Source organism: Solea senegalensis, linkage group LG2, assembly GCF_019176455.1.
Source record: "Solea senegalensis isolate Sse05_10M linkage group LG2, IFAPA_SoseM_1, whole genome shotgun sequence".
NCBI classification, from domain to species: domain Eukaryota; kingdom Metazoa; phylum Chordata; class Actinopteri; order Pleuronectiformes; family Soleidae; genus Solea; species Solea senegalensis.
This window is the reverse complement of record NC_058022.1, coordinates 26,329,103-26,467,998: the sequence shown is the minus strand read 5'-3', so window position 1 is coordinate 26,467,998 and position 138,896 is coordinate 26,329,103. Positions and strand designations below refer to the sequence as shown.

The following is a 138,896-nucleotide window of genomic DNA, read 5'->3' as shown; positions in this document are numbered from 1 at the left end:
GAGTTAGTGAGTAAATATGTGTTATGACGGCTAGACTGTAGCTGCCAAGGATGTGGGAGCGCTAAGTTGCGATAAATCTGTATTATCTTTCTGTACTTTGATACACAAGGCTCTGGAAAAAGAAAATTTAGAGTCACATTTTTATCGGTCGAAAAACCCAGTAGTACTTGTTACCATGTGGCATCAGCACCAGCATGACGTTGTCATGTGCACTGTTAAGACAGTAATGTGTTGCACATTGGTAGATTAGGTTTGGAAAGACAAACTCCTTTACTGTCGATGTGAAAGGAGTCAGTTTCTTGTGTGTAGGTTAATCCATGTTTTAAAATACCTGTACATTTTGGTGTAAAATAGGTATTAAAAAGGTTGTTACATGTAAAATTATAACCAGTAAGGATATCACACAGTAGCAGTGAGCTACAAACTTGGCGTTGTGTTAGTAATGCTGTTTTCAGAGAAATATGGCTGCATTGATTGTTTTCCTCAGTCAAGGAAACACGTGTTATGGTCTGTTAGTGAGATATGACAAAGTGGTGAAAGGGTCCAGGGGAGAAACTATACAATTATTAAAGCACATGTCTTCATTCAGTGTAGCACAACAATGGTTTTAAAAGCCTCGTTCTTATGCCATCTGGTTATGTGTTCTATGCCCGAGCTTTAAACTTCTAGCTGAATTTAGATTATATGTATAATTCTCATGGGGTTTTAAGAATGAGTTACTGAGACTGAGGGAGTTTCCCTGGGGACGTGCAGGGCCAACCAGCAGTGCCAGCCCTGTGTCAACCTCATCCTCTCCCAGGCTTGTCACAAACAACCGGTCACTGCCATGAGGACAGATTAAAAGCAAGGAAAAGGAAATTTCTTTATCTAGAGTGCTGATTAAGTCTGTAATTCATCCCACAGTGAATTGAGTGCAGTGGTCAGAGTGTACTGACTGTACAGTGGATCCACAGTGAGTGTAGATGCAATATTAACACATAGAGACGCTACGTTTACATCTGTAGATTTTCTTCAGTATGATTACAATAATTACAACTTCCCTATTTATGCAAATGGATGGATGTAAAAACAAGTTGTCTGATTATGACACAAGTGTATAACTAGAATTTAATCAGAATAAACCATATTGTTCATGTACAGTGAGTTTTCCGATTGTCTGCAAATAGTAAAAGGAGAAGAAGCTTCAACTGAGTGTTCTTATTGCCTTTCGAAGTATATGAACTTAGAAGAACACATCAACACAGCTAATGTTTAGTCCTTAAATGCATTATTGATGGACATTAATAAGTAAACATGAGACAAGAGGGTATTCTGGACACATGACAGTCAGATCATACTGTCTGACTGACATATGCATCCTGTATAGGACAGGAAGCTTGAGGATCTGTCCTGGATATGGTGTGTTAAGGAAATATAGATGTGGTGATATTTTCCAAACTTTTTGCTTCCAATTTATAGATCATGAGACAGTATGGTATATCTGGACCCGACTTTTTTTTCAAGTACACGTTGCACCATGGAAACAGGAGAAAGGCGGGTGTCGGAACTTGTGATGCCTACAATGATCATGCTAGAGTTCGTTTTACTCTTCTGGGGCAGAATTGTTCGGAGATTTGGCAGGAACACTTTCTCCCGAGCTGCTGCAGAGCTTGGTCTGATGCCTGACTTGTAACCAAATAAAAACTAAAACGACACTTTCAACCATCAAAACTTCTCTCAAAGGATCTAAAAGGAAAACTGTCTGCTCCTGACATGTTCAGCAGTGTCTAAAGCAGAAATATGTCACATGTACGTAGGGCAGACACGTATATAACCCAGACTTTGAAATCATGATCAGAACATTAACGACCCCTTCCAAAGAGTTCTTATTGGACCAGATTATTCAGATTGATGTGTTTACATGAAGCATTTTTTTATTTCAATCAGACTAAGCATAGCTTGTCAGTCTTTCAGATCACTGAAAGTCTATAGATGTCTGTCTGCAGCGACTACATAATTAATCTTAAACTGAGCCTGTGTTTGCATGTCTAAGAGAGTGACTTGCAGTGCAATATCTCGGTATACTGTAAGCCCAGCACGTCAGCTGTCGACATCTGTCACACCGCACTCATTTGATTCACAGGGCTTGTTTCTCACATGTTCATGCATGTGTGTCCATCTGTGTGTGAGAGTGTTGTTGCACCAGTTGCTTAATCACTGCAGGATCAGGCGGCCACTCTTAGCATGAAAGTGTGTAGCACATGTCTGCATTTGAGATGCTGTTATTTCCAGTGTAGTGTAGGACTCAGTTTTTAAAGAGCAGAGCTGTAATAATTCTATGAATTGTTTTTTGTATATGAGTATTTAAGAGAAACTTGCTGTGCTTTGAGCTAAAAAGCAGCTCTGCAAGGAAAAACAGAGAGAGAGAAAAATGACTGATTTTGTGATTATATGGTTGAGTCCATGAACTAACTATGCATTTGGGATGGAAAGAAATAACTGTGCTGGTTGTTTGTCAGAGAACCACTTTGGCTTGTATTATTTTAGGCTGTTTGCATTAGTGTAACTGCTGCTGCACTGTTCCATGGTATTCTATTATGTCCCTCCATTGTGCTTACAAATTATAGAATAATCACCACATTTTCACACTGTACATTTTTTCATATTTATTTGCTAATTGCCAATTTTCCAGCACCTGGTTCCTGAGAAGCTTTTGCCCTATGATGATGGCTGTGCTTCTTTTCTAAGCAGTTAAATAAAGAGAAGGAAGTTTAGCTCTCCTCCAAATCTAACCTGGCCTTTACGCTACCATTAGTCAAACAACAGCTGTTTTCAGTGCAGTTCCACTGTTGTAAGGAAGGGTAGGCAGTATTTTGTTTAGTTTAGTTTTTGGCTTAATTGATCAGTAATTTCATATTTTTTTACTGACAAACTAATTCAACTAAGAGACATAAACACTTCTTCACTTCTCTGTTTACAGCTTCACTACTAAATCTATAGTGTCATGAGAAGATTTAACCAATCACAGGGAGCTATAGTTAATTAATGTAGTTAAAAATAACACTATTTGCTTTGAAGGTTTAGAAATGATTACCTCAAAACTGTTTGAGTAGAATACTTGAGTAAACGTACTTCCCACCAATGGACATAGTTCTCTGGGTTCCTCCTGAAGCCATATAGGATTTGAAAATAAATTGAATAGCCACCAGGGGGCAATTCCATTGGTTGCAAAAAGCAGTCTGTTTGAATGGAAGTTTATAGATAAATGAGCAGACTACCCACTTGAAATAGCATCAGTAAACTACAGTTGAGGCCAAAATTATTAGCCCCCCTTGTGAAATTAGACAAAACTCTTTATTTCTCTCTGGAAATGACCATTAACAACAAGTGCTTGTATTGCATTTGTTTCCAAAATAACAAAGACAAAATGTCCACTAAGTTTGATTAGAATATTTTATCGATACACTGAATTGAAACAAGAAAAGGCAAAAATGAGACATCCAAAATTATTAGCCCCCTGGCCATTAATTGTCAATAGTGTACCATTTCTGAGCCACAGCTGACAACAACCTCTTAAAGTTGTTCTTCACTAGGTTGGCACAGGTCCTCTGAGGGATTTTGGCCTATTCTTCCATTGCAAATTGTTCCAGCTGGTCCAAATTGCGTGGTTTCCGAGCATGGACATTCACCTTGAGCACCCGCTACAGATTCTGAATAGGATTGAGGTCTGGGCTCTGTGCAGGTCATTCCAGGACCTTGGTTTTGGTATCCTTAATGAACTGTTGAACCAATTTCGATGTGTGCTTCGGGTCATTGTCTTGTTGGAAGACCCAGTGACCACCTATGGATAGACTACGAGCAGATTTCTGCATATTATTCCTCAAAATTTCAACATAATTTCTTTTTTCCTGATGTCATGCACCCGAACAAGGCTCCCTGTGCCCAAGGCTGCAAAACAGCCCCACAGCATGATGCTCCCACCACCATGGGAACTGTGTTCTTTGGGTTGAAGGTTTCTCCCTTTCTTCGCCAAACATGCGCCACATCCATGTGCCCAAACAGTTCCAGTTTAGTCTTATCAGACCAAAGAACAGACTTCCAAAACTCATCTTTACCTTTCAAATGTTCACGGGCAAACTTCAGTCTTGCTTTGATGTGCCGCTCTTTGAGTAAAAGGGTTGTTCTCAGATGATGGCCGTGAAGCCCATCACAATGAAGAGCCCTCACAATGTGTTCCTTGAAACATCAACTCCAGAAGAGGCCAGGTCAGCAACAATCATCTTGGCAGATGTCCGGGGGTTCTTGCTGACATCTCTGATGATTTTCCAGATTTTTTCTCTCCTGAGTTCTTGAAATCTTGTGCTTACGACCACGCCCAGGTTTGTTTCTTACTGAATTTGTCTCCTTGTACTTGGCAATGATGCAATGTACAGCGGTTCTAGACACTGTGAAACGCTTGGAAATGGCAGTATAACCTTCCCCCTTCTCCTGAGCCTCCACTATCTTCTTTCTGAGCTCAAAACTGATTTCCTTTGTCTTTGGCATGATGAGTAAAAGTAATCCCTCTCAATGTGCACATGTGCCCTGTTCCTTGGTTTCCTTTTATGCTGATTTAATGCTCAGGTGTTGTCAGGAAGCCAATTGACTGCACAGGTGTGGTTTGAAACCTGATTGTTTAATTAGGTTTGTTTTGAAAATAAAAATTCATATGGGGGCTAATATTTTTGACCACCCCATTTTTCACTATATTTGATATAAAGCAAGCCAAAAAATTTATTTTATATCCAAAATGTACCAAAAGCTACTAAATGGCACTGGTGAATGTTTGATTATATCAAGTTTTATCAATGCTGCAAACATTGGGAAGAAATTTAGGAAAATGTTCCATAATTCCTGGGGGGCTAATAATTTTGGCCTCAACTGTAGTTTTGGGTCTTCTCCAATTGAACATTGTGTCTTATTTTGTAAATTATTTTCTCATTTAGAGGGAAATCAATGGTAAAGAACACTTTTAAAAAAGTCTGTTAACAAAAAAAACATGGGTAATAATGGGTGCAGACACAGTGCAGTTGTTTTTGTTGTAAGTATGGCAGTAGTTGTTATTATATTTTAGCTACATTTTGCACAGTATGTTCTGGAATTGGACACTTCCAACCAAGTAAAAACCAATGAATAAACAGCCATTTTTTCAATAAAATATTCATCACTAGTGATAGCAGTCATGGACCAGTTCCTCTTAATTTCACTGTAAATGCGTTTCACAGTATAAAATAACAAGAAAGCATAATATTTCATTGATTAGCACCAGCACCCCCCCCCCCACTCGACACATCCAGCAGGTGCAGTGGCTCCAGTTCCTGGCAAAGCTGTGGGTGGCAACACATTTACCTACATGTTTTTAGGCTCATGCACAAAGAAGCCATCTAGTTCCAGCCATGACTCAAAAACTGCGTAATAAGCTGCCGCTCAGCAGTGGAGCGTGGCTTTTTCACATTGTGATAGGCTGCCTCTTGTTGCCATAGCGATGGCCAATGGAAGCTAGCCTTATAATGCTGAGTTTCTGTGTGTGTGCTTGTGCATTTCCAGGACACATCCTCCCACTAGGCAAGTGAAGGGGAGAGCTGGTGCAGTGTACTGTTGTGTAACAACTTTCATTGTTTAGATGAGATATGGATTTAACTAGTGGAAACAAAGAGGCTCCTCTGATACGTGTGTGACATGAAAACGGTCCAGTCAGAGAAGCATGTACTACAATAAATTACAAAAAACCCTGGTTAAAGATATAATATGTAACATTTCTGCATTAAATATCTGAAAAAAATATGAGAATAATGTTATGTATAATGCAGTGTTTCTCAGTCCTGTGTTTCCCTGCTCCAACTCACCCCGTTACTCAGATTTTGCAGAGCTTGATGACTAGTTGACCTTTTGAATCTGGTGTGTTGGAGCAGGGAAACATCTATAACATGCAGGGCAGTGAGTCCCCAAGGACCAACAGTGTTTCTCAATCCTGGTCCTTGGGGACTTACTGCCCTGCATGTCTTAGACCAGAGGTCTCAAACTCAAATGACCTGGGGGCCACTGAGAGTCAAGTTTGGTCAGTAGGGGACTGGTCATGTGAAATTTTGAGATAATAATAATAATTTCAAAATAAAAGTGTTTCTTTTGATGTGAAATTAGTAATAATTCACAATAGAAACTCATTACTCATTATAACTCATTGAAACCTGATTAAGTGGCGGGCCACATGAAATTGATTGGGGGTGGCCCCATGTTTGAGATACCGGCAAACCAAATCCCACGATTCCATGCTGCTTCCCAATGTTATCAAACTATGTCTTTTGTTATTGTTTTGATTGCGAGAACACAGAAATAACACACTGTGCACTCTCTCTGTGTGTCTCTCTCTGTGTCTCTCTCTGTGTCTCTCTCTGTGTCTCTCTCTCTCATAGAGAACGGATGAGGAGGCGGTGGTGGATCGAGGGGGCACACGCTCCATGCTCAACACCAACTTTGAGAAGGAAGAGCTAGAAGGTAAACCCCCTTGATATTACTGGATGCTATGTTTCCCATAATGCACCTCAGCAGCAGTCGCTGGTTGGCTGAACTAGACTAGACTAGAATGATATTTGCTTGCCACAAAGTATAAGTCGTGCTTGTGTGCAGAAAACGTGCCTTGTGGCAGAATCTCTGACAGCAGAGTTTACTGTCTGTATAAAACATGCCTATTGACTCTAAATGTGAATCATTAGGAATTGTGCTGCGTCAGAGATTGAGAGCTGTTTTCTCTGCGTGTGTTTGTGTCAGCATGTCGTCCATTGTAAAGGAGGCTGAGATGACCATTAGTGTTCTGAATAGATAAAGAGACCTTAGCACAAAAAAGGCTTTCAACTTGACTGTGACAACAAGAATCCCTTTCAAATGCAGAACATAAAATGGGATAAAATTATCTGTTGCGAACTTCAACTGAAGATTATTTTAAATAAACAATGAAAAAATAATATCTATTTAAAAATGGCATCATCTCATCATGGTCTATTTCTCTCTATATATATCATATACCTGTATATCATGGGATAATATATGTACAGCCATATAGAATATTCATAGTGACACTATCCTTTTTCTGCTTCCCTTTATTTATTTTTTATTTATTTAAAGCCATTGGGTTTTAGATAGCACACAATTATTTTGAATGAATATTTACATCTGAATTCGTAAATTATATATACAATATAATATTCTTATTTATTTAAATAAACATAAGGGATCTGATCGAAACTCCTTGTGTAACAGAAGTGAACTTTTTCAACAACATAGATTTCCCATTATTGTCTTCATTATTCTCATGATAAAAGTACTGAGTGGACTGAATACATGTCAAGCTTCAGGTGATAATGCAGCCATATACTGCTTGCTTGTGTTATACTGGAGTAGTAATACAATATACTGTACATGAATGTGCCCCTTTCATTATAATGTTCCTGCTCTTGCTGTTGCTGCTACTATCTCCCTCCTACACGTTCAACCCACGGATGCGTGGAAATTCAGGCACAACTGACCAAACGTGTTTACATTATAATGGTTTCAAGACAATCTGCTTTGTAGAACCCTGCTTGCTTCTTATTAACCCATTTTGTATTTGACTTGAAGAGCATTAAAAAGGAATTAAGAAGCAAATGCACTAAAGTTCGAGTGCTCAAGATGAAGGTGACTCAGATGGACTGATTAAACTCAGATCTTCTGTATTGTGGATTAATGTGTCTGGACAGCAAGAGGACAAGTGAATACAATGATATTAGTCATAACTCCAGAAATGTGTCACTAATGACTGATTCATATCTGATTATGTGTAAATCTTGTAAAGTGACTTACTTGAGGGGAATCTTATCTTTTGCCTGTCACTGTTATTGTCATTTTGTTGTGTCAATGAATGAATGACTTACCAAACATAATGGCATGGTAAAATATAAAGATGAATTCACCAATTATGTTGTCATGGCAACACTCCACACTAAAGCAAAGATGTCACTCTTTGATTCTGACAAAGCTGCCGGTGAGATGACGCTTTCATCTCAAGGACTCTCGATGTCTTTGGTTGACGGTTGCTGTGATCAGTAGTCTGGTGCCGTGGTAACGTCGGAGGACCGCCCCTTTCTGCTCCATCATGCACCGTCCTCGTTCCTACATACACATCTAGTACTAATATGAAGTATTAGTTACATGATTGGTTATTGTATTGATATTATTTTAACATTAAAACATAAGATATATTATTATATGTATATATATTATAAGAAAATATTATCTTAGATTTCTTCCAGATTTTATAGGCTATGGCAGTACTGATATTCATGAGTCATAGTCACATATTATGTTGAATTAAATACCAATTACAAAGACATGTGATTGACATCAAACTTAAAGCCAAACTTATGTCAGAAAACCTTTAAGCCTGATTGTTTGTGCTACAGCTGAACTTTTATTTCACACAAAAGCGTTAGATTGAGATCTATTAAAATACTGTAAATTGGGACACAGCATAGAATATTAACATATTATTTATAAGCCATACTGCCTAGCGCTAATATAACCTAATAACAAGAATTATGTGCTGTCCATACCATGATGTGACATTTTGTGACATGGCACCAAATGCAGATGTATCCACTGCTATAATCCCTAATTAACTAATTATTTCCTAGCAACGTCAACAAAGTTCGTAATAACCAGCTGTTTAGGAAAATAGCTAATAATTTTTTAATATGAAACAAAAACATAAATGTAACCCCACAGACAGCATAGCCCTGCAAAACTAGACATATCAAAAATAACTTTGACCTGCAGCACTATAGAGCTGCACAGTCAGAGCCAACCAATCAGCACTGACTTGTCTCAGTGAGCAGAAAATGCATGAAAATACACATGAAAACACTTAAGGACATGAAATAAACAAGTACTAAATCACACACGCACACACACACACACCACTGAGATAAGGTGACAGAGAGATAAAGGCATACTATGACCTCAGCAGACGATAAGGCCTCCACTCATGAGTCTTACTTAATAAGCATAAGCTCTGCTGTTCCGTCTTTATTTTTAGCTCCTCTACCTCATTGTTCCTGTCTGCTGGAATGTTGTTTTTTTATTAGGAAATTTGCTTCATGTGCAGTGTAAGTCTCTCCTCCTCTTCCCTCTCTGTCTGACATACATAATTTATCGCACTCTAACAGCAATTTGCTCTGGGTGGTTGCATCCATGGCAGGACAAGCTCTGGCAGAGTGAAACACACTCCCCAACTACAAATGTATTATGACACAAAGTTAGTTTTCTCATTAGACCCCACTTGTCCTTTATCCTGGATCTATGTCTGCAAAGTTGCTGCCTTAAAATGCTGTGGTGCCATTGTGATTAAATTTTGTACCTGTGCATTGCTTGATTCTACTAATTGGGCTATAATGTGATCAGTAATACATCTTAGTAAGTTAAACCAATTGAAGGCATTCACTTCAGATATTTATCCCTCAGACTAAAGGCAAATGAGAAAATAATGAGATTTCTTACCGTAACTGAAACCAAAATAACAACCCTTTCCTTGAGACCTTTTTTCAGCTCTGTGTCATATCTGTACAACTTTGACAAAAGCTGCACCAGCAATGACTGCCAAGGTCAGACAGGTTTTGGGGGTAGCTTAGTAAAAGGACACTATTTAGTCATAACTTGGTGTACAAAATAGCCTAAAACAACAACAACAATACAGATGGCCATTGTCCTGACTACCTCTCCAACATGAATCCTAATGAAAATGACTCACCATCTCAAAACATTTCACATTGGTCAACTTGGTATACTGGCAGACAATAAAACAATAGTTTATAGTAAGGTTATACTTCTGGAAGAGATGCTATAAATACAATATAACTTGGTTTCTCAATCCTGGTCCTGGGGTTCCACTGCATGTTCTGGATTCAAATAAATGGGTTGTTATGGTCGGCTCATCAGCAAGCACTACAAAAGCCTTTATTTGAATCAGGTGTTGAGCAAGGACATGTCTATAACATGTAGGGCAGTGGAACCACAGTATATCCATGGGAATTCATGGGAATCTATGGGAATTTACTGGACAAATAATATATTGTAGCACGCATACACTATCTTTTTTTCTTTCTTTTTTTTAATTCCAGTTAATGAGTAATAACTGTTTCCTCAACAGAGTGGAAATAAATAATAGAGGAATGCCTCAAAGAAAGACAAAGCTTAAGTTTCTTTTCTTTTCCACTGATGAACCTGAATAATTGTACTTTAGTAACTGTTTTGTTACAGATCACCTCCCATTGTCTTATAATACACTTTTATGCTTTCATGTATCAGTGCTGTACTGAAGATACTACTCCGTCTTCTTCACTGTGTCGAAACAGATTCAAACTTCACCTTCATTGCAATTTGTTTGGATTGACTGAAAAAATAAGTAGAATTTAGATTTTAATGAAAGATTTAAATGTTTTCAGTTTCCTTGATAAGTTAATATTGCTGTTCTGTAGGAGAAACATTTTTAATGTTGACTCTAAAGGACAGACTGAGTTAAATGTGTCTCTTACATGTTGTCTCCAGGTCACCGCACTCTCTACATTGGGGTTCATGTACCGTTGGGTAGGAGGTCGCACCGACGCCATCGTCACCACGGACACAGACACAGGAAGAGGTCCAAGGAGAGGGACTCCTCAGCTGACGATGGACGAGAATCCCCCTCACACAGTAGGTGTCCAAGATGGACTCAAGCAAACTCTAAATTTGTATTTATCTTAATTTACAGAGAGAATTCACTCATTCACACTCCAAACTGTTTTTATTTTCCATCTATAATTCCTATATTTCCTATTATTTTCCGAATGCTCCCTTTTCCTTCCTGCTCCTCTCCCGATTAATATCCATCCTGTCACTGTCCCGCTTGCTGCAGCAGACACACCAGCTCAGAGGGTGCAGTTCCTCTTGGGGACAGAGGATGGCGATGAGGAACATATCCCCCATGCCCTGTTCACCGAGCTGGATGAAATCTGTCTCAGGGAGGGTGAGGACGCAGAGTGGAAAGAGACGGCCAGGTACGCTTCGGCGGTCGGCTACATGAGCTGGGTCTGGTCAGCTGTAGTGTCCTTCCTCTGTTGCACTGCGACTTATAGATTCTGTTGGTGACATCAAGCGTATGATGGAGCTTTCTTGTAGCTCTAAACCTTTCAGGATGTGTAAATTATAGATTCGGGATAGAAAATTGGAATTATGTGGCATCAGAGAACGTGATTTAGCTCTTGTTTTTGTTTGCAGGTGGCTGAAGTTTGAGGAGGATGTTGAGGATGGTGGTGAGCGGTGGAGTAAACCATATGTAGCCACACTGTCCCTACACAGTCTTTTTGAGCTTCGCAGCTGCATCATGAACGGAACTGTGATGCTGGATATGAGGGCTAACTCACTGGAGGAGATTGCAGGTAAACACTCCACGGTCCTGTTTGACTCAAGAAATGAAAAGAAATCAGACTTGAGCAGTTCCAACCCAAAATATGGAGTTCCTCAAGGCTCCATTCATGGACATCTTCTTTTTAACATTACATGCTCTATTATTGAAAACAAAGTTTTTGAAAACCAGCCACTCAAATTTCATGCAGCAGAACCAGAGCTATTGTTTTATTGTCTATTTTCCGTACCTTGTTCTTTTCCACATTGCTATTACAGTAGATCTTAATCTTCAGATTTTAAATGTAAATACTTCATTTTAATGGGAATTCCACTTTAAAAAAAAACAAACAACACACATCTCAGATATTTGCTTTTTGTGTCGTCAATTCTGTGCAAAACTGCCTTTTATCAGATTAGTCTGTGGTACCTCACAGAAACACACTTTCATGAGTAACCTTTGTGAAATAAAAATGAACAGTTTAAATAATGTGCAGACCAACATCCCTGTGTTTCTCAGACATGGTCCTGGATCAGTATGAGGCGTCGGGCCCTGTGGGCCAGGAAGACAGGAAGAGAATCCGAGAGGCTCTGCTCAAACAGCACCACCACCAAAACCAAAAGAAACTGGCCAACCGCATCCCCATTGTCCGATCTTTTGCCGATATTGGCAAGAAGCAGTCTGAGCCTCATTCCATGGACAAGAATGGTGAGCAGGTTGTCTGATCGCATGGCACACTTACACACAAGTTTTTTTATGGTGACAATATGTATGTTGTGTGTGAATATATGCAGTTTTTTATGTGTACTGTTGTAATCCTTTGTGTGATGTATCCAGTGTGTCCATCAGTAAAATGCTGTTTAACTGCTACTTGAGATCTCATTTTCTCCTCTTGTTTGTGTTTTCCATGTTTGTGTGTTTGTTCTTGTCTGCGGTGTGTGTGTGTGTGTGTGTCTGTGTGTGTGTGCACATGTGTCATTCAATTAAGCAGTAAATGGCCTGAATTGTCAGACCATAAAACCTCCCAAGTGTTTGCCTGAAAAAGCACTCCCCGGGAATGTCACCCAAAAAAGCATGTTCCAGTGTGGCATGGCCGCAGTGTGTGTGTGTGTGTTGCATGTGATGTCTGTCCTCCCCTCTGTCAGCTTTGAGCTCCTCCTGTAGCCATGACAACATGACCCCAGATGTGCTCATTGGCGAAACCAATGTCAAACGTCCTAGTGTTGCACAGAAAGACACAGAGCTGGAGACTTTCACAGGCAACCATGATGCCCCAGCTGATGCTTAACACTAATAATCCACAGTAGTAGTAGAAGTAGGAATGGGACAATATATGATATTATCATGCATCATGATTAAGTCGGTTCTGGTGATAGAGATAGTCATGATTCAAAGAAAACAATCATTGAAAATGCTGCCGTGCTTGTATCATCTTTAACATTACACATGCTTACACTACACTGTAAATACAACTACAGACAGACATTTTTGAAAGTCTATGATACAAAGTAGACTATGGATAGATGGCTCGGCTTGTTTACATTTAAGAAACTAAAATATGTGGTAAAGCAAATTTTTTTACAATTACTAAAGCAATACTACAAATCTAAATTATTTCCTCAGGATAATCTTGACAGGGATTTTCATATCGTCCCATGCCTAAGTAGAAATAGTAGATAAACAAATGCATTACATTTGGAGAGTATCATCATGAGAGGCATTATGTACAGTCATAAAACCTCTCTTTATGCAAAGCTCACAGTGCAATGTTCTTGTTGTACAAAGAAAACTTTGTATTTTCTTCACTTTTACCATGGTAGGAAGTTTTTTTATGTGTGTGCTTGAACAGAAAATGTATGTCGTAGCAATTTTCATGATAATGCTCTCCACTTCTTTTCATTGTCAACAGTTTGTTGGGCAGAAAAGCTATATCGCATTCATAACTCATGACAGTCACCAGTTCCTAATTAAGAAAGCTTTTCACTATAAACTTATCAGATAACCTTGTTATTTGAAACTGATGTTGGGAGCAATCTTTGACTTTGATTTAGTGAAATTAAATTAAAAAAAACCAACTGATATGTGTAAATTAAATAATAAAGGTTAATGATTGCACCTCATGCAGTTTGCTTAACATGAATTTTTAAAGCTTTCGTTTTTGCTAAAAGCACCACTGCACCATTTAGAAGATAACTCAGCAGGTACACTTCTGTCACTCAGGAGAAACCTTCCCCTGTTGTACCATGTTTTTCTCACAATGTAACTGTAGCCTGTAGTCACTCACTGGAGACCTTTGTCTTAGTGTGGGAAAGTAGTGTTGTGATAGGCTGAGCCTCCATGCTAATGGGTTTCCTGCTCTGTCTGACAGGCCAAACGGTCTCACCTCAGTCCCAGCCGGCCAACAATGAGGGCAAACAGGACGTCAGCCGTGAAAACAGTGCTGTCGACTTCAGCAAGGTGAGCGAGCAGACCCACCGCTGATCCTACTGTTTATCTACCAGCACTGTTAGCTGAACACATAACTAGCACTGGATATTTAACCAAGATTGGGTTACATGTGAAATGGCCACTGTGTGCTTCTTTCCCTGGGAAACTGACACGAATTTGACAGCAGTTTAGTTTATTTTCTTTTGGTGTGTGTGGCTCATTGGAATAACATTCAGCCATTATTTTCTCCTTTTAACCCACCTTGCTCTTGTTAAATCTCTTTTAATAAAAAACAGATCATATCTTTTATCCTGAGGTTTTCTTCAAAAGTGTATTTGTTTTCTTTATTTATATCACAGATTGACCTCCACTTCATGAAGAAAATCCCTCCTGGTGCTGAGGCGTCCAATGTCCTAGTGGGGGAGCTGGAATTCCTTGAACGCCCTGTGGTGGCTTTTGTCCGCCTGGCACCTGCTGTGCTGCTCAATGGCCTGGCTGAGGTTCCCATCACCACCAGGTAAATACACAAACCTGAGGGAAAAATGCTCGTCTCTTGGTCTCCATATTCTATTTCAAAATACCTGAGTTGATAATCCTCAAAATGTACCATTAGAGAAGGAAGTGATCGCTGCCAAAAACCTGTTGTCCTCTGTCTTGGAACAGGTTTCTTTTCATCCTGCTTGGCCCTCTGGGAAAAGGTCCACAGTATCATGAAATTGGCCGGTCTATTGCTACGCTGATGACTGATGAGGTGAGTCTTGTGCAAATGCAATAAAATTGAAGTCCTCATACAGTTATATGGCTCTCAGAGTGTAAGTAGCTTCTGTATATTTACATACTTCTGGTTCAAATGAGCTGTAAGGAAGAGTCTACTCTGACGGGGAGGACTTCTTGCCACCACTGTACATGCTATGTTGGGATGGGCATCGGAAGAATCATAGAGCACTTGATTGCTCAATAGTCTGCTCTCCCAAGTACAACATGATTCATCACCAAACGTACAAATGTGTGTTAGTGTTTCAAGAGCCATGTCATGGGAACTTTAAGGTTAATTATTCTAGCTCTGACACCTCTGTTGCTCACAGAGGGAGCGTGACTACTGCAGATCTGCTGCTATGTAATCTAGAAAATCTCCATAAATGATATACATTTTAATATGCCCATGTACTCAACTACATGTTAGGACTCTATAGTATAACATTGTGTTTAAATATTTCGCAATAAAAGTCTTGTTGAAGTAAACAGAATAGACTCAGGGAACTGAAACCCTAGAGTAATTTTATTTTGAAAAGGGTAAAAGAGTGGCATATTTTACAGATATAGGCATTGAAACTGTGGTGAAAGATCATTTTCACCCTTTCACTCTACTGTGAGCATGTTTCTGAATCATAGTGGACCACAAATGTTACACATGTACATACAAATGAGTCATGTATGTTCCTTTATCTGCTCCACAGATTTTCCATGATGTTGCTTACAAAGCCAAAGACAGGAATGACCTGGTGGCGGGCATTGATGAGTTTCTGGACCAGGTGACAGTGTTGCCTCCTGGAGAGTGGGACCCCTCAATCAGAATAGAACCTCCCAAGAATGTGCCCTCTCAGGTGTGCATATATTAACTTTTTGTTTTTTGTTATCAGCCTATCACTTGATAAAAAAAACATATAAACATATAAACCACATGCAGTACAGTAACAATCCATTTGTGACGGTTTAAAGTTTGAGATTTCCTTCAGATCTTTATTACCGCTCTTCATGCTGCTTGGCACTGCTTGCTGAGATATGGTTCAACTTCTGTCTTCGCTCAACTGCAGGCTTTGATGCTGCTCCCCAGGGTTCTGCTGTCAATCTCTATGAAACAATGTTATTTTACCACCATTAGTTATTTTTGTGTTCTTTGAAAAGTGAGCCGCCATCTTGTTTGGTATATAAATGTTGTTCTGACAGATTGCTGCTTCAGATGATTTCTAGGGTTTCTAAGGTCCTGTTTTTTTCCCTCATTAGGCTCCTGTTGTGATTTAATGGCACATCTACTGTGCAGTTATGTTGTTATTCTGATGTAATGCACTTCAGAATATGTCAGATCTCAGAATTGCAGATTACTCATTTGTCATCCAACTAGTCTGATTGTTATTGTACTGTCCAGTGTCTGACATGATTTTTATCCTCACAGGAAAAGCGCAAGATTCCTCCCGTTCCCAACGGTGTGACCGATCTGGGAGAGTCAGAGGAACACGGGGGGCACGGTGGCCCTGAGCTCCAGCGCACTGGGAAGTAAGTGTTGGAGAGAAAAGCAACATGATTTGTGATGTACAGCCCTGAGCTCTTGGAGCTCTTCTTTGTTCCCGTCTTCCTGTCGCCTGTGTGCTGCCTCCCTATCCCCAAACTATACATTTAGCTCTTTGAAGGAATCAAAGTACCCTGCTAGTCCATTCTAATTCGTCACACTCAAACTCTACAAGGACCTTTTGTTTAGCCTTTAATTCTTGACAAGTGTAGAGTCACTCTGTGCCCTGAAGACTGTCCTCAATATTTAAAATGAATTCATACTAATTCAAGTATGTATACTGGCTCACAAATAATGCACGCTGCTGCTCTTACTCCATAAACACTTGATTAAATATGGTACTGATATATCACTGACCCTATCATATTTCTTCCAATAACACAAAAAATGACCACTTACTGAGCAAACTACAACAAAAACTGAGCCACTTTCAAAAACAAATGTTTGAGAGCAAACATTTGACTGACAGACAACAACAATACACTTTGTGCATGGGCTACCGTCTCTTCTTCAACCACTTTCTCCTTGTCACTGTCAATGTCCCACTGCACACACAGCAAGGTGAGGTTAGACAGTCTGGCCTCATTCGTACACGAGTGCAAAAAACTCTTCATAAGCCTCAGATGGCGGAAACTTGGTTTGGCACTGGCACTGCTGATGGGAATGGTTTTATTTATTCTATGCAGAACTGTAACTTCATCACTCAGCAAATTTCCCATGCAGCCCTTTTGCTTTCAGCTGCATCTTCTGCAAGTTATGATGATATTTAATCTCTCACAGGGCCCTCAATGTGTGTGGGAGCAGCCACCCCCTTCTCCCTCTCGCTCCCTGTATGCTGATTTATATTTTTAATCATCTCTATACAACACCTCTTACTTCACTACGTTTGTTTTCCATTTAAAGTTGTTATTAATTATATTTTGGCTAACTTGTCCACTGCTGCTGTCACCTTATGATCACATCCGACAAGTGGGGGCCAAATGTGGACAAAAAGCCTGAACTCACAGCAGAGAAGACCACCTCCTTGTGGAGCTCTGGCTTCTGATCGGATAAAGTCTTGTAGGATACTTTCGACTACATTTACTGTCAAAGTCCTGAGGCTAAAGACATTTTTAACTCAGGGTAATGTCCTGGGATTTGGGTCCAAACATTCTTTTGAGTTTTACATTCACACATTTTGAGCACAGTGGGACATTATCTGGTGAGATGCATTCACAACAACAAGAGAATCTCTGGAGGATCCATGCAAGGTGGCGGCACTTGACATAAACATGGACCGGGCAGAAAACTCCCCAATTCTGAACTTACTGTATCCAGTTTCTCACATGAGCTCACTCAGATATTATCTGGACATTTTGTTTATGAAGCTGGTTGGACAATTTCCAGTTAGTTTTCACACAAATCGAACAGGGCAGAAATTTCCAATTAAAGAAGAATGAGGATTGAAAGTCTTGCTGAGGACTCAATTACTGACTGTAACTGCCCATAAGTCCAAATTTTTCAGGAAATGATAATAATTTCAAACAAAATAATCCTATACCACAAGGAATATGTCAAAAATTTACAAAGATCCAGAACCACAGGCAGAACAGGACACAAGGAGTTGATAAGAAGCAACACAGACAATCTGACAGAGAACAAAGGTATTAGGAAGAGTATTTATATACATGAGGGCGGGAGAGACAACGAGACACAGGAAACAGTTTTATTTAACAACCATTAAACTGAAAATTTAGAAAATCTACCAGGAGAAAACAAAACAGTAAACGGGAAAATCAAAGTCTAAACAGTGCCAAGAAGTCCAAATAATTTAAAGCACTAGAAATAAAACAAAGGCCAAGGTATAGGAATGTGACGCACAAAAAAGTAATAACAAGTCATCAAGACTAAGTGAAGGATTGATTAACAGTTAATTTAGTAGCTGGAAGTTTAAGTTTAGTAAAATGATCATGCATGAAAGGATAGAAATTCAAAATGTGCCTTATTCCATTTCATAAACCCAGCTTTGATAAGGTCAGGATATCAAGATTGTCATTTCAGAGAAATGTGTGTATCGTAATAATAGGTGTAATGGGGAATGTAAAGTTTTACAGACGGGATTCAAGATGATACTCTATCATTCTGTCATCATCCAGGTGGAAACAATGAAATTGCAGTAGAGCTGTGGTTGACTGGACATGTCAGTGAGTTTATTAGCTGAGGATGGAACGATGCGGTTCCGCTGCTGCTGCTGCTGCTGCTGAGCAGTAGTTTGCTAAGTCTGGCCCAGTCCCAGCCATCAACCCCCTCTCACCACCACAGCCACTGCCTGGGACACGGCATCACTTCTGCACAGACCAAGCATACTGTCTCTCCGACTGTTGCCATAGCAACCGCCTTGAGCTAATTTAACCCGCTCCAATGTTGCTGCAGCATGAGTGTCTGTTCACTTGCTCACTGAGAGTCAGAGACAGTGAAAGAGTAGATTGAAACAGGCTTTCCTGGCCCGCTACATTTTGTAGATGTTCCAACACACCTGATTGAGAAACCTGGATTATAGCACATTATGAGTGCTTTAACCAATTTAAAATATCTTGTCTTGTGGTTCACGTGTAGAAACACAGAAACTCTTCATTTGAAGTTTGCACTACCAAATACTGAATACTGACAATCCAGTAAATAATCCAAGTGACAGAATATGTTGGTTACAGACAAGATTTTGCATGAAAATGCCCTCATTTGTGAGGATTCACATCAGCTTTATCTCATCGCAGTCATTTCTTCACAGACTGTTTGGCGGGTTTGTCATGGACATCAAGCGAAAGGCCCCTCACTACCTTTCCGACTACACAGATGCCATCAGTCTGCAGTGTCTGGCCTCTTTCCTCTTCCTCTACTGCGCTTGCATGTCACCCGTCATCACCTTTGGAGGACTCCTTGGAGAGGCCACAGAGGGACGCGTGGTAAGAAATGTCGTTAAATGTTAAGTGAGGATTGTTTATTGTTAAAAGTGGGATTTTTATTGTCAGACGAGCGCAGGAAAAAGTTGACAAATGTTAACCTATTATGTTTAGCGTGTGTTATTACTCAGAAAATGTAAAAATGTATTCCAAAATCTAGAAAAGCAAAGTGAAGTGAATCAGTCAATTCATGTGTGCGTTTTTCCCTGTGTTTCCAGAGTGCTATCGAGTCCCTGTTCGGGGCCTCCATGACTGGAATTGCATACTCTCTTTGTGCTGGTCAGCCTCTCACCATCCTGGGCAGCACGGGGCCCGTTCTTGTCTTTGAGAAGATCCTCTTCAAGTTCTGCAAGTGGGTTCTATTGTTTATTTGTTTTCCATAAAGAATTGTCGAATATTTTAATTCTACAGTGGAGCAGATGTGCGTCACCTCTAACTCCCTGTACCTTCACTCCTTCTGTGTGTGTGTGTGTGTGTGTTTGTGTCTTGTCTCACTCAGGGAATACGGCCTCTCTTACCTTTCCCTGAGGGCCTGTATTGGCCTGTGGACGTCCTTCTTCTGTCTACTGCTGGTGGCCACTGATGCCAGCTCACTTGTCTGTTACATTACACGCTTCACCGAGGAAGCTTTTGCTTCACTTATTTGCATCATCTTCATCTATGAGGCCCTGGAGAAGCTTTTCCACCTGGGAGTGCATTATCCCATAAATAAAAACAACAACCTTCAGAAACTCACACAGTACTCGTAAGTACTTTTTAATAAAGTAAATGAAAAATACTAAATGGGCTGTGCAGCCATTTTAACATGTTTTAGCAGGAAAAGTGCAGGTGTTACTGGTCACAGTAACAATGGCTCTATTCAGTTCATAGTAGGCAGAACAGTGTGATCGTGAATCAGCATGCATCCTGATACTGAGGAAGCTAAATGGAACACAGCCATCTGCACCCAAAAGGAACAAAATGCTTATTTGAATACCATTTCACTGTTTGTGTCTGTTTTATGTATGTTTTCCAATTCTTAGTTTAATAATAACCCTACTCACCCTGATGCAAATCATTAGAAAAAGAGAGACTCAGCCATCATTAATTAGATCATTTACTCAAGTGATTTTCCTGCAGTGAAAAGAGCCCATTTCTCAGCTCCATGAGAGAATTGCAAACAGGAACTGTACATAGCTAAAACCTTTAAAGTGAGGAAATAAAATACAATAAATTGAGCAATAAAGTTTTAGTTTACTTCATGCTTGAGTTGAGACGTGGCGATTATTGAGCATGTGTTCAGTACGAACGAAGGAAGGAAGCACATTAGCACACATGGCTTCAAACGGATCCCTGCATCATGAAAGGACAGATGTACAATTGTATAGCACACACACTGTCCTCTTTGTCAGTAATGGCTTTTGCTTTATGGAGAAGAATCCCATGTTGAGAGTGTGTCTGTGTGTGTGTGTGTGTGTCATAGGCATCATGCATTATCTAGCAATTTAAGCATGTCTGAGCCAAGAGCTCCTTCTGCAGTTTTCTATTCTCGTATAGTGCACTGACTGCAGGGGACCAAGCTGACATTTAAGTTTTGGAGAACGCTAGTAGAATGAGTCATTGTATGTAGAGCACTGTGCCTTTTCATATGTGTTGTGTTATGAAATATGTGAGCCGCAAATACTGATTATCAATTATTAAGTGACTATATATTTGTTCCTCTCATGTAGAGCCTTCAGTTTCATTCTGATTCTCTCACCAAAGTCCTTCTGGACTGAACCATGTCCTCTCTCTACACGTGGATAAAAATCACCTGTAAACTTGAAATCCACTTTATAAGCTCTTAATAATACATGGATGTGTGCAGATATTGTCATTTTCTTCTGTTTTGTAATTGTATTGTTATATAATGTGGATTTATTGTGATGTTTCTTCTATGTTAAATTTAAACCCCAGGAAGAGAAGCAGTAGCCTTGTGTACTGGCTTATAAACCAAACTAAAATGATACTCATATTTAAATGTCTTCTATAGGTGTGCCTGTGTGGAGCCCATGAACCCCAGCAATAAGACTCTGCGCTTCTGGGAGGAGAGGAACATCACGGCTTCACAGGTTAATTGGACCATGCTGGAGGTCAAGGTAAGGCAGACTTGACATTTGAAGGAAAGTATATGGCAGGATACTTGTGCTGTGCTGAATCTTATTATAGCAAACTTATCAAGAAGTCAGAGATTGTCAATTGCTCGGGAAGTACAGGAATCCTTACTCTCACTCTGGAAGTTGGCAGATCTAAAACATCTTCATGAAGAAAATAGTGTGAAGTGAATTGAGGGAATTAGGTGAAATCACTATTTCTCTGTATAGTCTTTATTGTGGTGAATTAAAGACATCGATTCAGAATCGAATGCCTTCTACATCAACCATCAGGAGGGTTGTATTTGTATTTTTATTTGCTACTGAGAGAGAAAGAAAGACCCAGCCGTCTGGCACTGGCCCCGTGTTGTTGTGTCTCACTTACGCATCACTCTGCTTTTTCAACGAGCGTCATAAGTCTACGTGGGGATTAAGAACATGTGGGCAGGATTTCACAGGATTTAACCGTAGAGAATGAGATCCAGCTTGAAGAGTGGATTCTCTCCACGTCAGACTGGAATCAGACACAGCAGTGGCAGCGTGCTGCGTCACTCCCACGCACACTTGTTAGACAGACTGCATGGCAGCAAATTGAGAGGCAGGATCATATGAGACGACTGGGACTCTGTGCAAATGAATTTTGCTTTAGTATAATAATGATAAGCAGAAAACTTATAAATATGCAGAACTGAAATAATAATAAAAAGGAAGAGTTATTAACAAAAATTAAAAAATTTTAAAATAACCAAGAGTCTGACATCACTAATTCATCACTGACATCTCTCACCTGTTCGTCTTCCTTACTGTCCCTCTAATCATTTCTCCTGGCAACATTATTCTTGTCTAACCCACCATCATCATCATCATCACCGTGTCCTCTGGTGCCAGTAGGAGTGCGAGATGTTGCACGGGGATTTTGAAGGCACTGCCTGTGGCCCCCATGGTCCCTACATTCCCGACGTCCTCTTCTGGTGCGTGGTCCTCTTCTTCACCACCGTCTTCATGTCTGCCTTCCTCAAGGAGTTCAAGACAAGTCGCTACTTCCCAACCAAGGTCTGTATCACACTCTCACCTTCCTCTTTACTGCAGTGCGGTTGTTATTTCTTCAAGTATGTTCTGAGTTAGCCTTCCTGTTTGATACTGTTCTCAGATGGTATGATATCTGCAAAACTGAACATGATGTAGCCCTTCATTTTGTCCAGAGATGACACTGAACAGAATTACCTGACCTTTTAGAGTATGCCGCCATCTAGTGGTTGTTTTATAATAGAGAAAAACTCCTGCAGGCTGTGTGGCCATTCTATGTATGAAATCTCTATGATTTATCATTGGGATGACACTGTGTGGCGTGATGTTGACACACTGATCTGAAGCACGCTAGTGCCACCTTGTGGTGATGGGCCTCACACTGTAGTCTGGCTAAAATAGTAGAGTAAGTAGAAAGTGTTTAACTGTGAGACGTCTTAGTCTGACAATTGTGTCCCCTTGTGTCCTCTTCAGGTGAGGTCTATTATCAGCGACTTTGCCGTCTTCATCACTATCCTCACTATGGTTCTTGTGGATTATGCAGTCGGGATCCCCTCTCCTAAACTACAGGTCCCCAACAAATTCAAAGTAAGTATTTCCTGTTCCTGTTCCCCCATGTTTCCCCTCCTTGTGTTATAAAGGTAATTTTTTTTTTTGCTTGAGTTTTTCTTTTTGCCTTTTAATAGTTTGTTTTAGTAAATACTCATTTCATTTTTGCAACCTGCATTTAGGTCCTCCTTTTTTTTTACACTGCTTGACAAAATTATGCAAGCTTATAAAAAGGTTATTACTGGTTTGAACGAGGAATGCTTAAGCTACACAAGGTTGACTGTGATATTAATTTACAGCAATGAGCATAAATCTCAATATAAATAAGCACACATTAAATGCCAGTGCAATTGTGATGAAATATGGTGATATAAAGTATATTTCTGATAAACAGGAGTTCAAATTCTTGTTATTCCTTAAGTCTATGGTTCTCAAACATGCATCAGCAGTAGTACATGAGCTTCTTCTGGTAAATTAAAAATCTTGTTCTACTGTATATACCGGGTTATGTGTTTGGAGTGAAGCTGAGGGATATTGACCAGATAGTGTAGAAAAATGATAATGATAACGAAAATAATGATAAGAAATTAAATAATAATAATTAGAGTCACCTTATCTCTTGCTCCATTTCAATCTAATGTCACTATACCAGTGTCTGAAGTATATGTGAGGAGGAGAGGGCAAATTATTTTATTGGTAATAAATCTGCCTCCTTTATTTTTTATTATATATTTTCTCTGGTGGTACTTGACTTCTTTTTTCTTCCTTTAGCCAACCAGGGATGATCGTGGCTGGATTATAAACCCTGTGGGGCCCAATCCCTGGTGGACCACCATCATCACCTTCATCCCAGCTCTGCTCTGCACCATCCTCATTTTCATGGACCAGCAGATTACAGCTGTCATTATCAACAGGAAGGAGCACAAGTTGAAGGTATTTGAAAGCTTCACGAGAGTCACAACTTAATTATTCCCCCCACAAGCACTACTTTATCTACATGACTTGTTGGCCTGGTTTGGCTCCTGCAGAAAGGCTGTGGCTACCACCTGGACCTGTTTGTGGTGGGGGTGATGCTGGGAGTGTGTTCAGTGATGGGCCTGCCGTGGTTTGTGGCGGCCACCGTGCTCTCCATCTCGCACGTGAACAGCCTGAAGCTGGAGTCGGAGTGCTCAGCCCCCGGAGAGCAGCCCAAGTTCCTGGGCATCCGAGAGCAGCGCTTCACTGGACTCATGATCTTCACCCTGATGGGCTGCTCCGTCTTCATGACCTCTGTGCTCAAGGTGTGGAGGAAAAAAATTAGTATTTAGATATGATGTTGGTCATTTAATCATATTTGCCAGTTCTATGATTATGGCCAAGGATAACTAAGAAATCTCTCTCTATCTCTAGTTTATCCCCATGCCTGTGCTGTATGGAGTCTTTCTGTACATGGGGGCGTCCTCACTCAGAGGGATTCAGGTGAGTCTAGAAACTCTCTGCCTCTGAGAAAAGAGAAGATCCAGAAAAAGATTCAGGAACAATCCTTTCACATACTTTGCTTTGTCTCTGTGTAGTTCTTCGACCGACTGAAGTTGTTTGGCATGCCAGCCAAACATCAACCAGATTTTATCTACCTGCGCCATGTCCCTCTGAGGAAGGTGCACCTCTTCACCATCGTCCAGCTCAGCTGCTTGGTCCTGCTGTGGGTCATCAAGACCTCCAAGGCTGCCATCGTCTTCCCTATGATGGTAACCCGTGTGTTGTTTGTGTTTGTTTTAATTCATTGCGTACACTAAAGCTCTATATTTGTGTGCTGTACATGGCTTTTGATGCCTGTTTCTGCTGCACCAGGTGTTGGCCCTGGTGTTTATTCGTAAGCTACTGGACTTAATCTTCTCCAAGAGAGAACTGAGCTGGTTGGATGACCTGATTCCCGAGTGGAAGAAGAAGAAGTTGGAGGATGCGGCACAAGAGGTGCAGTAAAGGTTACATTGCTGAGATGTGACCAAGATCACTGTGGTTGCTCTAAAGAAACTCATGCAGTGTTTTTTATCTTATAGTTATAGTTCCGAATCTTTTAAGTGTAATTGTATAGATTAGTGTGTATGTTTGACACATTATGTGGCCTTTTCCAACAGGAAACTAAAGTTTGTCAACTGCTCATTCTGCTGCACAAAAATCCATAGAGAAAATCATTGAATTCACATAACAGCACACAGGAGGTATTGATCCATTTCTGCCTCCATCAGACAATAACAATTTGTTGTTGTTTTGTGTGACCTTAGTGTTTGAAATCAGATTATTGAGATTGAAGTCATAACAAATACTTACAAAGCGAGTTTGCAGTACTTAGCAGCTCCTAAATCCCCATGAGCTAAATGAGCTAATACTAGTTTTCTCTATGGACTTTGGTGCTGTCTAACTACGTGTGTGCTACAGTGACAGCTCGTCCTGCAGAAGTCACATAGTGTTGCTTTAACTTTCCACCTCTGCAGCTGCTACCCATGCAGTGTTTTAGATGATCTCTTGTCTCTGTCTTCAGGAGGAACACAGTATTATTGTAGAGGAGGAAGGCATTGTGCAAGTGCCACTGGAGGGACACTACAAGTAAGGCATTTTGATGTTTAATCACATTATTGTTGGTGCAAATGCCAATTCAGATAGAAATAAGAAGACAGGAGAAAAGTTTTATTTCAATGTTATATCAAGGAGCATAATTCAAATGGCTCAGTTAAGAGATAAATTCTATTGCATTTCCTTTCAGTACTGATGCTACTTTTGCTGTTGAATCTAAAGGATGAATATAGGATGAGCTCAAGCCAAACCTTTGGATTACACGTAATGTTTATGTTGTGTGTCCTCTGTAATGTGCGTTTGAAGGAGTGACCCGTCCACAGTAAACATCACTGATGAGATGTCCAAAGGATCTTTTGGGAATGTATGGAAAGGCGTTAGCCCTGCGGAGAGCACAAAGAAAGAACCAAGCGCTAAAAGGTTGGCCTCCTCTTCCACAACACTCTCACAGCAACATCAGTCACACGTCACATTTCTGCATGCACACTGATTCCAGAGCTTACATGTATTATTACAAAGTCATTAAAAAAAAAGCATTAAAGCAGTGGCAGGTGTTTGTTATTGTAATGTTGTGGAATATTTACATTTGATATTTTTCCAGGAAACTGAGGAGTCAGTTTGTTTAGACAAAAGGTTTTTTTTTATCTGTGATGAATGTGCGCTGCCCAGGCACATTTCCAGCAGAGTAGACTAACATAGTAATCTCCTGCCTGCTTCTCTCATTCCATCCCACCTTAAGTTCCCCTTCCTAACCTCTCAGAAGCTGATATCCCAAAGGTAAGTGGTTCCCAGTCCCTGCTAGCATGGAACTTGTCTTGTCCTGTGTGTTTATTACTGAGTGCTGCATGATGAAAATGGATGTGGGTCCATGCTGCTGCGAGGGACGATTGAGATTATACTCAGGGAATGGTGAGATAAGTTAGTAATAAATGAATGTTGGCGGACTGACAGCACAGCATGGTCTGGGTGTGCATGGTACTTCAAGGACATATTTTATGATGTCATTTGCAGCATGCCGTAAAAGTTGCCAAATGAAAATGTCGCTGATGTTAAAGGGACAGTTCAGGGTTTTTTGGACACCTAGTTAACACTGAGCGCAAGGAAAAGCAGATTTCAGCAACTTAACAAAAGGCTCACCCAAAAAAATCAATGGCTGCTTCAGTTTATCTTACTGTCAAAACAGCCTATTAAGTTTTAGTAAACTGCTCACTCTTGTGCATCAAAGTTCATAAATAAAATCAGTGTTTTTAGTTTGTAGAGACACAGGAGCTGTTGGTTTTCTCCTGCCTCATTTGATAAGTTTGTGTCATTAAGGTAAACACAACTGAAGGAATTCAAACCCTGAAGTCACAAAATAACACGTTTGAACTCCCTGATCGAGACGGCACTAGTGCTGTGATGTAAAATTGCAGATTGAGTGAGCAGTTTAGGAAGTGACGCCAACGTGTCAAAACAAGTGAACTATCCTTTTACACTCTATGAGATACATTTGCATGTTGTCTGTGATGCTTTTGCACTTTTACCGTTGGAAAATGCAAAATGAAGGTCCCTGCAAAGATAATGAAAGTGGATTTTCCTGCTGTATCATGCAGTTGTTCCTGTGGTGGCGAAAAGCAACACAAGCAGCGGCGGCGTGAGAAGAGACTGGACAGGGAGACAAGTTTGTGATGACACATGGTGGCGGTGCCATTGAGCTGTCGATCAGTAAATTGATAAAAAAGGAAAGAAAGAAAAAAGAAAGAGAAAAAACAAAACAAAAAAAAACTGTACCGTGCCACACTCAACCACCTTTGTACTGTGCTACACTGTGTTTTTTTGTTATACAAGTCTGTGTGCAAGTTGTGTGAAACAAAAATGTGTTAGAAACAGTATTAACTTGAGGAGCTGAGACACATCTGTGTTCTGATTTGATGTTTGGTGAAACCAGCAACAGAGGGAAGCCAGAATTACATGACACGTGTGTGTTGATGGGCCAATTACATAAAAATTTTAAACAATTTTTAAACTTTATTTGTATTTTGTATGTTTTTTATATTTTTCCAGTATGACTCCTTTAAAACCAATCTGCCACAGAAAACCCCACAAACTTGTGGATCTAACGTGCAGCATTTATCGACTTTATGCACCTCACAACAGAAAAATCGAAAGCAGATATTTGCCAATACTAATCTATTTCAGTCATATCTAAATTTGTTGGCTATATAGCAAATGTAGTACCCTTTTTGGGAAAGTATTAAATGTACATTTTATATTTTCTGTGTATCTAAATGTTTTTGTGACAGTGACAGATCATGTTGCTCCAGGCTTTCCCATCACTAGATTACACTTCTCTCCTCCAGTAAAATAAAAGTTCACGGACAAAATGTACATTTTCGCAAAGTTTGATGGTTTGTGTTCTCTTCTATTAGATGAGAAGATCCATCCCTATTTTAGCTTAGCACAAAAATAGCCAGTCTGCATAAACACCATTTCTTTTAAATTGTCCTCACAAATATTGCGTGTTAAATGTTGGGTTAAATGTTTCCATATTTATCTTCTCATTCAACTTATTGGGCAAAGTCAAGGTGAGTGTATCTTATCCGAGGACAATTTATTGGATAATGTCATATTCGAGCTCAGCTAGCATGGCACCATAGTTTGGGAACCTTGAGCAACTCTAGCTTTACTTGGCCTTGGCTTTTTTGAAAACCTTGTTGAATTTGCCAGTGCTGAACTTTAGCAGCTCTATGTTTTCCACCTGTGTACTCTTTGTCTACTTGTCTCTAAGTGTCATCCAAGGACATGTGATCTCCTTTCCAAATGACCCTCGATGTGTTAGCATCAGAAGCTAATTGTTTTTAAAAAATTAAAATGAAAAAATAAACAAACAAATACCTGCATGGCGGTGAAATGGAGACCGTCTAGCTGCAGGACCATGGTTACTTCAAGAGATGCAATAATACCTTCTTTTTTGGGATGTAATAAATAGTAAAGAGTCTTAACAATGTATAATACATAGTATATTTTATTCATGTACAATGTTACTAATATATTACTAACATGGAGTCAGTGTTGAAAGGCAGGATTTTGTTGTAGATGTTCTTTTCCCTTTGTCCTAGTTGTTTAGAGAAACTAATAATCGGTCAAACTTATATGAATATCACATGATTTGACCACTTCTGTGTGGAATTCTGCCTTAAACTTGGTAGTGATAGCTGTGCACTTTTTGTTCAACAATTTTAATTCACCTGTATAGAAACCTATCAGTTCAGGTCTGTTGTTCATTTGTGATTTGTTTCATGTGAATGAAAGATTGAGAGAGAGAGAGAGAGAGTGTGTGTGTGTGTTTGTGTGAGAGAGAAAGCATAAATAAAGATAATAAACACACATTTTATTGATGTTTGGCTTTTTCTTGTACACGTGGAGGTTGTGGGTGTGTATTTCAGGGCAATACTACTACTACTTATAATAATAATACTATGTAATGATGGACCATACTATACCTTTTCTGTTACTTCTTGTTACTGCAGACATTCATGATGAGCCTTTTCCACAGCAGCCATTTTGTCACGTTTTGGCGGGAAAAGCACAGGTGTTGCTCATCACCTTAACGATGGGGTTGTTTGGTCACTAGTTAAATAAAACATCTAAACACATCCAACCCACAAAGTACAGATGAAGCTGTTCATTTTCTGACATGTGATATTTTGTTTCTGTTTGTGTTCGTTGGTCATTTACTACAGTGACCAGATATTTTAAGAAATGATTTAGGGCAGAAACAATAACTCGATTCATCGATTATGATTTAATTACTAAATAAATCACCAACCATTTTGATAAGTGATTAATCGGTTTGAGTGCGAAACATCATAAAACAAGTTTTATGATGTTTCAGCTTCTTAAATAGGAATATTTTCTGGTTTCTTTGCTCCATACGACAAAGAAATCATTAAAACTGAATCATTTTTGGTTTTTGGACAAAACATTCCTTTGAGGATATCCTTTCTACGTTTGAGAAACACTGATCAACATTTTCTGACACTTTTTGGACCAAATGATTACTTGATTATGAAAATAATCCTTTAGTTGCAGCCCTAAAATTATCATATTTGATAGTTTTGCACTTATGATACTGCAGTGACGATATGCAATATTTGGAAAATTTTACATTCGTATCATTACTCCATACATGTATAGCATTTAGATATTAAGGTATAAGACAATGGCATATAATGATGTTCTATAATCACACATGACTTCAGTTATATAAAGAGCAGTGAACATTTCCACCTTTATGTTTGCAAACGAGTGTGATGCTGCAAACACACAATGAAAAAAAATCTTTATTTTGCAGAGCGGATCAACGACATACAATGAAAATCAGCGACACTACATGTGCTTTCTATTTGTCTACCTGAGATTTTGCCTTTTGTGTTCATGTTTTTCAACTTAAAAATATAGACAATAAATTAAATTTGTAGAAAATTCTCCTCTCTGGTGCACCATAAACATATATTTTTTTGTATCTTTGCATCACATGCAGTAATGAAGTAAAAAAGAAAACTTACAAATTGAAACATAGTTTTGACATTATAACGTGCAAAGCTGTATGGCTTCATGTTCCTCCTGTAAATGGCTTTGCCTGCAGCACAGAGAGTTTTCTCGCCATGGGCGTCTTCACTGGTCCATTTGTCGTTTCCTACTGCAAAAGAAAAAGACATTTCAATCACACGCAGCATGATGAGTTAAACAAGTGGCGCAGTTTAGTCACATGACTCACTTTTACCTTTCCCCTGAGGGTTTGGAGGTCATGACCCAGAGTAAATATTCCTTTGCGGCCATGGAGTCAAGCACCTTGTTTACATCACTGGTGAAGCTTCCATCTACATGCCTTCTGCTGAGTGCTTCACCCCACCTGTCCTTTTCAGATCTGAGTATGTACACAGGCACATAGTATAAACACTGACCACTCCAGGAACCCCACAGTGTGAAAACTACATTTTCTTTGTGATTTTTTATTTTTTTTGTGTGTTGCTGTGATCGTTTCTCGTGTGTTCTCTGTCAGAAATAATCATCAATCACACAGTGCCACATATCAATCAACGCGGTGCAACGAGTTCAGGTGATTTATTTGAGCACAGCCACAAGGATCATCAGGAAACAAAGCAAAGGAATGGAGAAAAAAAAAAAAAGAGTGTGAAGGAGCACATGAAGCAGTTGATTAGCTCTTTCCCTCTGACTCAGCATCTCTCTGTCTTTCTCGTCATGGCGGAATCAGACACAGGCAGGCCATTAGGGGGTTTTGGTACTGTAGGAGGAGGAAGAAGAGGAGGAGGAGGAGGAGGAGGAAGGAGGGACAGCCTACTGTCTTCTGACTTGTCCAGATTTGAGCTTGGCAACAAAGTCTTTAATAGCCTGGTCCGTGAGGTAGGAGCTCACGTCACTGGTGAAGGTTCCGTCCGCGTGGCGCTTTTCTGCAACGCTGGGAACAAACATTGACAGAAACACTTTTATTTAACATATAAGTTATAAACCTTGAGGTTAAACATCAGCTGGAAGTCGTCTCTCTTTAGCTGTAAAGACTTCAACTCAAATTTTGTCTATGTTTATCTAACAGCTGTTGAAAATGTAACGTATCATGTGACTTTAAAACACCACAAATGTTTTTAAAATTCTGAAACAAAAATCCCCCTTTTATTAAAATCATTGTGCAGATATATATTTTTTTCCATTTTCCATGCATTTTCTCCATTTTCCTGTATCATTTAATGTTTCTTTTGTTAACTATTTGTGCATCAAATTAACAGAAACATCTTCCAAAAACAGGTTATTACAGGGAAAAATTATTTATAATCTCATGGTTAGTATAGTGTTTTTAAAGTGTTTATTAGAATTAGCACCACCCATAATAGTAAACTGTTGGTTATGCACTTATGCACCTTCTTTTTTTATATACTTTATTTTGTTTTATTTTATGTATGTGTCAAAGTCTTCTGCATTTTCTGGCAGAGAAAAATCTAACAATGCCTCTGAATTTCACATTTATTTTAACATTCAGTGGATTGTAACATATTGGGCTTCCATTGAACTATTTACATTCTACATAGACATATTATCTGACATATATATTATTCAAGTTATCTGGTCTTATTCTCATGAAAATATGATGAGTAATTCCACACTGACCCACTCCTCTTGTTGTTCATCAGCCACCGAACAAAGTCCTGTGCCTTCCTGTCCTCCAGGTATTTGCTGTAGTCATTTGAGAACGTCCCCTCCGAGTGTCTCTTCATGTCCGACAGCTCCCTCGGCTCTTCCGCTAATGTGTCGTCTGCCTCAAAACTGCAGCGCAGAAGGGAGAAGAATATGAGAACAGTCTCATATAAATGTAATAATTCACTTTAGTATAATTTAACTGATGTAACTGTTAAAGTGTGACCATTTGTTTTTCATTTTGTGACAGAAAAGTTAAAAAAACACAAAGATATTACAATGACACATGCACTTGTGAGAGTAAACTGTGCGGTCTCTTTTTTATGAATTCACTTTGAACTATTTTACATTTTTTCTTATTTTTCACCATTTCATGTGCAAAATAAAAATGAACGTAAATTAACAACTTAATAATTCAACTTGTATAACCCAAATAAATAAACAAAAAAATCCCAAATGCTATATATTTGCACCACAGATTGAAAGCGTTTTTGTTTTTCACAATGCTTTTTCATGCAAAATTGTCTGGAAGACAATGTGAGTTAAAGCAGTCTATTTCTATCTATGTTTTTATTCTTTAACTTAAAAACTTTTAATACTTTTTAAAGATGACAAATCCTGGCAGGAAACAAATTGTGTGTCATAATAATATAATGTTTCTGAAACAGCTCATAAGTAAACCTGAGACGTATGTTTAATATAAATCAATACGCTTAATTCTTTTGCATGTTAATTCAAAAGTATTCATATAAATCTTTAGTAAAGGATATAAAAAAAATCTGCTAACTGATGGAAATAACTGAATTAAAAGATATAAAGTCCATAATCCTTTTTTCCTTTGGCACTATTATTATTATTGATTTTGATTATGCATATCTGAAAAGCAGCAGAACCCGAGGTTTGTCTCTGTACCTTGTGTTGTCTTCAGCCTCGTGCAGAGGGACCTGCCAGCTGCTCTGAACAAAGCCGAGGACCAGGAGGAAGCCAGCCAGGGAGTAGATGCTTTTCATGGTTATGACCTATGCCACAGAACAGCACAGAGCATGCATTTAAGGTTTTCTAAAAAGCAAAATGTGTGGCTTCACCTTTGCAACAAAATAAAGCTCACCGTTTCTTCTTTCCTTCCAAAGAGCAGTGCAGGTATAGTTCCTCTGCTTGTTTTTGGTGTCAGTGTCTAACACCCCCTTTAAGTAGGTGATCTTATATACCGTAAGAGGTGAAGGAGGAGGATGAGTCTGCTCAGGTGGAGCAATTTTACAACTCTACCACATCCACCTGTTATTCTCAACCCATTAGACACGGGCATTGGCTCATTGGCCGAGTGAACAGCCAGAGCATTTGTTCAGAGAGGTGCCGTTCATGCGTGATGCCAGCTGGTACTTAAGTGTCAAGATCAAACAACTGCATCTCATCCTGTCAAGCAGAAAGTAGGGGAGATGCTCTCATGCGCTACTGTGAGTGTCATCACGATGGGAAGTGCTACGTGTGCCATCACATCTGGGACATGAGTCAGTGTTTGTGGATTCTTTCCGATCAAGTTCAAGACACGGGACATATTGACTGCTTTTTGCACCATTGACAGTTATCTATGTTTTACCAGGGTCATTGTCCAACAGAGACTGATGCTCTTTAAAATTCATATTCTGCTGCTATATATATATATAAGTATATATATATATATATATATATATATATATATATATATATATATATATATATATATATATATATATATATATATATATATATATATATATATATATATATACATACATACATATATATATATATATATATGTATATATGTATGAAGTATATACTGTATGTGTGGGTATGTTTATGTGTTTGTTTGTTTTTATTTTGTCTTTATGGTTGCAAGCTACATAAGTATTAGGTTAGTATGTCCTCCAAAATTTGACAAAAAAGACATAGGTTAGTATGTCTTCCAAAATTTGACAAAAAACTCATACTTTAGTATGTCGTCCAAAATTTGAAAAAAAACTCATAGGTTAGTTTGTCGTCCAAAATTTGACAAAAAAGACATACTTTAGTATGTCGTCCAAAATTTGAAAAAAAAGTCATACTTTAGTATGTCAAAATTTGAAAAAAAGTCATACTTTAGTATGTCGTCCAAAATATGACAAAAAAGACATAGGTTAGTAAGTCATTCAAAATATGACAAAAAAGACATAGGTTAGTAAGTCATTCAAAATATGACAAAAAATTCATAGGTTAGTATGCCGTCCAAAATTTGAAAAAAAAACTCACAGGTTAGTATGTCTTCCAAAATTTGACAAAAAAGGCATACTTTAGTATGTCGTCCAAAATATGACAAAAAAGACATAGGTAAGTATGTCTTCCAAAATTTGACAAAAAAGTCATACTTTAGTATGTTGTCCAAAATTTGAAAAAAAAAACTCAACTGAAAAATAACTGAAAAATAAAAATAAAATAAATGAATAAAATAAAATATAACATCCCTCATCCAGATTTTATCAACCAACAACATAACATTTAGCTTAACTGGATGGCCTAATTCTCAAATTTTAAAATAGGACTCCACACACTATAGTCAATATTTACAAAACCTCTTCTCAAACTAATTTATAAAACACAACAGATATACAGCAGAACAATTTTTTTTTTTTTTTTGGCAACTTAACAGCTCAAAAAACTAATTTCTCTCTGCTGTGTTATAAAAAAAAAAAAACAGTGGGGTGGGGCTTTAAGTAGTGGTCCGTCAGACACAGGTCACTTGTCTTCAGTTTGTCACATGCAGTGAACATAGTGCTGCTCCTTCAAAGTCTAACCCACTCCGTGGCCGCGCTGAAACCTGACACAAACTGTCAGGTTACGTCTTGGCTCATTTGCATACTGCAACAGTGATTGGATGTTTACTGAGGGGTGTGTACGTGTCCCTTTTTTGGCGGATTTTTCCGCTACTGCAGATTATTTTGTTAACTTGGAATGTATATTAATTTTGTGAGTATATTAAAATGTGCTTTCTCAAATTCCAAAATTTCGATTTGAGGGGGCAAGACATTTATTTAAGGGGGCCCTTCCCCCTCTTGCCCCTGCGTAGAGCCGGCCTCGGTATGTCCTCCAAAATTTGACAAAAAAGTCATAGGTTAGTATGTCCTCCAAAATTTGAAAAAAAAGTCATAGGTTAGTATGTCGTCCAAAATATGACAAAAAAGTCATAGGTTAGTATGTCATGCAAAATTTGACAAAAAAGTCATAGGTTAGTATGTCGTCCAAAATTTGACAAAAAGTTATACTTTAGTATGTCGTCCAAAATTTCACAAACAGTCATGGTTAAAGTGTCCAAAATTTCACAAAAGCCATACTTTAGTGTGTTGTCCAAAATTTGAAAAAAAAAGTCATGCTTTAGTATGTCGTCCAAACTTTGACAAAAAAGTCATACTTTAGTATGTCGTCCAAAATTTGACAAAAAAGACATAGGTTAGTATGTCTTCCAAAATTTGACAATTTTTTTTTTTTTAAAATAGGACTCCTCACACTATAGTCAATATTTACAAAACCTCTTCTCAAACTAATTTATAAAACTTTCACAAAACAGTCATAGGTTAGTATGTCGTCCAAAATTTCACAAAAAGCCATACTTTAGTATGTTGTCCAAAATTTGAAAAAAAAAGTCATGCTTTAGTATGTCGTCCAAACTTTGACAAAAAAGACATAGGTTAGTATGTCTTCCAAAATTTGACAAAAAAGACATAGGTTAGTATGTCGTAGACATAGGTAAGTATGAAGTTCATGTTTTAGTGTCGTCCAAATTGTGTTATAGCTAGTATGGTGTTCCAAAATTTGACAAAAAAGACATAAGTTAGCATGTCGTCCAAAATTTGACAAAAAAGACATAAGTTAGCATGTCGTGTCCAAAATCTGACAAAAATAATAGTTAGTATGTCGTCCAAAATTTCGAAAAAAGCCACACTTTAGTATGTCATGCAAAATTTGACAAAAAAGTCATACTTTAGTATGTCGTCCAAAATTTGACAGAAAAGACATAGGTTAGTATGTCGTCCAAAATTTGACAAAAAAGACATAGGTTAGTATCAGTCAGTCAGTCATCATCTAACCGCTTTATCCTCCACCAGAGGGTCGCGGGGGGTGCCGTGCCAATCTCAGCTACATCGGCGGGGTACACCCTGGACAGTTCGCCAGTCCATCGCAGGGCCACACACAGATAGAGACAAACAACCATTCACGCTCACACTCACTCCTACGGTCAATTTAGAGTGTCCAATTTACCTATTCCCCACATTGCATGTTTTTGGACTGTGGGAGGAAGCCGGAGAACCCGGAGAGAACCCACGCACACACGGGGAGAACATGCAAACTCCATGCAGAAAGGCCCTTGTTCCAACCGGGGCTCAAACCCGGGTCTTCTCGCTGCAAAGCGAGAGTGCTAACCACTACACTGCCGTGTGGCCCCATACTTTAGTATGTCGTCCAAAATTTGACAAAAAAGACATAGTTTAGTATGTCGTCCAAAATTTAAAAAAAAAGTCATACTTTAGTATGTCGTCCAAAATTTGACAAAACAGTCATAGGTTAGTATGTTGTCCAAAATTTCACAAAAAGCCATACTTTAGTATGTTGTCCAAAATCTGAAAAAAAGTCATACTTTAGTATGTCGTCCAAAATTTGACAGAAAAGACATAGGTAAGTATGTCGTCCAAAAAGACATAGGTTGACATAGGTTAGTATGTCAGTCTCAGTAATTTCACAAAAGCCATATACTTTTAGTATGTTGTCCAAAATTTGAAAAAAAAGACATAGGTTAGTATGTCGCCCAAAATTTGACAAAAAGACATAGGTTAGTATGTGTTCCAAAATTTGACAAAAAAGACATATGTGAGTATGTCGTCCAAAATTTGACAAAAAGACATAGGTTAGTATGTGTTCCAAAAATTTGACAAAAAGACATGTTAGTATGTCGCCCAAAATTTGACAAAAAGAGACATAGGTAGTATGTCTTCCAAAAGTTAGACAAAAAGTCATAGGTTAGTATGTCGGACAAAAGTCATAGGTTAGTATGTCGTCCAAAATTTGACAAAAAAGTCATACTATAGTATGTCGTCCAAATTTTGACAAAAAAGTCATACTATAGCATGTCGTCTAAAATGTTGACAAAAATGTCATACTATAGTATGTCGTCCAAAATTTGACAAAAAAGTCATAGGTTACTATGTCGTCCAAAATTTGACAAAAACGTCATACTATAGTATGTCATCCAAAATTTGACAAAAAAGTCATAGGTTAGTATGTCATCCAAAATTTGAGAAAAACGTCATACTATAGTATGTCGTCCAAAATTTGACAAAAAAGTCATAGGTTAGTATGTTGTCCAAATTTGGACAAAAAAGTCATACTATAGTATGTCAAACAAAATTTGACAAAAAAGTCATAGGTTAGTATGTCTTCCAAAATTTGACAAAAAAGTCATACTATAGTATGTCGTCCAAATTTTGACAAAAAAGTCATACTATAGCATGTCGTCTAAAATGTTGACAAAAATGTCATACTATAGTATGTCATCCAAAATTTGACAAAAAAGTCATAGGTTAGTATGTTGTCCAAATTTGGACAAAAAAGTCATACTATAGTATGTCGTCCAAAATTTGACAAAAAAGTCATAGGTTAGTATGTCGCCCAAAATGTGACAAAAAAGTCATACTTTAGTATGTCGCCCAAAATTCTGATAAAGCTATAGGTTAGTATTACTAAAATTTGACAAAAAGTCATAGGGTCGCATGTCATTCAAAATTTGACAGAAAAAGACATAGGTTAGTATGTCAGTCTAAAATTAAAAAATCATATACTTAGTATGTCGTCTAAAAATTTGGACATTGGCAGAAAAGAGTCATAGGTTAGTATGTCGTCCAAAATTTGACAAAAAAGTCATACTATAGTATGTCGCCCAAATTTTGACATAGAAAAGATATAAGTTAGTATATGTCATTCAAAATTTGATTAAAAAATAGGTTAGTAGTGTCTTCCAGAATTTGATGTAAAAAGACATAGGTTAGTATGTCAGTCAAAAAAATTTCACAAAAAGCCATACTTTAGCATAAGGTGTCCAAATTTGAAAAAAAAAGATATTATAGGTTAGTATGTTTCAAAAATTTGCTAAAAAGACAGGTTAGTATGTGCCCAAAATTTGGCCAAAAAAAGCAAGTCATACTTAGTATGTCGCCCAAATTGGACAAAAGAGACATAGGTTAGCACTAAAGTCTTCCAAAATTTGACAAAAAAGTCATAGGTTAGTATGTCAGTCCAAAAATTTGACAAAAAAGTCATATAGGTTAGTATGTCGCCCAAAATTTGACAAAAAAGTCATAGGTTAGTATGTCGTCCAAAATTTGACAGAAAAGACATAGGTTAGTATGTCGTCCAAAATTAAAAAAAAAATCATACTTTAGTATGTCGTCCAAAATTTGACAAAAAAGACATAGGTTAGCATGTCGTCCAAAATTTCACAAAAAGCCATACTTAGTATAGTATGTTGTGCAAAATTTGAAAAAACTATTTGCATTACTGCCTTACTTTCTGTCTATCTATCCATCCATCCATCCATCCATACATCCATCCAACAGCTCTAAGAAAACAGTCTGTGAACTTTAAAATGTCTTGTTCCACATAAGAATTGATACTGATTACTGACAGAAATTGATTTTCAATCAAATTCTCTCTTCATGATTCTTTGCTGATTTGCGCGTGGCATTTGACACCATCTTTCCAAATCCCAGCCATTTCCAGTTACCACAGTGTTCCTCAGGGCTCTGTTCTTGGTTCCCTCCTCTTCCTTGTGTGCAAATACACACTCATGCATGACTGCAGTTTCACCGTATTTTTCTACACGTCAGTGCTCATATATTAATTTATTCCAAGGTCTAAGTGATAATCTTATTTCATGTTACAGCAGTGTGAGTACAGCTTTAATTCACACACCATATTTAAATTCAGGTAAAGCAGCATAAGAAAGTAAAAAAAGGCATGTTGTTTAAAAGTTTATTAATTCTTTTTACATCAAACATTTAACAACTTCACAAATTGAGTAAAACTGTATAAAACAAACGAGTGCATTATGTTTAAGTGGATCATTCAGTTCAATACAATACAGTTTTCTTGAGTGTATAGAAGCAAGACACATTTTCACAGATTTTCACATTAAGACTTGAACAACTTTGTCCATTTTCAAGAACAATGTTTTTCCTTGGCATTTTGAACAGTAATAATAAAGCCTAAATCAACAGGTAAATTGTTATCACAAAACTGTTTTGTTTTTTTATTCACATGAGATTTAAAAGAAAAGAAAAGATGGGGGAGTCATGCAAAGCACCGCTGCAGGAAGTGAGTCATGTGGGTGAAGACGTGTTGATAGGCTAAGCCACCAAGCCCGTGATCCTTGTCCGTGTACCACTGAAAGATGGAAACATTCATTTCAGTGAACCTGTTGTTTACAGAAACACATCATGTTCCACTGATTCCACTTCATTTTTTCACACGTCGCTCACCATTGCTTCAAAATCCACCTGCTCCTCCACAAGAGCTTCTGAGATCTCAGCTGCCTGCTGGAAATGAACGTTGTCTAGAAGAGCAAACAATGAATGACACACTGATTTATATTCTGACAAATTAAAAAAAAGAAGAAAAATATAAATGAAATGGCTGGTTTAGTTATTAGAAATGATATTAGGTAGTACAATTGCCAAAACATTTAATATTATGCACAAAGTTTGGGAAACACTGCTTAAGACAGTCTGCTATCACATAAAAGGTTGAAGAACAGTTTTATCAGGGATGTAAGTTTAAGCATCTACAAAAAACACATAGCTAGTGTACCTATAAAATACACAAGTAATAAATATGCCTCAAGTTAACAGTTTAAGGCCCTGTTTGACTCACCATCAGCTGTTCCATGCACCAGAAGATACTGCACGGAATGAAAATTCTTTGCCCTTGCGGTTACTGTTGAGTTCTGCACACAGACACATTTTTGTGTGTTGGTAATCGCAAGTAACAGCAGAAATAATAATTACAATCAAACACAGGAAAACATGGGAAAACGTGTGAAACTCACATTGTAGGCATCAGCGTTCTGTGAAGGTTCCAGCATGTAACGCTCTGTGTAGATTGAGTCTGAAATACACAGTCCACAGATACATGTTGATGTTATTATTATTATCATTATTGTGCCTTTATTTGGTCTTTACGAACAGAAGTTATGTTAACGTCAACGTTAGTTGTTAGTTTGCTGCGTCCTTCATCTGAAAATGGGCTCTGTAGTGCAATACCATCATACCTGATTAAAGGGAGGTGTTTGTGTGTATACAGCAGCAGTGCAGGGGCGGACGGAGACAAGAAGCACAACAAATAAGGCTTTTTTGAGAAGGATAATTATTTTCTGAGGCTTTACGAGGGTGCTTCTTTGTGTTCTCAGTCATATTCCAGTTTCCAGTCGTCTCACTTTGCTGGTTCACTGTTGCTGTTGCCTGTCTGTCTTAATATAAAACAGATGACCTCCTGTGTGCAGCGTGGGAATGTCGGTGAGAGTCGAGTGGAGCTGATAGGCTTAATCAGCGTTGTGTGAACTCACTCAACGTTTGACTGTTATACCGAAAAGTCACAAACTACAGCTTTAACATACCATAGTATTTCCATTTGGAAACCGGAGCCACCGCCATTCCACATTTGAAAACTCCACTGCCAGATCCCAAAGCCATTGACGTGACATATCCACCATAAGACTGTGGCAGATAAACAGATCATTACTGCAGCTCACGTCTTGTTTTAAGTAAACATCACTCACTGATAGCATGGTGTCAACATGTTGACTTCATCGACTGAACTCTGACCGTACTTACCCAGCCCCAAATAGCAACTCTGTCTTTGTCAATGAAGCCTCGTTTGATGAATTCCCTTGAAATGAAACCAAACGAAAGACAATTATTAAGGGAAGGACAGGAGATGACATGGGTTTAAGGTGACCAACAAAGCACTTGTGATCGTCATCGTCACTCAGAGTGATTCATGCACTTGAAGTAAGTCTGTGTTGGAGCCAGTAAAACAAGTACAATCCAGTTCCATCAAGCATTTCTAGGAAATGGTCAAGCTTGTTTTTTTGAGCTGCACTGACTTTGACTAAACTGCCCCCCTCTTTCCTTACCTGGCTGCTACTATCTGATCTTCCACCTCATAGGTTCCCAGGCGTCGGTAGATTTCATGCATTAACTTGTTACCCTGGTAACCACTTCCTCTTCCATCAAAGCTGGCCACGATGATATTCTCAGTGCTGGCCAGGTAAGTGGACCAGCTCACACTGTAGGTATAGTCTACTGTCTGACTGCAGGGCCCTGCGTACCTGAGACATTGGGTAAATCAGTTTGTTACTGTAATTGAAAAAAGTGAATGAAAATGTCACTTTTACAACTTGTTTTATTTCTTACTTACACATCTATCAGTAAAGGGTATTTCTTAGATTCATCAAAGCCTGGAGGTAAAACCATCTGGAACCAGAGATCTATCAAAAATACAAACAATCATACAGCAATGTGAATACACTTATCTCTGTTTTGAAATAAAAACTCAAATGTAAAGAGGTGTTTGTGCCTAGATAAAAGAGTAAAAGAACAATACAACATTACATAAACATAAAAGACCTGCATTAAAAACCGTAAAGGTATTTCAGTTTGTACAAAAACAATCATGCAGTGGTTTAATGTGATTCTCTGGTTTCCAGGAGAGTGTGTGTGTATTTTAAATATTGGCTTTTGTTGTGAAATGATGAATTTGAACTCATTTGGACTCAAAACTGTAACTGACACCACATGGGGAGCTGGGCACAAGGCCTATAACGAGACACGGGTGGCTAAATACTTTGGAAGAGTGGGGAAAACACTGCATGTATAAAGGAGGTAAAGGGAAGCATTTAGAGTGCTTTTAGTTTGAAAGAACAGAAAGTGTTGAACAAGGACAACACACACACATATACAGTGTATATATATATATAGTGAAACTCTTATCAAAGATCATTTTGGTGATGTAATGATATAAAAATATACACATACACAGTGGGGAATACATGCAAACACTGACTATGGTCAGACTGATTCAATTGTTATTTGGAAAACAGAAAACAGAACAGACACATGTGGATGCACAATGTGAACAATGTGTCCTCTCTAGTGTAAGTATAACAAATGCACACCACATATCTGTGCCACATTACTTTCAACCCCATGTCGTTATTGAATTCACTGACCGTATCCAGCCACTCTGATTTTGTCACGGAGCATGGTGGGCATTTGGATGTCCGATATCAGGCCGCTAAATGCACTGTTGTTCTCCAGAGCTTTCAGCTCTACTCGTGTAAAATAAAACAGAGAAATATCGTTCAAGCACATGTTTTCTTCCTCCAGTATCACAACAGATTCAGATCTAAGTGTGTCACCTACCTGTGTTTTTCTGAGTATCCATTAGAGAGTGGTAAGGGATGCCCGGACCTTTAAATACAAGTTACATTTAGTATTATTTTTATCGCTCTACACAGAAATGTACAGTTGTTTATTGTGAGAGTGTGACAGTCAAGTTTAAGTGTAACTGACCACTGCAGCTCATGCGGTAGTAGGAGGCATTGTGGCTGAAGTAAGCTGAGTTATATTGACATTTCTCTCCGTGTAATTCACAAGTCAGACACTTGGGGACTTGTTTAAGCCCCAAGTGTCCACTGCTTGTCCACCTGACACACACACACACATAAGAAATTAATTTCAAATGAAATGACATTGTTCTACATATGATAGCAACCAAAAGTCTTACTCATAAACATTCCTTCCTCCTGGCTTGCCATCTTTTTCGTTACTTCTGTAGTATCTGTGGAATAATTAGAAATGGGAGGAGTTAGGGAGGAATTCACTGATATGTCTCCATAACGCCATCATAATCATCACAGACCCTAAAATAAACTGAAACCCAAATATCTATAAACAGTGTCTAAAATTAAGAATAATCTGTCTTTTGAATAATTATGAATAAGAGCAGTTAGACTATTTAGACTACATACTGGATAAAATTAATTAAAGGGTATGAGATATACATATACACTAGTACAATGAACCTCATCAGTGTAATGTGGGAATTAAATGGAATGAGTTATAAGGAAAAACACATTAACCCTCATTTATCAAGCCATCATAGAAATAAGTGGCCGATCTTTGTGCAGAAACCATTGTGTGGTAACGGTGTGATTCCAACTTACAATTTGTCTGCGGTGACTTTTATGATGTCAATCACTTCCCATTCTCCACTGGTGATCTGTGTAACTGTTGTCTGTACGCATAAGACATAACAGACATCATTATAGGCTTGCACTGTACGTGTGTGTTATCCAATCCAACCCAAATGTATTTCTACAGCACATTTAAAAACAACAGAGTTGACCAAAGTGCTGTACATCACATGAATACATACAATAGAGGATATGAAACAATGTAAACAAAAAAAACACAACAACAATGGCATGTAAAAGCAATAAAACAGAAATAAGGTCAATATAATATATGTATATATATATATATATATATATATTATATACAACATTAAAACTGGCAGCTCAGGGTCAGGGAACGCCAAGGAGAAGAAGTGGGTTTTTAGGCAATATGGGAGGACGGGAACAGCAAAGGCTCTGTCTCCCGGGTGTTTTAATCTCCACCTCTGTAACACAAGAAGTTGGGAGCCAGTGCAGAAATGTGTGCACTGGCTCCGTGCAAGTGCAAGCGAGAGAGGGCAGCCTGGCTAACACCAACATAAAGAGGGCATTACAGTAATTCAGTCTAGTAGAAATGAAAGCATGAATGACCCTCTCAGAATCATTAAAAGAAAACAAAAGGCTTGACTTTGGCTAAAAGCCGCACTTGAAACGTGAAGGTGGATTTGAACACTGAATTTATCTGTAGATCCATTTTAAAATCTTGATCAATTTTTACACTCAGATTCGTTACAGCAGGTTATAATAAACTGTTTCTTGTGCAAAACTCAACAAAAATACTGATCATGTGACCTACCCCAACTACATGATGAATGTGCATGTACCCTTTGCTGTCACTCATCAGGAGGTAGAAGCTGTTTTTGTCTGCAGCAATAACAGGTTTCGGTGGAGAGAACTGGAAAGAACGTGAGAATATTAGCATAAAGTGCACATTATCATGAGTACACAAGTGAAATCAACTTGGTTTTAAAGGCCCAGTGTGTAACATTTTTTTTTTAATATAATATAATGCGTGTCATCACTTTAAAAATAAAAATGTTTTGGTTTTCGTAGCCTTAGAACAAGCTTTTTGTATGTACTTTTGGAAGAAAACGCCTGAACAGACAAACCAGCCAGAGTGTGTATCAACGGTTGAATTAGACATTTTAGCATTTTGTCAAAATCTGCACCATTAGATGTCACTTATTCGTACACACTGAACCTTTGAAGAACAATTTTAAATAACAATTCTCGCTGTGAAATGAACAAAACCAGCAATGTGTTAGTTTGTCTCTGAGTCTAAAAAGAAATGAAACTCTTTTAACAGTGGATTGAACACTTCTTGTCACTGTCACTGTTAAAATATTCAAGGTTGGTTCTGATGTTTTCAGCTGATTTTTTTTCTTTAATAGCAAAGAAGACATACCCGTCCAATCCAGCCTGAGGTACTGATCACCTCCAAATCCTGTAAAAAGATGGGCAACTAACATTAATGCTGTTAGTAGGTACATTCCATAACAACATAGCAGACAAAGAGACTCTTGAATCAACATGGGTCATTTTCTTTTTTCGGCAACTGCTGTTACACAGGAAACTGGAAAGTGAAAATGATGAGTGAAGATTTGTTTTTGTTCGCCACCCAGTTTAATCAAGTGTGTGACATGGAGCTAAGAAGAGGAAATGTCCCTGATTAAAGGGATAATTCAGGGGGGTTTGAAGTGTGGCTGTATGAGATACAAAAAAAAAATTTCCTCATGTTAACCTTTTGTTAAGTTGCAAAAACTCTGTTGATAATGTGTTATACTCATAGAACCACACATAGATCTACATATGAATACAGTTAACACAGTCAAGGTCACATTTATCCAAGTATGTACCCCACAAGCCATGTGTGCACTGCAGGGTATAATTGATCAGTGCAATCGTTTCTCCTGTCCATACTGGCCGTAAAGCGGTTGCTCTGTTAGGCATTTGCCATGTGAGAGATGACGAGTCAGCTAAATACAGGTCTATAAACCCTTACCTTATCCTTCCTGGCAGTAAAAAGTGTTGTTATGTGTAGATTTTATTGCTCCTACAATGGTCTGTGTGCTAGTTTCACTGTGAAACATCCCAGGCGGTGTGCTGTTCTATTGCGATAATACCTGCTCATAACATCACATTTTACCTCAGCTGGATCCCAACCAGATCCACTAAAGTTGTAGACCTGAAGGATGAGGTGGTTTTGTACTCTCTTCAGCCATTGGACAGCGATGCGGTTATCTGTCATCCAAGTTACAGAAGCCAAGTAGTGATCACTGAGGGCAAGAGAAGAAATGAAACCATAACCAGGCCTGTCTCTCATTTTAGATAATCCCACGTTTGATAATCTGTAACATTACCTTGATCTGAATTCAGCTGGAACAACAACCTCAGTGATTTTTGTTGGGTTGTCAGTGTCTACAACAAACACTTTCACAACAGCGTTTGGAGTGCCTGGCTGCATGACAAAGGAATGTGGAAAATAATAAAGATTATAAATCATGTGCCTGTGGATTAGAGAAAGAAAAGAACTGGATGGATGTCCCACCTTTGGATATGGTATAGAAACAGTGCTGGGGTACTGGTTCTCACCGAACCAGGTGTACTCTATAACGTGAACTTCTGTGTCGTTGAATTCTGCATAAGCCACATACTTCCCTCCTGGTGACCACCAGAGAGCCTGGGGGGATGAAAACATCTCCTCTGGAAAGTGGAGAGGGAAGCACTGGGTCAGGTTAGAAGTACCGTGCTAAAAAAATCCACTAACAACACATGTATTGTTTTATGGAAATTTCTACAGTCCTTTGATTGATTTTCCTGTTTTCATCGTGTAGAAGAATTCTGTCATTCCTCCACTGGGTCACGTCTATTATTTATTATCTTTATCTTTACTGTCATTGCTGCTGTGACAATGTCAATTTCCCCACTGTGAGACTAATAAACGACAATCTTATCTTATCTTAGGTGTCTCCCTTTACTGGTGCAATGTTCCTATTGCCTCTGTCTTTCTTAATACAAAACAAATCACTTCCCGTGTCACCAGGCGACACAAGATCTAAACACCACTACACTGAAAGAAACACATCCTGTTTACTCAAACAAACATAACATAATAATAATATTATGTGACATAATATATGAATGGCTTTTCTTTATTTTGGCCTGGAGTTGCCAATTTGCAAATCAAGGTTTGATCTAATAACATTTGCTTTTATTATTCCAAAGATAAATACAAATCATTGCTGCTTACCTTCATACACCCAGTCTGGGACCCCATTAAAAATCAGATTCTCCACACCAGTGAATGTGATTTGCTGTCGCGGGGACTGAGGACTGGTCTTTATGTACACGTTATTTTTCCAAACAAAGGCCTGGAAAGTTCAGAAAAGACATCAAAGTTTGTTTTCAAAAACCCTTAAGAGACTTGAGATTTTCTCATTCTTCAAGTCCTTCTACTTTGCTGGAGTGTTTGGCAAAGGCTGCACTCGACTGCCTCATTGACCACCCACTTCAAAACAAACGTGTTACTCAAAGTTATGAGTATACAAGCTCACCAGTTTGTTCCCTTCAGGAGCCCAAGCGAAGTACTGGACTTCATCAGGAATGTTTGAGGGAGTGATAAATTTCCTGAAACACATTTTTAAAAATACCTCAGAGATTTACACAAGTGCACTGAGTTTTCCTTCCACAGCTGCAACTGCAGATGCCACTGTCATGTCAACACATGTGCTCTAAAACTGCTGCACTTGCATTTTATTTTAGGTGTAACTATGAAACAATGCTGCTACTTGGTATTGCGTGTAAAAAAAAAAAGAATGAAAATTCATCATTGTAACACTCACTTTGATTCCAGGTCATAGAGTGAATATGAAGCCGTGAAAGAATGCCTCCACAACTAAAGGGACGAAAGCAAAACAAGGTGCAATGTGGTCACTCAGGAGCTGCAAATGTTCACGTTCTAATTCGAGTGAGGAAACGCTTTGTGTACCTTGGAATAGTTGCTCATGAAAGCAACATATCTGCGGTCAGCTGACAGCTGGTAGTCATAAGCGTTTTTTTCATTCTGTGTTGAAAGAGAAAAGAAACATGTCAGTGGCCACGCCCAACATCATAGTTTGTTTGGATGGTTGCAGAGTTTTCATGGTGACAACATTTCCTTCATGAAAGAAATACACACACACACACACACACACACACACTGACTGACTTACAAACGTGTCTTTGCTCAGGAACTCTGTGCTCGCTCCAGTGACCACACTGTGGAGGTAGACCGAGCCTTCAGACTTATGAAGATATTCATGATCTGTTGTGGGTGGTAATAAAAAAGGAATGTGATGAAATAATTTATGCTTAGTAATATGTTAAAAATGAATGAGTCATTATGATAGCAGCATGTGATATTAATTCCTGCTGCAAACAAAAGTAAGTAAATCAAGTCAATAAGACGTTAAAGCAGATATTTGGGAGGAGGTGCACTGTATGATCCAGGGTTTTTGGAGCTTGAATCATGTTAGAGACAAAAAAAAGTCTCGATCTAGTTTTGACTTTTTGTTTGTCCTTCACCATCATGGTTGACCCTTCACGGGCTGCCCGTGGCCAAGTGGAAAGGGAACTTGGCTTGTCACCGGTTCAAATCCCCACCCGGCCATGCTTCCTGGGCGCTACTCAGTGTGGCAGCCCACTGCTCCTAATTCTAGGATGGGTCAAATGCAGAGGAATACTTTCCCTAAGGGGATTAATGAAATTTAATTCAAATGTATATGACATCAGATTAGTTGGAACTCACTTTAAAGGTCCAGTGTGTCAAATAGAGGCAAATAATTTTCAGTTTTTGGCAGAAACTGACAATTATATAAAATATAAAACATAAAGATGAATTAATAATGTATGAATTGTTTTTATAACAGCCAACAATGGACAAACTAAACATGTTTTGAGTTTTGAGGTGAGGAATTTTCACCTGCAACATGAAACTTCACCCATAAATGTTACTAAATTTAACACACCACAAGTGAATTGATCCTCTTTACCAGATTTAGAAAATTGCTATTTTCCATTTGTAGTCACTGGTTCGAAAGAGAGACTCATACAAGCTGCTTTTATGAAACTGCTTCTCAGATACATTCATCTACAAACTACTGATGGAATCTGAATGAGGTTTTATCATATTTACACAGTGAACTGGAAGAGAATAATTGTGATTAAAACTACACTAACCAGGGAGAAAAGAGTGGCATGTTCATTTTAAAAAAATTGTTTGTGTTTGCATGTGAAAACCAGTGTGATTAACAACAATTGCAGGACTGCTGGGTGAAGGCATCTAATGTCGGAAGTGTATGTATACAAATATGTACATTTACACTGAAACTGCCTCCGTTTATCTTCTTAAATACATTTATTTCTAATATATAGTGCCTGTTATAAAAGATTAAAGTGCACAGAGGCGACACCGTTGTTTAAGTGTCTAATAAAATACAGATTGATTATGTATTCAGCTTTTGAAAAACTTGCAGAAGCACAAGATAAATTGTATCATACAACTATGAGTACAGTAACTTGCTGTCGCTTGAATAAAATATGTTGCAGGAGTCTCTGACTCTGATTCAAAAAATGACTCAAGAAATTGAGTCAAATACATGCATCTAAAATGTTCTTTCTACAGCTGATACATGATTATCTGCAAGAAACAGTTTTTTAGTAAGTTGGTCATTTCCAACGTTCTATTCTTTATGGTTATAACTGCCAAAAATGGATCAGTTATTAAATCCTTTATTAATTACTACATACATTGTGGACTATTTTCATATTTTTTATAATCAGTTAAATGGTTTAGCGTTTCTTTAAAATAAAACAAAACAAAACACAATCAACTTTTCAAATCGTTCCAGAAAATAATCCAGAGATTGATTGTTGATGAAAATAATAATTAGCACATGTTGGGAACAATGAACATCTTTAAGTTCTTAACATTGCATTAAATGATGGTGGTTAATGTTTTTATGTTGCTGTGTAGTGACGCGCCATCTTGTTTTAAATCTCTGAAAATAAATATTTAAAATTAATATTTTGATACATATATATATATATATATATATATATATACATATATACTGTATATATATATATATATATATATATATATATATATATATATATATATATATATATATATACATATATATATATATATAAATCAAATTGCAGACAGACTCCTCCTTCACCCTGATATCACAGTGATGATCACAAAATGTCAACCCCACCTGAGATCCAGCTCATACTGTAGGACGTTGGTCTCAGTGAGGTGTTGAAGACGTCCTCTAGTGAGAAGAACCTCTGGTTTTGGTTCCCACCCTTGTCCTCTGAAACACACAGTGGAAAGAAAGTTAGAGACCAAATTGTCTTAGGTTTCAGATAATCACACGTGATTAAAGAAGGTAAGAACTGATATCAAGGCTGGATATGATTATTTTTTTAAAAAACAAACTCATTAAGAAATCCCTAACACAATAGTATTTCTGAATTGGTGCCTTTCAAGAAGCGGATCGTGCGTAATTACGCGTGCGTAATGATCGTTCTGTTGGACGTACAGGTTTTTAATAACAAAACGTGAGTGATGTCAACGCAAATACTCACCATTCAGAAATATAGCGGTGGGTACCGCTATCAAAACGACCACGATTGCTACAGCAAAAACCCCGAGGAGCACCTTTGCGATTGGAACCTGTCGAAAACAGAAAAGTCAGATGGCTTTCCAAAAACACGCGTGTGTTGATGTGGAGAAGCATTCCTCCACATCATCATCAACAACAACAACAACAACAACAGCAGCAGCAACAACAACAACAACAGCAACAACATGTAAATATTCGTTAACAACCACCAACCATTTTCCCCTGTGCGTAAAAAAGTGGTGATGTAATGTGTAAAACCAATAACCGAGTTACTGCTCCAGCGATCCGGTGGGCTCCACGCGCGGAGAGACTCTATAGTTATGCACCACAACGGGCTTTGCTGTTAAATATTATCTCAGGTGTAGTTTCAAAGGTGGGATCGTAAATGTCCAGCGGAGTAAAGTTCGTCGGGTTCCGCACGTGTTGCGGTATTTTGAGGAAGTGTCCGGCTGTTGCTGCCCAGACTGTCAAATGAAACATTTTACCGCCAGCACTCTAACATAGTAAACCCACTTTTTTCTTCCTCGGCAGTTGCAAAATAATGTTTTCTTCAAAGCTGCAACATGACTCAGAAAAGTTTATTCAAGCACAACCAAGTGCGTTGATCTGATCTAAGGGAGAGTTGGAAAAAAAAGCCTACAAAGTAAATGAAATTCGAAGAACATAGAATACAAAGCTCGATGTTGCACCTTCTTCGAAAACACAAAATGATGTAAAGAATACTTTCAAACGTCAAGATGGTGTGACATTAATAACTACAACATTAAAAACCAGTACACACAGTACAAAGTGATTTAACCTGATTCTCTTCTCTCTTCTCACTCACACACACACACACACACAGTCAAACACACACGTTAATCATATTATTCACAGAGTTTAACCAATATAATACTACATAATAATCTAGGTGTCTTTGAAAAACGCAATGAAAAACACCTTTGCTCAGCTCATTACATTCTGCTGCCACCAGGAACCTGCATTGGTTAACAAACTTTATTGCAGACTTTGTCTTATCTCTGGTTTTTGTACCATCATGTTTCCATAATGATCACAATCTGATTATTATCTCCTGTAGAGACACAACAGCAGTAATGTGACTGTTTTTTTTTTTTTTGGTTCCTTGTCATTGGTTAATTTTGGACCCGGATGCAGCACACAGTATCATGGAGGTCTCTTTTAGTGTCCTTTAATTACACTTGTGAATACACCGACAATAAAGGCAGGACGGCAGCAACACTTGCAAACTGCCACAACAGACAGGCACCCGGCTGAGGTAATGTCCAGGGTTCAGACAAGGTGGGTAGGTCAGGAGCAGGCAGAGCCGGAAACAGAAAATCAGTCCTTAGGAGTGTTGGAATGTCTAGCATTGCATATGAAAAATGCAGCAAAACGAATGCGGAGGCAGTGATGTGGCCTTGAAGTCATGGTATGCAGCATGCATCCCTGGTCTGGAGCACAGCTGGATGCAGACAACCGCTGAGGAATGGTGGCTTGCTTCAGGCAGACCTGGTGATAAGAGGGACTCCATCCCAAGATGGCCCCCGTGGACCAATCAATGTGTGGATTGTGATGACGGAGCCAGGAGTGTCCCAGGATCAGAGGTGTCTGATCCTGGGACACTCTGATCCACTGTCTCATGGTGGTCTCAGGACAGAAGCAGGAACCAGCTGAGGCAGTGGAACCTGGTCAATCCCAAGTTGTGAGGCGAGCTCATCAGCCCCAGAGTCAATAAAGATGCTCATGGTGTGAGACCCGCTGGAGAGGAGAAGCCTGACGTGACTCAGAGATCGAGGGCTGTGAAGTGTGTACTGTTTGGTATGAGAGACTCATACTGGTGAGCTCGGCCTTACTGGGACACAAAAAAGCCGGCAGGGCCACAATATAATCAGGTATTTCCCTGTTGGTAGTGCCTGCGGTGTGAGGCTGGAGTGGCCTAGCTACATAGGCTCGGGCTCCTCTGGCTATGACCCTGCTGTGGCAGCTGGACTGGACCCTGTTACAGACCTGCGAGGTCAGACTGGTGGGAGGTGACCGGGTGTTCCTTAATGTCTTTCACGTCTCCGTGCCTGGATGCTCAATCACACCATCCAATTTGGGTGGGAGATCATAAGAGACCAGTTCATCTTTAATGTAGCCTGACAATCCATGAAGAAATGCATCATGCAATGCTGGAGGGTTCCAGAGTCCGCCACGGTTTGGTTCCCCTGACACAGATTCATAAGATTCATACCAAACACTTTCCGCAGTTCTGCAGCAAATATGATGAGCAGGCCAGAGTTGTGTGGTTCCCCAGAGTTGGGCTTTTCTTGTCACGTGGTTAATGGTGAAAGCCACCATGGCTTTCTCAGTGAAAAGGTGTGAGGCTGCAGGGCAAATGGGATGGAGGAGTTTGTGGAGAAGGGGCTGAAGTCTTCTGGCTCTCCAGTGTAAAATTCTGGGGTCCCCATCCGGGGCTCAGGTGCAGCTCTCAGTGGCTAGGGTGCTGGAGTGGATGGTGGTGACGGAGGCTCTTTTTTTGTAAAACTTTATTAATTACAGTGCAGCTATAATCATAGATATCATTTTGAAGATTTTTATCCAAGTCATTTCAGCTGATTCTTCATATTATTGATTTTTTTTTTTTTGGATTAAAGAGAAGCGTGAAGAAGATTAACCAGGTTTATTTGACCTGGTCAAACCTGCGTTTGTTCTAATATTTCATGTCCAAAATGAACTGCTGTGAATAATCAATAATTATAGAGTGGACTTACATATTGTTGTTAAACTAATGTTGTAGAAATAATGTTTTATTGCTGAACAAGTTCTTTCTGTTCAAATCGTAAATCATATTCCAGGTTAGTAACATTTAAGGAAAATTGTTTGTCTTGTCCATGTTTCTCTCCAAGTATGAGATACATGACATTTACTCCAGTATTACATGAATCTAATAAACCAGTACAACACAAACAAATCACAAAATTCTTCTACTCTTTGTTCTCCAACTGTGTTTAAACATAACATTTGAATATGTTTATCTTACAGCAGATATGTGTACATATACTAGATTTTTTAGGATGTTTTGCCAGACTTGGAGGGGCAGGAGAATTGTGATTCAGGACTTGTGTAGAGGGAAAGCGTTTAGCCTCTTGGTGTACAGCCTGACAGATTTAATAGAAGTAGAAGAAAGGAAACCCGTGCATTGTGTGGGCTAGAGTGTCTCATTTAACACATGATCCACACTCTGAATTGAGACACAGCTGGAGTGTGAAGCAGGAGTCTTTATACTGGCTTGATTGGCGATGTAGAGCAGCTGAGTGATCCAAGTGAGTGGAATCAACTGATGAGGTGGGCGTGGCTAACAAGCTGGGTGAGGAGGAGTCAGGGTGAACGGTAATATTTGAGGTGAGGATGAATGAGGAGTGAAGTGGCTTCAACCAGAGAGTATGATGCAGATTATGACATTTTTATTGCCAACTCTTACTTTATGATCTGCTCAGATTTGATAAGGCAGATACAAATGTTTAACCTGAGTTCACCTGTCAGCCGTTTAAATACGCAGATTATGCTTCACACTGTTTTAAGCTGTGCTGACATATTTATGATTTAAAAACAAATATTATGCCTAACAGTACATAAGGCACTGCTACAACTTCTAGTAGCGTTATTGCAACGCTGGTTCGCTCATTTGGTTCGTAATAAGTATGCAAGCATTTGTTTGTTGGTATTTTAGAGGATGAATGAGTTTGGGAGGAGGCGATTTGATAACCAGTATCATTATCAATCAAAATCACTTGATCAGACTTTGGAAAAAGAAGTCAAATTTGGGTGACATGGGTCATATATTTTCTTCCTTTCTGTGAGCAGAATATTTGTTACATAATTGGAACAGTGCATTTTTGAAATGGCTGGTTTTTGACAGATTAGTTGTTTAAGATTAAAGGTCAAATAAATTATTTCACCTGTGCATTTTTGTACTTGATGGTATTATATGTTTTTGTCTTATTTTAACACAAATAAAGAACCAAGAATGAGGCTGGAAAGTGTCTATACAACAATTTAATTGACATTTTATGACCGTGATTGAGTCATGTTATTACCAGCGCTCTCTAATAACTGCAGATACCCTCTACACTTCCTGTCACACTCGTCATTGTGATTAATTACATTCCCTCGCTGCCTCCTCACATGACTGTTGGAGAACATCACTCTGCATTATAGCTTGGTTGAAGGCTATTAAACTTACGCTCATAAATTCCATAACTTGCATGCTCTGTATTTACATAATAAATCTCTCTGTTTCAGTCAAGTAGACAAAGGTAGTGTGAGAAATATGTCACTGATGGTGAGAGATAGTACTCATGTTTTCCAACTAACTAACTGACTGACTGACTGGCTGACTAACAAACCAAATAACACATGTTCATTATACTTGTAGTGGAAGGGTAGGTCACACTAAATACTTAACACACTTTAATCTGTAGAAGCTGTTTTTGTTATTTTAAAGCTGCATCCATGTTTCCCATATTTTCTGAATGTGTTGCAATAAAGTGATTGAGAAATCACTATACTGTTAGATAAATATGGCATTGCAAAAACATCAAACATAATGGTGGCCTTAGACTCTGCACAGTATTGTATATATATAAATGTATATATATATATATATATATATATATATATATATATATATATATATATATATATATATATATATATATATACGATTCTGAAATAAACATGCTATTTTAGTCTTATGTCGCCACAGGCTGTGGAAGTTTCCACACAGTAAGTCACAGTAAATGCTAAAAGCCTGTTAAAAGCTTAACAAATAAAAAGCTGTGCCTTTATGAGGAATAGGCATCATATTCTGCACTTGTTCCTCTCACACCGGACATCCTCAGCAAACAAACAGACAGTGGATGTCTTCCCTAATGCGGCGCAGCTTGTTTGAAGAGCGTTACTTCATACATGTCTCCATTTAGCTGACACTAAATGAAACTAAAATTGTTCATGGGGTGTCACTTCAAACACATTTGGACTTGCAGGACAGATGTGACGTACAAGACGTGTGGACATGTGGAGACAATGCATGAGAAAAGAAAAATTATGTATGACTGCAAATAATGATGAATTTCATTATTGATTACTCTGTCATTTATTTTCTCAAAAATTCAATTAGATGTTTGGTACATGAACATGCACAAAATACAGTAAATTGTGGGAGTTGTTTTATAGTTATTTCATTTATATATAATTGTGATATAACATTATAAATTTAGAAGAAGGTGATAAAAAAAGAAGATATATATAAAAAAAAGCCAAATTGAAATTAATGTTTCTGTGTTCTCTTTATTTGTGGCACAAGTCTGTATTTAGTTGTTTTCCCACTTGTATTTTCTTCATGCTTCACTTTTGATTTGTCTATTTGCATGTGTTTTTCCATTGGTTTTGGCAGGAAGATCACATTCCAGATGTTTCTGCTTGCTGCTTTCCTAACAAAGACCAGCACTGTGTTACACGTTGCACAAAAAGGGGTTAAGCATTGTCATTGCTTCAGTGTGAGATACTGGTTCCTCAAAGTGTTCTGCATAGAGGGGCATCCAGTGTTTGTTCATGGGATAAACAGAGAAGCTGCTTGGATTTGACTTAAACAGATGTTGTAAGTGTCAGGATTATAATAGCCTGAGATTTCAGAGTGTGAGTTATTATTTGGTTAGTTATTTTTGCTGCATCCTCTGCACTTCGCCCTCAACACCTCCTTCCAGTATTACATGACATTCAATTCACACTGCATTTCCTCTGACTTTCACTGGAGGTTAAAATTCCCTGAACTCATATGAAATCATCTTCTTTCATGGCTCATTGTTTTTCAGATAGACATACATGATCATACATGAGCATTTCACATCCATGCCTGGTGTAGAGTGACACTATATCTCATAATGTGGAGTTGAAAATAACAATTGATATTAATTCAAACATTTATAGAAATATAGCCAAAGAAAACAATTTGGGTGTTTCGTCTGCATTCGCAAAAAGTCTCAACATCACCATCTTGTGGTGTAAAAAAAATGTCATACAGGACTTCCAGGCCTTTTTTTCCATTACGTAAAAACAACTTTAAAATGTCTACTGAATCTATTTAGCTTTATGAAAACATGACAATGCATTATATTTTAAGCGTCTGTGCACTTAATTAAATACGGTTCTTAGACCAAACACACTACAGAGTAACAACGCCAGTGAGACACTTCATGGTCTGTGGATTCATGGAAAAGTGGATTGTCGAAGTTAAAATGTCATGATTAAGTGACATTTAGTACGCCAATTAGTGACAAATAAATGACCATTTTAAATTATCCTAGTTGAGATTATTCTTTGAAGGAAATTCGTCTTTTCTTATTTCTGTGTGTGTTCTTACTTTCGAGTTTGAACACGTTTTGTCGTTCAGTTATCGATTATTACGAGGAGTCCATAAACGCCGCACACTGCTATTGGGCCGGGTCTTTTGCTCCTCCTCCACCATTGGCCATTTTGTGCTGTCAGTCTGACGCACTTCCGGCAACTGTTCATACTCAGAGGAAGTTACAACCGTGTAACACAGGTATTTCATACGGAAGTGTAAAACATACTTTGAAGACAACTATTCGTTTACCTCCTGTCATTTAATGGCTTATCCAGGATACGGCGCGGTGAGTAAATACTGCGGAACGGTCATTTTGTCACGTTAGACGAGCAGGAGCAGCTAGCAAGAAAACTAGCCTGGGGCTCTTTAGTATGGTCATGTTCATTTGGCTAAAGATTAGCAGTGACAGGTTTCACTTTATTTATAACCCTGTAATAACGGAGGTAAAACTGTACATAAGCCTCAGTGAGTTACTTAGTTATGTACCAGTTAGTACGTTCATTTTTTTTGTTATTGTAATGTAAACAAACACGTAATTTATTAAATGTTAGAAGTAATGTGCGTGAATGGCAAAACTAGTGTAAAGGAGCTTTAAAGTGGTCATTAAGACTACAAAGGCTAATCTAAATATAGACCGTTTATCATTTATTTACCATTTGCCAGTCGTGTGGAGAGTTTATTTAATAAACTGGACTATTGTAATTAGTCCAGGGAAGTGAACACAACACACTCTCACCGTGTAATTAAGGTTGTTCTAGGACCACATAAAATCACTTTGTTGGTCACTTTAATCTTTTTCTAACACACACCTACCACACCACTACCAGACTACCACCATATGTAGATGGAACATCTTGAACTTTGCCTTCAGAGGCTAAAGGTGTAAAGGTGTGTTTCTTCAGTAGTGAGTCAGTGTTGTAAAATTAGAAGTATAATTAAAGCCTGTGCTCTAACATCTCAGTGAGTCAGTAGCAGAAATGAAATGTGAATGAATGTGAAGAATAACAGTAAATGCTACCTAACTACAAGACAATCTGAAAAACAAGTCAAACATTACTTAGTAACCACATTAAAGGCAGGATTCTGTAGTACCACTCTGCACAATGGAAATCAATTGATTTTGAGACAATGACACATATGAGGAGTTGACCCATCCCAGAGCAGTTCCTAGAATGCCTTTTAGCTTTTCCACTACCTTTTACTCACGGAATAACCTATAGCTTTAAGTGAGAGTACTTGTGGTGTGGAGGCTTAATAAACAGTTAACTGGGAAATTGTTTTTATTTATTATTAATTAACCAGGACAGATTAGATTAGATTTTTTTTTTTTTTACTAAGTGTTTAGCAGCCATAGAAAACATATCATTCTAAAATGTTTTTATGGCTCAGGACAGGTCTAAATGCAAAGTGTCTTCATGGCGCAAGTCAAAAAAGTGTGTCATTCTTAAATTTTATGCAAAAAATTTCACTCTTATCTCACCTGTTTTCTCCCTCTTTTTCGGGGACAGATGCCTGGCATGCCAGGTCATGGAATGCCAGGAGGGCACATGGGAGGTCCCATGCCTGGGCCCATGGGAGGTCCCATGGGAGGTCCCATGGGAGGTGCACCACCCCAGGGAGGATATGCACCCTATGGTGGAGGCTATTCAAGTGGATATGGTGCTGCACCAGCTGCCAATGATCCAATGTGGGGTTACTTTACAGCCATAGCAGGCCAGGTCAGTGTGTTTCTGTGCAACTCCTTAATTACTCACAGCTGTTTTTCCACAGAACAAGAAGCTATTGCAGGTTTAATTGAACACTTAATTAACTACATGATTGGGAGACGTTAGGCCATTGTTAGGATGTGGGCAGTGCTGACCACTGCATTTAATATTTAGCATTAAAAGATTCTACACTCATATTATGTAAGTGTACTTACTTAATATGAGTCTATGATCCAGTGCTTCAGGGTTAGCAGACGTGTATGGTCAGAGATTTCCTTGTCTTCACAATTGAGTTTGATTCCAAACATGCGTAAGGACTTTAACAATCAACTAATAGTTGCATATGACATTAAATCACTTCCTTCTCTGTACAGGACGGTGAGGTTGATGCCGAGGAACTCCAGAGGTGTCTGACTCAGGCAGGTTTCACTGGCACCTACTCGCGTAAGTTTAGTACTTTCTCTTCCACATATGATGGGACATGCAAACAGAAGAGGCTGTATTCACAAGGGATGCTACTATACACAAGCATTAAAGCACTTCTGTAAAATGACTGAGGAAGTGAAAGAACACAGATGTTGAGCATCAACAGTGCTTTAATATGACCTATTTTTCTTCCACTGTGGTCATGATAAATGGGGGCGCGTGTGCTTTATAAACTGTTTTGACACAATTTATGACACAAGTTATGATTCATATGCGCTTCTTTATCAATTGAATTTATTCATATACTACAGGTCAGACATTGCAGTTTTATTGCACATATTCTTCTTATCAGTTATCAGTATCAGTTATTAGCCTTGAATGATAACAGAAGGTATTGCTAACCCACTGTAACTGTGTTCTTGACTAATTCCTGGTATGTTTATTACTTTTTTGCAGCTTTCAGCCTGGATACCTGCAGAATCATGATTGCGATGCTTGATGTATCCTTTAACATGTCAAGTCTATCTAATCAATGCATTAAACAGTTGTTTCCTTCAATAGTAAGGTTAAGAAGTTCTGTGTAATGTATATCACAACCAAGGTTGTAATAATTTTGGTTAGTTTTTATTTAGTTTTCACTTTTTGTTTTTAAAATGAGTCAGTTCTAATAAGTTTTTAGGGTGGGTTTGCTAGCTTTTATTAGCTTTAATTTTTTGTAAATGCTGTTTTTTATTAGTTTTAGTGTTAGCTTTTTATGGAAAATTTGCCAGGTGCATGGCACTGTTAAGTTGCATTTCCACTAACATAGTACCTGGTACCAGGTACTTTTTTAGTACCTGCTCACAACCTTAATCACAACACATGATGACATATAATGAATGCTGGATTCTGCCACTGTGAAGCAGTAGTGGAAACAATGTGTCTGTCACCACCTTCTGCTCAAATATTTCCATTCATACTCACTGTGGAAATATGTAAATAGAGGGTGTGGCTCAGGTTTAACCAGCTGCTTTCACTTTAGCATGCTCTGTGATCAGTGTATCTGTGGCTACAGTTTATAAAAGCCTTAATCTGACTGTCACCAGAGGGACTTCACTGGCAAGATGGGGTTCAACGAGTTCAAGGAGCTGTTCACAGCTCTGAACGGCTGGAAGCAGAACTTCATGATGTTTGATCAGGACAGGAGTGGAAGCATTGAGCCTCATGAGTTGACTCAGGCTATCGCCGCTATGGGTGAGTCTCCACACAGTATATCATGATGGATTATGTATAGTTGCTCCTGATAACGCATCTAATGTTATCCCGGGATGTTTAATGACACTTAATTAGGCCTAATAGACGTGAGTGAGGCTTTAATCTTTGCTGACTGGTGTGCACTGTCTCATTAGCTTTATGACGGAGGGAGATCAGTGAGGGACAAACTGCTGACTGTTCTTCATCATTTGTAGTTCAGCACACACACACTATATTCTGATTGGGTTTCAATTTCATAGTCTTAAAAGACAGCAGCCATTTTGACAGGTCATAAGAGAACAATCACAGTAGAGACTAATCTAAAACTTAAAGATGGCCCAATTCCATTTTGCCTCAGTTTCAGGGCACATGCTGGTTCACTGTCAGACTGTCCTGACTTACATGGATGATGTAATCAGTAACACCTTTGCTTTTCTTGCTGAAACATGTCAAAATTGCTGCCGTGAAAACAGCCTGTTTCTGTATGTCGGATATACGAAAATACGCTGCATCTGTTTGCTTCTGATGCAGTTTGCTGAATTCATTTGACATTTTCCACTAGTCTGTGAGACCTTGGGGCCAGTGGGTCTGAATGTGAGTGAGAACAGCGGTGTCAGCCCTGTGATGGACTGGCATCCTGTCCAGGCCAAAACTCCGCCTCCCACCCAATGTCAGCTGGAATTGGCTCCTGCCTCCAGTGACCCTTGGTTAATGAGCAGTGGTCAGATGGACATTATGTGAAAAAGAAAATGGCAGCTTGACAGTTTGTTCCATAAAAATATTTTAGGTTTTAAAAACCTAAAAAAAATACACTTAATTTACAAAAATAAAGCAGATAGAACGATCACTAGCTTTATAGTAGTTATTTTAGAGATACTTTTTGATGACAAACGAGGCCCCAATGCTGATTTATGTAACCTAGCTTTCCATGTTATGGAGCCTTTTATGCTTTCATTAAAAGGTACAAAAATATGCATCTCATATGAAAATGACATCCAGGTGTTGCCAAATAAAAACGGCTCAACTTTTGATTTGCAATATTTAAATTATTCCTCTCAAGGTGTGAGCATCATAGATTTTAGGAGATAAACAGTGTCCGACACTCAGTGCCGAGCGACTAAATAAGTGAATGACAGTTCAGGGTCCATGTTCGTCAAACATCTCAGAAGAGAGTTCACTGAGTTAGGATCTTAGTGAAGGACTGACTAAGGAATATTAATGAAGCTTTTGAATCTGACTTTCAATGACACACTGAGAATTATGATGAAGGGCTGTATTTGCCCTGACAGGTGGACTTTATATTAATTTAATCTTAAACTAGAATAAGTAGTAGCATAAAAAAGTATCTGAACTTTGCTTAAAATGCTGGACAATAAATACAAAAGTAGCAAAACCATATGTTTAATATCAATATCTGTCAGTGAAACTGCACAGGAGGCAGATTTATTCCCAATAAGATAATTTGCTCTCATCATCCTCCTCTTCCTCACATATTACTTCAGACACTGGTATGGTGAAATTAGATTAAAATGGAGTTTTGTTATCTGGTATGTAGTACAGTATTTCTGATTTTCCCACCAGAGGAAACTTGTTTACCACTGTGGTAAATGTAGTACAGTTTGAGATCCATTGCTCCAAGATGTTTGATAGATTCAGACCCTTGAAGCAAAATTAATCTAGCATCCAACCCCAGAAATGATGCAGATATCATTTTATTTTCTCAGCAGAGTGAAGCTTTGCTTAATATCATTGTGTTTTTTCACAGAAAATCTATTAAAATTGTTTATATACCTACCACAGCACGTTCTAAAATATCTTGTTTTTGCCCGCTCTGTCAGGTTACCGCATCAGTCCTCAGGCTCTGAACGCTATCATCAAGCGCTACAACAAAGGCGGAAGAATCTACTTTGATGACTACGTGGCATGCTCTGTCAAACTGCGAGCCGTCTCAGGTAACGCACACACAAGCGGAGAGGAGCTGACGTGCTCAGTGAACACTCACTCATGTGCAGATGCTTGTTTTTAACGCGGACAGACACCAATATCAGTATTTAGTTTCACTCCGTCTGTTCCTCTCCCACTGTTGTGACATTGTTTGGTGCAGTTCACATACATACAAACACACACACACACACACGTCTGTGTCACAAGGTGTTGTGAAATGAAGTTTTCAGTATGGTGACCGTTTCTTCTTCTTCCTGTTGCAGATAACTTCAGACAGAGAGACACCATGCAGCAGGGATCTGTCACCTTCCAGTATGATGATGTAAGGACCAGTTTCTTCTCAGGTCAACATGTTCACGTCCTTTTGTTGATTCACACGAGGATTTTGTGGCTCACATTCTTTTTCTCCCCTCTATGTGCCTCCCTGTTAACAGTTTATCCAGTGCACAATGTCCATCTAAGTGCTGGTGCCCGTTCCACACTGTGAGGTCAGGGCATCTGACTGACCAATCGGTGGCAGGTTCTGGAACAGTGACTTGCAGGAATGCAAAATGGTGGCCAGTAAAGACTGAGTGGCCATGAGCTGCAATGAGAACGTACCACTGCTTGTAATGCTTATCATAATGTTTTAGTCTTGTATATCACAGGGACTGAGGAGTTGAGGGTGTCAGGTCCACACACACACACACACACACACACACACACACATACACACAATAAACATAGCATTTAGATAATTCCTTCACAGGGGAGTATAATAGATTTCTATAATAAAGTTATGTATCTTGTACTAAAAAAGGAACTGATATGTGAGACACCTAATGTGCCATTATAATCTCCGAATGTATTGTCAAGTATATTAAAACCATTTATATGCAACCTCATATTAATGTAAGTATCATGGTGGATAAATATGTGTGAGCAGCATTTACTGTGGGCTCTTTCTCACAGCAGCCATTTTGACATGCGTAAGCAGGAAAAGCACAGGTGTTACTCATCACATTAACGATGGCTCTGTTCAGTTCATGTAAGTCAGGAGAGTGCGACAGTGAACCAGCATGCGCCCTGAAACTAAATGGAACCCAGCTCTCGTTAACTTGATTATTTACACCTGTGATTTTTTTTAAAAATGGCTGCTGTGCAAAAAGCCCATTAACGTGATGTTGCATTGCTTTTACACTGAACTTTAAAGTAATCAACGTGTAGCTAGTGCTGTATCTGTCAATGCTTCTTTTTTTAATATATATGCGGGAAATATTGTGCACGACTTCAATGGAGCCTGGAATTATAGATGTATAACGTGATAACAAGCCAAAGTGACTGTGTGCGGATAGAAATTCACTCCATTATTAATGATACTGAGAGCTTACATCTTCTATGTTTATATTCCTAGATTTCTGTTTACTTTTTTCACTTCCAATAAAGCCAGGTTTTCTACATAAACACTGCAATCAAGTGTGGTAGGAACTATCATATTTTGTTACTTCTAATAAACACTTTTTAACCAGTATGCATTCTGTTTATTCATTTATACAACTGAATGATCCCCCCCACCACCCAAGACTATTTACACAATATATTCCATTTCTTTAAATATAGTTCAGAACAGAAACATTCAAATTAGCTGTTAAGTGTTGCATTGTATAAAATACAGTGGCAAACATTTAAAAAAATGCATAAAAACAATTGTGAACAGCACTAGATTTAAAAAGTGACATTTTGTATCCAGTACAGCAAGATTTCTGATCTCTGTGCAAAAGTTTGCAAGTCCTAGGAAAGTTCAGTAGACGACAATTCAGGCGTCGGACACGTCGACTTAGGCTTAAGCAACTTTTGTTCTACATTTGTGCTCAAGAAAGAAAAAGCTCAACAAAGAAAGCACCCCACATTCAGCTAGGGACGGTTTGTATCATCCAATAAATTAAAGGTTTCACTCTTCTGTTTCCACTTCACATCGCTCCTTCCTCAAGTGCTCTCTCCCACATCTTACAGACACTTTCATCACTTCACTGTGTTTTCACTTATTGGACGAGGGTGCACAGGTGTCGGGGACAGAATGAATCCCAGATTTAGGTTTAGTTCATCAACGCGCTGAATAAATTCAGAGGGGAAATTCCACGTGGAAACTCAGCAGTAATGACACAAAAATCATTGTGCAATATCAGCTCAAGACATACTACTCGAACAGAACACAGTCAGCGCAACACTTAGCTTTAAGTGCTGCCTGTTGCGGAAGCCTTGCTTGCTACATTGGGAGGCTGTGCATTGCATTCATCAACTTTCCATCAGCGCTCCACAACATTCTAACACATCAGGGGGGTTTAAAGGGAAAAAAAACAACAACAACAACTCAGGTACATAGAAAAATAATGGCAAATTAAATACTTTGTTTTTAGAAAAATAGGTCTAACTGTAATCTGGAAATCTCTGTGGTTATGTGCTGTTTCTTAATGCAGTAATACACAGTCGATTGAGACTTTTTTTTGTAATCTCCTCAAGTGCAGTCTCCATGCAGTACATGAGCTTTTGTCTGACTTTGTGTCGTCGTTAGAAAACTAAAATGACTAATTAATTTTCTTCATGCAGTTCATGGTTCATAACATATACATGTGTGACGGTGGAGAAGCAGGATTTTGCTGCTTTGGATGGATGTTGTTTATAAAGGCTAATAAAGCTAAGGCTATTAAAGGCTGTACTACTTGTTTGTGTATTTACTCAGGTGATTTTTGTTCGTTAATGATGATGCTTTATTCAGAATATTGTACTTTTTTTTTTTTAGATAATGGAAGACCTAAAGCATGCGGCCAAAGTACAGGTACACGTACAAGAGGTTGTCTTCTGTCCAGCTGCAGTCAAAACACTAATGGACATTAATGTCGAGGCAAATTGAGAAAAAGGTTTATTTTATTTTAATGAATGTAGCTGTTTAAAGTGCTGTATATCAGGAGTATTGGTAGCAGATAAGACATAAAATGCTATAGGAACATCAGGTCCCAAGATAGTCACAGTTATTCATTATGTGCAAATTTAATCTGGGGATTGACGGGTTAATGTGGTCATAATTTCCCAGATTATGTTTTTAGATCACAATTACATTTTGGTATATTTTCAGAAATAAGCTAATTTATAAAATAGAAGGTACACATACCTCCAGATCCACAACAATTTCCCCATGTTTACATGCTGGACATGTTTCACAATGTTTATTTCTTGAGAAATCTTGGAAAATATCCCTAACTCACATTGTTAAAGTATCCAACTCTTTAAATAGACCTGCCTCAAAAAGGAAGGGGTTGTTCCTCGAGCCAAAGTCGGTTTCGTGTCGTCACAGAGGGCAGGGAAAATCTAATTTACATGTTGAGGACATGGCAAAAACTTAGAATAGCTGCTGATTAATGGTCAAATTGCTTCAACAGAGGTGTCTCTTACATGTTTTGACTGCAACATCCTTGTGTTATATTGATATGACGCAGGCAGTTCTACAGTAATTAGACTGGATGTTGTAGTCTCTTGTTTTTTTCTTACACATCTTCAAGCAAGTCATATTTGTGTGTTGAACATATAAAGTGTTAGGTGTCAGTGACGTGTTATGGATGTGATATTAATCTCTGATATAAATTAAATCCTCACTTTTGTCCCAGTATGGTTCTAACTCTAGAAACACACCAGAGTTCAGTGACTTTTCCAGTAGTCTTTCATCATTATTGCTTTCAAAGGCTGACAAAGTCTTGTGCTATATGTCCTGTCCACGTAGCTTCCATATTCATTTATTAGTACACTGTGTTGAGTATTGTGAGCAGAAGTGAAGAAGTGGCTTTACAAACGTGTTTGTGGCATTGCGGTGTACAGTAGGCACGCTAAATATACACACCAATCTCCTTGTGAGTTTCAAACTGTGTCAAATGTTTGGAGCTGCTGAAAAACTAAGATTATAGAAAGAGTTTCAAGTAGCTTTGTCCCTGTGAAGAGGGAGGAGTCATAGAAAAGGAGACGTGATCGCTACAGTGGTCTGTGAGCATGCCGAGAACACACCTGATCACCTGCTGAGTAGCAGTGCGTGTGGGGAACATGCAACAGAAAAGGTGAGGAACTAAAACATGCATATCTCTTTTAGAAAAGCACGTGGTGTGCCTTGTTGCTGGCAGTGTTCTATTTGAAGTATGTACACAGTAGATGATGACTTTACATACTGTATTATCAATTATATAGTGTATAAATACCTCTGTATAAATGGACTTACATCTACATCAGAGAGGGAAGAGGGTTTGGGTCTGGGAGAGCTTCTGAAAAAGGAATGGAAGAAAGTCAATAGTTTGTTTTCCTTTGCATATTCAGTCTCTTTCTTAGGCCCTGAGTCAAGCTTGAGAGACGACCTTCAGTCAGTGTTGACAGGTCGAGGGGGAGAACTACTTTCCTGGAAGCCCCGGGTCAGAAACAGGCCTGTGGAGTCCCACCATTCCTGAGCTGCTGGGGACGTCAGGTAGAGAGGATTGTCGGCCAGGGGGGAACCTCGCTGGCTCATGGTGGGGCTGTTGTTCTAGAGAGTGCACATCATTCTGTGTGGGTCTCTGATCTGTGTCTTTGTTGGACTCAAGTAAACCAGCAAAGTTTTGGTCTGGAAGAGTCTCTTTGTGCAGGAGGACTGGGGAGGTTTCTTTGGATGTGTTCTGGACCTTTTCTGGGCCGGGGCTCTGTGAGAAACAAATAAAAACACACAAACACACACACACACGGGTCATTTGGCAGAGGAAATGCATCTTTTGAGGTAGCAGTGTGCAGTGGTGGGATGTAACTATAAATTGTATACTGCAAAAAGGAATGTAGTCTCCTGGATGCAAAGCCATCCAGGCTCTTATTGCACTGTACCAGCTGCTGTCAATCACACTGGTTTCCACTCTTATCTAATATGTCACATTGTATTGTCTTATGCCTCTGAATGGGAACATAATTTAAAAAACTGCCATCATGTTCTATTGAAGAACTAGTGATTGAAATCATTAACTCCTCAGGAAAATGTTTACTGACATTACACATTTTTATATAATTTTTATAAACAGTCTATGGCCCTAACATTTTGTATTTCTAGATGCTGTAAAAACTCTGATTTATAGGATTTTTATGGATCAAGTGAATTTAAATGAGCAAATCTCAGAGACAAAAGTCAATATTACTTTGCTTTTTTTTTCTTTCCTGTTATTATAAATAATTAAAGACTCTGCTCATGTCTGCATCATGAAGTCTGATGTACCTGTGGTGGAGGCGGAGCAGGGCCGAGGCTCAGATTGGTCTGGATGGCACACACTGGCTGGACTCTGACTGCCGGCCTCTGGTACTCGGGACTGGAGGTGACGGTGCTGTAGGCTGGAGGCCCTGCGGTCGTTTGCCTCTGCAGGAGCTGCAGGATGGCCTGGATGTCTGCAGTCATCTGCGACTCCAGTCTATACCAGAGACAAATCATCGTTTCTCAGTGAAAGCAGACCAATGACTCATATTTGCGGTGCAGTGATACATTTTGACTCCAACAATAAAACCATTTATGAAGCTGAAGTTCCGAGAATTCCTCAAAGTCAGGTGAGTTTGGACTCAGTGTCATGAATCAATACTGATGACAAGCATGTGATGCTACACAATAATTGTCAGTAAATCAGTCAGTTTCTTGTATTACTGACCTAAATAATTTCATTTTTTGACTGTGATTAATTTAACATTTCTCCTTAAACAGTGTTACTATGTTATTAATGGTGCATGGGTTAGTGGTCAGAACTGAAACAAAACACTAGGGGGAGACTCTCACCCAACAACTGCAGTTGATTTGAATGAGAGGTAATCGGCAGGAAGATGTATCTTGATAAGGGAAAGATGAACATGAGGTTCATTGAGTAAGAATCAGCGTAGCTGAATCAGTTATATGATATTATATTATATTGATCGATAAGTGGTGCAAATAAACACTGTGGCTGGGGCCTGCCTCTGTAAAAAGGAACGTTAGGTGCAGTGGTAGTGGCTTCCAAACCAGATCAAGTGGATAAATGCTGGCCAGCTGTGAGGAGACTCCCAGGCCTCATCCCTCATTTCTACTGGAAGATCAGTGTGAAGATTCCTGAGGACACCTGTTCACCACAGCAGTTCTTTATCTCACATCACTATGATCCTCTAAATAGAATTTAATGCCAGCAGTTTGAATGCAAACACTTCCCCTGCACCGAGACTCTGCATTTTCACAGTGACGTCCAAACCTCACACGATGACATCAAGATTCTGTGCAGTGTGTCTGAATCTCATGGCTGTGAGCTATAAATACACACCTGCTGACTGCCTGTACCAGGACACCAGCAGAGGATCACACTAAGTGCTCACTCTGCTCACTGCATCAACACAACTGCAGCAAGAGTTTGGTCAACCACATCTCTGGGAATGTGTTCAGCCAATTTTAGCCACAATCACAAGGGTTTGTATGGTGAGCTCTGAAAGATGACTTTGTTGCAATGCATTTGGAGAAAAATAAAAAGCCTTTTATGGGAAATGGAGCCAAACATGGTCCTGAAGGTGTCTCTTGTTATCTAAAGGTCAGGATCATCATCTCTAAAAGAACACATTTTGTGCCTAAGACGTCAGCTCGGCTTCTATAAATATTTTCATTTGATATTAAAATTACTGGCAAACTGCTGATTTAGGCTCATGCTCCTATAAAATCCATTAGTCACAATTTAACGCTATAAAAAACAGTGACTCCTTTATGCCACATTCTTCCTCATGGCGCCTGCTTTACCCACGATGCAAATCAACAACTGGCACTTCAATTGGACATTGACAGGTGTGTTCGTGGCTCCTTTTGCCCCAGGCCTAAAATGAATAGTAGTAACATTCATAACTCGATAGCGAGTGAGCACTTCATACAGCTGTAAGCCATATGCAGTGGCACTCCCGAACATTTGTAAACAAACTTTAATGTGTAAGGCCAGCGGAATTCCCCTTTAGAAGTAGTGAATACCAACATTGACACTGCCACATGGTCTTTATCACGTTTTTTCAATGATTTGAGATAAAGCCACAGGATGAGGCCACCACAAGATCAAGGCATTCACTGTCCTCACAGTTACAGGCTAAATATTATACAGTATATTCTAAATCGCAGCTGCATCACAAGTCTGTTGGTGTTACTGAGGCAAGAAGCATTTCACTGAAATAGTCTAGGTAGTGTGTGTGGTGCTCAGTGTTGTTCACTTAGTAAAAAAAAAAAAAAGTATTACAAACAAAGTGTTTTGGTTTTACCAGTAGCTGACTTCTTTGTTTCTAGGTTGATTAATCAGGCCACGTGGAGGCTGTACACATCAAAACACATGGACTATTGGCTTGTTAATACATCTGCATTGATTTGCAGACAGCTATTAATTGAGATTAGCCAAAAACTCACTGATTGAAGCTGCGTGGCTTGTCTTGCTGTTTTCTTGGTTTGTCACAAGCCTAAAGGAACTTTACACCTCAAATACCTGTGAACTTTATCAATATTCAGCAGAAACACAAGTAGTCATGGAGAAAATAATTTTGCAATTTACAGAATATGGAAAACGGATGGTCTGCTGTCTACACGTGAAGCCCCAGAATATTGCCAGAGGAGGCTAATTCATGCACAGGCGATATTGATGATGAGTTTCTGAGATTGACATATACTGTATATCTTTATGACCAACATCCACACCACACCTGTTGAGATGCTGTTGCAGCAGGTCCAGACGTTGCTCCACCTCCCCATAGGTGAGGTCTGTGTCACTGTCGTCCTCCCCGGCGGCCGCCTCTTGACACTGGGCTGACTCCTCTGTGTTCCCACTGGGACGTTTACGCACCCACTCATCTGTGTTGCGCTCTGGTGGGAGCGATGTGAACATGCACACACACACAAACACAGGAAAATGATCTGTGTTATTAGAGCAGTGCCTCAGGGAAAGATTTTTCCTGCATGGTGCCTTGTCATCATTAAGCATTACTAAGATCTGATGAGCTCACTGCCTCCTGAATCCTAACCTCGATCCCACAGAGGAAAAACACAAAACTGACCCTGCTCGACAGTCATGCCCTCTGAGGGATTTCTGGGTTTGTGGGTGAGGAGGAAACGGCTGGAGATTAAATTGGCATTTGCTGAATGTTCTTCTAGCTGAGCTGTTACAGGAATCAATACTCTGCTCTGGCAGAAATCCTCTTAGGGCTGCAACAACTGAATTATGGGATATCACTATGAAATCAACATGCTGTCTTAGTGTGGACTCATGCCGAGTTTAAATGGAATCCTGTAGTGTGTGCGTGCTGGAGCCCTCTGCACACGGGGTGATTTTATGAGGATTTAAGGTGACACTGCAGTAACTTCTTATGACTCTAAGTCATGTGAAGTCAAGCTGTAAACATAAAACTCGTGTTAGCTCAGTGTGTAGCAGCAGGCACACAGTGTCAGGAAGGTTTTCTCCTGAATCTGCCCGCAGCAGCAGTTCAAGTCTTTTGCTGTCACTGTCTGAGCTGTACTGGAATCTGCAGGGTTTTATAACTCGCATTTCGTAACTTACTCTTTCCTGAAAGGCTGTACTGTGTCAGTGTTATATTTATTATATTATATTTTCACTGCAACCATATGAATAATTCAACCATAATACGAACATTTCCAAAAAAGATTTTGTATAGCTAGGTTACAACAAAACACAATATGATTTAACCTAAAGTTTCCTATAAATCCGTTATCTGGTCATGACCTATGACCAAAAGTGGCAACCCCCAGCTGTTTGCCAGAAATAATCCTCTTTGCTGCTATTACTGAGCGGGTTTTAGGCTTCACCCTAATGACACATAATCCTTGTTTTGATTTTTAATAGGTGTGACATTCCTCTTGTGGTGTTTAGAGATTTCTTTGGGAGAGAGGGGGGTTTTAATTTACATTCTGAGCCACTTACTGTTGTAAAACCTTATAGGACAAGACTGTACTGTAGATTTACAGCATTATTTGTCAGTTTAAACTGAATATTTTTGCCACAAATGTGTTTGTTGTCTCCCGTCAATTCTCTCTGAACCACTAAACAGTGAGTTTAGCTCCACCCATTGGATCAGTTATTTTGGCAGTGAAATTCAAATAATTGCATAACACCCCAAAGTGAGCTGAACTGTTCAGTAGAAATGATGATGTTATTCATTCATCCCTTACGAAACAAGAGTGTGCATGAAAACTAACAAAACATTTCCATTACCACCTTTGTATTCTCCTGTGTCTTGTGTATTCTCTCCAGCCGGTGCATCCGCAGTGCTGCTCAGCCCAAAGCCCAGGGAGTGGTCCCTAACTACCGGGTAGCCCAGCACACCAGAACACAAGGGCCTCTGCTCCTCTTCCTCCTCCCTGCCTTCCTCCTCCTCGTCCTCCTCCTCCTCCTCCTGGTCCTCTGCCTCCTCTGCCGACTCTCTCGCCTCCTCAGCTGCTGAGGAGGCGTAGATCTGTCTCCTCTGCTTGGTCTCACAGTAGGCGGCCACCGGCTCCTTGTTGTGGGAACCTACAGGGAGAAATGGTAATCAGGAAATCTGCTGAGGGAACACCGACTTCTGCTCTCACTTCCTCTGGGGATGTCTGGGGCGTCTCATTATCTTTGACAACACGTAGCGGGTGTTTTTGCTTTGTGGGTGATGTGAGGACAAACGGTGGTGAAGAGTCTTTAATGTTATGAACTAATCGCGTTATGTAAGCGACAGTCACTCCAAACGTGTGCACAAGTTATATATCATCAGCCATAAATGATTAATGCTTGTGTTCATGCATCTCATCCCACCTGATAGATGGAGGCTGCAGGATTGTGAAATGGACTGTTAGGTACATTCTCTGTCCTCACTCACTGGGAGATGGTGATACTGTATTCATATGGCCTGTAACCATGGTAACCTCTTAGATTTGACTGAATTGTAGCCATAATGCTGAGTGCTGCTGTGTGGAGGCTCTGTCTCTACGTCCCACCTCTCCTGGCTGTTAGAAGTCAAATTACAACAGCTCCCAGGGCACGAGCCTCATTCGCAAAAGCATAGTGCGTACCGTTATTTGAAGGCTGAGTGCAGGGAGGCTGCTGTGTTTATCTGGATTGTAACTGATCTGAAGACACATGGGTGTAGGATTTAAAATCAGCCAGAATATTTATTTTAGACAGGAGAATACATTAAATTGCATTCACATTCACAAGAGGTTTTAGTAGTAGACGTCATCAACATGGTCCATGACCTGTTTTTTCTCCCAGTAGTTAAGTCATAACAAGAGGAATCATAATTGATTCCTTCTTAACATTCATAATATGAAAAGACCTTTATTGAAATTCCCTAAGGTATTTAAACACAATTTTAACAGTGCTGAACTTGTTCTAGAGATGTATAGTTTTGTAAAAAAAAGATTCTTTTTATTTTCTTGCTGTAATATACATGGGCAGGGTTCTGTTTTATATTCCACAACCATTTGCTGATGTTATATCTTACGCATAAAAAAAATATTAGTAGAAATTCTGAGTTTGGCTGTTTTACTCATAAAGATGTGTTTAAAGCAGAGCACTGACAGTGAAGCAATCATGTGCACTTGTGTCAGCCTGAGCCCACTACTGCTCTGACAGGTTTTCTTTAACAGTGCTGCTGTGTGGCAGTGAATTGATGAGATCTGTTCTCAGTTTCCCAGGTCCATGTTTCAAAGTCATGAATGAAAGATCTTGAACCGGGCTTTAATTAGTCTGGCTCCATTTGTTTTGCTTTTCATAGCTCAGACTACCCAGGGTTGCCATTTTACCTTGGGGCAGCCTTATTTATACGCCCTTTACACAATAGATCAATCAGCTTGTTCTAGTCTCGCTTAAGAAACACAGCTTCTATGTAACACAGGAGCTTTTAAGCTGGGCTGAGCAGCAGCACAGGACTTTTACTCAGTCCTGCTTTAGTGAGGTCCTTGTCACCAGAGACTGGCGAGGCATAAGAGAAATAAAGATCAGAAAGAAAATAAGACCGAGACAGAAATGACAGCATGAGTGACTGATAACACTCCGTTGAAAGGTGCAGTATAGGCAGGATCACTGGAAAATATAGTTGATCGTTTTGCTCACATTTTGAGATTGTGTCTATTGTGCCCTGTGCTCCTCTTATCAGACGAGCACAGACAGATGCATTGGTTTTGTTGAGCTAATCTTTCATCTCTGAAACTCGGACACATCATCTCTGAACTGATGATATCAACTTTCATTGAGTTAACTGTCCAACTCTCTTTTTTTAAGTAGCACTTACTGTGCCCCTCAAATTACTCATGATGGGACATAATTAGATTAGATGGACTGATTATGCAGAGTTGTTATGGAATTTATGATCAATAACACTAAAAAAAATCCTGCCGACTGCATCTTTAATGCTTCAGAACATTTGCAAATGCTAAATAGTCTTAAAAGGACCATGAATCTTGAGCTGACCTGTGGACGATTTCCTTCTGTAAGATACACGTCTTCCACAGTTCATGTCATCGGAGTGAGAATTAGATGGTTTGGGGTACGATGCCTGTAAGCAAAGAACAACCTGTGATCAGACAGATTTCAAGTTTTATACATTTCTCTTAATCAAAGATACTGTTTTATAATCTGACCAGAACACTGTCATGTCTCACTTTTCACATTGCAGAATAAATACCCAGCTCAGAATTGTCTTTTTCAATGATTAATAAAAATGCTGACAAGTGTAGGTTTTCGCTTAGTCACGACACAACTTTCCACTACACTCAATTAATCATAATTACAGCCTACATTAAACCCTCTGTCCATTATGTCCACTTTAAATGCTTGACTGATACTCTCAATCTCTTACTCATGTCCTCGAGCAAATGGCAGATTAAAGACAAAATGTCTAAATGAGCCATCTTGCTTTTATTCTACAACCACAGATGAACTGAAGCACTAAGGAGAAATAATAACAAAGCTATTCCTTCAACTTAAATGGACATGGCAGAGATGTGGTACATGGGACAGACAATTTAATTCAACTAGATTGTCTTGACGAGAAGCTTTTTACTGAACAGTAAAGCAGATACACAGCATAAAAGCCCCCATTTCATTCCGCTGCTTCCAAGACTGTAGTAATCAAAAACTGGTGATGGCACTCGCACACTGATTACCTTGGGGTTCTCATCACGGAGGTCAAATGTCAGCTCCAAGTTTGTGAGGAAGAGGTCGGCAAACTCTGGATACATGTCCAGCACCTCCAGAATCTCCTCCCTCTGGATGGTGTGGAGGTCACAGTAACTCAGCGCCCGCACATCAGCGCAGGACTTCCCCGGCTTGGAAAACAGGTGCATCATCTCACCAAAGATGTCGTTCTTACCTGCAGAGGAAACACAGGTACAGGTATATGCAGAGAAGCTCACCCTCTTTTCAATGAGCAAGGATATTCCTGACTGTCTTTATGGGGCCTTAAAAAGAATTTGATTTGATCTTTCCTGTCACTACCACAAATACCTGATATATGATATAAATTATAAAATATGCTAATATTTAGAATCTTTTACTTTTTTAAGATACTTACTTTGACCTTGTCAGATCTAATATATCATAACGGCATTTTCCCCACTATCTTTTGATTTCATAATGTCAGTATAACTTTATGTACTTTTATATATGCCTCGTCAATATCTATTGCTTAGCTTGCACATTAATGTCAATTTACTTCAACCCTGTCGGCAGTTGCTGCTTCAAATTGTGCAATGATCGAGGCTGACATCTTAACAGCTGTTTTACAAGGTTGCACACACATCTAACATCTAACCATCCAACACACTGGCTTAGTGGTTAGTGTAAGCTTGTTTTATGTCTCAGCATCTAAACGAACAAACAGTGCTGTGAAAAGTGACACTTGAACTGAGATGACATTTTCTTCACAAGAAATGAATCTCAATAATAAATAACAAAACCATTCTGTGATTAAAGAATTAAAGAAAAAACTAGTTCAATAAAACAATGTTTTTGGGACAATACATGTTGAAACATTGATGGTTAATTTAGACGAAAGGTTCATCCCTGGCCATAAATAATACATTATAAAACCGAAGCTGCAGGCCACACAACATGGACCATGATTGGCCCATGAGCCGTAATTTGGACACTCCTGATTTAGACTGTAGATGTGAACAAATGATATGCTTTTAACGTATTTAAAACTACCCACTCCGATGCTTCACAGTGAGTGGATATGCACCTGAACTAATGAAATCAAACAAATGATGTGAATTTTCTATTGTGTCAAATTCAACATTTATCTTGGTCATAATAGATTATTTCCATCTATTTAACATTTTAATTGCACATTATCTGTGGTGTGATGTACAGTATCATCACATGACTGAGTGGAAATGTAGTAATCAGCAATTCTCTTGCTGTAGTAGAGAAAATGCGCTGAGGTTTACTGTATGAACAACTTCACCATCAGAGCTTCTTGCTCATCATGACCTTATTGTGTTTCTGGTTTACATCAAACCTAATTGGTTCAGTGAGAAGAGACATTAAAATGAAAAACAAATGCATAAAATCCTTGGCAGGATACACCTGCTGCTGCTGCTGCTGCTGGGATAAGAGGAGGATGGTGAGACAGCAAAAGATGAGATTTATTGTAATTACATTTGGATGCTGCTGATAATTTTGTGCAGCTCAGTGGTTCCTCTCATCAAGCACTGATCACATCACACTGAAAATCACATGAAACTCTCACTACCTTTTTTCTCCCTGTCACTTCACTTCTGTCCTAAATTCCTCAATCTGCCCCTTTCTTTTACTATCCTCTTCTTTCTCTGCCATCGCTCGTCCTTTTATTTCTACTCCACCCACCCACTCACTCAGCTCTCCTTCCCTGACTGCTTCTATTGTCATCCATTTATTTGAGAACAATCTAGTCCTTTTTCTCATCAACACATATCCTCTGTTACTCTTGTCCCACTATGTGTCCACCCCCACTCTTTTCTCTCCTCTCCCTTCATGTCGGGCACGACTGTGAGGCAGCAATCACAATGTTCTTTGAAGTAAGTTATTACAACCTACCCAGCAGGGATCTCAGCTGCCAACTCAGACATATCACAGCACAACAAAGCCATCCTTATTCGGTGGGCCCACCCCCGTCTAGGTGAGTTCAGACAAAGCTATCGTGAAGCTGGAGTGACAGGACTATAAAAGTTGTGCTCTTCTCTGGTTGTTTTTGAACTGCTTTTTCAATAGACCTCACTCGGCTAATTATAAATGTTTAGATGTTTAGTGTACAGGAAGTTTCTGCATGGTGTGTATGTTTGCACTGTGCTCGGCACATATAATTCTATATCTGTCAAATTCTTTTTTTGTCTATAAAATTGAACTGAATACTGTGATTGAAAGTTATATATGGTATCTTCCGGTGAGTTTATCTCATAAAACAATGACATGTAATGGTCATTTTTACATATCTGACACGAGTAAATACAGGTGTTTCAGGTCTTTTAAAAATGCATTCAATGTATGCAATATATAATTATACGTACATTAATTACTTAATTTTCAATCACTTATGATGCATTTTATATTTATGTCAATGGCAACTCATGAGCTCATGAGAACTTTGCAAGACCTGAGGAAAAAAAAAAGCAGTTTTCCTAAAGCCTTTCATGTGTGGTTGAAAAGGTCAAAGATTACATAATGCATCCACAAGTGCTGACAACAACATTGGTCAGTAAATACAAATGTGAATTGCACAGGCGATTACATTCCTAAGCAAATGCTAGTGAGGTGTAGACAGTAGACCCACCCAGGATGGCAACCACCACGTCATCTTTGAGGATTTCGATGGAGCCACGGGAGACAAAGTAAAGCGCTGTGAGCACATCGCCAGAGTGGACTAAGGTGTCTCCTGGCGGAGCATGGGTAGTCTTGAACCTCATGGCCAGGGCTCGGAGGCAGCCCTTAGTGGCTCCACGAAACGCCTTACACCCGTGGAGAAGGCTCTTGTTGAGGTGGAGGCAGATATCTGCCTGCAGGCACTCGGGAAAACCCTTCAGGACCTAAGTGTGGAGCACACATGATTATGGTGTGTTTACATGTGATAAAGCAGTATTGCTGCTTTTTCTTTTACAAGCTGTAAGTGTTTTTTTTGATGGGCTGAAATTTTCAATTCAGTTTGGAGTGAGGTTGCTGTTCAAATTCAAGAGGCCAGAGAAATTTGGAACAATTGCCATTTGTGTTCTTTCCTTCTTCTCAAATCCTATCACATTCTGCAGCAGAATTAGCCAACAATTAATCAACAGGAGATTTAATGGGTGAATGAGCCTTTCAGCATCTTTAGATGAGAGACAAGACAGAACATGTAGATACTGTGAAGTTGCAGATAAGTGACGACTCAAACTCAACAACACAGGTTCAGTATGTTATGTCTGCACTCTGGCTGGGACATTTACAGATCATTTTAACATTTGTCATTGCCGTTGTGCACTGCTGGGAAGAAACTACTCTAGAAACATTACCTGGAATATGCAAGACCATGATGTTGGAACAATATTCAATCTCAATGAATGTTACACTGTTGAAACATTCATCAATAGTCTGCAATGTTAAATGAACAGACACAATTATTAATATTAAAACATGATCCAACCGTGACTGGTCAAGCATCCCTACCCATCGGAGAAAGCCTGGGAGACATAAAAAATTATGATTAAAATTGTGAGGCTTCCCTGATGCATAAAATCCACTTAAAATACACTTACCCTTGTAACAACAAAGACACAGAGACCAGAGACAAAGCTAATGATCCCTGGACAACATTAACTGACTGTGAAGGACCACATTTTCTTTTCAAACTTAAACACAACAGACACTGGACGGCAGGGAAGGGAGCTTCAAGGACACGCAGCAAACAGTTAATACAAGAAAGCACATTTTCTTATCTTTTCTATTCATTTACACATAAAATATAATGTGTTAATGACAAGAGAAGAAAAAAAAATGTAGACTGAAATGGTTTAACTGGCTCTGACAGGCTTTTTGTTGTGCAAAACGAAAAACTGATCAGTAGATTTGGAAAGGAAAGACTGAACAACATTTGGCAAGCGCAGGTGCCACCACAAAACGTGCAGCCAAGCCTCCCACACTGGGAGGGAAACCTGGCTGTGCCCGGTGAGGCTGTGCCCACTCTCACAGGTGTGATTCACTCTGTTTTTGGTACCAGATTAATATCATGGGTGTGTTTGAATACACAGATTTCATGCAAAAGGGGCTGTGAGGTAGGCCATGTGAAAGTCTACCACTGATAGACCATTACTGTGGCCTACGAGAAACATTCAGAGATAATGTATGTGTCTTAGCATGCAAGTTAATCCTGTAAATCTATGATGTGTTTTCACATCAGCCATTTACAGTACAGTTGGGCTAATGTATGTACATAAAACTGCAACACTGAGTCCTCCAATAACATGCATGTTTAGGATAATTGTGTATTAAATCCTTAACAGTAGACATCAGCAGTTTTCTAAAACAGTTCAAAGTTAGAGCACTCCATTATGACCATCAGTCATAGCTAGATGAAGCTCTACCAGTGGGGAACATATTGACATTAGTTGTGTTAACACATGTACCTCCTGCTCTTACCAGAGTGGTGGGATCATTCCATTTGACATGAGGCAGACATGGAAAAGACAAACTTATATAAGTACCATAAACAGCATCATGGTGAGAAATGCTACAGTTACTGTTGGCATAGGTAGTAACTGAAGCTTTCATACATGTTGGGGATATGACTGAGCATTGCACAGTATAATTAGGATGAAAACATTATACTATGCCAGTGACATAGTGAGATAGCTTGACACTAATGAGGTAAGAGCATTTTTTCAGCAGACAAACATCAAAACATCCAACTCAAAAAAATTAGTTTGTTAAGAAAAGAAGATGAAACAGATGAGAGCAAAAAAAAAAGTGTACACAAGTAATGTTTCTAGTGTGCAAACACAGGCTAGAGGCTTGCACTCCAACTAAAGAAAACTGCGGTTTCCATACTCCTCTCGTACCATATTCATGTCAATGCCATTGGTGTACGTCCAGGCGTGTTGGAAATATTCCTCCAGCCGCTGTCTCAGTGGGTTCGGGATCTGGTGGAAGCGGATAAATTCTTTGACCCGTAGCATCTGGAGATGATACCTGGCTGTACCTGAATACAACCTCTGGATGATGGCAGACACATTCCCAAAGATGCTGGCGTACATTAGAGCTGGGGGACAAGCCATACAGGTTGAGCCATGGTAGAAAAGGCTGCTCAAACAAAATAACTTTTTCACCTTATGTTTATTCTAAAGGAAAGATCTACCTGATGCAATGTCATAGCTTTAATTTACTGTATCTACTGTATGCATTAAATCCAGATCAAATGTGATAAAATGTACAAATGTACATATATAAACATAACATAAAACATTTTAAATTGAATACTGTGCAGCTTTTATCATGAAACACTGATTACAGAGGGAATTTAGCAACAATGACAGGATCAAAATACTGTGTGTGTGTGTGTGTGTGTGTAATATGACTCAGCTGTCACTCACATCCAATGAGCATGACGCAGATGGAAAAGATCTTCTCAGAGTTGGTGTTGGGGGAGACGTTCCCAAAGCCCACACTGGTCAGACTGCTGAAGGTGAAATAGAGAGCTGTGACGTACTTATCTTTGATGGAGGGACCTGAGCTCGGGTCACTGTAGTTATATTTTTTTCCTGCAATAAATTACATAAAAAAGAAATTACTAAATTATTATAAAAACCGAGCTTTGATAGTAGGACTAAAGACAAATAAGTTCACCTATTGACAGCCCCAGGTTGTCCAGCCATCCAATCTTGTGCTCCAGGTAAGGCTTCTCCATATTGCCAATAGCGTACCAGATGCACGCCAGCCAATGGGCGATGAGGGCGAAGATGCACATGAGCAGCATGAGGACAGCAGCACCATACTCTGAATAGCGGTCTAGTTTACGGGCAACGCGTACCAGCCGTAAGAGGCGGGCTGTCTTCAGCAGACCAATCAGAGTGGTGGTCTAACAAACAAAGGAATATACAGGTTTCAGTTAGTAATTTGTGTCTGCTACAATACAATAGAGTCTGTGACTAATGCATAGGACATTAGACGAGTTCATTACTATTACTAAACCACTCTAAAAGGGCCACAAATTCAACCTGAGGGGTCTTCAGGTGATTATCACGAGTGGAATGTTATCATTTGTACGTGACACCGCCGTACAAATGATTTTGGACTGCAGCTTCTATTGTTACATTTGGGATGATTTGACACACTTGCTTTGGTTTAAGTTATTTAAATGAAATGATTCAGAGGAAAATGAACAATGACAACATGACACCACCACTTTTGAACAATAAATTCAACACCCTGCATCACTGATGATGCAATGCACAGAGCACTTCACTTTGCAATCGTTATTAACCTCCGTCTCCCAATCTGTACTGCATTAAATCTTGTCACTTTATTGAATGTTCTAGTATTGTTTTGTAGACCGGCATAGTAAGAATATGATTGCATGGTTTGAACCACCGTCCATATGACAATTTTGTTCTGAATCGTGAATGTCCCTTTACATCTAATGTCTTAAAAAACAAATATTAGCGTTGAAACAGCCGGAATGTGCCTTTGGCATTAGACAAGATTTCTATTATAATGCAGAAGCAAAATCAACTTACAGACCAGGGGTTTGCAGCAAAATGAACAAGTTGTCTGTTGCCTTTTAGTGTCAAGGTCAGGGTCATGAGGACACCAGCGCAGGATTAGAGATTTAGAAATGTATGTAGCTTATCTTAACACTCATCAAATGTAGACACACAGACTAGACAGTGGATCCTTCCTATTATTAACACTTCTTTCAAGGGCTCAGTGTCCCTCTCTGTCAACTAAAACATGTATGTATGTGACTCTGGAAATAATGCACGCCTAGAAATGGCTTTAAGTGGAAGTGGGAGGCAGGAATGGGTGATTCACGTTTTTGGTTGAAGCAGTTATGAATAAGTGAAAATGATGACAGCAACATTAACTATATAAAAGATCATAGCAGCCTGGAATCATTATTCACAACCTTGAAGGCAGTCACAAGAAAACCAGCACCTAAACAGCCTGACTAAATTAATACACAGGCAGAGAAAGGGGAGTCGAGGGGCTTGAGTTCTGATCTATTAGTGTCGCACAAACTGTAAACACGATAAGTAAGACTACAGGAATGCTAATAGGTCATACCACTCCCTGTCGTGTCTGACAATTATTGTAATATCCTTAGGGAAATCATTATCCACAGCCACTTAATGTAGTTCTGCATCCTCACGTATACACTTGCTTATTTACAGGAAGGTGTAAATACCACAATGGCTGCAATAACTATTACTATACATTTAAACAGGTTGTGATTTTGAGAACAATGACTGACATTTTGCACAATGTTTTACAGTTTACAGATAAACAACTGACCAATGGCTTAATAAAGTGATGAACAGAAATAATAGTTAAATGGATGCAACCCTTATTCAGATAACTTGAAGTAGTAAGGGAAGGAAGGCTAGTGATATATATTTTTTTTTTTTTTACGATATGTGAGGCAAGATATATCTCTCGTTGTCATGTGAGCACGAGTCCTGCAGCTGCTTGTGTTTGGTCCATTAAAGAGTCTCCATTCTCCCAATCTCAACCATAAATCACCACCATAATTCACTGCTGTGCATACGGACAGCGCGCCCTTTCACTGACAACCAAAACAGTGAATAAATCATAAACAGAAACAGATGAGCCCTGAATTATGAGCCCTGAATTATATGCTGACTTGTCTGTGAGCGTATGTCACCTTAGGTGTCCTGCAGCTGACTCAATGAGAGTAAAAGGCACAGATGACACAGCAGCCGACAAAGTGTAATGTTGATTAAAATGTGGTCTTAAAGTAAGTCAGAGGCGCTCGAAGCTGAGGGGTGAAGCTAAATCTCCCTATTAGCAACCAGCTGTATCAAACATGTCTCTGAATAATATCCCCCTGACCATCTGCCACTGAGGCTTTCCAGGCTCACGTGGCCACTTAATAACAAGAGTCAAACAAGGTTGTGATGTAACCATTTGATTTGTGTACTTGGACACTTGAGTGATATCAAACATTCAACGTGTTCACATGAGAAAATAGTACGCCACAATTCCTGACACTGGACTGACACTGATAGAAGTTGATGTGCTAATACAAATTTATCCCATTTATTTTTGGTTTTGGTGAAAGTGAATGCACCGAAGAGGCAGATGTATTCACAACACTGAAAAATTATGTATTAACCATTATGTCCATGTACGCTACCAAAGTGAATTTAGTTATAGAGTTATAGAGTTATAGAGTGTCAATGACGCACTCTGTCATAATAATTGCTGACTCTCTTCGGAACTAATTCAGTGAAAAAATACAATATTTATGTTTTTATTATCGTAGACTGAAAGAAAAAAAGACCACAAGAAGTCAACTCAAAAGTGAACTCACACATGGACTATGACATTCTGGGTAAGAATAATAATAATCATTAAAAAAGAGTTGTTGTCTTTGTGTATGAGCATAAATCAACTCTGAGCATATTAATGGAAACTACTATTTGAATACTTGGTCCGTGACTGTGGAACCAGTATGCAAATAATGTCAACTGGACACTGATATGAAAATGATGGAGGAGCTCAGCTGGCTTTTGTAGGTAAATTCAGCACCACATCATTCATTTTCCTTGGCCAACCTGCAAAGCTTCAATCCAACTCAGAGTGAGAATCAAAAAAAAGAAAGAAAAGAGAATACAACCAGCTTTATTTCTGAGAGATCAGCTAAAAAAATCTTAATATTATCAAAGATGGTTTCCAGGCAACCAAGGTGCATGAGATTATGTCTAAAAATAGAAATAGTCCCCGTCTCTGCCCAAAGAGCTAAAATAACACACGGAAAGGACAGATGTTTCTACCGTAGAACAGAGGGCCTAAAAATACAGATCAGTCACAGTGTGCTTTAGCTGGAAGACACACTTTTTCAGTGCACCAAGCGTGCAGCTGTTTGAGGAGGAGGTGCATTGTGTCATGATGTGGTTTAAACTATTTGCTTCCTTTGCTTCACCTGCCAGTCAGTGCAGCCTCTAACCATGGTAACATTTTGACTCAGCAAACCAACACAAGGACCCAACATACACAATTGGAGAGGATCTTTTGTGTGTCTAGAAGGGTATGAACGTCACATCGACTTGTATGCAACAATCAATCATATTACGTATTTCTTGGTTGTTCCCACACTCTCCAAACTCCTTTCTCTGAGCACTGAATTAATTCCTCAGTCATTTTCCTCAGACATACATAAAGAAAGTACTTTTTCTTAGGCAAATGAGTCACGGAGGGTGGAAGTGTTTTAAATAATTTGGATTCCCCAGGGCCTTCCAGCCTGGCCAGAGGTAAGAAGATGTGACAGCATTGGTAATAATTCTAAACATTCATAAAATCAGCTCATAAATATAACTGCGGCATGCGGCAGCTGTGGACCAATATCATGACACACAAGAAACCCTGGAGGGACGGATTCTCTGCTGCTTTGGCATGTACCAATATCGCCAAAAGTTATTTTTGCTTTTGGGTTTGAGATTCTGAAATACAGTACTATACTATGTATAGCACACATTGAACAAGAAACCAACAATTCTCATCCAGTCTCATTTGAGTTTTTCTATACCAGTAGTTTTTCTATACCAGTAGAAGTGTCTTTATGAGAATTAAATAATGAAAAAGTACCATTGAATGTGAGACATTTTGGGGCCTGAACACTGAAACTGCCACGGAATTTGTGCACAAAACCAAATTGTGATCCATAAACATTTCATCCCCATGATTAGCCAAAATGTCCAAAGTCCTTCAAAACTGTCAACTGTACCTCACCTCAACTGCAATGAAATTCTAAGAGTTAGATTATGTTGGCCTTGCTACTGCTGTTGCATGTTCACCAAAAACACAATTGCTAAAATAAACTTCAGTCTAATTAAATAAAAACAAATAAAAAGTTAAATGGTTTGTATTTATATAGCACTTTTCACCTAACTGAAACCTTTTCTTATTAAGATGAGATTAAATGTCCAGTGAGGGTTAGCTCAAATTAAACATACACGTTAAAAACAACAACGCGAAATACTTTCTAAATCCACTGTACTGTACTAAAGCAGTTCTCCACTGCTGATTCTTTGTGTTTATCTCTGTCTTTTTGTCTTCTAATAAAATCCAAATTTGCAAAAACAATTACAATTGTTAATACTGACTTTTAAACTAAGTCAGTTTTTATTCATCTTACCTCATCTGATCCTGAGCCGAAGATAAGGAGGTCAAATGGGATGGCTGCCACCATGTCTATGAGGAACCAGCCTTTAAAGTAGTGGATGGCAATCTTAGCTGGGTGGCTGACCACCTCCTCATTGGCATTGACGTAAGTGGTCCTGAAGTTAATAAGGATGTCCACAATGAACATGATGTCCACCATCAGATCCACTACATTTAGTGGCGAGCAGGAGTAGCCGCACTCGCGCCTCCTTTGCTCCTCGATGTCATTGAGGAGGAAGGCAGCAGAGTAGGGTGTAAAAATGGCTGTGTAGATGACAAGCAGAAGGATCAGCCAGTCCCACACTGCTTTGAAGGGGCTGTAGTGAAGGATGGTCCACTTGTCGATACGTGGCGTCTGAAGCTTGTATTCAGGTAGAACATCCGCCCCCAGAGACAGAACCTGGAAAGGAAGAGAGGGAGAGGATTTATCAACTTCCACTTCCTGTTCTGCTTTCAGAAATAATCATCATAATCGTCAAGATATTACCAGAAGGATTCAAGTCTTCCAAGTCTCTGAAAGCCAACATGAATTTTTTCAATAGATTTATCAGGCAAAGCTTTCCAGAGACTAAATGCAACTTTACCAGCTACTGATCTAAATCGGAGTACAAACACAAAGTCACTGCCTGAGATCATGAGAGGTCTGACGGGCTTATATAAGGCAGTGCAGGTCTAAGATAAGACGCTATCAAGTTCTGTCATGGGAAATTTAAGAACCAGTGAGGTTTTTTGGAACTAAAATACAGACACTTTAGCCTCTGCTGTAGGAATTCTTTTTATAAACTACCTCTAATAAGTCCCTTGACTTTGTGTAGGTGCAATACTAAATGGACGACTAAAACATGAAGAAATAAATCAACTTCAGGAAAAAATGCATTAACATTGTTATGCATGCTGCTGGTAAGCAGAATTATATTATAGAATATGATAAGGTCATGTTTGTTTCAGTGTGATTAATGTGATGGACATGAATGCTGCACCTGTTGTATGATCCTAATGTATATTTCGTGAGGCAGGAATCTCCCACCCAAATAAATCATTAACGTGGTAGGTGACGCATGAAAAAATCATTTCTCGTCTGAAAATGTGTAATTTTTAACTATGTACAAGATATATATTTTTACATAATGTATTCAAAAGCAGGCTGCATTAACGCCATTATTTTACAAGGCTGAAAAAAAAAAGATGACTAATACTGCAGTGGAACAAAATCTTTCTCATCATGATCACCACGGAGACAAAAATATCTGCAGATATTGTATCAGTGCAGAAAAAGAATCTGCATGCATTGTCTTCAGAAAACAAAAGCATGCATAAATTCATGACAATATTTTGCATTGGAAATGAAAGTAAATTCCTTTCAAGCGAGTCTATCTAAATTCTTTTTAATGTTAATATTATAGGGGTGCCATTGACCATTTGGGATATGAGTCTCAATGACTTAAAGGTAATCATGGGATGTGAATAGAGGATACTGTACATCTATTTATCTCTATAGGCTATAACCTCATTTGAGGTTGTGGGTCTTACACAGCTGATTATTGTAGTTCTGAGGTAAAGTGCTGGAGCTGCAAGGGCAGAGAAACAATTACTGTGTGACAGTAAGTGAAGGAAGACGCATAAATGACTATGTTTGGCATCCATCACTTAATACCATATCTCTGGCCTGGTCACCTTCATAACCCCTGTGAAAGAGAGGAGAGGACTGGGGTACAGAGAGCTCAAGTGTTATTAATTGAATTGGTTATTAGAAACCCCTGACCTTGTGTGATGTGAGGGTTGAACGCTTTTAATCACTGATATAGAATCACCTTTGAAATCAATCAGAAAACAAAAGGGAACCTGCTCTATCATTCATTGAGCTACCACTTCACTAAAATTGACTGAATCAAATGCACGTCTCATTACACTCACGCATTAAAATTGAATTACTTTTGACTTTTAATTAATTGTACTTAGATTTCTGTTTTCTTAAAATAATTTCTAAAGAAAGAGGTACTAATCTGACAAATCCATCCAAGTGTGTAAATAAAAATAATCTCTTATAAACAGCAATGATACAAACATGACAACAACTTTATCACACCAACAGCTTTCCGTGTGCATTGATACATTAGCCCTCAACCTGTTTGGAAGCCTGGGAGGATTTGGTAGTTTGGCAGAATGACAGTTCTGGATTAACACGTTGAAGCCAATCTGTTTCTAAATAAAAGATGCCATCTGAATTATTTAACATACCTACTATAGTTAAGTGCACTTGGAACAAATGAATTGTCTTGTGAGATAATGCAGGGATTGCTGTTTGTTTGGCTGGGCTTCAAACAATATGCAAATGAGCATTAACTTTCTCCCACTCCCTGGTTCTTTTTTCAGTCTGCACTGTCAGAGCTGAAGTATTATTTATAAGACTAGGGTTGTTTCATTAAAAATGATGAATTTATCACTGGCTTGTCTGAAACTGAATGTGGAATCAAACCAGAGAAGTTTAAATTGGAACATGAGATGCGTGCCTTATGAATAGGTAAGATCAAGCACATGAGCTATACAAGACTGTTTTGTTTCAGTAAGCTCTACTGGCCTGTGGCATCTGAGGCATTCAAGGCCAGGATAGTATGTTTGTGTTCAGACACCTTGATTGTTCCTTCACATGAGCACCTGCTGTTATATAAGCAAGTGTTTACACGCTCTGTTAGAGCCATGTTTTTATTCTCACAAAAATGTGCTTGACGTGGACCTACCTTAGAAAAAAATAATAATTCTGAAATAGTTAATTAATGATAATTCCTGGAATCAGAGCTGTGTGGCAGTGACATTGTTGTACTTTGGACCACTGACACTCAGAAGTTACAGACTGACTGTTTTTTTACAAAAGTTACCCAAGTCCACAACAAACACAGACTGCCCTCCGTGCTGCTTAATAGCTTTGACTTTACTGCGGGAACAGAAAGGTCAGTGAGACGCACTGCAGCCTGCCGTGTCTCCGGTCTAAGGCCTTCTAAGACCTGAAGCTGCCTTTAAGGGCATTCACATGGGTCCACTTCTTTGCCCTCTATCCGTGACACCACTAATGGGTAAAATGCTAAATTGAGACCTAATCAGTGGTTTGGGGCAGCTTTGGCCTACCCTTGGGGATACATTAACTTACAGTGCCTGTATACTCTGTGTTGCCTCCCAGCTGTGGCAGGCAAGGTGAGAATGACCTCTAACCTTGTCTGTAACTCTAGAATTGTGGCCTGAGCTCTAGACGCTGTCTGGCACCAGTTAGAGTATCCCCGATCATCTGTCACAAGAGATAGACACCTCTGCTGTTTTATGCATCAGAGCCCTGGCCTTTCAGCTGATCATTTTGAGGCGTGGGTTAAATCAATCTTGTTCATGGAGGTGTGATTTGTGATGACAGTAATACTGTGATGCACATTACTATTTAATTCCAATAATTTAAGCTAGTTTACAAATCTGCATACAGACAATTTAAATGATTAATTATTAAATACATACATATATACTTTTAAATGTTTAGCTATAACAATAATAACAATGATTTAAATCCAAAATAAAATCCATAATCATGTGGGTGAAAAAGAAATATGAGGGAAGACAAACCTGTGATTAAGACTGTGTGGCTAAAACTCCCTTTTGCAGTGGATAGCAATTAGTTTATAAATATTTTGAAAGCCCATGAATTTTGAAAAACTGATTTTTAGGAAGAGATTTCACATTTTTACCTGTGTGACCTTGTCAGTGACATTGTGCGTGCGGTCTTTGACTTTCGGGGCAATGATAGTTTTCTCAGAGGAAGGGGGCGAGGGACACTTCTTCTCATTGTTGACCTCAGAGAAGTTGAGTGTGATGAGGGGGATCTTGTTGATGGTGCTGTACTTGTTCAGGTTGGAGTCAGAGGTGGAGCCGAGCAGGCTGGATCTGATTTGGCTAAGTGGCCCTGAAAGAGAAGTGTCATCATTAAAATGTACCACATCTTGGGCTATTACTGATCAAACAGGATTAGTGATTTGTAAGCATCAGAAAACAGTCTAGTGTTCAAGAGTGGGGTTCAAGCACAGCACAACACTGAGAATACCACATGTACTGAAATATAAACTCAAAGTCTCTGACTGACCCATCTAGAGAGAGTTTTTCATGAAAAGATAATGAAGAACACTGTTGGTGGATGTAAAGAATGATTCAGTACATAGTCAAAAAATACAGCATTGCACACTCAAATCATTTGTTTTTGTGATGAAGTCTGGTCATGAGTGTATTACTAACAAAATGTTGCCTACACAATACTTCACAAATGTTTCCTAACTTCTCAAGCATTAAGTCCTTGGATTCCTGTGACAGCACTCAACACTTTAACAATATGTGACAGCACTACACACACTACACATGTGGCTCAGTGAGGGTGATACAAAGTGAAAGAGAGAGAAGTGCTGATTCAGCCATGTGAGCCAGCGAGGAAGGCTGCACAATTTTTTTCTCCGGTTACACGAAGTACAGTACAGTGATTGAGAGTCAAGGACAGACGAACAGACAGCAGATGAGATTGCATGCACAGCTTAAATACATGCCACAATAAGGAAAAAGCATTGCTGTCATAAAAAATGGCTTTTAAAAAAAAAAGAAAAAAACCAAAAACAAAGCTGAAGCCATACCCCCAGCCATCCAGGAGCGAGATACTAGCAAACCAGGAGAGAAAAGAAATAGGAGGTGAAGGGCATAGTGGAATTATGGAAGGGTGGTTGGATTTGCAAGCTAAGTCGTCATGAGTACAAAAAACATTACTTCAAATCACATTATGGCAATAAGCAAGAAATAAAGCACCAGCAGCTGTGGAATTAATGCTGTAAATCAAATGTTATTTGTAAGAAAACACTGGTCAGTTAGGCTTAAAATATGGGAACTACTCACAACTCATCAAGTATGCATCAATTATAAATAAACACAACAGTGACAACTTTTGGTCTTCAGGTAGTCAGAAAATGTGCAATGCATGCAGCTTAGGTACTGCTAGAGTTTAATAAGAGAAAAAGATGAGGGTATGCAGCACATTGAGGTTTATTTTCATTCACTGTGACGTGGCAGGAAGCGGCCAGAGGTTGCATTGAGGAAAAGAGAGGTTATAGAAAGTGGGAGGTATCATACTTTTGAAGCTTCATTGATTTTCTTCAATGAACAAATCCAGAAGACATTTTAATGTGGTGCCGCATGCAAGCCTGTGCCGAGGTCAGTATTTTGATTTGACTGAGTCTTCCCCTGAGTGCACTGAGACTTACTCATTTAATGATGTGCCATTGGTTTGATGCCCCACACACTGTCAGTCATTCATCCAGGCATTTGCATTCAACATAAACCTCAGTGAAGTGGAAATCTCATGCAGCAAGCAGGCTCTATACAGTGCACATGTATTATCCAGTAGATGTGCTAAGATTTTACAACCCAAGATGCAGCAGGGTGCAGTTTGTTACCTTTGATATTGCGCCCATTGTCTGTGACAGCAGCAACACATTAGAGAGGAAAGAAAACAGGGGGGGGAGGGGTGAGATGAGAAGGGTTTTTGGTTTTCTATAATGACAAATTGGGGCTGCCATTAAACCACCACACTGTTCCCATGAACAATTCATTAGACTGAAGTAGACATATTACTGCGTCAGCCAAAGGGAGCTGTACGAATAATGATTGCAGAAAAGGGGATGAGGTAGAGTGATTGGCCTGGAGGAAACTGGGCTACCCTGAGGTGCATCTACCCTAAAAGTAATGAGGGCCAAAGGGCTCATTAGTGATTTGGACCAACAGAAAGATCAATAATACACAGCATAGATGGTCATTTTCACCCTAGCACATGCATCTCCTATTTTGAGACAACAGAGTGTTTTGGTTATTAATGCAGCCAAATTACAGTGAATGATTTTCAGGAGTAGTATTATACCTATAATAATAATATTATACCTGTTAGAGTATTTGTTTGAAAGTGAAAAACATTTTTTTTACAGGATGCATTAAAGGCAGAAGGCAGGAGATTACCTACCTTCACTGGCATGTCTGTCTCTGAATGCCATCTTGGAGTTGGCCCCAAAGCCTTCCATATCATGTACAGACGAGGCTCTACGAATACTGCACATACTCTCTCTGGAAGCAGTCGGAGTGAGGCCCGGGATTGATGGAGCCGCAGTTAATGTGTCCTCCTGGTCCGGCTTTTGGGTCTGGCCAATGGCTTGGTCCTGGTATATCCTGTCCCAGGGGCCCTTGGGTGATGAGTGGTCCAAAGGCCCAGACACAGGGGTGGAACAATGACTGGGCTCAATGAGGGCTCGAGTGTCGTTAGCATATGAGGGGCTGCAGCTCTCGCGGGTGGTGGGGAGTTGGTAGTCATGTGTAGCCACAGAGCCGTCACTGTGACGGGGAGAGTCCACCATGACGACGTCAGGGTCTTCCTGGGGCAGGGACTGCTTACTGATGCCCCGAAGAGGTAAGGCTGGGAAACGGAAACGAAAGAATCTCCCTTTCCCTGGAGGAGAACGAGAAAACACAGAGAATGAAACATTGTGGTGTCACATTGAATCTATACCTGTCATTGTACGTTCTGAGGTAGTCGATAGTAAAGTCACTTCATAGTGAGACCAAAAACATAAAACAATGCACAATGGTTTTTAATGAGCCACTGGAATCAACACAACCCCCACTGACCTTGTGCTGTGCTTTCATAGTGTATTTGTACTAGAACTTTGTACCTGAAGTTCAACATCCCTGCTGATATTCCGTACTTGTTTTCCAACACTGAAAGCCTGCCAATGCAGATATCGTAAAAACAAAAAAAACCTGGCAGATGAAAACAAACACTTAATCTGCCTCAGGCACGAGTTCAATCTTCAATTTCCTTTAATTATTCATTGGAGAGGGCATTTGTGGAAATATTATAATGGTAGTGGTGCACTGAAAAGTCAGACCATTAAGGCATTGTGGGTAGGATTTTAATGATTGACTGATAGCTCCAAAGGAGATAAGGAGACTTAAGTGTAAGATGTTTATGATTCTGCACAATTTACTTATAGGTAGCTATAAGGGAACGAAAAATGTGATGAAAAATACAATAACATTTAGAATTTAGCAAATATGTGAATAAGAATATTAGGCTACAGGCACACAGTTAAAAAAAGTTAAAAACATTTACATTGCATTTGACAATATCTGCACACATACCACAAGAGAGAGTCACACTCACAGGATTCCACATATGGACTGCAATCCATGGCAAGCATGTTGTGAATCATTTAGTCGCCTGAACATATGCTATACATTTCAAAATGGTGCCTTGGTCTCACTGCCACAAGGCACCATGAAAATCAAATGAAAAGAGCACAGCCGAATTTGAGGAATTACTACCTTTCACCGTATGTCATGTTTTGTATTATCAGAAAATCATATTTGACATGTTTATTCAACACACAGTACTGTATGAAATGAAGCAGCTAAGGATGTACTCAGATACACTGTAGGTGCTAAAATAGAATTGATGTTTAAAGCTCAGCAGGGAGCAGCATGCAACTTTAGGAGCCACTTTCTACAAGGATGAGAGAGAAAGAAAATGTTTGCCTCATGTCTGTTTGAGTCAGACTTTAAATAAAGTTTCTCACTAGATGCTGATTATGCTGGAAACGATCATTTGCATTTAATTGGTGAGTCAGTGCAGGATGTGATGCCACTGCGGAACTCTGTGGTGTTGTAAGACAAGAACAAGTCATTTATTGTATGGATTTAAGTGGTACTTCACTGCCAAGTTTCTGCAGAACAGACATTTTGACGTCATATTACGGAGAGCACAATATTTCTGTCCTCTTCAACTGTCCCAAGAGGACATGAGAGAGCCACCACAAAAAACACTGTGATCCTAAACCTCAAGGAAATGGAATTGATCGCTCTTCACTCCTGTTCTTTACCTTTCAAGTCAGAATGCCTGTTGCAAAAATGATGTTTTGCGGCTGAGAAACGTGCTGCTGAAAAATAACACCTGGTTTATCATGATGAGGATACACAACACAATGCATCGCCCCCTCCTAAGCAAAACTCTTCCCTCATAATACGACCATGTTGATATTTTTAACAACTGATCTTGCTCTAAAGCAATGTCATCTTCACAGAATAATGAATGGCAGCTTATGAGTGTTGACATGTGCAGAGCTAGTGTAACCCTAGACACATAAACACATAGGCCATAAATCTTTTAATTAGCTCATAATTCATCTGCACATGCTGCTGACTGCAACACAGATTAAGTAGCTGTAAAATATTAATTTAATATTTTGAAAAAGGCAAAACCTTTAAGTGCTGTTACTAGGCTGTGTGTAGTGTACACTTGTGCCAGTGTGTGTGTTTGTGTGTGTGCACACTCTCAGTCACCTCACCCTTTCATTCTTTCCCTGCAAAAAATCACCAGCAGCCTTACACAACCAATGGGTGCACAGTGGCCCCTGTTGCTATGATACCAGAGAGTAATATTTGCATTGAATATTAATTGGGCCCTCAGATCCCGTTGTTGGAGAGTGAAAGGTCTTTCTGAAATACGAATCAGATGTTAGAGGATTAGAACAATAAACCTTAATGCATTCTTGTTGTTGTTTTTTTGTTTCTGTGTCTTAATTCTTTTGGTTTTGATTATGTTTACAATGTTGCTGTTGATGTGCTTACTATCTGATTTGCATGGAGGGATATTTTACCCTTTTCAAGAGAACTCCCAGTTCTCATATTACACACTCACTGTAATGACAGGAAGAATAATTCTGCTGTAATTCTTCCCGTACTTGTTTATAAGGACAGAAATGTTTTATTATTTTTTTTCTGAAGGGCTGAGTAAGACAATAAACATGTGGAGAGTGACAGGGGAACACTGTGCGACATAATCCCTGGCTGTAGGTGAACTGGAGACAACAACATTCTGATCCCAGTGGTTTTCAGACACTTCCACTTTCCTTAATATATGCACACAAATGCCCAAACTGTCATAACAGCATATTAGCACTGTGACATTCACATGCTAAACAATAACAGTAAATGATAGAGAAGTAGGGTTTAGGTTCTTTCTTCTTTTTTTTTATCTGCTGTATTAAAATGTAGATAATAATCCAAAGAGTTGTCTCAGAACATTCAAAAAATAAAAAGTCTTCCCCTTGTAACCACTGGAGACCCTAGTTTAAGACCCATAAGTAAAACACCAAACAGCCACATCAAAGGAGATTGGAAGAATCCTGACTGGCTTTAGAATAGGGGATGTGTCCTTTAGTAACAAGAGCAATCCATGAGAAGCACCTCAAGCATTACTGCTCATTCTCAAAGGATTTCATGATAATGCAATACATGGGTCAACAAATCGCTCCATTCAAACAGCTACTCCTGCAAATAATGTAGTACTGTTGCTGCAAAGCTGTAGAATGTCCGTATTATTGGCTGACAGAGGGCTGTGATGAAACTCTGAAATTCTCTGTGGTAATCCCTGCAATGGCAGAGTTTGTGTGTAGGCAGAGAGTGGAAGAGATTGTGCCCAACTCTGATATTTGATCTTGTAAACAAATCTGGACCTCACAACTAAACGTGCAGGGACTTTGACTTACATATGTAGGAAGCGGATTTCATTCATAGATACCTGCTCCATCAGGGGAATTGCAGTATATTTATGTAGGTTTGTGTCTTGAGGACACACACACACACACACACACGCAACTCACTTATATACTCGACACATATAGCTTCCAACTCTTTTCACCACACACCCCATGAAGCAACAGCCTCATCCAATTACAGTCATCGAGAGGTGACCTCTGGTCCTCCATGCTCCAGCTTTATATGTCACAGACAGAATATGGAGAAAGACGGAGACAATGAAGAGGAAGGAAGCATCAACAGTATGTTCAAGAACACCACTGGGGAATGGCATTATACAATATTACACCGACAGCTCTGGGAAGCTGAGTGCTCCTCAGCACTGCTCTGGTAGTTCATCAGGCCATCCTGGCAGGCTACGAGCTATAATTGGGCCAAACCTTTCAGATGATGGCAGGCTAACACATCAGTGACTGCAAAATGCTGGTGTCAACATGCCAAAGGAGATGTCTGGTAGAAAACTTCTGCAATTGCTTTTATGATTATATCTGTAAGCTGAAGCTTAAGATCACTGTAACAGTTTTAAACATGTTTCTGCCAATGCAAGATGATACAGTAACGAATTAATCAGTTATACTGTATTGCAAAGCATGAAACATTATTTATAGGTCCATGTCTAATTTTGAGAAACAATAGGGACTGAGTCGAGAAACAAACTAACGTTCATGTAGGAAAAGGTTACAAGTAAAAGGTCAAGCCTGGTTGCTACATTTGACTTGTTCTTTCTTCTACAGGAGCACTTGCAGTGCATGCACCTGAAATAGACCAGCCCGCTAACTGTCACTATCCACATCCCAAACATCACCTAATGATGACGAAGCTACAGGTATCAGGGGATAACGTTGGATGTTGCACTGCATTGTTTACACCAGCCATCATGGTGGACAAGGGCTTGAAAATGTTTTGTCTTTGCTAAATTTGACAAAATAGGTGGGGAGTAAACAGATGACGCTGGCCTCAGATGGTGAAGTAATTCTAACTTAACAATGTTAAGACCCTGCAACAACACAATGTAACAATAAGAGTATCAATAAGTATTGGCATTGGGGAGAATTGGCTATACCTAGATACCTATCCCAAATTATTACACTATTATTACTTGCACTCAACAGCCCTTTAATGCCTTTTACTCACGTTGGTCAGCTTTGGAAGGTGAGGTGTGATTGAGTCTCTCCAGGGAGTCACTGCTGCCTTCCTCCAGGATGTAATCGAAGTTGAGGATGAACATCATGACCACGCCCTCCTCGTTCTTCACGGGGATGATATGGGTGGCGCAGAGGAAGTTTGAACCTAGGCAGCAGGGAATTTATTTACTGTTAAAAAATGGGTAATAAACGTTTAACGTTGCATTTGATTGACATGCATTTATACAATCATGAAATTAGGAGGCCTATCAATCGTGAAGGCCAGCTCACCTGATTAATAATTCATAAGTCTTCCCTGCCAAATAAAACACTTAATCCTGATTAAAGTCGAAAAGTAATATTACAGCTTTTTAGCGATAGTACAGTTTAACCCTGGGGCTTCCCATTAAGACTGAGATTCAAACATCTCATTGCAGATAAAGTGCTCTCTGTGTTTCTGTGTGTGTGTGGGTGAGTGTGTGTGTGGGTGTGTGTGTGTGTAAAGGCCAAGCAGAGAAATAAGGGTGAAAAGGTCTAGAGAAAAGCCTCTGGTGAATGATTTCATATATCCAGACATTGGACATATACAGTACAGTTCAGAACAGTAACACACAGTGACAACATTTAGTCACCTTTAAGTTAACATTAATAAATGCATCTACTAACAGTGTTTACGATTTATTCCCCCAAACGTAGTGTAACAACTAGGGACACATTTATACTATACAGTAAGTACAATTACTTAAATTTGAGTACTTGCCAGTACTGACTGTTGAGTACTTAGTAATACCATTACAGAAACAAATATTTTTGAAAAAAAATTTTTTATTTGCCTCTGAACAAAATACAACATTTCTGCTGTTCTGCTGTCCCCTCCTAACATATTGGGAAATATGAGACCAATTATTTTATTTTTGCTGCACATCATAAGTCAAGAGATCAGTATTTCAGCTTTTATTTCCAGTTATTTACATCAAGATGATGTTAAACAACGTAGAAGATGGAACAATAGCAAAATTGTAGGAACAGATAGACTTGAATTAGGTTGAAATGAATACTTAATATTTCGTGGCAAATCCTTTGCTGTGCATCGTGTTGGTTCTTGAGATGTTTTATCAAATGACTTATCCTGAAGCAGCTACTTTTCGCCCTTTCTCAGTCTACGCTCTTTGCTTATCTTAAAGTATTTCCAAACTGCTGACATTGTGACACATCTGCTCAGCTCACTTAAAGATAAAGTGGTATCAGGTGCAGCAGTACGGGAGTAGTTTGATGAGTACAAATACACAAGTACACAGGGACAGCATTGGACCGATACTTGATACTGGTATCCGTGCAAACCGAACAACCATAGACGGTTCTCAATTCATATCACTGTCTAAAGTTCCTTCCTAAACCCTCTCAGCCTTGTAATGGAAAAAATTAATTGCTTTGAATCCTCAGTGCTGCTGATAGCTCCACAGTGGGACGTAAATTTAATGCAACCCCAGCCTGCTCAATGCTAATGCTTCATGTCTAAGTGTCTCTAATTTGTCAAACAGCAGACAGAGAGAACGAGAGACATTGCACTATTTATAAAACCTGTCTTTTCTAAGCTTCATATCAAATATTAGCACAGAGAAACAAGCAAATATACTGCATGTGTTTCCAGACTAATTTAGGAATAAACAGTGATATCACCAGTTGCCATCTTTGGTTCAGTGGAATTCACAGAGGCCATATGTCCAGGATTATTGGTGTAGAAAATGAAAGGCATATTAAGTTTTAAATAATGAACATGGGCATCTCTGGAAGATGCTCTCCCTCACATTAGGCTCTAAGTCCTGCTGTCACCAAGAGGCTATTTATAGCTCACCCAGCAGGCACCCAGCCTCCAGCATTTCTTTTCTGGGAGACAGAGACACACTGCTGCATAAACACTGCATTTGTGATTCCAGTCAATAATAACTGCACACATGCATGCAAACAACACACATAACCTATCTTAACAACTACACAATTCTTGCATCTGGTCATTGACTTATCTTGTATCAACAGGACTCCTATTGTACAGGGGGAATAATAAACCAAATTCTTCACCTCACAACACTGGGGTTTGATTTATGTATTGGGGAGTCCTGATTCCACTGGGCTAAGCAGGATGCTGCCCCTAATAGTACATCAGTGTCACCGTAAGTGAATGGGGCCATTCATTTCAGTCAGAGGCTGTAGAGGGGGGCAGGCAGGATCACACCTCATCTCCCTTTGGTGACAGTATGCACAAGATGACCATACTCCAAGTGGAGAGGTCTCCATGATTCTGAAAGAACTGTCTCAATTTGTAGGAACCATGGTGAATCCATATTGCACGCAGCACATATATCTAATCAAGGGGAACAATTTAAAAACAAACAAACAAATAGAAAATAGACCTGTAAATATAAATTGCACAGAAGAAAATCTGGACTTGTCTCACATTGAAAGATTATATTGTGCTTAACAATGAAAAATGCTGTAACGAATAAAACAAATCCTTGACTCTGATTTCAGTATTGGACTCTTTGACTGACGACAATGTGTTGTAAAAATACAACAAAAATACAAATGTGTCTGTCACCATGGAAACAAGTGAGCACTGTGGAGAGAAGTAAACTCTCTGCGCCAATTTAGATATTACATTCATTTATCTCTGGCACAGAGCAACTTCACAACAAGTCTGAAATAAAATTAGATCATCTTTATTCTGCTGAAACTGCCTCCTTTTTTATATGAAACTTTTAATTTCTTGTTAGTTCACGTTTAACAATCAGTACATAATAATACAACTAACTAGGATGAACACTTCTTTGCAGTGTGTACAACAACATCAGGGGCTACCTCACCTGTAGTGACGCTATGCGAGCAGATACAGTAAACACACAGAAACAAAAACTACTGGTAAAGAGAGCCTTACACATACACAAAGAATTCACATTTGTCGTTTATAAAACACAATGTGTACAAACACAATGCACAACAACACGCACACCTGCCACAATGTAACCTTTGCCTAATCCATGACTCAGGAGGGGACCTAAACCATGGTAAAGCAATCTCTCTCTCTCTGTATGTGTGTGTGTGTGTACTCTAAAAATAAGTCACTTGGAATCCACAGGCATTTATAATTCATAGCAGCTAAGTATTATGCTCTGGAAAGCATTATGGTTGGACTTGTTAATGCAGTACAAGAATGAGAGAAGACTCGATGCACCAAAAGACAAACAGGGAGTGGGGAGCTCCAAGGAGTACGAGTAATTGTGGATACATTCAATAGGTTTTCCATTTGGCTCATTGCTCTAATTGACTATTTATAAGGTTCATCAATGTTTTGTTTGTGCATGCGCTGCTTTTTTCCTGTCACAGGTTTTTACTTCGTGTCACACGGCAACAGCGGCCAAATCCATTCATGCAAATAAATTTGAATTTGAAAGAGAGAGAGCGAGAGAGGAGGGACAAGCATAGATTATGTTAGTCTAAACCACATGCACAGGTGTGTCGAGAGGGTTCTGTAGTACAACTGTGACATTATCAGGACAACGTGACAGATGTGCCGTCAATCAAACACATCAGTGACAAGGTGGGGTTCCAAATGTCACTTCTTTTCACTGAGTTGTAAATACACCTTTAACATTTTCATTATTTACAATTTTCCATTGCGGGAAACGGTGGTGTAGTGGTTAGCACTCTCGCCTTGCAGCGAGAAGACCCGGGTTCGAGCCCCGGTTGGAACAAGGGCCTTTCTGCATGGAGTTTGCATGTTCTCCCCGTGTGTGCGTGGGTTCTCTCCGGGTTCTCCGGCTTCCTCCCACAGTCCAAAAACATGCAATGTGGGGATTAGGTAAATTGGACACTCTAAATTGACTGTGAGTGTGAGAGTGAATGGTTGTTTGTCTCTAGTTGTATGTGGCCCTGCGATGGACTGGCGAACTGTCCAGGGTGTACCCCGCCTATCGCCCGATGTAGCTGAGATTGACACAGCACCCCCCGCGACCCTCTGGTGGAGGATAAAGCGGTTAGATGATGACTGACTGACTGACAACTTTCCATTGCTGTTTATTTTTCACAATTTTTTAAACCAATTCTCTCTAGCTCTCTCTTTCTCTCACACATGCAATACTAACATTTCTAAATTACAAAAGCATGTGTATGAACAATAATGAGGTTCAGAGATCTCAGTTCACAGTGATGCAGCCACAAACAGATTCAAGCTTACCTATGATTCGGCACTGCCTGCCGGCAATATTAATTAGCAGCATTTTCTGCGTTCCAACTAAATCTAATAACTGATGAAGGTGCTTTACATGGTGCAGTGTAATGAGGAAATGCACCTTTGAAGGGCACTAAAACAACTTTAATCAGAGCATCTCTGAACGGATTATTTATAGAGTGCTGCAGAGCAAAACATAGTTAAGCACCCTAATATGATACACCAGGTGTTATCTCATCTTTATGATCTCATTAGTCTTTAAAAGAATGGGGGGGGAAAAAAACGCTTCCAACTCTAATTGACAGTGATGCTTGTATGAACACAAAAAGAAACACATTCTGAGCTTTTCTTGTCTCTAAGCAATTTTGAGAGAGGCAAAGAATGTCAAAATTTGAAAAGGCATAAGTGAGATAATAAACACAGAACCGCCAAAGGATGGTGATTCCTATCTTTGATATTTTTTACTGTAAGTCAAGCCACACACCTTAAGCCTGAGAAGAAATACAAGTTGATTAAAACATTTTCCACTCAGCTTCATTTCCTGACTGACGCAGGCCAGCCTACCTGGATTAATAAGGCTACCTGGTAATCTGCTGCTACACAGATGGCTTGGTAGAATGAAAGCACAGTAAGTGCATACACAGGAAACGCCAAATCACAGCAGGCTGTGGGGCTCTTCAGTGCTTTCAGAACAAAGCTGCTTTTTAACTCAGGACCACTCTGGTACTGTGGGGATTCAGTTTTCCCTTTGATAAAAGATTAATAACGGCAGGTCTTCACTCTTCATACAAAATTGTCACTTTCAAACCAGTGAGTTTGGACCACACGTCTCTACAATAAACTACTTGGATGACTGAGCCAAGTAAAGATATCAGTCATGGAATGAACACAAGAGTATAAGTGGACAGATGGATGAATGTGGTTACTCATTCACAACACTGGAGAGAAGTTGATTTTCAATAAAAAAAACAAATGTTTATGGTCGGAGATTTAGTTGGGCTTATCTGACCTTGAAGTTTGGACTGACCACCACCACTGAGGACAAAATTCACAGGAGGACAGATTCACCAACTGTTCCCAGAGAGGTGTCTTCATTAAACAGCTATCCAATATTCACACACACACACACACACACACACACAAAGTGAAAACACATCCCAGTTTAACATGCTCGACTTAACCTGTGCCTCCTGCAACCTCCCTATTATTTTCTTCAAATTATATTGAATAAACTCTATTAAGGTTATGTCATCTGGGTATTATTTTAAGCTTGAGAGCTCACTAATTCTCTGTGGTAAAGGTGATGTTCTCTCCTCATATTTGCTTAACACTCATTTCATTCCACTGAATGAATCATGGAGCACTGATTGATTAGTTTCACTTTTTGTCTCTTACTGAAATTCACTCGGAGTTTAAACTCATCTCCTCATAGCATTGATTGTTGTTGTTTTTTAAATGTTCCTATATGATTAAAACTTAATTTTACACTTAATTTTAAACTTGAATAATTGAGATAGGTAATGCAGAGAACAGTGTTAGTTTCAACATGCTGGAAATTTCATTAGATTCTATTTCCACTATCAATAATTAAGACAATGCTGGAACGGTACACTTTGATCGGTCTGTGCAATTAAAATACATCTAGTTCTTCCACTTTACTGAGACACACACACACACAGCAGTTTAACATCTGCTGTCTGGTTGTGTGTGACAGTGATTGTGGGACAGAAGCATCAGGGAATTTTGATGGCCATCATTTGGAGAAACTGCTGCCAAGTGTTTTGCAGTAAGAACCATTTTAAATTCCAGCCTACACTTTTCCTGTGGCCTGACAGACATGCTGTGTGTGTGTATGTGTGCACGTCATTATGCGTGTCGTGTAATGTGAGTGACAATGATGGGAGATGAGCCGATGGTTGGGTCCCATTGGTTCTCTTCTTCTGTTTGAGCAATCCAGTCACACTGAGCCAGCTGTGTGAATGTGGCCAGATGTGGACACATTCTTTTTGCTGTGTTGACATGAATATGTCCCACATCTTCTAACCTGCCACAGTTTTCATCAACTTATCCATTAACACCACTACTGTGTGGGATACATAGTCTTAGAATATTTGTGTGATTTTGAATACAGCCATCAACCAGTTGGTATGTTTGGTTTCCAATGGTAGACGATGATTATTTTGGTGTCAAATAATTATCCAATTTTTTTATCAGTAAATATATTCAGCTAAAATATTTTGGTTATCAAAAAAAATCTATTTTAAGGAAAATCTGTTATGTGCATAAACAACAGAGTGAAATGGTTAAATGCTTGCTGCCAACTAGCAGTTGGAGACTTAAATACAACTCAAAACCCTTGTCAACAATAATTCCATAATTATATCATGTTTTAAATAATCCATACAGTATTACATTATTAAGTATAGCAATACTTGAATGGACTGGAGTCACATTCACAGCTACAGTCAATTTAGAGTCACCACCTAAGATAACACCACCCAAGGCACTCAAGAAAACCCACGCACATTTTTACTACCCATACACTGATGTGTGCTTCACACATTGGTATTGGTATACACATTATTGGTTTCTCATACAAATGAATTGTGGAGCTGTACGCTGAATGTAGCTGAAAGCCAGTGCCCCCCACCCACACAAGGGCGCTCACACACGGACAAAAGACTGGCCTGTCACAGCCCCACTGGCTAGAAACAACAAGGGATTTGTTCTCTGCAAACAAAATTGATGTCAGTGTCTATCAAAGCTCAGCAGGGAGCTTCCTCAGCTTGGTGAGGCTAATTGTCCGGCAACTTATCTCAATCGTTCTCACACCCTGCATCTATGTGTCAATGTGTCTCAGACAGTCAATCACTGCTGCTCTACAATTGTCTCCTCCTTGAATTCACATGAGAGGGTGAGTGAGAGGACACTGCCTTGTGACTGTTGATGACTTGTTTATGATCAAAAAGACATAATTAGTTTAAGGACATAAAATATAATGCGATTTTTAACTTGCTTAACTGCTGAGGAAAGCTTATCACAACTAAAAGAAAATTAAATATGAGAAGTGACCTTTCATAGGGAAGAAGGCTTATGTTTTTTCTGCCATTCCAGGAAATGTGATCTCTTCCCATTCACCCCTGGGAACATTCAGTTGTAGTAAGAGCTATTTAACTCTGATGCTGGTTGGCTCTCTAACCCAGCTACTTTATTCCACAGTTACAATATCATCAGCAGTGGCTGCACAGTGGCCGGACAGTTTGCGGGAGGCTGTCATGCAACCAAAGGTCCATGTGTCAAATGCAGTTTGCCCATCAAAATGCATACAAAGAAAACAATAATTAACACGTACTGTACATTTGGTAAATGGTCTGTATTTATACAGTGCTTTTAATGACCACTCAAAGATGCATTACACTACAGTTTTGCCATTCATCCATTCACCCATTCACACAGCGCATCTATGTGCAGCACATTTTCCATCACTCATCTTTCATACCATTCCCACGCTGCCGGCACAGCCGTCAGGAGCAACGGGGGGGTTAAGTGTCTTGCCCAAGGCCACATCGCATGTGGACTCGCGGAGCTGGGAATCAAACCCACAACCTTCAAGTTAGAAAGACGACTTACCACTGAGCTACCGTCGCCTTGAAGCTTTTGTTGCAACCTAATGAGCATTAGCAACATTGAAATTGAATCCTATTGAAATCGCAATGACATATGCTGCAGAACAAGAGACAACAAAGGCAAGGGAATTGGATGTGTGAAAATGTTGATCGTGACAAAGATACCCACTAAAGTTCTAGTCACTATGTGCATGGCAGTGCATATTTGACATTTTGATCTGCTTATTTGAAACACATTTCTGTTTTACCATAATTGGTTAAAAGCAGAAATGAAATAAAGCTGTGATCCTTGACTTCTTAATGCTAATTTTTACCTACTCGGCAAGATAATGCTTAAAAACAAACTTGAACAATAAGTTTTAACTTGGAAAGGAGAAGTGATACAATACAATATTATCCTTAAGGATAGAAGTGCTTCTATGAACCAGACTACTGGGAACTCCCTGCTCTTAAACTGAGGCTTCAAGCTACATTTAGCTGCTAAATAACATCACTATGGTTCCGTTCAGATCTAATAATAACATATATCCTGAGTGATCTAATAACGAGTGGAAAGCTCAGCACTGGATTCTACTGTAAAACATCTTGAGAGAACAATAATAAGCTACTGCCATGTGACCCATTAAAAAGATGAGCCGATAACATGTGTATTTTTTCTAAGAAAACTAGTGTCAATATAACAAGGAGTACATTCAGATAGACTGAACTAAACATAGATTGACATGAGGATATGCCATATATGAGCAAACTCAATTACGATGAGTGCTCCAGTAGATGCTGAAGGAAATTTAATGAAAAAACATTGTAAAAGTGTAGCAGGCTCCAGCTCCTGTCGACCATGTCTGATTGCTGCACTGCAAACCTAAATTACTTTTGTCAAACTGTCAAGAATCCAGCAACCTGTGCTGTAAAGCTGTCTGCCAAAAAGAGACTGATGAAAAAAAATTAAGCCTCACCTTAACACTACAAGTACAGTAATAGAACTAGACAAAAATTGAAACCCTCAGAAAAGTGTCCTGGTCCAAATCCTGGAAAAAGGTAGAAATGTTTTGTTGAGAGAATGCAGTTGTGATGAAACACACAAAAACAACAGCGGCTGTTGGCTTTCCCTTCAAACCGATTTATTCTCCATCAAAGCGACTGTGCAGGCACCACAGAGTGCTGATCCCTGACTGCATGGCATTTAGTGTTGGTATTCTAAAAATGGGCCAATTTATTAATGTAGCCTTTCATATGAATCAGCTGGTACAAATAAGCATAGAGTCATCTGAATCAAATAATCGTTGTAAAGCTTGGTAAATAAGATACTATACTGAATCAATGTTCAGTGTAATTGACCCAACAAAGCATTAAAATGGCCTTGGCTAATCAAAACAGGTCAAAGGATGCTTTTCAAATTTAAGAGATCTAGCGTTTTTAATTACTCAAATAAATCAGGATCAGCAATCAAACAATACACAAATGAATGAAAACAGATCAGACCCGTGCATGATCTGATGAATGAAAGAGGAAATAATGAATGGCTGCTCATTCACAGATGTGTTCTCCACATATCCAGTCTGTGAATGAGGGAAAGGTGGGGGATTAGGGACTGAAATTGCACATTGATTGGGTTAATTGGGGGAGGGGCTAAGTCAACATTTCTGAATGAACCGTTTAAATTTGCTCACATGACAACAGTTTAGACAATACCTATATAATCCTGGGAAATAATCTTTCTTGCTCACACCGAGCTCATGGATGGCGTCTCGCATGCTGTCTGATGTGCAGCTGTAGCAGGTGTGTGGGGGTGTGAGAACCTCAATAAAGCAAGAATGAGGAGAGACAAGAGGGATGTGTTTGGGTCAGAGCTTGTTGGGGGAGGAGGCTGTGAGACTGTTTACCGTCTGTTTGTGGTAATACCATCAAATAATGACAGTGTGTGTGGGCTTAATCCATAGATTCAACTACGGACTACGACCTACATTTATTCACGGGATCTATGCCTGCAAACAGCGACCATGAAATAGATTTCATTACTACAAGGTGCAAATGGTCCCCAGCAGACCGCAACAACCAACATGCATACAAATGTTTAATCTTCTTTGCTTATTTTATATGTAAGAGAGCTAGTATTGCTTTTCAAATACCACAGTCCTGAGGAAGGTGTCTGGTTTTGTGTGGAAGTCTGTCAATTTTCCAACATTTCATGATTGCAGCCTTGCCCTTCGTTTAACTTGTCAGGATGACCTTCTGCAAGTAAGCGGTGTCAAAAAGATTTGTGACTTAAAGGAAAGAAGCAGCAAGAAAGCAACATAAAGGGGTGACCACTGAAGGAATGACTTATTGATCCAAAGGACCTCACAGATTAAGTGTAAGATGTCATGAATTTCAGAACAAACAGGCAAAAAATTGAACAACGTTGAATCAGTGATCTGTCTGTGGACTGTCATGAGGCAACAACCAATTATTTTTTACAACTACAGATCTATGAACACCAGTAATAAATAACCCCAAGAATAAACCTGGTGAATCATCAGGTTTTTTTTTGTGTGTATCCATATTTAAGGTGACACATTTTCATGTAGAATGAAAAATGCCACTACCTTTAGGCTGCACAAATACAGACTGCTAATAAATCAATAAGTAATCATGCTAATCACTGCAGGGGCACGCAAACCTTTTTGAGACAAGGACCCCCTCATAATCCTAACAGTGATTGAGCACATGTGTACTGCCATTTGTATTCCTAGATGCCATCGAAGGAAAAACAAGGGGGGAGGGGGTGGCGCCTCTCACCTCTCGCGTCTGTGTAGCTCAAACACCTGCTGCAAAACTTTACTACAAGGGAGGCATTGCGCTTCGATGCAGATTGAATTCCTCTGCTCTCGCTGTCCCTGGAAACCAGACAGACTCAGATTCTGCTTGAGCTGACAGTGTCAGGATTGTATGACTGGGTCTCGAATGTCTGCTCTGCTATTCAGATAAGAAGCCCATTTGCAGACATGAGTTTCCAAGGATATATCGAAAAGTACATTAGGGGCGAAATAGGGCGTGTTTCCTTTAAACCACCAAAGTTTTTAATGGTCTCAACCAAAGTAAGTACAAATCAGTTTTTCCCGTAAACTACCTGTTGTGAAGACTCTCAATCTTATGACCTGCCTGGGGAAACCGATTGGATAAATGAGATCCACTGTGGGGCATGAACGTCTGGGAAATCGAAGACTTTCCGACAACATCAATCTGTCTGTGTCACTTTAGATTGAGACTTCTGGGGGCCTTGCTCATTACACTGCTCTTTCTCAGCCTCATGAGAACTGATGAGAATGAAGTGGATAGCTGTATTCTATCCAACAACATTTGTCAAGCCACTCCTTTATTATTTGAACCGTTTTAACGCTGTCTCCCCTCTTCACTGAGCAACATCTGCTCTCATTTGGCTTTTCTCTCCAATGGAACAAAGTCAAAGTCTGCAATTTTCAAGAGCTTTAAATGATCAACACTGATACAAACATATTACCTTGGTCAACACCGTAAGTTTGTCATCAACTAACTTCTTTTGGCAGTCAAGTCACGATGTCTCCACTGCTCTGCACATGTTCCAAAAAGGTGTTAACAGTCACACAGTTTGAGCTGCTGTTTGAACTTGTTCAGTTGCTGCTACGTTTGAATGAGGGACTGAAGTGAAAGATATAAAAGTGTTAACTATATCAGTGCTCTCTATGGAGTTTCCCTCTTTTGTGTTGCACTTTGGTTATTTATGGCATGTTTGTGATGTAAAACATGACTCCTTGACAGGCTACGTATCAAAGATGAGTGAATTGCCATACGTTGGGTTTACCCGTGTTTAAAAACCTGTGTTTATCTGCTCAAATGGGTGAAAACAGGTATTTTGTGTAAATATTGTCCCGGAAGAGTTAGTACCCCATCTGCAGAGAGACAGGCCATCCATTTTTAAAGTAGCTCTGAGGTTGCTGGACCGGATTCAAGATGGTATTTCTGCAGTGGAAGAAGCCCTCTGATATTTCAGAGCTCAGCTGCACCTGATTTCTCTGCAACACCTTCATTTAGTCTCTACGCTTGCTCACTCACCTCAACCCTCACTAACACATGTCAAACTTGGTTTACACTGAACCTTCCTACATCCTCACACTCTCTCCCTTAATTTACCGTTTGCGTCTACTCTATCCACTCATGTGCACTCGCCTTGAGCGGAGCCAAACTGGTCACTCTCTATATATGTGTGTGTGTGTGTGCACACGTGTGCTCTCAAACACAAGGTGAACCTGAGAATGTGACAGAGACTGTGCGTGAAACCAAATAAGAGCTTATCTTATTTATAACATAACAGCAGTGGATCTGCAAGAATTGGTTTTACAGACATTGGTTTCCTTTCCACAGTCACAGCATTGAACTCAGGTTGCTTCGGGCAAACAACCAAAGTTATATTGTCATCCGTTATCAGGTCTGCTATAATGCTATACAGCCCCACTCACCACAAACGGCAGGAATAATGTCCATCATGTACAGTATGTTTGAAAGTATCCACACTTATTACCAGGATGGGAAGATTGACAGCTTTAGTTTAAGTGTTTCAGTCACTTCAGACATAAACAAAGGAAAAATAACGCAAATAAAGTCAAGGACATGAACATGTTCAAGAATGAAATTATATAAAAATAATGCATGATTAAATAACTGCTGCCAAATACACCACTGCAAAACAAGTTGTCAGTCAAGAGAACGGCATACATCAGTATGGATGTGTTTCAATAACAAGATCAGTTTTGAAACTGAAATAAAAGCCATAGACATTTTTACTGAAGTGAGGTTTGATGTTGAAGATAAGTTTCTGAACACCCCAACAATTATCTTCACATCATTATATGAGTCTCTTTTTAAACAAAATGCCAAAGTCTAACAAACAGCCAAAAAAAGCCTCTGAAATGTGAGGGTTTGTTACCTGTACTTTTTTGTTTACCCGTTATTACACTGCATTTTTATCTACTGAACAAAAGAAATCTGATGATGTAACAGACTGGATTTAGTCATTATTTAGACACAATTTAAAAGAAAACGTGTGGAATCATCACCTGGTTGATATAAAGTTTTGAAAAAGGTTGTTAGTGACACTTTATTTTTCAGTACTACATTCATAAAGTAACAGGTACAGTATATATGTTAAATAAAGAGGATAATTAATGGATTGCAGTTGGAAGAGCACAGTGCTACTAATTGGTCATCATAACCTGAAGTGTCAAACACTTGCGGGGAAATGAAACAGTGAAATGATTTCAGTGAGCATCACTTAAGGACAAACAACTTTAATCTATTTACAGCACAGGCTTTTCAGTCCTATTTGCTATTTATAAGCAAGGGCATCAACCACATTCTGAGACTATGGTGCATTAAAAAGGACTTTATGTGTTGGCTCTTTATTATGGGGAGCAAGATTTTTCAATTTGAATTGTTTATTTTTACTCTGTGACTTTCAAAGCTGTCATTAAGACAAGACTTGAAATACCTAAACTCCAAGTTGAGTCCATTTATTTGCAGTACTTAATGAATACATTTAAGAAAAAAATGGTTGCAGATGATGAGGAGACACTGACTGTAGCATTAAATGTTTTACCTGATGCAGCTGCTCTACAAAAAATGATGCGCTTTCTGTATAGCAAGTGTTATGAGAATAAATAATCTCATTTTACAAATCAGATTTCTGACCATTACAAGGCTTAATTATATGGAGACTCAGCATTTACACAGTGTGACCAAATGTGGTTATTTTTATAATACCTTGCTAGACAATCTTTTACTGAAAGGTCAAATTCACACTGAATAAAATAAAGGCAGCATCTCCACACTGTGAGGTCTCATATGAAATGTATTTAGAATACTTACACAGCCGTGTCTGCAAAGTTTGTATGTATCCAATATGTTTGTACATTTGTCTTACTTTGTTGGTATTTTAAAACTCATATTATGCAACATGCATTTGTTTGGCAGGTTAAAAAAATCGAATATAATCATCAATCTTATATACATCATTGTACTCTCACACTCTCCAGTCTGCAAATCTTACCAGCAATACATCATGTGTAATGACTACTGCCATATCCTACATTTGTCTAACACATTCCCCAGTTGCCTTTTTCCATCTGTTACAAATGAAAACAAATGTGATACTGTCAGGGATGATGACAGCAAAACACGAAGCAAGATCGCACAAACGCATCACTTTCCTGATGTTAACCGAAGCACTTTTGTGTAATAAATCTAGGTACTTGTTTAATACATAACCATCACTCACATTACACACAGTAATACATGTGAATAATTGCTGACAAAATAAGAAACCTTATTGTATATTTACTGATGAAAAATCACATCTGTCAACAGAACTAAGAGATGATTAATGACAGTTTGGAACAAAAAGACACAGGCCTGACAAAAGCCAAAGACGCAGTCAAATTTAGGAATATGCGACTCATCCTGGATTAAAGAGAAATGCTGTAAATAGAGTGGCCTATCAATGGCAAGCTCAGGGGTTTTTGCTACTTAAACAACTACCTCTCCTCCTATAGAGGCCACAAAGCTACATGAACTAGAAGGACAAAAGACCAGAGTTTTAGTGAAGGCTTAAATCATAAAGCATTGAGAATGTGGCAGAAATTTTGCTGACAAGCTGACTCTCCTTCACGGCGTGTAAAGGACAGTGGGTGATGTGTTTATGAAGACACTGGGTCACAGGATTAAAAGGAAGAAAATTGCCTCACAGAAACCCCCTGTGGTCCACCACGAGAGGAGCAATCAGCTTGCTGCAATGACATTTCCCCAGGAATTCCAATACAAGACTGTAGAGATATGGGCCAAGAGCTGTGAGTGTGTGTGGGTGTATGTGTGTGCGCGTACGTGTGATGGATGAGGGTAAAGGACAAATCAAGTTACATCTAAAGTCAAACCTACAACACAGAATCTTTCATTGGGTTAGGGTTTGTCTTACGTCGGTTTTTCGTTCCTGCACTTAAAATTAAGTATTGTTTAAAATTACACATCTACTTCTGATATAGTCTTATTGCTATGCTTTTTCAATGGGGTACTATTAAGATGTCTTTTCCCACCAGAGCTGCCTGTCACAGTTATTGATCGCTGCATAGTTGCACACTTGAAGATTACTAAGTGGTTCGACATACTACTGAATGTTTGATATACAGTAACATACTTTAAAACAGGTGTTTTCTCCATTGTACATGATTAGAAACATAAATTCTTGTCAAACACTGATGTGCAGTATGACTAACTGTATAGCCTCACTTGAGTATGGCAAAAAAGCAGATCGCTGCAGCTGTCTGCCTACTTAAAACAGGAGTATGACCTTCCCCAGAGAGGCCCGGAGTCAGGTGAGAGGAAAACACTGAGGTAATTAGAGCCATAAGATACAGAATAGTAATGAGGCATTTTCCCCCGCTGCAGGGTCTGACAGTCAGAAGTCCTCCAGCTCTTTTATCCAAGTCTCCAGTGGGCCAGCAGGTGGAGAGAGGGCATTTGGTCGTCATTGATTTCCCCTTTCCAATGTACCGGTTTTGCAACATAAAGGTATTTGTGTCCTCATTAATGCTGTTTGCTCAGCAGATCAATGCAGAGTGAACCCCCAGCTTGGCATGACAATAAGACAGAGAGGCATCAGACTTGGTCTGAAGTTATTCTTTACCTCACACTGTACTGTAGTACAGTATACTACACTAAAACCACTTATATTCAAACCTTCCCAAATTAGTTGACTCAATTTTACTGAAATGTGAGTACTTGTCCTGATGCTTCGTGTCATGTTTCCCTCAACACTGCCTCTCTAAAGCCTTCAAACAAAATTTTGTTTGCTTAATTAACTCAACAAACATTCCCAGGGGGTTTCAACATAACATTATGTTATGCAACACTCTTCACTATCAGTAATACTCACCAATGGTCCCTGTGCACTGATTTTTTTAATGTAAAAAAATTAAAATGTGTCTTGAAGGTGCATGTAACAGAACATTTTGTATCATACGGTCAGACACATGCTGTGGTGTAAAAAGGACATTTTCCTCTGAAATATATTTGATTATTTCAGTTAAAAGCTCACTTTCCACCGTGGGTTTGAAATGTACAGTACTTATTAAAAAGCTATGCTGTACTGCACCTCCACTCACAGAGGCAGGATCTTATCTCTGGCACTGGAGCACAGCAAAACTGTTGCATTTTTGAAACAGACTGAGCTATATAAAGAATTTGGCCACTATGTTTCAGGCTTCAGTCAAAGTTCAATAAAGGCAATACAAAAAAAGGCAAATACACAGTCTCGGGGGTCAAAGGCAAAGACACCACTTCAAACATAAGCTGACATCTGCACTCTACCCATCCTCTCAACCATTTTTCTGTAACTTTATCTCAGTCTTTCAACCTCTGACCCCACATGTCTTAGTCTCCAAGGGTACTGTCATTTGTAACTGCTCTGTGAACCATTTTCAACCCAATCTATGTCACCTCTCTCCCTCTGGGTTTACACACATATGCACACATGCACACACACACATACGTACACACACGGCCAACGCAATACAGATCTTGATGCAGTGTATCTGATACTTTAAGACCATAGATTTAAGATACATATAAAGCAACTACTCTAATAAATGATCATTCACCAATATGTCAATTAGGACTGCAATGATTATTAGATGAATTCATTATTAATCAATGACTAAATTAACCGTCAGCTACTTTGATAATCTATTATTTGGTTTTAGATGTTAATTAAAACAACAACTAATAACATTTCAAGGTTTGGGAAACACTGATCAACCTTTTTCAGCAATTTTCTGACATGAAGCAAACAAACTCTCAATTGAGCAAGAAAATAATTGACAGATTATTCATTATGAAAATAATCGTTACTTGCGGCTCTAATTTCAAATAAGTGCAATTCCACATGATCAGATTACACACTGGGCAATTCAGTGAAATGTATTTGGTTCTATTAAGCAGCCAGTTAAACATTTACTAAAAATTGTCAGCTTGGCCAGACTCTTGTAGTCCAACAAAAGGATAACAAAAGTCCAAACCCAACCTTTATCCAGCCCTTATTACCTCATTACTGTCAATAATGTTAAACAGTTAAACAACCAACCAGCAGGTGATCAGATGGACCAGCAAATTTTTACGAGAGCAAATTGAATAATACTGGTTTCTGGACATCTTCTGGACATTGTGAGGTTTGGAACACCAAATGGTATTTTACACCATTATCTGCATTTAACTAAAAAAAAAGCAATAATCCCAGAAAACAGAAAACATCTTTCATTAATGCAGAGCTTTTATCAGAAAGCAGATGTCTAACTAAATCACTCAGACATGTTTGATTATCAATGTAAAAATCCATTGATTTGTAGAGAAAAATAAATAATAAAACACCCACAGGTACGGTCATTTAAGTATCATTTAACTGCACTTTATATGGTTGATGTTGTGTGATTTAAATAAAACACACCACTGTGTGTGATCTAACATACAATTAAAACTGCAATATGAAACAAGCCCACATATGTGATGATAGAACTAATAATCCTTAGACAAAACTTGATGCAAGGACATTTAATGATCTGAATACAAATGTCAATGATGGAGGTCATCGAATGAACTCTCCCAGAACCAGGACAGTTGATATGACTGCAGTGTTCTTTGTAACTCTAAAATAATACAAGCTGTCATGTCAAGTCATCATCTGAACGCAGTATTTATAGTCACATTAGATTATCTTAAGTGTAGAAAAACTATTAAAATGGACAATTGTAAGGAGCTCTGCGATTTCTGACAGTTGTTACATTACAAAATTCTCTGAATAAATTAAAAAACTCCTATTCTTCACTTTCGTCAAGTTAGTCTATAGAGTAAAGAGCTTCATTCTTCCTATGGTGCCCTATCCTGTCCATGCTAATGAACATCATTCCCAGCCAGCCAGTGCCTGCATCACTTCATAACTGGACTTCACTGCAAAGGAAGCCATCACAGCTGCTCTTCCATCCCCCCAGGGTTATAACCAAGACACACTCAGTGATTTGCTGCAAATGCTCCAGACAGAGCTGACAGAAAACTAAATATTGGCCATATATGTACTCATATTAAGACTTTATATAGCAAATGTCACAACTTTATCATAAGTGTAACTGTGGAAAATAGAGTAGTGGTATAGTAGTATCCAGTATTAGATAATACTGCTGCAGGGGACCCTGCTACAGGGGTAGGTAATTGTGGAAAATAGAACAGAACAAAATTGTTGCTTTTAGAGAGGAGAAAAGGAGCAACAATGGTTCAGCCAGCATTCAATCCTCAGTGATACTACAGCAACCAACTAATGTCTTGTGTTTTGTTTATGCCACCTGAGCCCACACTGATAGCCCACAGCACTCACCATCTTTGCGGTGGTAAGTGATCTCCACCTTGCGCTCCTCTGAGCCCAGCAGAGCCTGCGCCACCTGGGCCACTGCGTGCCGACTGGTCAACTGGCCGTGCAGGAAGTCACATGTGCACGGCTTCTGCATGACGTCCGGCCTGGAAAAGCCTGTCATCTCGCAGAAGCCGTCATTGCAGTAGATGATAGCGCAGTTCTGCACCCGGGCATTAGCTATGATGAACTTCTTATCTGTGAAGATGTAGAGGAGAGAGTGGATGAAGGAGAATGTTAATAATAGAAGACTTTACCATAAACAAGGCAAGTTCACTGCAGTGGATCACATGTTAAGTAGAACAATTATCATTTTAAATGACAAAATAAAACAAAAGCTCAGTTGCTATATGGTCCAACCTTCACAAAAACTTAATGAATTACAGGAATACCAAGTTTAAACATTTATAAAAAAAAATCGGGTTTTGTTTGGTGTAACAGTTTTATTGCATATATTCTATTGATATTCCTTAATATACAGTATGTTCTAGCCGTTTCAGCAGATACGACAATACAAGTTGAAAATGTTACTGTTTTGTTTCAATGTTCAAAAACATTTTCAATAACTGAATGTGAAAATATGGTTTCCCAACATTTCAGATGAAAAACATAGATTTTCAGCTGATCTTTTTTCTTCATCCAGTAAGCATCCATAATGGTGTGAAACTGCACAGCACTAAACATATAATCTATGTGTAATCTAATCTCTAATATAATGCACAGGAGGATTTAATGAAGGAAATGTAGGCATTTCGGGATATGATCATACATTAATTAAATCCTGTGATCCATGTTGACAGTGGAGCGGGGAAACACATGCAGGTACAGAGATAAACCAGGTGTTAGATAAGGTTACAAATAAGGTTACTTACTACTGGGTTAATTATCTTAATTTAGGATGACTTCAATGGATCGCTGTTAAACAGTTAATCAAAATCCGTTGACAGAATAAATTAATTGTATCATTCGCATTATACGCATTTTTGTGGAGGAAATTTCATTATATGGTTTCCTAACAAGTAAATGAGTGCTCACTCTGTCTCATGGATGCAGCAGGAAGACACAAAGGCAGCACAAACACAACAGCACAGTACGACAGCCACAGCTACTCACTTTGTCCTTCGAATTTGCGAATAATTACTCCCAGAAACGTGTTTTGTGGCGCAACATGACCCCTCCGGACAGGCATGGTTCCCCTCCAAAAAATAATGATGGTGAGAATATGATAATTTCTGGCTGTCCAAGTGAGAGCGAGCCCCCAAAACGCCTGCCGTCAAGTTCAACCAAAGCCAGAGGGGCTCCCCGTTTTCTTTGTCACCAGTCACTCATCCTTATAGGAAATATCTCCCCCCTTTGCTTTGTTCTTCCACGCCGACCCCCGAGTTCTCCCTCACTTCAACTACGACGCGTCCCCGGTTGAACGCATCGCAGAGGCTCTTTCACCCTGCGCTGCTCGCCGACGTGAAGCTGCAAAGAAAAGAGAGAAGCAGCCGCGGATCAACCACCATCTCCTCGAAAACACGGCGATGAGCGAGCGTGTGCGTGGAGTGGGAGGGTGCGTGGGGGGCGCACTGTTGTGAAGGGAAGACTGATGGTCTGTGAGGCCAATGGCTAGGAAGGAGAGGGGAAAACCCACATGGATGCGCGGACAAAGCGGCAGACGCACGGAGAGATAGTAGAAGGAGGCAGGGCAGACAAGTAACGGACTACGGAAACGCGTTACAATGTGCAATTTATTCTTACTCTACACAGCTATACAATAAAATAATGACAAATTGTACTTTATTTCAATTATTTACAAATCTACAAATGTGTGTAATCTATGAGTAAAAAAAAGTACTTAAACAGGAGTCACTATATTATTTTGGCACCTATAAAGCACTTTAAACCCAAATTTTGGTTCGATGCATTTGTCTGTTAATTGAAATGCTGCATTATGCAGTTACACCTGATCAGGTGTGGTTTTTGATTGGTTGTCTTACATTTTGTAATTTGTTCATAAACCTCTCTTGGGACCAAAAATGCAAAGTGGCCACTGGCACTGCAGCCATTTTGAGAGGTCACGGTAGGAAAACAACAGGTGTAAAATAATCAAATATATGACGGCTCATTTCCATTTAGCTCCCTCACTGTCACACTGTCCTGGTGAACTGAGCAGAGTCATGTGATTACGTGCCTGCCGAAACACGTCAAAATGGCTGCTGTGCTAATTAAGGCCCAATTAGCCACTGGTGGGCATTTTTACACGCAGAAGTTAATTGCAATGTAAAGATAACATTTCAATATGTTAGCAGATATGGGTTGAAGTATTAAAACAACACCTACACCCTCGCTGCCATCTATTATTTAGCCTACATTAGCCATGGACCTACACATTTAACCTGCTAAAACAAAACAAAAGAGCGATTCTCTGTGTGACATTACTCACATTATTCTGATGTTAATGGTGCAGTTTGACAGTGAAAGAGGAAAAATAAACAAAGCACGACGAGTAACGAAACATGCCATTTGACTGTAATGGCTGACTGTAATTAGGCACACCTGTGACTTATTTCTGAGTCACGAGCCCGGCAGCGCTGCTGAGGGGGGTGACGTCAGGGCAGCGTACGCAGGTGTATCGCATGTCTCATTACTGGAAAGCCCCCGGTCCCGACACGGTTGACGGCCGTGTTTTAAATGTCTTTTGTAGCCTCGGGTTTCCGCTTCGTAGCCGCGCTATACTTTCCACACACACGCAGGGCGAGAGTGTGAGAGGAGAGCGTGTCGAGAGTGACAGGGACTCCGTTGTAGGAGGCGCTGTCCATGGTGCTGCGAAGAGGAAGTGCTGGCCATGGTGCTTCAGCGAGGACAAGCAACTGAAGAAGGAAGTCAAACCTCGGCTAATACAGCTCAGTTTCCATAGTGTCAAACCCACTAACCATCAATGGAGGTAAATCATTTCCGCTATGTGCCATTACCTACAGTACATCCACAGAAAATGTAATCCAAACCTGTCTTTTCCTTTTGTTGAGTTATGCTGCTCACAGTTGACTAAACAAACAAAAAAACTACACAAAAAAACAAACAAACAAAAAAACACCCAGGAAAGATCAGTAGAAAACATAATCTTAAGCTGACATATTAAATAAAATAAACAACGTTTGGTATCCACACCATTATCACTGATTTAAAGTGCTGTTAACATGGTTTTTTTTTTATGCAGTTACTGGTTAGTAATCATTCAGAGAATCATACGTATATGTGGTTCTGAAGTTGGATTTCTGAAATAAAAGTTTCAGTTTGACTGAGGAAGCAAACAAAAGATGAACAAGACGGCAAATGCCAAAAGACTGCAAGACAGATGACAATAAGTATATTAAACAAAAGCTGGAAGAAGTAAATATTTGGTAAATCATACAGGCATAATGAATGGACTGAACAGCAAGAAAGATGAAAAATACAAAAAAATAATATAATAGCAACTGTTATAAATAAGCTAAATAATATAAGCAACAAAATGTCAAACAAAAAACTGGGTTTTAGGAAGTAATTTAAAACCGCTTGCCTTGGTAATATCAATAGTGTAAAGTTACTCTAAAGTAAAGGTAAGAATGTTATTTAATATATTTAAAGTGACATACATATATGATATGATATATGACATGTAAGGTATATAATAGTAGGCAGCCCTGCTACAGTGTTAATACAGTGGAAGGTAATGTGGACTAAAGGTTTAAATATTTTAATGCTCCAGCTCATCCTCTCAATTCATTCATTCTGCACTTGTTCCACTTTCCTTCCACATTCAATTTGTTTTCCTAGCCCATGTCTCTTTCTGACTGTCTCACTCTCAGACACGCACACATCCCTCATCTAGTGAAACATCTGTCCAGCTCTAACACCAGCTCTCGCTCCATCTGGTCCATTTAGAAAACGATTCACAACTTGCAGACATTAGAGGGGTGGAGGGACGGGGCCACCATATGCTGCTTTTACGACCTTTTGTTTTGACTATACAGTGGCTTCAGTGTGATGGCAGTCCCTTTGTTAAACACTTTTCTTCGTGTCATACACTTACATGATTACTGAGAAGCCTCTGCTTTTTTATCATCACACATAACACAGTAATGACATTTAAACACTTTCCTCAAACACACAGACAGAAAAGAATCAGCCTCCCCTTGAGTAATATTCACTTTAAAAGGAGTGATAACATTAATTAAATGTATATTAGCTCCCGACAAACAGCTTTAAACTCCTGCACACGCAATTACCTAATTTTGTTGCAGCTCAGTACGCGTTGATACGAGAGTGCAAAACACACAAATGCTGTAAGGACACCCAGACAATCAATGTTTTTACTGCCTGATTCAAACATTCTGCTGTTGCCAAATGTGATATTTCTGCAGGACATACAAAACATTTACTAAACTCTTTTCTAAAGCCATCAAGAAGATTGACAGTATGTTTGTATCTAACCTATTCCTACCCAGACCTCAATAACAGTCTTTTTTTATTTCATTACTTGCAAGACAAGCGCTGTGGGAGACTGAGAAAATGTATACTCACACTGCCTGAGGGCCAGAAAGCATGTTACTATGAAGATGAAGAAAGCTGTGACCTACACATCAGCACTGTTCCATAATGATGATAATAACAATAATAATACATTTAAGTTATAGGCGCCTTTCAAGATACTCAAACCCATCGTACAATAAACTAATAAAATACGGAAATGATTAATATATAACAAAATAGTATAGAACAAAAACTATTGTGAATGTGCCTGTCTGAAGAAGTGGGTTTTGAGTGTTCATTTAAAGGTAGTGAGAGGCAGGAGACCAATCGGCTGAAGGCTCTCGACCCCATTGTGGTCAAACAAGCAGGTGGGAGGGTGAGTTGGATGAAAGGAGACCTGAGAATACAGGTGGGTGTGTTCATGTGGAGGAGGTTGGTGAGGACTGAAGGGCAAGGATGGCCTTGAACATGAATTTATACATGATGCGATATTTGATAGGGAGCCAGTGAAGATGCTACAGGGCAGGTGTTATATGACTAATGGAGGGGGTTCTGGTGATGATTGTTTGCATGATTCCATCAAAATGACAAACATCAAGGTCATATTCAAATGTCTTCCTGAATGGAGAAGAACTTCAGATTGTACATGAATTTAAATATCTTGGCGTTATCATAGACATATACGTTATCATTTAAGAATCATGTTAAAAAACATCTCTAAAATAATTAATTTCAACCTTCACAATTTCAGGCAAATCAGATCATCACTGCCAAAAGATGCAGCGAGAATGTTTCTCCACTCTGTGATTTTTTGTCTATTTACTGACTCTGATCTGCCAAGTGCCAAGTGAAATGGTGTGCTTCAGAAAATATGTTCTTCACCAAAAATACATTTAATATAAGTAGAAATGATTTTTCAAAGACACAGGTGCACTAATTACTGACATAATTTTCCTTCCAAATGCTAATTGAACAACTCTTGCCAGATCCTGTTGGCAAGGACACTCACTGGTTTATGGGAACTGAAAGCTATAATAATAAATAAAAATCATATTTACTTTCCATTGATCTGGATCATCACTTATCTGTTTAATTCCTTTTATGAGGTTACATCCTATTGGCCAGGCTAATGAGTCATGGCAAGAGAAGGAAATTAACCTTTATCCATGTAAGACGCTGTTAAGGTGTGATGAAATATTAAGTGGAAATTAAACAAAGTAGGAGGCATGCAGGCCTCAGAGGTAATCGACAGGGGGATTCTGATGATTTGAGAAGAGGAGATAGTTGCTGTGTTATGAGGTCAGCTGTAGGCTTGTGCAACTTGAATATTCCTGGGAAATACAGTGTCAGGAGAGTCACCTTCTTCAGCAATTCTGTGGTCAAATTAATCAACTGTGTAATCAAAAGCATCATCAAAAGGCAATGGATATAAGTGAAGTTTGTTGAAGCCTAGTGACTTAGCCTAGTGAGCTCAGGCTGCAATAAAATTGTAGCCTGAGCTACATGTGCTTATATTACCAAGGTTTTATTATTGCACTATTAGAATATTCTTGAGACTGTGCATCTTACTCTTTGCAATTTGCCTCTGGTTTGAACAGTATTTCATTTGATATATTGTTATGGAAGGGTGCAACAATTCTTGATAACTGTCAACAAGCCTGTCAGTCTGATAATGGAACAATACATTATATTTGATGTTAGCATCATACATTTCTGAAAACTGTTGTTCTCCAGTAGATCAGCTCATATTGCAACACAGAGTGGCTTTCTTTTTTCAGACCAGCTCTCTGTTTCTGCTCTGGTAAATCATTTGGTTTTCTTAGCCTTAGAATACATTTTTATTATGTATTTTAGGCTTTATGTGGAGGTTGCCGTCTTTCAGCAGCAGCCCAAACAGACAAACAAACCAGGGTGTACACGTTTTTAATAGGAAGCTTAAAAACGCAAAAAAATCCTAAAACAATATCCTTTCTGATATACAAAGGTCACCATAGTTTCATGAGAAAGAGAGTGCATGTGTCTAGGAGTCCTCTGTTTGTGACAATCTGCAGTCTCACTATCAGATGTCACAAATTCTTACCGACTTTTGACATTTTTGTGATCAGCTGGCTTAAATTTCAGTAACAAATAAAGCTGCAAGCAGCATTGTGCAGGCCCTCGCAGCTGCAGGTGTTACTAAACACCTGGGGTCCAGGTGTTTAGTAACAGCTGCTTAAACATGACAGCACATCAATTAGACTTGTGTGTGATGAATGTGTGAGCGTCACTTTTCCATTGTTAACACGTAAAAGTAGTTCTCATCCTTTGAATAGCCTCAGTTAAAGGGATAGTTTGTGCGATTGAATGATATATTATTGGCACATTATCAGCACAGCTTAGATAATTAAAAGCAAAACAAAACATTAGCTCCTCTTCCTCCAGGAAGTGCACAGGTTGTAGGACCTCCTTTTCTGCCATTGTCCGATGTGTGCCATGTGTCTTTTTCTCTTCACTGTAACTCATCATTTGGTTTTTATTTCCTATTCACCTGAATGCTGATGATATTGATAATGACAAACAAGTCACCTCCATGTGTTTTTCGATTAATCCTGTTTTGAAACATTACATTTATTATTTAACCTAATCTAATACTGAATTTTGTTTGAACAATCTTATATCCACAGCAGTGTCAATACCTCATAGGATCATGCTTCAAAACACCTGAACTGTCCCTTTAACTGCAGCTGCTTGTAGGTCTTCAGTCATGGGACATGATGAGACAAAGTAGTACCCAGTTTAAAATGTTAAAATGTGGTCATTGCAGTAAATGACTGAAGAAATGTGAGTAAAATACATAAAAATGTTTTTATTGTGAACTATTTATCGGTCTATATCAGCATGGCTACTTTTATTTTGAAATTCTACTAAACCACCCGTCCTGAACAGTTGCTATTTAAGTTCACTTGACCAGCTCCCTGCTGGCCAGCCTAGGTACTAATCTTTGGACAGTTTTGATGGCATACTGAATTTTGAAAATTTTTATTGACATACTATACTAAGACATATACTAGGTGATTTTTGACAGTTTATATTTGGACAGTTTTTGTCGAAATACTATACTATGACTTTTTTGACAATATGAAGCCTTTTTTTGATGTCATACTTTATAATGACATATTTGAGGATAGGAGTGGAATGTACCAGTCACGGAAAGTATACCATGGCCTTCAAATCAGTGTCAATCAAATCAGCTTTGTATAATTGAACAAATAAAAAATGGGAATATTCTCTGTGTGTTTTTTATATAGGTTTTATGTCTGTTATTTATTAACATTTATTAACATAACTACTTTTATGTATTCCCCTTACTTTATAAAAATACTACAATATTTGTCCGTTTTCACCAACATTCAGTTCCTCAAAAATGCAATCCTTTTGAAAGAAACAAAATGATTCCAGGAATTACAATAGGATGTTGCACCACTGTGTGAGTGCTCGAGCCCTAATAATAGCCATGTCCGTTTTTTGGGAAGAGATGGATATTTTTCTGCATTGTGGTAGATGGAAGGGATGGAGCTGAAGCAGCCACTGTATAATTGAGGCTGAGTCAGCAGGTAAATGATTACATCCCTGCCCTGTGGAATCATCACCATCATAATGATGAATTTTAGGAGGAAAAATGGTTATTACTGTAGTGTATCCTTGCCTTGGGCCTGATAATTAGACCATAAACACTGTCTGATGGTGACAAGATGTCATTCTTGTATCATGGAGGTTTAGATTCAGTGTGTGGTGGAGTGGTACACTGAGTGAGACGTTGAGTCGTAAGCTTTTCCTTCAACATGGGTTCAAAATCCCTTGACAGCTAACATCCATCATGCTGAAATGTCCCAGAGCAAGAGCACACATCAAATTCCCACTTTCTCCTGAGATGTTTAGTCAAATGAGAACAATCAATAGAAGAACACATAATCCCCCTCTGCTGTCTGCTATCAAATCAGTTAAAACTGGCTTTGCCATGCAGAATTTACAGATGCTGTCTGCTGTCAAATCGCCCCTGTCCACTTTATGTGACACTGGATTTAAAGCTTAGGGCCTGCAAAGGGTTTATTCTCCGGCTTTTGTGAGTATAAGAAAGCTAACTTGGCTGCCAACAAATCAGCAATGATTTCCCCTGGTAGTTGTAAAGGATCTCTATTACTACTAGGCATTTTCTCTGACCTCAGCCCAGGAGAGAGGCTCAGTGTACTGCAGCTTGTGCAGCAGTCATTAAATAAACTCTGTGCAACATAATCCACTCAGTATCTGCTCATTCATGACTACAGAGAGGGATAAATAGCATGTGTGTGTGTTACAGAGAATATTAATATTATTTTGATTTGTCATGGTATGAATAGCATTTTACACAGCCACACACACATTATTTATGCTTTGCATTCTAATTTTACCACAATCGTTTGCTTCTTGCTACAAAAAGATTTCACATTTTTCTCTTCGTTTTTTAATTCTATGCTATCCATACTGAACAATGACCTGAGGCACCACGAAATACCCATGAGGGGTGATCATGATTTAAAGATATATTTTTTGTGATATAATTTATGTAGAGCAGTGAAAAATTGTCTTAGAACTCTTACCAACCCAGCTGAGGTGCAGTGATTCTATGACAAGTAAGTTCTAGGATGCTGATGTGACCATGTGAGGGACCATGTCTTCCATCTTAGGTTAAGGGTTTAGCCCATGGGAAAAGTCCATGCATTATCTGGTCATAAACCAACATATTTTTGAAAGGGGGGCCACACGGTTGGTGGAAGTGGTTAACCTCTTGCCTTAGCAGCAAGAAGACCTGGGTTCGAGCCACGGAGCAAGGGTCTTTCTGCATGGAGTTTGCATGTTCTCACTGTGTGCGTGGGTTTTCTCCAGGTTCTCCTTGTTACTCTGAGCCTGTGATCCCCCATAAAAGATCATATAATTATACATTTCTGGCAATAATATAGTCAGTCAGTCAGTCATCATCATCTAACCGCTTTATCCTCCACCAGATGGTCGCGGGGGGTGCTGTGCCGATCTCAGCTACATCGGGTGATAGGCGGGGTACACCCTGGACAGTTCGCCAGTCCATCGCAGGGCCACACACAACTAGAGACAAACAACCATTCACTCTCACACTTACTCCTATGGTCAATTTAGAGTGTCCAATTTACCTAATCCCCACATTGCATGTTTTTGGACTGTGGGAGGAAGCCGGAGAACTCGGAGAGAACCCACGCACACACGGGGAGAACATGCAAACTCCATGCAGAAAGGCCCTTGTTCCAACCGGGGCTCGAACCCGGGTCTTCTCGCTGCAAGGCGAGAGTGCTAACCACTACACCACCGTGTGGCCCGCAATAATATAGTGCTGATGCAAAATCCAGAACGAATGGGGCTCAACATTCTAATCGGAGATGTCACTGTGTGAGAGATACAAAACTTACTCTCTAGCAACTGTTCCAAATGTCGTGGCAAGTGAGATATTTCAGTCTGGATCAAAGAGCTGGACCAACCAACCAAAGGACAGGTGGACACTGTCAACCCAGGATTTACATGCTGTGCGGATGGTTGAACTGAATAAAGATGATGGAGCTTGTTGTTGAGAGTGCAGTGGCAGTCTTGAAGTAAAATAGCTGTCACCGTAATTATGATGATTACATTGGTATGATGACAAGTGCAATCATGATGCCAGTCGTAATGACAGTGACTTAACTTGATGATGTTGAAACAGTAGCATCAATACATGTCCTTTTAGTGAGTTACAAATGTTTATCTTCCAACAGGCATCAGTCTTTAGCCTCCTCACTACTGCTGCTGCTGCTGCTGCTGGGAGTGTTTTTGAAAGGAGAATATCCCTCTATAAGCCTGACTGTCAGCTGGGTTGTTTCATTCATTTTTAACTTAATCTGTTCAGTATGTGGTGCAATTTAGATCGGGTAACCTGGCCTTGGCCCCTAATCCACAGATCATTCCAGGGCAAATAGCTGCTACATCCAGGAATGACCCTCTCAGTCTCTCCCCTCACCTTAGGTATTTGTATTTGTTGCTCCTTGATTGCTAAGTCGGTCTAGAAGCCAGGGAAAGACACCAGGACAAGGCTACCCCATCAGAAAAATCACACTGAATGAATAGACAATTTACTGTGAGTGTTGAAAATGAAGGAGAAGAAGATGAGATGAGAAGTATGAATGGCAAACAGAGAGTGTGTCATTACAGTACAGTTCCTCAACTGTTTTCCCCAGACATTTTCCACAGCTGACCTCTTCCACAGATAAATGTCTCACCTTGCCTCATCTGCCTGTCTTGCTATCTTTTGGGAGCTCAATGGTTCATGGGAACTGCACACTGTGGACGCAGTGTTGGTGTGTCAGTGATAACCCATGTGTCACTCCAAGATACCGGCAGCAGTTCTCTGTAAACCTGTGGCTTTGTCTTGTGTCAGTGTCACCATCACAGCTAAATGTCTCTGACTGCACAGCTCATCACCACACAGAGGTGTCATCCCAGAGATGTATCACCTCGTACATGTCCCCGTCTCTTTGCTTGTCCACTCGAGGTGCAAAAGTGGAGTGATTCTGACTGCGGGTTGTGTGTTGGTGTTTTACTCTGTGTGTGTTCTTAAATCCTGCACTGGTGAGAAATAACATTTTGGTAAAGTAAAATCATATCTGCCTTTTGATCTCTCGTCATGGAGCATGGTCTGATAATCTGTTTAAAAGTTCCAGGGCAAAAAAACCTCATGATCTCATTCATGTGTCAGAATTTAGACTGGGTCCTGGGTTGGCTTTAAGCTCCAAAAGCAGTTGAACTCTTTTCCCATTGGTGAATTCCTCTTAAGTTTTGATTGGATTTGGACTTAGCATTCAGGCCACAAAATTTATTTTTCCTTTTTGTCGATGATAAAAGTAGTTTATTACCAAATTCATTCATTATCCCCACGAAAATGTGTCCACAGAGGTGAATTTTGGGGCTTTTATGAAATTTAATTTAGCATCAAAAGAAGAGGCCTCACTTTCTATATCACTCACACACACCATAAATCAGGTCTCAGATCAGCTCCTTGTGCCACATCGTGCCAGCAAACCCTTGAGCATAGTACTCAGCTCTGCTTCTGCATTTAGCTTTTCTTTGCCCTGCAATGACTCGTGCTGAGAGAACTCTCAGTGAAATCCGCCTGAAGTTACAGCTGCGGTGTAAAACTCAAGTGTAACTGAGGTCCCTGCTCTGTTTACTTGTCACACACAGCTCAACTTGCAAACACATGTAAACACCTGAGATTTGCACTCGTACACACACCTACATGATGTGTATAATTAAATGTGGTGTGTGTGGTGATTGTCATTACAAGTGGTGACCAATGCATCTATTAATGAGAGCAGCTGGATGCTTTGCAGCTTACAGGATCAAAAACAAGTCAAATGAATCATCTTCTGGCATTAACGTCAAGTTGGCGTTTGAATCTATGAAATTATATTGGAATTCAGTCTAATAAAAATATCACTCACTTGGCAACACAGTTCCTTTGGGTGACATTAAAATCTAAATACAGCCGACTTTCTGCAAAACTGAACAAGAGTAAAGATATGAATGCGAGGTTATTATGTTTGCATCCCTGGTTCCAATTCATGATTGACTGAGAGGTTTAAAAGCAGATCATATTTCTGCATGGTCTCTATGCAATGCATGCTACTCGCAGACATGATTAGAGCAGCGTTATTTAGCATTGGTACTGGTGTTGACAGAGCACAGAGACTGAGCTATTTTTAGACTTTGTTTACCTACTGAATGACTTTTCATCCTATAATCCCTTGTAGTTCTCTGATGATTTGTGAGGAGTACAGTTGGTCCAAATCCAGTTCTATAATATTTATAGCTATTATGGCTACAGTTCAAATTCACAAACATAGCTTACATGAACAAATGGGGTTTTAAAGTGTGTCAGTTTCTTTTTAAGAGAAGGCCATTGATTGGCATTGAGATTCCAAACATACCTAAACATTTGACCACAACCAAGAGGCTCCACGTGGCAGTGGATTGACAATAAAAATAGTGAAATTTGAAATGTAACCAAATGACTGCATTTTGTACAATAGACTGTAATATTCTACATTCTTAAGTGAATGTACTGCATTTAACTGGCACTTAAATACTCTAATAGCAACTCAAAGTGCTTTTCACTACAGGTCAAATGTACACAGCCCTTGGTCTATTCATAGAGTCGCACACATGCTGTACACTGACACACCAGAGTTACATCATCAAGGGCAATTTGGGGTTCAGTATCTTGCCCATAGACACTTCAACATGGAGGATCTGTGGAATGAACCACCAACCTTTTGGTCAGTGGTCGTCGACCCACTCTGCCCTCTGAACGACAGGGAGGGGTAAAGTGGTAATGTACTGTATATTTACAGTAAAGGCGTGATGCAATCTGTACATTCCTATAAATTTAGCAGAAGATAGATTAATTAACAAAACACTAGCCAATATGACATGTTTAACATCATCACTGTTTGATATACTGCATGTGCTGTGCACGTAGTTTACACCTATAGCAGGCTGCACCGTGTTCACTGTTTAACAGCTTCTATATTTAAACGTGTGTAAGTGCACAGTCTCTTTAAAGTATGTACACTTGCTATTTTTGAAGTTGAAGTTTGAAGGTTAATATGCATGTGCATCTATCTGTACGTGTGTCACTTCATGAAGGGTTGAAGGCCCAACTATTAAGAGGTTATCTATTTCGATGGCCCCATTTCTCTTTCATTACTGTATTGTTGTCCAAACCTCTGGCAGGGCTCCAGTCAAACCCCACCCCCACCCCACCCCGTCGTCTGGTCTGTCTGTCCCTCACTTGCTTCCTCTCAGCCTGTGCCAGCTCCAGCCGATCTCTGGGATCGGGAGCCAGGGTTGTCGTGGCAACATGTCCTTCCCCTATCACTGCATGGATCATGTCTGGCTTGAATTACTCCAGCTCCCCATAATGCACAGAAAGAGACACCAAAGCCAACTTCTTCACGTTCCTGTACAAACATTTTCCCTGTTAAATGCAAATAGTCTGCATATTTCGTGTTTCTCCTCTTTTTCTGTGCATGTAGTCAGAGGAGCAGTATCCCAGAATAAACACCTCCGAAAATGTTGGTGGACGGCCTCCAGCTGCGGGAGACTCCAACTCCAGTCAGCCAGAAATCTAAAGCTGGATTGGACACAGATTCAAAGTGGACAGGCGATATGTGTTCAGAAAAAAAGATTTCTGCATTTGCTGCAGATGGTCGGATGAGAATTTGGCACCAACCGTACGAATGCATGGACACAACATGCCTTGCGTCGACCACCTGGGTGGGAAGCAACGGTGCCAGTCAGTCATGGCTTGTATGCCACAATCTAGTCTAGGGAGAGTATTTTCACTGAGCCATGTTTGTCCACAGTGGCAACTCACCATGACGTCACACACTGGTTTGTGAACAGCACAAGCCTCTAGTTATTTAGTTAGTATTTTGTCCAGAACCTCGTAATTGTTTTTGTTTCACCAGAAGTAACCTTATTTAAAAGAGCACAATACATGTCGTGCTTTATCATCTACTTGACTCTAAATGGGGCTATAATTTCCAAACCTGACATCATACTATATTGAAAGATGAAAGTAATGATCGAGACCAAGCCTTTTTCAGCAAAACAAGTTAGCAAGTTGGCCTTATGGTTTGTCCAAGTACAATGTACCACACTGCCAACTATTCATTAACTCTACCTAATCCAATTTGAGAGACAGCTGACCTTTCAAGTTCATGAACTCCTTTGGCACATATGAATGGACAAGACTTTACAGCCATAGAGTCAAATAAAAGGTAGAGAAAGAACACACAATACCAATACAGTCGACAACATAATACCAACGCCACATAATGGTTTTTCCACAGACAAACGTCACCACAAATGTCTACCACATGATGTGCTGTTAATCAATGTTTATAGTAATACATCTGATATTTATGGTAATACATCTGCAAATACACAAAAAAAATGAAAATCAAGTGATTTGATTGTCAGCATCATTAGGTTCCATCCCCAAATCAACCACATTTCATATGTAAACTGCCATTTTTGCTTCTCCACTAAAAAAACTATTTTTTACATGGACTTCTGTTCTTTATTTATCATCCAGGTTTGTTACCTGTTTGCTAAAACCCGCGGCGCTTGCTGCTTCCATACCAGCTTCAAAGAAACCACAGTGTTTGGCTGCCTCAAGATTTGCAAGCAGTTGCCAGGTGATATGATTGATTTATTCATGATTATGTTTGCCCAGCTCTCAGAGAACAGACATGACTATAACTGTGTAAGCACTGTAATCACCACATCAACTCAGATTAGACACAGCGATACTGCAAGTGTTTGTGTGCTTGCATCAGCCAATTAACCAGCACAAGTTACAGGAGTCAACACATTTCTCACAGCAGTCTGGATAAAACTGTAAAAACACTTTTGACAAATATAGTCAATTTTACTCCTGGAGAAACTGCTCAGTGTAACACCATTTTTCTGGCCCTGAAAAAATTGTTTATAACATAAACCTTAAATCTGTCAATGCACATTACTATGCGCACACGCACATCATCTGCCCTGTCTAATATCTTGACAGGACAACCCATTTGAAAGATGTCATACAAGGTAAAGGTGCCCACTGATCAATCTTCTCCATTGATTTATGGTTGATGACACCGGGAGGTGGCTGCAAAAAGCTCCCACATTTAGCTTATTGACAAGCTGTATCGAGTGACACATCGCGGCCCGAGAATCATTTTCTGGGATAGCATAGCTACCCACCAGCTAATTGACAGTAAATGGCTTAAAATAGGATGTAGCTGTAATGCACAAGGATATTTTGCAGTATCAGTGTTGGGTGTCTCTGTAAACCATCTTTAAAACAGAGTGAGTTCATTGCTGGTGTGAATCCATGAGGTGAGATGAAGGCGATAATGTCCTTCACCTGAATGACCTGGTATGACACATCATGCTGATGCAATAATTGTCACTCAACACGTGAGTTCACAACATCAATCTCTCCCCATAATTTGGCAGCAACCCTGCCACCAGACAAGAACACCAACATTGGATGGTTCTGTAAAGTCCGTTTCCAGTATTTCACATATAAATAAACAACACGACGTGTCTCCTGCACACATAACCTTTAGCTTTTATAACAGCTTTTTTCCAAGTCCAATATATCTGAACAAGTCCAATATAGCTGTAAAATGTGGAATATGTTCCCATAAGTTCTGGAGTGCACATAACTCTATACTTTTTGTATTTTACGGTATTTAACTGTACTTTTATTGTGTGTACAGATGCTCTAGCTTTCTCATCTCAGCACAGTGAAAATATGTGGAGGAAGCCAGTTTCAGAGCACAGTATAGGGGCCAATTATTGTATGACAGCCCTGTCAGATACAGATGTACGCTATTTAATAGGGATCCCAGGCAAGTTTGAGATGTGAGCGTGTGAACAGGAAACTGGAAAACGAGGTATGAAATGTATTTTTTGAGTGAGTTGTTCAGCTCCTGAAGCATGCACTTCTGTTTCTTAGTGTTCAAAGTTGCAAGACTGGGATAACAAATTGGTAGCGCTCTATACAGAGGGAGCAAATATCAGCTCCACATCCATCAGCTCTGTAAGTGCACAAACAACTCACCGACCTAAACCTGAGCAGGCGTCACTAAAAATGAACACGAAAGAATAAATATTTTACAGCCGAGCTTAACATTTTGGGAACTATTTGCTCTCATGTGTGAGTTAAATCAGAAGATTGAAACCACTCTCTCAGCTCAGTATTTGTCTGCTGTGGTTCTAGCTTTGCATTCAGTGTGCACATATAAGGTTGTTGCCTATCAATTATTCCGTCTAAGTCTCAGTAGAGAGCAGAAGTGTCTAACTATGTGCTATTTGCAAATGTTGTATTTGCTATCAGCCTTAACAGCTTTTTAGATAGCAGGCTACACGACATGATGCTGCCAGGTAGAGGTACGTGAGTTACACCCTGGACAGGATGTCAGTCCATCATGTTTTTGGAAGAAAACTCACAGACACAAACAAAAAAGGGGCAAATCAACTGGTTGCAAGGGAAAGTGTGCATCTTCTCACTAAATGTATAACATTATTCGTAAATATTTTCCTGAAGTGTTAATGGTCTCATTCCCTTGTCTCAAATCTTCTTCCATGAAATACGATGCAATGTTGACTGACAAAGTGCTCGTCAACTTCACAGTGGGAGTTAAAACCAGAAGACAGTCTATTTTGCACATGCAGCATCAACAAGATGTCTGGTTGATTTAGTTTATTCCAATCTAAATTAAATAGTTCCTGCAGCAGGCTGCCAAACTGTTGTTGTGTCTGTTGTTATCCTGCCAGTGTCAGTTAAACACAGGTGAAAAACAACCAGTAATCTGTAACCAAAGCCATTCACAGTCTTGGTTTACTTAAATCATAATGACGTAGTTAAACACAACTAATTAGAGCTGTGGGCAGCTGCTGGTGTGACGGCATCAGTGCGTCTTGTACGACCTTGGTGTAACAGGAGTCCGTGTTCAGCCACTGGCTATTGAGGGCAAGGGGAAACTATAGAAGCGCCCTATAAACTTAGACAATGATTGCTACAGCACCAGCAGGATTCAGTTCCTCTTATAGGGCACCTGCGAAAGCAACTGGCCTCATTAGATTCTACAGAGCCGTGAGGAGGTACGGAGGGATGTCACCTGGAGAGTCATAGAGATAATTTTATATCACAGCTATCTCTTAAAGCTAAAATTGTCAATGACGGTGCACTTACAACTCTCCAGGTGGTGCGATGGGTGACAAACAGTATTGTGTAATCCCCTACTTGAATATTTTATGAACCAGTTGCCAGTGAAGCAGAAACCAGGGGAGTTCAACTCCGCGAGTAGTGGTGCACTGTGGGAAATGTTGGATGGAGTATTTTGATAGGGCTCTTAATCAGAGCAATAAGAGACATGAGTTTCACTTATTGTGTTTCTGCATTTTGGAGGATTCCCTTTACAGAAAAAACTAAAGTTTATACCGCCCTCTGTTGGCAACATTATTCAAACACACCTACATAATGGTGTGAAGTGCAGTGGTAGGTTTAAATTTAATACCGGCTCATGATGGGGTTAAAAAATAAAACAAAAATATAAAAACACCTCATTATACATAAATGTCCTGCATTTATAGTCATAGTTTAAAAATAATAACATGCACTATTAGAGTAATAATAAGATAAGAGATCACACGATCTAGGGATGCACCGATTTTTGTGTACTTAATAATCGCATTACAGCAAAAAAAAAAAGGATTTGCTTATCTTAAAGTATTTCCACACTGCTGACATTGTGTCACAGCTGCTTATTTCTACACACCTGCTCTGCTCACTTGAAGATTCATTAAGTGGTACTGTGTGCAGCAGTATCACTATAAGTACAAATAGTATAATATGAGTACCAGATCCAGAAAAAGTGACATTTTACTGCTCAGAAAACCCTTCTGAAAAATGCTTCTTTCCCGATGAAGACTAACCAGAAGCTGAACAACAAAATCACCAGAGGTTATTCACTGGAGCTGAAGAGAGCAATGTCAAGCTTCATTCCACCACATTCATATGGAATGAAAATCCCATAGTGCAGGTGGTCACACAGTACAGTAGCTATTGTACATTGACAACAGGAGTGAGGTTGAATTAAAGCAGTGGATCTGTGTGTCTCTCTCTCCCTCTGTCTGCTTCCTTTTCTTCATAACTCGGTCTGAATCACACAGAGGCCTTGTCATGTCTGGAGAGGTTTAAACCACTTAGAGGATGAGCAGGGGTCTGAGCTCCCCTCAGACATTCAAGAACAGCCTTCTGTTGAGAGCGAGATCCTGGAGGAGCCCTGTTTAGCCACAGATAGTAGATAAGTGCCCTGTTAGTTCATCCTTTCTCAGCACTTGAAGCTCCAGTTCCAAGAGCTACTTAGAGGATGCTGTGCAGCGTTTTGCCCCCCTCTCCTCTTTAAAGCAGCTGAGCTCAGAGAAACACATTTGTCACACTGGGAGGCTTTACAACCCCCTGAGCCGCCACATGCAATACACTGTAGGTTTACAGGCACAGACTATATTTATCAAACTATGAAATTTGAGTATTTGCTGCGTCACTCAGTGGAACGATCCTATGCTCAGTTAACTCTGCTGGTCAAGGATAAAGTGGTGATACTCTTGATTTTTGTGGATGACAGTATATCAAGTAAAAACACCTAAAGCCAACAAAGTAAAGTTTTTTTTTTTTTGTATTTGTTCCCTGTTTCCGACTTGCAGGCCAAAGGCCACAAGTCTGTTTGAAGGCTGCTGTGACTGAGCACGCCGCCACAATGGACCATTATAACCGAATGTGTCTAACATGTTTTGATGGTGGGAGGAAATCGGAGTGCCACTTTAAAAAGGCCAAGACTGTAATTTCCCAAAACGTCTTGGCACTATACATCTATCTGAAGATCTATTTTTTGTTTGCCTGTGAAATTCAATTGCGTAAAGTTGCTTTTCTATTTTTCTGTCTTGGATGACCTCCTCTAACACCACAGCTCTTCTCGCTTGAAAAAGTGAACAATCTGACTTCTCTGCGTCTGATACGGCACAAGCTCATATGACTCTGTCTCCCCATGTGTGATAACCTTATATGGGCTATAGGTTTACTGACACTAATACACCAATGTTACAGTATCTAAGGGGGCAGGGGTTAAAGAGGAAAACTTACTCGATCACACGCTGTAACAGCTCTGTTTTCATGCCTGGCTCTGGCCTGTCAATCTCACGTGTTATGATCTCTTTCCATTGATGCGAGTTGGCAGGAGTCACTGTCAGGTGAATAGAGCAGGGTTTGGGTCGGAGACGGAAGGTAAAAGGCAACCCAATCCACTCTCTGGCTCGCCATGTGATGTTGTTTGGGTTGAGCTGGGAATCTCTTAATGAGAAAAAGTGAAGAGTGCCAAGTCTGACCTGCGGTGGAGAACATTAAATATTTTATCGAACAACCAAACAGACATGCGGCAGTCTCAATTTCATCTTCCTGTTTGTCTTGATCATGAGGTTTGATCAGACTTAGTAAATCAGAGCATAGCAGGTGTTAAGGAGGAAGATGAATAAATTGAATTATTTTTAATGTTGAAGTCCAGTGTGTAAGAATTTTGGTGAGACGTGTGTCAGAAAACTAAATTGGTCTTTGCAGAAAGGAAGTTGTTATAGTGCAGTAAGCCTCTGCTTCAGGCTGCTATAGAAACATGGTGGTGCAAGATACCTCCATAATACCAGGCCCTTATTCTAAGGCTATGAAAAGCAAAGCTTTCTTGTTTCAGGTGAGTTTACACTTAATCAACAAACATACTTATGGGAAACATAACTACGATAAGATGTGACAAAAACAGATTTGAGTATAACAGAAGTTTAAAATAAGCTAAAATGGAAAATAAGCATGTGCAGTGCAATAAGCAGTGACATGAACCCAACTCATGTGAAATACCAGACGTTTAATTCCCGTAGGAACCACTAGATGGCAGTCTTTTAGCACAAATGAATCCACAAACCAACAATCGTACATGTTTTAAAAAACATATACGCAAGTATAATAATAACAACAATAATAATATGATTCTTGAAATAAAATATATATAGCCCTTCATCCTGTATATGTCTATTTATTATCTGTGCACAGATATGATGAGAAACTGTTAAACTGGAAGTGTGCGGTGAGTCAGTGTGCAGGTAAATGTCTGCTCAGTGTAATTAAATCAGCACAATAAGCGGTGAGGAAAAACGCAGCCCTGTTTTCAAAATGCTAATTTCGCTAATGATATAGACATATTCTCTGCTAATGTTTTTAAAATACACGTCTTATATCAGACATATTAAAACATCTGCATGATCATTTTATTTAAAAAAAATTGGATTAGGGAGAGAATAATGCATTTTGTCAAGCCCATTGCATGATTTCACCTTTCATCTTTTTTAATCAATAGTTTTATGTTGTTTCAAACACCTTAGTGTTGCGATACGCCACTTACTCACTGACGCATCATTTAACCCTGCTTTTAAATCCTTCAGGCTGTGAATTATCTGAAAACATGATGTTAGAACATTTATTCCATGTAACAATGTAAAACATGTAAAACAATCACCCTATAATTCATTATTACTGAACAAAACAAATGATATGTATATAAGTTTAATTGAAACTGCTTCAGTTCATGATTCATCATATAATACAATTAAACAATTACAATTATTTTCTTTTGCATTGCTGCTTTATTGATAAAGTATTAACAAAGATCTGTGATGCATATTTGGTATTTATTATATTATATATTGTATAAATAAAAGAGTAACACTAAGTATGTTCATTATTTTCAGGATTTTTCCTTTTCGATTAAGTTTTTTAATACAACTGTATTCTACTGCTCCACTCCTACAAAATACCTAGTTATATCTCTGTCTTATTAAAGCATGATTATTTGCCTCACTTGCCCATATGTCTGTTCTTTTCCTACAGATAATCAATAGCCCATTGGATATATTTTCCTTTTAAAAGAATCAATTCCCTGTAACATCACACATCTGTCTCATAAGGAAAAGGCCTTTTTTTTACCCTGTGTGTCCTCAGGGTGGAGCTAAAGATCAGAAAAACACTTCACCTCATTTGCTTATTTGTCCAGAAAAAATATTTCCAAGTTAAATAAGATTTAGAAAAAATAGGATGAGTGGAGAGGGCCGACAAATTCAACTGTGGTTGTACTTGCATCATAAAAAGGATAAAGAAGAGGTGACGCATATTTAACCAAGAGGGTTTAAATGTAAATATGTGAAAAAAATTCCGCCATTTAAAGAAACCTCATGTTTGTGCAAGGTCATCACTGAGATTGTGTCTTGTGTATTTTTAATTGTGTGTGTGTGTGCGTTCTGCATCAGTGGGGTAAGCAAGTACCTACAGGTGTGCTTTTCCTCCCACAGCATGGGAGTGAAGAAGGAAGTCAGGTAACTAAATCAATATCATGTGAATTATTAAGAACTTCCTCCACTGTCACACACTGTGAATCTCCAGCTTTGGTGAAATACACTCCCTCCCTCCCTCCTCCTGTTTCCTCCTTTTCCCTTTGTAAGTTTCCTCTTTTACCCTCACACATACTATATGCCTTGTACAATACACATATGTTCTGTGCGTATCATCACCCTCACCCAGTATCCACACATGTGCATTCACGCCGGCCGTGCACACATGCACTGGTCTTTAAGCTCACCCTTATTGGAGTGCTCATTAGTCAGTGCAGTGATGCAGAGTAGCCCTGTCATTAGCTGAGAGCTCTGTGTCCTCCACTCCCATCCCTCTGTTTTATTCTTCCTCCTCTACCAAGGATTCGTCTTCATTTTATCTCTGAAGCCGGGGGCATTGCACACATCTACATGACAAAGATCTTCCTAATCCCACTGAAGTCTGAACACAGAGCAGACTATCTTTATTAGCAGAACTGAGATCAGGTATCGTAATTGCCCTTGCCACATGTGTCACTTGTTACTGCCACGATGGGAAGTGTTGAGGAAATAGTTGGTGAAATGGTTTCTGCCTCCGTTTCAACGGTTTGCACACAAACGTGGTTCTGATGCACCGATACATCTGTGTGAATTCATCCCATCTTTGATCAAACAGAGGATCATTTAACCTCTTTGGGCCTCAGCCAGGGCTTTAAATGAAACCACGTGAGAAATTCACTGGGGAAATGTCTCGCTAATGACTCATACACAACTGAAATGAAACGTATACTGTTTTTGAACAATTCGCGTGCACAACTAAATGTATATAATCACATGCATGTTTGTGAAAGGACCAAAGAAAGTGTAATGCTTTTATTCTAAAGTCTGAAATGCTTCACTTCACTTCCTTCAACATTTATCTGCCACATTTCAAACCCTTTCTGAACTAAATAAATAATGCAGCAGCTTTATTGCAATTTTATATATTTACTCACCTTTTGTACTCAGTATCTGTTTTTATCAGATTGTAAAAAACACATGTGTGTATTAGTGGTCTGGGTACCCACTTTTCTCTTAAGGTTATAAACCATTGCAAATATAAATCCTGTTCAGATACATTTGTGCACAATGTTTCTCATTTTACTGCCATTTCTTCACACATCATATACATTCAAACAGTTAAACTGCACACATATATACATATATAAATATATATATATATATATATATATATATATATATATATATATATATATATATATATATATATATATATATATATATGTTTGATTACATGCATTACACAAATAAAAAGGCTGGAGAATAACAATTCTGCTAATGTATGTGGCCACCTCAAACAAATCTACTGTGAACCATCTGTTCCTGACTCAGTCTGTGGGAATTACTTAATCATGAAGTAAAACTGTTTCCACTTTGCAGCTGCAGCAGTGCATTTATACTTACATGTTAATGCATCATTATTGCTAATTATATTCTCGTGTTTAATCATATGTTAGTTAAAGTAGGACTGCAGAAAAAAATACTCCCAAAGTACAACATCGCACTTGTATGTACTTCTTAATACAATCAAAGCATGTGAGTCCCGTTTCCACCATTGTTTGCGCTCCATACTACATACATGAAGAGTTTTATACGTGATGAACCGCTGTGGTCAGTACTCACAGGTATCGCCAGGATTTGTAAGAAAACTATTTCAGTAAATATCACACAATAGATCACCTCCTGTCTGGTGAACTGTTCAGGTTGTACTCGCCTATCGCCCTATGTCAGCTGAGATTGGCACAGCACCCCCCGCGACCCTCTGGTGGAGGATAAAGGGGTAGATAATGGATGGATGGATGGATAGATCACCTCCTGTATCTCGAAACCTTTTTACTCCTAAAGACACGTGGCCAAACATAGAGTTTCACCTTGACATATTTCCAGCAAAGTGATGATGGAAGATTTTCGTAATGTCAGGCTCGGGTGTCAGTCCTTCAGAATCAAAGACGAACGGTCTCTTTCATCCGTTTTCAGCAATTACACAATGAGAAATGCATCATGGGGGAAGGCTGAAATGGACTGGCGTCACTCTTGGATCACTTTGATCTAGTGTGTAATGCACACCCAAGACAAATATGACTTTAACTGGACTGGGTGACCTCTTACTCTGATGCTGTGATCATTTTGACCAATGCTTTTGCTCCTTCTATCTGTGTAAAGCTGACAGCTGAAGCTTCCATTTTCAGTGAAAGGCTTTCTGGGAAACGGAGGATTTTAAAGGCCCTGGTATACTTCTGTGCACATGCCGGCCGCGCCATAGCGCATGCCGCATTGCGCGTCAAAAATCGTGGACCCTGGTATACTTGCACATCACGGTCCTGTAGTATCTGACTTCACCATTGGGTGGCGGTACAAGTCTGGACGCAGGGAATTGGACGCATTCCTACCAAAGAAGGACAGAGCGATGCTAAAGCTCACTCGGACATGTTTGGTCCAAGCGGCTCAGCACCTGAAAGGTCGGTCGGGCAGGGGATTCGGGGTGTCAGTCCGTTCGAGGGTCGCCAGGTAGAGGCTTGGATGACTATCTTTGGCGACTACTTCTTCTGTTGTTGAAATGTCATTTCTGCTTAATAAAATTCCAACGCACTCTTTGTGTGCAGTTCCAAAATCTGGGCTGCATGTGCAGCCTGCACATGAGGATGTTGGGTCCGTGTGCACTGCGCGCGGAAATATAACAGGGCCTTATATTTAAAATATACATCACCACTCACACCTTATTTACTCATTACTCCTTTGTGTACTTGACATGTGATACTGATCACTATAACATTAAGTCTGAGATTTTACATCATGGCACAGATGCGTTGTTGTCTGTCTCCATCAGTAAGTGTGACTTCAGTGTTTGTGACACTATGCTCAGATTTACCAAAATAGCACAAATTTACCATAAGACCAGCAGCTCTTTTTCTATAAAGACTTTGGTGCAGGAGAGTGGTTGTTTAATAGCATGATAGTGTTTGTTTGTGCCTCTGCATTTCAGGCTGGTTCTTGGGAGCACGGACAGAATTAGTATTAGTTTTATTTGCACACACACCAATTAGTGATAGTGAATTTGACCCCTGCGTTTAACCCATCCCTTTTATACACCAGTAATGAACACACACAAACCACACCCAGGGGCAGCACTTGCCCCTGGGGAGAAATGGTGGTTGTGTACCTTGTGGTGCTCAGCCCTTGACCTGTCCTGGGATTTGATCTGGCGGCCCTCCAGTTACAAGCCCCATTCCCTCCCTCTTGTCCACAGTTGCCCAGCACCTACACCAAAAAAAATATTCCTTTAATCCTAAGCCATTCAGGATGCCCCTGATAACAATACTCCACCAAAAAATGAGCGACAATTATGGCATTTTAAGGATTCTCCTCACAGAAAACCAAGCACTGAATCCTCCATTGTTCCTTCTCTGTCTCTACTCGGCTCTCATGACACTAAAGCTTGTTCATCATGTTTCGCCCCATGAATCTATCACAAAGAGAAGATATATCTATTCTGTCCGAAGGAGGCAAACCACACCCCCAATCCTAATTTGTCTGCACGAAGACGGGTCCGACACACAGACTGATGGGATACACTGCTGCATGCATGTTATCCTATCACTCTTCCTCGCTGCTGGCTCTTATCTGAGTTGGCCTCTTGTTTACTCATACCATCAGTTAAACACATAATCATATGTCTATTCAGTGGATGACTCTGCAGTGTGCAGATTGAGTTTTACAACACCAAGGTTTTGAAGAATAACAGCAAAATTGTTTGAATTTGTTAGAAATGCCATTAATTCTTGAGCAATGATCGTCTCGATTTCTGTAGGAAAACCTAACTTTGCCGTAATGTCAGCTATTTCTGCCACATAAACACTCATCACATCCAACCTGTGTTACCAACTACCATCAACAGTGCAATTAATGGATGCAATGATGATAGCACCAGGAGGACAATCCTCTTTGCTCATCATGTATTCCACACTGCATGCTATTACAAATGACCAAACACTCCATATAATAGCACATCATTTAGCCGATGTCCTTCGCTGGCTTGGCTCCCCACATACTCCACACTGGCCATCAAAATCTCTGTGATAGAGCACATTAATTACACCCATCCAGAGACAGCTATGATTACAATTTCACACGTTTGAATGGACTACAGCCATTTGCGACAAAACTGCACAAGCAGAGCGATGACTTTGGTGAAGCAGGAGGAGGGATGGATGGAGGGGAGGAGGAGGAGGAGGAGGAGGAGGGGGCTTTGGTGCGTAATTCTCCGGAGGACTGCAGATGCAGGATATGTGGACGCATGGATGCTGACAGCTCTGACGTTTAAGCAATGTGCTGTAATTGCATGCAAATGGACCCGAATCTGTATCTTAACACATCTTCATTAGCCAGTTCACAAGTGTCTGCAGCTTAGATGGAGGGACAATGGAGGGCTGCAGTTAATTCTTAGCAGGCTGGTTCCGTTTTCATATTCGACAACTTTAATTAAGCGATAGATTAAGTTTTGAAGGGGTGTTTAATGCATTGAATCCCATGAGTGCTCTAATAAACAGCAGAAAAGAATAAGTCAGTGGCTATCTAATGGAGTTGAAAATAGACACAGACATCTGTATTTCCAGCGAGTGCTGCCTTCATCTGACGAAATCTCGTGCTAAA

General features: G+C 39.3%; 5 protein-coding genes and 1 long non-coding RNA gene across 11 annotated transcripts; 3 read left to right on the top strand and 3 right to left on the bottom strand.

Annotated features, from left to right (window-relative positions):
• The first annotated feature begins 6,435 nt into the window (after nucleotides 1-6,435).
• LOC122761806 (sodium-driven chloride bicarbonate exchanger-like) lies at nucleotides 6,436-27,307 on the top strand. 3 transcript variants are annotated; one of them, XM_044017066.1, is made up of 25 exons: nucleotides 6,436-6,513; nucleotides 10,594-10,737; nucleotides 10,940-11,081; nucleotides 11,302-11,462; nucleotides 11,948-12,136; nucleotides 13,797-13,885; nucleotides 14,215-14,372; nucleotides 14,519-14,606; nucleotides 15,313-15,459; nucleotides 16,029-16,129; nucleotides 18,910-19,084; nucleotides 19,300-19,433; nucleotides 19,581-19,826; nucleotides 21,093-21,198; nucleotides 22,084-22,245; nucleotides 22,693-22,806; nucleotides 23,539-23,700; nucleotides 23,796-24,047; nucleotides 24,157-24,225; nucleotides 24,321-24,494; nucleotides 24,598-24,720; nucleotides 25,289-25,353; nucleotides 25,627-25,740; nucleotides 26,060-26,097; nucleotides 26,913-27,307. In XM_044017066.1, the coding sequence occupies exons 1-24, from the start codon at nucleotides 6,477-6,479 to the stop codon at nucleotides 26,070-26,072; spliced, it is 3,165 nt and encodes a 1,054-aa protein (XP_043873001.1). In that variant the 5' UTR covers nucleotides 6,436-6,476; the 3' UTR covers nucleotides 26,073-26,097; nucleotides 26,913-27,307. The 3 variants fall into 3 exon arrangements, with proteins under 3 accessions (XP_043873001.1, XP_043872992.1, XP_043872985.1); XM_044017057.1 differs by lacking the exon at nucleotides 26,060-26,097 and having other exon boundaries at nucleotides 10,943-11,081; XM_044017050.1 differs by lacking the exon at nucleotides 26,060-26,097.
• Nucleotides 27,308-29,626: 2,319 nt separating this feature from the next.
• Nucleotides 29,627-32,677, bottom strand: LOC122761828 (glucagon-1-like). Its single transcript, XM_044017070.1, has 6 exons — nucleotides 32,621-32,677; nucleotides 32,425-32,531; nucleotides 31,486-31,641; nucleotides 30,665-30,781; nucleotides 30,086-30,229; nucleotides 29,627-30,001 (listed from the first exon to the last, which is right to left on the bottom strand). The coding sequence occupies exons 2-6, from the start codon at nucleotides 32,520-32,522 to the stop codon at nucleotides 29,977-29,979; spliced, it is 540 nt and encodes a 179-aa protein (XP_043873005.1). The 5' UTR covers nucleotides 32,523-32,531; nucleotides 32,621-32,677; the 3' UTR covers nucleotides 29,627-29,976.
• Nucleotides 32,678-38,533: 5,856 nt separating this feature from the next.
• Nucleotides 38,534-49,814, bottom strand: dpp4 (dipeptidyl-peptidase 4). Its single transcript, XM_044048676.1, has 26 exons — nucleotides 49,690-49,814; nucleotides 49,439-49,526; nucleotides 49,066-49,164; nucleotides 47,017-47,108; nucleotides 46,794-46,868; nucleotides 46,648-46,700; nucleotides 46,360-46,432; nucleotides 46,056-46,176; nucleotides 45,354-45,508; nucleotides 45,166-45,263; nucleotides 44,952-45,081; nucleotides 44,211-44,249; nucleotides 43,602-43,700; nucleotides 42,797-42,867; nucleotides 42,358-42,411; nucleotides 42,144-42,277; nucleotides 41,994-42,041; nucleotides 41,801-41,899; nucleotides 40,990-41,059; nucleotides 40,706-40,900; nucleotides 40,404-40,458; nucleotides 40,187-40,286; nucleotides 39,620-39,678; nucleotides 39,445-39,517; nucleotides 39,054-39,127; nucleotides 38,534-38,958 (listed from the first exon to the last, which is right to left on the bottom strand). Exons 1-26 carry the CDS (start codon nucleotides 49,690-49,692, stop codon nucleotides 38,866-38,868), a joined length of 2,250 nt encoding a protein of 749 aa, XP_043904611.1. The 5' UTR covers nucleotides 49,693-49,814; the 3' UTR covers nucleotides 38,534-38,865.
• A 6,195-nt stretch (nucleotides 49,815-56,009) lies between these two features.
• gca (grancalcin) lies at nucleotides 56,010-62,683 on the top strand. Its single transcript, XM_044012734.1, has 8 exons — nucleotides 56,010-56,150; nucleotides 57,373-57,582; nucleotides 57,945-58,014; nucleotides 58,453-58,496; nucleotides 59,082-59,229; nucleotides 61,068-61,181; nucleotides 61,437-61,495; nucleotides 61,608-62,683. The coding sequence occupies exons 1-8, from the start codon at nucleotides 56,127-56,129 to the stop codon at nucleotides 61,632-61,634; spliced, it is 696 nt and encodes a 231-aa protein (XP_043868669.1). The 5' UTR covers nucleotides 56,010-56,126; the 3' UTR covers nucleotides 61,635-62,683.
• Nucleotides 62,300-114,229, bottom strand: kcnh7 (potassium channel, voltage gated eag related subfamily H, member 7). 4 transcript variants are annotated; one of them, XM_044012699.1, is made up of 19 exons: nucleotides 113,757-114,229; nucleotides 112,611-112,841; nucleotides 94,344-94,499; nucleotides 89,584-90,063; nucleotides 89,024-89,044; nucleotides 88,211-88,234; nucleotides 87,284-87,498; nucleotides 83,533-83,958; nucleotides 79,005-79,236; nucleotides 78,752-78,919; nucleotides 78,221-78,420; nucleotides 75,967-76,219; nucleotides 73,322-73,527; nucleotides 72,627-72,711; nucleotides 70,404-70,697; nucleotides 68,878-69,037; nucleotides 66,422-66,611; nucleotides 65,588-65,864; nucleotides 62,300-65,456 (listed from the first exon to the last, which is right to left on the bottom strand). In XM_044012699.1, the coding sequence occupies exons 1-19, from the start codon at nucleotides 113,830-113,832 to the stop codon at nucleotides 65,416-65,418; spliced, it is 3,735 nt and encodes a 1,244-aa protein (XP_043868634.1). In that variant the 5' UTR covers nucleotides 113,833-114,229; the 3' UTR covers nucleotides 62,300-65,415. The 4 variants fall into 4 exon arrangements, with proteins under 4 accessions (XP_043868634.1, XP_043868642.1, XP_043868649.1 ...); XM_044012707.1 differs by having other exon boundaries at nucleotides 75,967-76,210; XM_044012714.1 differs by lacking the exon at nucleotides 88,211-88,234.
• Nucleotides 114,230-115,272: 1,043 nt separating this feature from the next.
• Nucleotides 115,273-133,446, top strand: LOC122785885. Its single transcript, XR_006362361.1, has 2 exons — nucleotides 115,273-115,572; nucleotides 127,315-133,446. It is a non-coding gene; the product is annotated as an uncharacterized LOC122785885 (long non-coding RNA).
• The last annotated feature ends 5,450 nt before the right edge of the window (nucleotides 133,447-138,896 follow it).

Excerpts from the sequence above, each read along its gene's own strand:
- LOC122761828 (XM_044017070.1), bottom strand. The coding sequence starts at position 32,522 with ATGAAAAGCATCTACTCCCTGGCTGGCTTCCTCCTGGTCCTCGGCTTT. Across the intron at positions 31,642-32,424 it reads GAGGCTGAAGACAACACAAG|TTTTGAGGCAGACGACACAT; the intron begins GTACAGAGACAA and ends TCTGCGCTGCAG. Across the intron at positions 30,782-31,485 it reads ATGAACAACAAGAGGAGTGG|CGTTGCAGAAAAGCGCCACG; the intron begins GTCAGTGTGGAA and ends GTTTGTTCCCAG.
- dpp4 (XM_044048676.1), bottom strand. Across the intron at positions 41,060-41,800 it reads AATCAGAGTGGCTGGATACG|ATCTCTGGTTCCAGATGGTT; the intron begins GTCAGTGAATTC and ends TATTTTTGATAG. Across the intron at positions 39,518-39,619 it reads AGAACGCTGATGCCTACAAT|AACTCAACAGTAACCGCAAG; the intron begins GTGAGTTTCACA and ends GTCTGTGTGCAG.
- gca (XM_044012734.1), top strand. The coding sequence starts at position 56,127 with ATGGCTTATCCAGGATACGGCGCG. Across the intron at positions 58,015-58,452 it reads TTTCACTGGCACCTACTCGC|CTTTCAGCCTGGATACCTGC; the intron begins GTAAGTTTAGTA and ends ACTTTTTTGCAG. Across the intron at positions 59,230-61,067 it reads TCAGGCTATCGCCGCTATGG|GTTACCGCATCAGTCCTCAG; the intron begins GTGAGTCTCCAC and ends CCGCTCTGTCAG.
- LOC122761806 (XM_044017050.1), top strand. The coding sequence starts at position 6,477 with ATGCTCAACACCAACTTTGAGAAGGAAGAGCTAGAAG. Across the intron at positions 10,738-10,939 it reads ACGAGAATCCCCCTCACACA|CAGACACACCAGCTCAGAGG; the intron begins GTAGGTGTCCAA and ends CGCTTGCTGCAG. Across the intron at positions 11,082-11,301 it reads GAGTGGAAAGAGACGGCCAG|GTGGCTGAAGTTTGAGGAGG; the intron begins GTACGCTTCGGC and ends TTTTGTTTGCAG.
- kcnh7 (XM_044012699.1), bottom strand. The coding sequence starts at position 113,832 with ATGCCTGTCCGGAGGGGTCATGTTGCGCCACAAAACACGTTTCTGGGA. Across the intron at positions 90,064-94,343 it reads ACCTTCCAAAGCTGACCAAC|GGAAAGGGAGATTCTTTCGT; the intron begins GTGAGTAAAAGG and ends GTTCTCCTCCAG. Across the intron at positions 72,712-73,321 it reads TCCGTGATGAGAACCCCAAG|GCATCGTACCCCAAACCATC; the intron begins GTAATCAGTGTG and ends CTTTGCTTACAG.